This window comes from Chiloscyllium plagiosum, unplaced genomic scaffold (genome assembly GCF_037043375.1).
Source record: "Chiloscyllium plagiosum isolate Xiang-an unplaced genomic scaffold, Cpla_swu_hap1 HiC_scaffold_3, whole genome shotgun sequence".
NCBI classification, from domain to species: domain Eukaryota; kingdom Metazoa; phylum Chordata; class Chondrichthyes; order Orectolobiformes; family Hemiscylliidae; genus Chiloscyllium; species Chiloscyllium plagiosum.
The window spans coordinates 37503537-37647715 of NW_028270141.1; the positions used below are offsets into that span (position 1 = coordinate 37503537).

The 144179-nt window shown below is 43.3% G+C and overlaps 1 protein-coding gene across 3 annotated transcripts; it reads right to left on the minus strand.

Annotated features, from left to right (window-relative positions):
• Window positions 1-6477: 6477 nt before the first annotated feature.
• hmgcll1 (3-hydroxymethyl-3-methylglutaryl-CoA lyase like 1) lies at window positions 6478-110211 on the minus strand. 3 transcript variants are annotated; one of them, XM_043679339.2, is made up of 9 exons: window positions 109949-110211; window positions 106334-106411; window positions 104611-104718; window positions 85790-85885; window positions 79283-79431; window positions 65250-65313; window positions 60216-60404; window positions 15960-16085; window positions 6478-11383 (listed from the first exon to the last, which is right to left on the minus strand). In XM_043679339.2, the coding sequence occupies exons 1-9, from the start codon at window positions 110132-110134 to the stop codon at window positions 11282-11284; spliced, it is 1098 nt and encodes a 365-aa protein (XP_043535274.1). In that variant the 5' UTR covers window positions 110135-110211; the 3' UTR covers window positions 6478-11281. The 3 variants fall into 3 exon arrangements, with proteins under 3 accessions (XP_043535274.1, XP_087834587.1, XP_043535266.1); XM_087978461.1 differs by lacking the exons at window positions 6478-11383; window positions 15960-16085 and adding an exon at window positions 35092-35430 and having other exon boundaries at window positions 85838-85885; XM_043679331.2 differs by lacking the exons at window positions 6478-11383; window positions 15960-16085 and adding an exon at window positions 35092-35430.
• Window positions 110212-144179: the final 33968 nt, after the last annotated feature.

The following is a 144179-nucleotide window of genomic DNA, read 5'->3' on the forward strand; positions in this document are numbered from 1 at the left end:
TAAAAATATCTATAAAAAAAAGTGTTCCGAGATTTTGCGTGAACAACAGTGGATGAATGATATATTTCCAAGTTAGGATGGTGAGTAGCTTGGAGGGGGGAACTTGCAGGTGGTAGTGTTTCTGTGTATTTTCTGCCCTTCTCCTTCTGAGTGGTAGAGGGGTTAGAAGGTGCTGTCAAAGTGGATATGCTGCACTATCTCTTGTAGGTGGTAGATACTGCTGCTGCTGTACATCATTACAGGAGGGAATGCAAGTTAAGGTAGTAAATGGGATGCCTATCAAGTAGGCTTCATTGCCTTGGAATGTGTTAAGTTTCTTGATGTTGTTGGAGCTGCACTCACCCAGGCAAGTGGGGAGTATTGCATCCTGACACTCTTGATTTGTGCTTTGTGGGCAGCCTTTGAGGGAGACAGACAAGATGGGTTACCTGCCCCAAAATGTACAATATCTGTCTTGCTTTTGTAGCCACAGCACATATACAGCTGGTCTTGTTAAGATTCTGGTTGAAGGAAAACCCCGTATGTCGATGATGGAGTGATTCACTGATGGTAATTCCATTGAATAACAAGGTGAAATGGGCAGATTCTTTCTTTTTGAGGATGTTCACCATCTGATCATTGCATGGTGTAAATATGTACCACTTCTGATTTTTTGTTCCTCAGTTAAGGACTCCCCCTACACTGTTGCTGAGAGGTTGCTCAACCATGTGTATTCCATTTCATGTACTTTTGTCCTCAACTTTTCCTTGTTCTTCCAACAGTGTACAGTCTCCCCAGTCCTGACTTATTATTCCTCCAACCTCCATATTCAGTGGATTGTGCTGTTACTTCTATTGTGAGGCCAACTCTAAATATATCCTCACCATTTGACTATTCCAAAGTGACAGCTCCCTCCAAGATACCGAGATTCACACCTGAAATGCACCAATACCCCTCCCCAACTCGCAAATCCTTGCCATCCTCGTATAGAATGTGAAATCCCTGTCCTTTTAACTCCGTTTTTGAAGTTCGCAAACATTCTTCCAGGTGAAACAGCAAATCATTAATACTTCTTTCTATTTAGTAAACTGTATTCACTGCTCACAATACAGTTTCTTTGGAACTGGGGATATCAAACAGAGATTAGTTGATCATTTGTGGAACATCTCTACACAGTGCACACCTGTGACCCTGAGCAACTTGCCATTTTAAGTATCCACCTCGCTCCCTCTCTGATTTTCCTTTCATCAGCCTGTCACAGTGTTGCAACAAAATTCAATACAAGATTAAGGAACAGGAAGAAAGTGAGGACTGCAGATGCTGGAGATCAGAGCTTAAAAATGTGTTGCTGGAAAAGCGCAGCAGGTCAGTTTAGGGCATAAGCCTGAAGAAGGGCTTATGCCCTAAACGTCGATTCTCCTGTTCCTTTGATGCTGCCTGACCTGCTGCGCTTTTCCAGCAACATATTTTTAAGCTCAGGATTAAGGAACAGCACTATACTTTGACATTATAGTCATTGGCACTCAACACTGAGTTCAACAAAACAAGATCAGTGTCTCCGCTCCCACTTCATTTGCTTGCCCATTGCGTGTTGGTCATACTCTCTTAACTTATTTTTTATATGTACAGACAAGAACAATTCTGATAACAGATGCTACCTGGCCTGCTGTGTGTCTCTAGTACTTTCTGTTTCCATTACTGTTGTTTAGAATCCTGCCATTCACACTTCCTCTGGACGTAGCATAGTTTCTTTACTTTCCCCATCACCACTCCCTTTTGCTCTGGCCCCATGAATGCTTCTACCATTTTACATTGCCTCACCAATCCCTTCTTTGGTCTTTTTTTCCACCTTCTCCCATTCAATTACTGTAAACCAAAAGGTTATTAGCTGAAACCTTAGCTCTGTTCCGTTTTCCTTAGATGTTGCCTGACCCTAGATGCTGAGTATTTCCATCACATACTGTTTTCATTTTGGATTTCCAACAGGTGTACTGGCTTAGCCCTGACACAGTGCTACAGACAAGATTTCTGTAGTTTCTCAACTAAGAATTTTTGATGAATGGCTTGATCCATTGGATTGGGTTTTGCCTTCCTGAAAGCCCAGTCCTAATATTTCACTCATAATGAAGAAGGTATTTGGCACGATTGCCATCACTGGTCAGAGAACTGAGTACAGGAGTTGAAACGTCATCTTAAAGCTGGACAAGGCATTGGTGACGTCACATTTGGAGTATTGGGTACAATTCTGGTTGGCCTGCTATAGGAAAGATGTTACTAAACTGGAAACTGTGCTCAAAAGGTTTATAAGCAAGTCATCGAGACTAGAAGGTTTGAGTTATAAGGAGAGGCTGCATAGAAAGGGACATTTTTCCCTGGAGTGTAGGAGGCTGAGGGGTGACCTTACAGAAGTTTATACAGTCATGAGGGGCATAGATAAGATGAATAGCCAAAGACTTTTTTTCCACTAGAGTAGGAGAGACCAAAACTAGAGGGCACATGTTTAAGGTGACAGGGGAAAGATTTAAAAGGGAACTGACAGGCAAATATTTCACATGAAGGGTGGTGAGTGAATGGAATATGCTGCCAGAGGAAGTGGTAGAAGTGAGTACAATCACAATATTCAAAAAGCATTTGGGCAGGTACATGGATAGGAAAGGTTTGAAGGGATATGGGCCAAATGCAGGCAATTGGGATTGGTTCAGCTTAAGAAATCAGTCATCATAGATGATTTGGGATGAAGGGTCTGTCTCCATGCTTTATGATTCTATGACTATTTCAAATTTAGTGAAAAATTTGATTAAACATTAACGTATGTCCAATCTTGCCTATTTATGTCATTGTAAAATTAAAATTAAGGAGACTTAAAAATATTCACATCCAGCATACTGCAATCAAATAATTAATAACACAGTCTTTAGAATAACCAAACATTCAATTTTCAGAATTAAAAAAAAAACTGCAGTTCTGTCTGTCATTAAATGAGGGTAACAAAAGTGATTGCTATGTTCCAATTTTCTCAGTGTATGTGTCAGGTATAGACTCCCATGCACACAGAAGCACATATCAGTAAATGATGGGAGTTTTCCTGATACTTTTTCATCTCTGAATTCTAACCAACGGAAAATAGTAGTTTCCCAGTGAATAATTCCAGTCGGTGAGTGCCAGGAAAGTACGATTTGGAAAATTGGCACTTTTTAGTCAAAGTACCTGTAGAATAATAATAACAATGACAACTGTAAATGTTAACTTTGTGAGTCAAGATGTGTTAATACAAACTGTATAAACCTTTGACTCCAGCACCAGTGTAAACATGGCAGAAGATGAATCATCAGAGCCCTTGCCCAACTAGCATTGAGCAATTGATTTGCCCTTGGAATAAGCACGTTCAAAAAGACCTTTTAATCTGTCTCTGATGCCTACTAACCTGTACTGGTGATATTTCTAGTGCATTTACAATTTATCTTTTCATTCATTATTAATCTTCACCTAATGAGATCTTCACAGCAGATTCTTATCCAACTGTGGATTCTAGCAGAATATCCAATGTCATTTTGGGTCTGTTCCTATCTAATTTGAAGCATAATGTCAGGAGATCTCCTTTTTAAAATTACACAAAGTGGACTGAACTTTCATCACTGAGGCAGGAATGAACTTCGGCACTGTTTTTGTGTCAGGAAAATGTCTCTAGTGGGAAACTGATTGAAGTTAAGATTTTCACAGGTTGCTACTTTCATTGATATGGGTGTGGGTTTCCTCTCCATTTACAGGCAGGAAAGGAGAAAACTCAGATGGGAAGGGGGACAGATTTAAATTTCCCACAGCAACCATCACTGAGGTTGTCCCAAGGGGAGAATCTATTGATTTCGCTGAAGACTTTGTCCTCTTCTTAGCTGCTCCCTCAAGATGAAGGATGTCTGGGAGTGGGCCCATGGGTTCAGGGATGGGTAATAAGTCCAAAGTATGATCTGAGCACTGCAGCACACAGGCCAGGAGGTGCTTGAGGCATTGGGTAGATGAGTTGTTTGGAGGATTGTGCACTCTGGTATCTCAGCTTCACCTCTGCTGGCTCCTGACTGAACTCTCCCAATCTCTTTGCTGCTTTCCCACCTGAACCTTTTCCAATTTGGTCAACACAAGCCAGCATCTCCAATGAGTCTGACCTCTTCAGGGAACATTTTAACATTTTTGCGAAAGCATTTCCACTTCCTCCTGGGAAACTCATGAAGCAGCCAAACCCCAAAATAGAGCAGCTGCTATGGGAGCGAGTCTTCCAAAGCAGCAAAGGGAAGTGAGATGTCACAGGAGATCCAGAGGTCTTGCACCCTAGGGCAGGGCTGTCCCTTGCTTTGCCAATGACAACATGGATCAAACATTACAGAGTGTGTGTATGTGTGTGAGAGAGAGAGAGAGAGAGAAAGAGAGGGAGAGCAGAGAGGCTCTTATCTCAGAGGGAGGCAGGTAGAGGCCACCAGCTGACCTAAAAGAGGTCAGGCTTCAGAATGCAATTCCTATCAGTGTCAAGCGTGAGATGAGAAGCTGGATTCAGTTCTGTAAAAAGTTCAGTCACTACATTCATATTGACAAGGTGAATGTACAGCCTTGACAGGTCTCAGATCTGGTACCCTCCAGCAGACAGATTACCTGAGGAGTCTTAGGACACATACTGCTGCTGAACTTGGCACTTACTCACAATCTACAGAATGGTTCAGAACCACGATGCTGCTGAGGAGCTGACACCGGTCAGGCATGATGGATAGGGACAGATAGCATTAGCCACAGAAGACAATTATGGTTCACTGACCATTATAGAGACATAGAGTCACACAGCACAGAAACAGACCCTTCAATCCAATCAGTCCATGCTGAATATAATCCCAAACTAAACTCGTCCCACTTCCTTCCTCCTGGTCCATATCCTTCTAAACTTGGGCCGAAGGGCCTGTTTCTACACTGTAAGTAATCTAATCTATTCAGCGAGTTAGAACAATATAACCTTATAAAAAGAGGCAGCACAGTGGCACAGTGGTTAGCACTGGTGCCTCACAGCGCCAGAGACCTGGGTTCAATTCCCCCCTTAGGCAACTGTCTGTGTGGAGTTTGCATATTCTCCCTGTGTCTGTGTGGGGGTGCTCCAGTTTCCTCCCATGGTCCAAAAATGTGCAGGTTAGGTGAATTGGCCAAGCTAAATTGTCCAAAGTGTTAGGTGAAGTGGTCAATGGGTGGGTTGCTCTTCAGAGGGTTGGTGTGGACATGTTGGGCCGAAGGGCCTGTTTCTACACTGTAGGTAATCTAATCAAACCTTTCCTATTTATGTACTTATTCAAATGTCTTTTAAGCGTTGTATTTGTGCCCACATCCACCAATTCCTCAGAAAGTTCATTGTGAACCACCCTCTGTGAAAAAAATTTTTTCAGGTTTTTTAAAAAAAATATTCTCACCTTAAAAATATGTCCCCTAGTCTTGAAATCTCCCATGCTTGGGAAAGTATACCTATCATTAACCCTATCTATAGCTCTCATCATTTTATAAACTTCTATGAGGTCACCTCTCAACCTCCTATGCTCCAGTGAAAAAAGTTCCAGCCTTTCTTTATAACTCAAACCTTCCCCACCTGACAACATCCTAGTAAATCTCTTCTGAACCCTCTCCAGCTTAATAATATCCTTCCTATAATTGGGTGACAAGAAATGGACACAGTATTCCAGAACAGGCCTCACCAATGCCCTGTCCAACCTCAACATGACTTCCTAACTCTTATACTCAAAAGACTGAGCAATGAAAGCAAGCACGCTAAATGCCTTTTAAATTACCCTGTCTATATGTGATGCAAACTTTAAAGAATTATATACCTGCACCCTCAGACCCTTTGCTCTCACAGAAGAAGTGGAGTCATAATGTTGAGGGCAAAGCCCAGACAGAAGAAGTGCACCTTTCCTGTGCTGCAGCATTGCAATGGAACAAGATGCAATGGCGATAGCCAGGAAAGAGAATGAGGAGGCAGCTAGGTCTCGAGAATTAGGAGCTCTGGGTGGACCTGCTGATTCCAGAGGGCAAAGGTATCATTAAGGGTGTGCAGTACACCTTACCCCATCTCAGTGTGAACACATCGAATGGTTCGCAATGTCAGTAATGTCTGCAGTTCATTTGACTGCAGGGTATACTCAAACTTTGGAAAACTAGGTTATTTTGAGCTCAGATTACATGTCTACTTTTGGGAGCATCCATTTATTGGGTTACATCATATGTCATTCAATCTAAAAATAATGAATATTGACTTCTTCTGTTCCTGAACCTGTTAACTGTTTTTATAAAATGGGTGCAAGCATATTTCAAAAATGCCTTGAATCAACACTTAGTCCTCCTCCTTTTCACAAATTTCACAATAATTTAAAGTAATACAGAGGTTATTTCCATCAATTTTCAATCACATGAACTATATGATCCAGTGATCAGCATAATGATATTATAAATAATACACAGCTCCCAAAGTAATTGCTGAAATACATTGATGCCTTTATTAGAAAGCATAGATTTGATGCCACTCAACAATAATAGTTTCAAACATTAACTCTTTCAGAGAAGAGCAAATCTTCAAAGTTCCTAGTGAGTTAAAAGCTCAACATTTTATGTATATGTATGCACATTTAAGGTTCTAGCCCACATAGTATTGTTCTTATAGGAAATGTTTCAGTGAACAAAATGAAAATTTAATCAAGTAATGTCATGATGCACGTTCAACTTTAGCAAATGTGTTGGAACATTGCCTGAGAGTATTGGGAATGACAAGAATATGACAGTCAAATAGATGGTGCACATCTCGTGCACTCCCCTCAAGAACAGAAGCTTAGCAAGTTTTCTTTTGCTTCTTTAAAGATGTATCACTTAACAGCACAAGTTGCACTGAAATGAATAATGATATCACTAGCATTAACCATCAGGTCTGACTCAGGGTATCAATGTCACAGTCCAAAGTAAATAATGCATCCCTCACCCTTCACAGTTATCAGAAACTGATTTCATAATTGGGAACCATACTTGTAGTTCCAGTACCAGATGTAGTAGTCGCCAATGGCCTCCTAAGGTCTGAATCCAACACATGTTAGCAGTGTAATAGTCAAGTGTAGGTAAGTGGAGAGCCTGAGGCGCAGAAATGACATGTCTGGTGATGGTCAATTGCAATCATGCTAAGACTTAGGGACAGAGTTGCCATTTGATTCCTGTTGGACAAAACAGCATGGCTGATTAATGGGATCTGAAGATGTTGGCAACTGAGTTTGCAAATGGTATTGGCATTTTTTCAGATTTAATGAATGGTATTAGTCCCTCCCATAGGCACATTATTTTATGGGAGCTGACTCATACCTGTCCTGTGTCTGTTTTATGGCAATATGACACATGAGCTTAACAGTAGAATGGTTTGTGATAGGAACTAGATATACATGCTGTTTTTTGGCACAGTACTTCTTAAAACAGTTTCAGGTAAAGCTTTTGAACATCTGTGAGACTATGCTTGATTGTTAACTTTTTGGCTTTTATTGCAAGAAATCGTACAGAGTAAGAACTAAGATCAATTTTTCACCAGTCAAACAAACCAACTGTCAGTGGGTTGTTTTGCTAAATTAAACAAATCGATTTCTAACTGTCCTCATTGTCATCTTTTTTTAAGCCTGTTGACTTTTACCCTGTATTTATTACACAGCTGTCTCGATTCACAACAGCAGGAAAGGATGCAAAGACTTTCCAATACAATGGCTGTGAGGTATTTAATATTTACCATAACAAGCTAATTGCTTATAACTTGCAGCTTATAAGGAAACATTATCAAAGGCTGCTCTTTAATTACCTTGTAATGTCACAGCATGAGCATTTGTGGGGATTTTTCCAATTTAGCGGAAACACAATGCCAAACTCCATTATTTATCATTTTTCTAAATGACCATGAAAGATGGAATTGGGCATCTCATGGCCATGAAACTGGGTGTTGTGTTGGTAAGACGCCCCCTGTCTGAAAGTCTGGTTTTAGTATACAACCATGGTTATAATTGTTGATTAGCCTGATTTGAGCTTGCCTGAAGATGTTAAACAGGAGAACTGCAAGTTTAATACTCAAATGCTTTTTGGATACTGTTTTTATATAGCAGCATGTGTGGATTCCACTCACCCATTTCCAGGTGTACAGTGCTATAAGATAGTTCAGGGACCAAAGGAGAAGATGTACATTTCTTCGAGGGGATACTGGCAGTTCTGGCAGAGCAGGGATATCCCACATCGCATAAGGTGCAATATTCATGCAGAAATGAAGCAAGCCAATGGCTACTCCATTGCGCGGAGGTTTTTCTGAACACATACTATAAGGGAATCATTTTTCTGGCAATTACAGCATGTGAACTTAGCTGGATTGTTTGGGAGTGAAAGTGACGAGAAAGATGACTGTCCTCTGCAACTAACCTCGGATTCCTCCCAGACACCTCATGATCTATGTTCCTCAACCCTAACCATTTCCAATTAAACCTCTACACCACAGTCACATTTAAATCTTGTGACTTTCTTGTAGAACATGACTAGTCAACCCTCACTCAGGATCCCGATCCTCTAGATACAACTCTGAGGAGGAGTACATTGGCAAATGACGTGACCCAGGAAACACATGAAGTATTATGGTAAAGCAAGTTGGTTTGTTTACACTTTGGGATGCATTGAATCAAGATAGAAGGTGCTGTGAAGTGAAATGTTGTTATTTAAGCTGGTTGGAATCACACAGTACTCACTGAGTACCGACCGATTCATTCAGCTGCTGATTATTTGCAGGTCTATGGGACGGAAAAGTGCACTGATGTATCATCACATTGTAGGATGGTTGATGGAACGAAGATGTATCTCCAAAGAAACATGGGATGGGGGTGGGAGAAACAGAAAAGGTCAAAGGTGAACTGTGTTATACAGAAAAACAGAGTTCAGTGTTGTCTTTGGAGCAGTCACTAAGAGTCCCTCAGAATACATGTGGGCACTGGGCAGATCTATCCCTGAAAATCCTCAAATCACTTGGAAAAATTAATTCCCTATCAGACACAAGTTATGCCCATGGACAGAATGGAAGGAAATGTTGAGGAGTGGGTCCATCAATCACAGGCGATAGGTGGGTGGGTTTAGGGGGCAGGGGGTTGGTTCCATGAATAAAATGGTCAATTACTACAGGCACAGGTTTGAGGCGATTGGTTGAAAGATTAGAGGGGACATGAGGAAAATACATTTCCACCCAGAAGGGGGTCTGGAATTTGCTGTCCATTTTGTGCTTGAGGCAGAAATCCTCAACTCATTTTAAAGAAACCTGGCTCTTCACCTGAGGCACTGCAACCTGCAAGATTACAGGCTGTGGGCTGATTGGTGGGCTTCAATAGGTGCTAGTTCTTTTCCTCATTTTTTTTTTTGGTCAGCACAGACACTATGACTCGAATGGTCTCTTTCTTTACTGTGAGGTTTCTATAGTTCCCTGATTATGATGCGAGTTTGAGATAGATAAAAGCTGAAATTCAAGGTATTAAGGCAATTCAAGGGGTGGCATAGTGGCTCAGTGGTTAGCACTGCTGCCTCACAGCAACAGGGTCCCAGGTTCAATTCCAGCCTCGGGTGACTGTCTGTGTGGAGTTTGCACATTCTCCCCGTGTCTGCATGGGTTTCCTCCGGGTGCTCCGGTTTCCTCCCACAACCCAAAGATGTGCAGATTTGGTGAATTGGCCATGCTAAATTGCCCTGTAGTGTTAGGTGCATTAGTCAGAGGGAAATGGGTAGGTTACTCTTCGGAGAGTTAGTGTGGATTGGTTGGGCTGGAGGGCCTGTTTCCACACTGTAGGGAATCTAATCTAATCTAATGGCCATCGCCACTTGGAATGCCCTGCCTGCAGTCACGTTTTGAAATGCTGAAGGTTCTGTGGCGCCAAGGAGGGGAATGGGTTCTATAGGACCTCAGAGCAACCTGGATACTGTTAAATAACTCTGGAAACCAACAGCTTCAATCTGATGGATGGTCTTTCCTCACTGTTGATCTGCTGTAATGACAAAGCTGACAAATATAGCTTCCCTTTAATAAGTTGCATCAATCACATTGGCAAATGAATGGTAAATTGCAACCTTCCTTTGTGCCACAGAATAAAAAAAAATAGATTGTACACAGTGCTCACCTTCATGGCCACATACAGCACTCTGCACTGGACATCATCTTTGAGCATAGGATAGACTAGAAATCAAGACTAGAAATAAACTCTAGATGCAACTGAAAACTGACTAATCATACAATCTTCCTAATGCTTGACATGTGACCTAGTTAATTCAAGCAAAACAGATTGCATTCCCAAGTTGGTTGCTAATAAAGATGACACTCCTGGCCCAGTCTCTACTCTAGAGGTTCTCCTGCAACTTGCCCCATTGATGTTTGACATGGAATGAAGGATTCTATATTTTTAAACTGTGTTGATAGCCAACTCTTTCAGTAAAGAGGTTTGTTGAAGTTAAGAAACTTCCTGAAACCTAAATAAAATGTGCACAGAGAACAATCTCAGTCAAGGGAATGTTAATACTGAAATCTGCTGTGATGTAGAAAGTTTAGGAAGTTCTGACATGAAAAATGTCAGTAAATATGAGGCACACATTGATGAAGCCCAGTTCTCTGATGCTCTGATTTGATATTATATCTAGTAAATCTTCACACCAGGTGAAACCTTCGTGGTTGATCATGATGCTCCCAGAGTTTAATTTCAAAGCCAATATTTGCTACGTCGCTTCATTCTGTTTCTAATATTGTTTGTATCAAAACCCCTGTGGATCGAGAGGATGACATAGTATCAAAACTAAGGTCAGATCATAAAGATAGTGAGCGGTATCTGTGTGGCTGAATGTTCATCCCCACAGAGATGGTGAGTAAATGGAATGTGACACGTTATTGTTTGTCTTGGTGAAAGAGAAACTATTTAGATGAGGAGTGATTGAGTTGTGGGAGACAGAATTTTCAAACTTTGTTTCTTGTGTTTCAGACTCTGTCATTGTCCCTTGATAAGCTTGACTGGCAGAAGAAAGCTGTATCACAACAGGTAACTGCTTACTGCTGGCATTAAATAGAAGTGGTTCATTCGCTCACGGTTCATCTGACTATGTTCATACAAGTGCAGAGCATGAGATTTCCTACCGTGGCACCTGGCATTATTTCAAGTGCTTCAGTGCAACTTTGAATTTAATAGTCACATTAAATATTATGGCTTAAGTACTTGCAGCAAGGAATGTCTATTGAACTCCATATCACGGATCCATATCATGGCTTGTAACATGCCTGAGCTACTTTTGAGTTGGTCTTCCTGTTCAGTGCGTTACAGATAAAGTGGCCAGCTTCCATTAACTTGCATAAATCTATTCCCTGCAGTCAATAAAGAAAGAAAGTAAATTTAAAGAGTGGCACCACCAGTAAATATTTGCATTAAAGTTTCTCTGAGCAGTATTTACCTGACCAGAGAAACGAAAAAATCAACTTTGAATCTAAACTGTGAAGAAATATTAACAGAAGAAATTTGGAAAATTAAGATTTTGTTCAGCACTTGAAGTACAGATCTGCATTTGTAACCTTGAAATTGAACATTGTCCCAACCTGTTACCTAATTTGAGTGACTGATCAGTGAAACCATCGAAGAAAGGGCATAGAATCACAGAATCATAGAATAGATACTGATCAGAAAACATTTTTTCAGCCCATTATGTCCATACTATTTCTCTGCAAGAACAATTCAGTCAGTCCCACTGCCCATTTTTTAATCATAACCTTGCAATTTGATTTGTTCTTGGGCTAATTTTCCAAGTGCCTTTTGAAAGATAGCATCAAATCTGCCTCCACTCTACCTTCGGGCAGTGTATTCCAAATCCTAATCACTCACTGTGTATAAAGAATTCTTCCTCACTTTACTATCAGATCTTTACCAATCACTTAAAATTGGAATTCCCTGAGTCTGAACCTTTCTGCCAGTGGAAGCATTTTCTCTCTATCCACTCTGTCCAGACCCCATTCTACACTCCCTTGAAACCCAACACTCAAATGATTTTGAACATCTCTATAAATCTCTCAACCTTTTCTGCTCTAAGGAAAACAACCTTTGCTTCACCAGGTATCTACAAGGTATCTACAAATCCAAAGCTGCACATCCTTAGAATCATTTTTGTAAATGTTTCTACACACTCTTTAATATCTTCCTTCCTAAAACACAGTGCCCAGAACGGAACACAACACTCCAGATTTTGAAGGATTGTAATCTGGGAGGAGAATTATGATGTGTGAGAAGGATAGTGATTGACTTTGGAAGGACATATTTTGATAGAATGGACAATGGAAGGAAGAACGAGAAACAACAATATAAAGAGAAAGGGTATGATGTAAATGATAATGAACGAAAAGAGACACCTGGATATATATGTGCTCAAACTGTTGGAGGTGACAAGATGGATTGAGGAAGTGGTTAAAAGGTAACCGGATTCTTGGCTTTATAACCAGAGAGCTGGAGCACAAAAATAAGGGAGTTACAATGAGAATGTTACAAAACTTTGGTTCAGCCTCATTTGGAGCATTGTGTTCAATTCTAGATACAAAACTTCAGGAAGGACGTGAGGGTTTTAGAAAGGGTGAGGAAAAGATTTACTAGAATTGTTCGAGGGTTATCGAACAAACTGGAGAAGCTAGGGAGGATATTTAATAAAGCTGTTCAAAAAGGGCCTAAACATAGCAGATAGAAACTGGATCAAATGGCAGCAGTGCTGAAAACCACAGTATACCAATTTAAGGTAATTGGTCAAACAAAATGGAAAAGTAAAAGGAAGCAGCCTTCTTTTTTACAGTGAATATTGAGGATCTCAAATGCACTTCCTAAGAGTATGCTGAAGGCAGACTCAACCATGGTTTTCATAATAAAATTGGATAATCATCACAGGAAAAATTTCCAGGGCTGCAGGGAAAGGGCGATGGCAGTAGGACTGTGGAGTTATGTTTGCAGCGAACCAGTATGATCAAGAACAAGAGCTTCTTTAAATATATAAAAAGGAGGAGAGAAGCTAAAGTGAACATTGGCCCCTTAGAGAATGGGGCTGGGGAAATAATAATGGGAAACTAGGAAACAACAAACGTGTTGAATAAATATTTTGCATCAGACTTCACAGTTGAAACTTTCCAAAATTTCTATATAATCACGGGTAAAAGGAGGAGAGGAAATAAATACAATAACTTTCACAAGAAAAAAAGTGCTCATGAAACTAACAGGACTAAAGACTGATAAATCCCCTGCATTGGATGGGACATGTCTGAGGATATAAAAAGGAAGGAGCTACAGATGGTAGATGTACTGACTGTAATTTTCCAAGTCTTTAGGTTCTGGAATAGACACAAAAGATTGGAAAACTGTCAACATAACACCTCCATTTAAAAAGGGAAGCAAACAATAAACTAGATCATTATCAGCCAGCTGTTATTCAAAAAATGTGAGAGTCTTTTATGAAAGATGTAATAGCATTTAGAAATACATAATGTGACCAAGCAGTCAATATGGCCTCAGGAAGGGGAAGTCGTGCCTGACAAATTTATTAGAATTCTTTGAGGAGGTAAAAAACAGGGGATGCAATGGATGCAATATATTGAGATTTTCCAGGTACCACATATTAGACTACTTAAAAAGACATTATGATGTTGGAGTTTATTAGCATGATTATAAGATTGACTAACTAACAGAAGACAGAGGGGAGGTAAGATTAACCTTTTTGAGAAGATTTGCAGCACTTCACCAGAGACTTTCACTTAAACCTTCAAGCTCAGTGAGCTAACTTACATACTTATAAGATAAACATTTTCAAAATGGTAACCTATAGCTAGTGGTGTCCTGCAGGGATCAGTGCTGTTGCCACAATTATTTACAATATATATTAATGATGAGAAATGAATGTACTAAAGCCAAGATGGCAAATGACTCAAAAGTAGTTGGTAAGGTAAGTAGTGAAGATGACACAGAGTCTTCAGATAGATATAGACAAATTAAATGCATGGGCAAATCCTTGACAGATGGAATACAATGTGAGAAAATTTGAGGTTATTCACATTGCAGGAAGAATAGAGGAGCTGAATATTATTTGAAAGGAGAAAAGACTGTAGAAAGCTGTAGGACAAAAGGATTTGGAGTATCCAAGTTCACCGGATAATAGGAAAGGCAAGTGGGATGTCAACCTTTACTTCAAAGGGAGTCATGTATAAAAGTGGGGAGGTTTTGATAAAACTATACAAGGCACTAGACAGCCTGCAGCTGTAATACTGTGAACAGTTTTGGGCCCCATATCGAAGGAAAGTTACACTGGCACTGGAGGCTGTCCAGAGAAGCTTTACAAAGCTGATACCAGCATGAGGAAAAGTCTGGTAAGTTGAACCTGTACTCATAGGAATATAGGAGAATGAGAGTGAACCTTAGTGAAACGCACATTTTTAGAAAGAAGTTTAGGACGATGAGAGATTCAAATTGTTTGAATCTTTGTAGCACAGTAACTGCCAAAATGAGCAAAAACAGAAATTGCTGAAGAACTCAGCAGGTCTGGGAGTATTTGTGAAGAGGGAAATAAAAGTAATGTTTAGAAGGTTGACTGGACTCAAAACAGTAACTTTTTTCTTTCCCTCAACATATGCTGCCAGACATGATTGAGTTTCTCCAGCTATTTCTGTTTTTGTTTCAGATCTTTAGCATCTGCAGTTCCTGTTAGTTTAAAAATCTAGGGTAGATGCAGGAAGATTTCCCCATGTGGCAGAGTCTAGGAACAAAGGGAATAATATGAGAATATGTGGTCATAATTTAAGATGAAGATGAGGTAGAATCCATGAATCTGAGGAATATTTGAAATGGAATTTCTCTGCTGGCAATTGGTCTTATAAATGCAGGGGTTGTATAGGTATTGAGTGGTTGAGAAGAGGGAACAATAGTGAAATTTAATTTGTTTTGTACTCGAGAGCCAACCTTATAGAGTGAAAACATAATTTCTGCTTTGTTATATTCCTATTCCATTGTTAATCAATTTTCTGCTTCTGGTGTTACCTGTAAATTACCAATACAGAGATCTGTTACAAGGGTATTTGCATACAGCAAGAAAGAGGCGTGTAGCTATTTCTCAAATAACATGCTACTTTTCTAAAAACCAAGAGGAAATCAGAGGGACTAGTCATTTCATTATTCACCCTGCACTTACTTTTTGAAGCTCTGTGTCAGAAACAGTAAAGTGGAAGACTTATCCCAAATGGTGCAGGTAATCAAAAAAGCCATGCATTTCAATGGAGTTGAACTGGAATCTTCTCTTAGCCTAGTATTCAGCAAAGATGTTTGCTGGAATTGGTTAACATAATATAGTTCAGATGTGTGTTCCATTATTAAAGCCCAGGTGATTTGCCCAAAGGGAGGAAGGTGAAATGGAGAGTTCAGTGTCAGCTGCTGTCATGCACTTCCTTGGAATGGGTTACAAAGCAGCATCTGCAGAGGCCCTGGGAGAAGGTTATCGAACAGAACAATCAAAGGGAGAGGAAGCTACGTTTAAATACTGAACTTTGAAAATGAGCCCAACTTTCAAATGCTCAAGCATTTCAACTAATGCAAGTCTTCTCAGTAAGTCATCAACGTGAGTATTTAAAAAGAGGTATTCGAAGTATGATCTTTGTGCGGTTACACCAGCAACATATACCCGTACAATATATCTTTTAGACCTTCAATATACCTGTACAATATACCTGCCCTTTTGGCAATGAAAAGCCTGTGGAAAATAGATCTCATGAACCCTTGCAGATTTTTCTCACCTCTAAACACAAGCCTTTCAGAATATGAAAAGCAACTTTAGCTCTGTTTAAAATATTTTTTGAAGAACTCCAAGAGCAATTTGTGTAGAATTAGTCATGAATAATGTTACTAAAATAATAATTATCTAAGTCAACTCACCGTCTGAATACCCAAGCCACTCAGCATGTACACAACATCTTCTGTTGAAACATTTCCAGAAGCTCCATTAGCATAAGGGCAACCACCAAGTCCAGCCACAGAGCAATCCACAACATTGATTCCCATCTGTAAGGGAAGATCAGACCTTAATCCACTGCATTATAACTTCCTCAAATTTGTTTTCAGAATGTGGGCATTGCTGGTAAGACCAGTATTTATTGCGTATTGTCAAGAGATTGTTTCCCCAATATCTAGCAGACCATGACCACTCCGATCATCCTGCAGGGACCACTCCCATCATCCCACGGTGTCCACTCCCAACACCTCACAGTGACTCTGTATCTATTACCCTTTCAGAGACTGCATTCCAGATCATAACTCCTTGCTGATTATAAAACGTTCACCTCATCTTCCATCCTGCTCTTTTGTCAATCAGTTTCCTCTGGTTGCTGACTCACCTGCCAGTAAGAACAATTTCTCTCTGTCTACTCTATTCATGCTTATGATCATCTTGAATACCTTGATTAAATCTCCTCTTAACTTTTTTTGATCAATGGGAAAATTCTAGGTTCGTCTTATGCAGTTAAATCATGCAGACAATTGGCAAATTACATAGGCTTCAATAAAATGTGCAACGGATCAAGTTTTTCAAACAATTAATAACGCAGGCACAAATAATGCATAATGCATGAAACTAGATAATGGAATTAATTAAGTCAACAAACTTAATTGTTTTAACCACAGTGAATAACTTATTACTGTATTCTCACCAGCATAACAAAGTAAAACCTGTGATTGAACCAAAACTAGATCTGCTCAACTGACATATAATTCATAAGTTGAAAGAGTGTTGCAGTAACTGAGAAGTGATTCGGTTTTCAATTGGTGTATGTGTGATACTAAGAGGTACAGCAGATGGCAGTGTTAATTAACTGCACGATTCTTGTGAATGTGTTTAGTGTCAGGAATACATGTAGGTAATCCCAAAGCTGAGTTTTTAAAAAAATTGTTTTCATTTAATAATGTTCCTGCCTCAGTCGGATTATAATAAAGGAATTCTATGTAGGACCATGAGAGATTAAAATTGTTTGAATCTTTGTAATATAGTAACTGCCAAAATGATACAGGGACTTGGGCAGCACAGTGGCTTAGCAGTTAGCACTGCTGCCTCAGGCACCAGGGTTCGATTCCAGCCTCAGTGACTGTCTGCATGGAGTTTGTACCTTCTCCCTACATCTGGGTTTCCCCCAGTTTCCTCCCAAAGGTTAGGTGGATTGGCTGTGTAAATTGTGGGGACAGTGAGGTCTGCAGATGCTGGAGATCAGAGTTGAGAGTATGTTGCTGGAAAAGCACAGCAGGTTAGGCAGCATCCGAGGAGCAGGAAAATCGACGTTTCAGGCCGGAGCCCTTCTTCAAGAATGCTTATTCCTGAAGAAGGGCTCTGACCGAAACATCAATTTTTCTGCTCCTTGAATGCTGATTGACTTACTGTGCTTTTCCAGCAACACAGTCTCAACTGTGCTAAATTGTCCATAGTGTGCAGGGTAGGTGGGTTAACCATGATAAATGTGGGGTTACGGGGATAAGCTAGGGGTCTGTGTGGACTGTTCTTCAGAGGGTTGGACTCTGGACTCGATGGGCCAAATGGCCTCTTTCCACACTGCAGGGATTCCATGATGCTGGAACAGAAACTCAGCAGGTCTGACAGCCTCTATGAAGAGAGGCTGCAGATCAGAGTCAAAAGTGTGGCGCTGGAAAAGCACAACAGGTCAGGCAGCATCTGAAGAACAGGAGAGTTGAGGTCTCAAGCATAAGCTCTTCATCAGGAATGTGTCCGGGGAGCAAGAGGGCTGAGAGGTAAATGGGGGTGGGGGAAGGTAGCTAGAAAGGCGATAAGTAAATGAATGTGGGGGGTGATGCTGATAGGTTGGAGTGGAGAGTGGAGCAGATAGGTGGAAGGAAAATGGACAAGTAGGACAGTTCAAGAGGGCAGTGCTGAATTGAAGGGTTGGATCTGGGAAAAGGTGGGGGGACAGGAGATGAGAAAATTGGTGAAATCGGCATTGATTCATTGTAGTTGGAGGGTACCAAGGCGGAAGATGAGGCGTTCTTCCTCCATTCATCAGGTGGCTAGGACTTGACAGTGGAGGAGGCCCAGGACTTGCAAGTCCTTGGCGGAGTGGGAGGGGGAGTTGAAGTGGTCGGCCACAAGATGGTGGGGTTGTTTAGTGCGTACGCCCCAGAGATGTTCTCTGACATGTGATGCTTGAAACGTTGACTCTCCTGCTCCTCGGGATGTTGCTTAACCTGCTGTGCTTTTTCTAGCGCCACACTTTTGACTCTATGATGAGAAAACGAAGACAATGTTTGATCCCTCATCAGAACTAGGAGAAGCTCGGAAAAGGCAATATATACTGAAGGCCGGGGATTGAGGAATGAGAAGAAAGAGGGAAAAGGAGCCCAGTGGGAGAGAAAGATAGGTGGGAAAAAAAGGAATGGGAAGTGGTATGTCAGGGAAGGAGAAAGGCTGATAATAGGAACTGTAAGTGGGTGGAAACAATGGGTTGATCTGATTCCTTTGGGAGGTACTGATTGTGGGAAGATTTATAAAGCAGGCTTGCCCTTTCATTATCACTTTGATTTTAAAATGGCAAGCAGGCAGCCAGAATTAGGTAGTTAGTCAAAGCCCTGCACATGGGGCAGTGTATTTTACTGTGAATTAAGCCTGATACTGGAAGCAGGATGTCACACAGTCAATCTTAAAGGTTGGGACTTAACATCCCACCATCCGCCACAATAATTTGGATGAATCGATAAGTAAATCAAGCTTACAAACAACAGTAATTAAGGGAATATTATAGAGATGGAAGAAGGAAATGATAAGGAAAAAATATTTGAAAAATATTTTCTATAAGTTGAGAGACGTACAAAAAGTGACCAAAAAGATCAGTGCAATTTGATAGCAGGTCATCGGCCTGAAACACTAACTTTGTTTTTCATCCAATGAATACCGCCAAAGCTAATGGGTATTTACAGCACTTCCTGTTTACTTTTCAGATTTCTAACATCCGCTACATGTTGCTTTTGTTTTAGATTAAAGAAATGTTGGCATTTATCTCAAGGGCTCAGAAATTAAATGAAGGAAGCTTTACTTCAGTTGTAGAGGGTCTTGGTTAAGTTCCCACTGGAGTACTGTGTATAATTCTAGTGTTCAATATGTATTTTAAAATTCATCAACAGAGTAGATACAGAGGAATATTTACAAAACATTAAAAAAATTCTCTCACCTACCCAAATTCTAAATATCTTGGATCAGATGTAAGCTGACTAAATGTTGAAACATTTAGATCCATTCTTAGCTTGCAATATAGTGTTAACAGTTTTTTTTTTAAATGCCAGAAGATAGTGTTATGGACCTTATTATCCAGGAACTTGCACTTGTACAATACCTTCCCCAGCCACCAAATTTCTTAAAGTACTTTACAGTCAATGAAATATTTTTGAAATGTTGTCATCTTAGTAAAACAGGAAATGCAGGAGCTGCCCTGTGCACTGTTTCAATGAAATGAGCAGGGGTTGAATGGTTCCCTTCTTATTCGCATAATTCTCAAATAAAAATACCCTATAATTTTAAGCAATCATATTAAATTTCACCTTTTACTTTTTTGCTCCCGTGACAATCTCAGCTGATTAAGCTCTCCACACAACAGAAGTCTCTCATCGCTGTTATCATTCCAGGAAACCTCTTCTGCATGCTCTCTAAAGCCTTGAGATTATTCCTAAAGCGCAGTGACCATGTTGGGTCATATGGTAGCTCAGTGGTCAGCACTGCTACCTCACAGCTTCAGGGACCTGGGTTTGATTTCACTCTTGGGTGACTGTCTGAGTGGGTTTACCCCAGGTGCTCTGGTTTCCTCCCACAGTCCAAAGATGTGCAGGTTAAATGGATGGGCCATGCTAAATTTTCCATAGTGTGTAGGCTAAGTGGATTAGCCATGGGAAATGCACGATTATAGAGTAAGAGATGGGTCTGGCTGAGCTGTTTTTCGGAGAGTCAGTGCAAACTCAATGAACCGAATGGCCTACTTCCACACTGTAGGGATTCAACATTGAACACAAGACTCTAGCTAAGATCCAACCCAGTGATTTCTGAAAGATTATCATAACCTCCTTGCTTTTACTGTCATATATATTTACAGAGTTAAGGATCCTACTTGTTTTATCAACTTGCTCTGCCACCTACAATGTTTTGTATATGTTTATTGGCATGTCTCACTGTTCATGCACTCCCTTTAAAACTGTACCAACTTAAATCTTCTCTCCTCATTTTCCTTCCAACAGGAATCATTCCACACTCTGCTTATTGACTTTCATTTTCAATGTGCTTGCCCTTTTCACAGTCTGTCTATTTCCTCCTAAAGTCTGCTGTTATCCTTCGAACCTTCGTGTCATGTGCAAGTTTTTTTTAAGTTGAGTTTGCTCTATTCCCATTTGCAGATTTTAACATGAATCAATCCGTGCGGTGCTCCTAATAATCCCTGGGGGACACTATTGTTTACTTCAGTCCTGTCTGGAAACAGCAGTTCATCATTACCTTCTGCTTTCTGCCCCTTAATCAATCTCATAACCATGCAACCACTGCTCCATTAATTCCATGGTCTTTAATTTTGCTAACTAGTTACATCATCAATGCTTTTTCAAAGTTCACCAACACATCAAATGCATTACCCTCATCAACCCTCCCCATTACTACAGTAAAAAATTCAAATTAAGTTTGTCAAACATGATTTGACTTTAAAAAATCCACACAGGCTTGTTTTCATTCACATACATTTTTCTGAACAATTTTGTCCTGATTTACATTCTCAACAAGTTTCTCAACAATTGACATTAGGCTGCATCTTCTTTTTTTCGAACTTAGAAAGAAACATTTGTAATCCTCCACTTCTCTGGCAAGATTGATATAGCCAAGTAGGATTGAAAGATCATAGTCATATTTTTTCAATAAAAATATATTTTAAAAAAAAGATCATAGCCAAAGCCTCCTATGTTGCCCCTTTGCTTCCATTAAGCAACCTTTATTGCATCCTACTTAGGCTGGGTGTTTCTGCTGCTTTGAGTGTTGCTAACTACATCAGTAACTCGACTGTCTCCATTTTATTCTAATTCTTTTACCTGCTCTTCCACATCTTTGGTGTAGACAGATACAAAGTATTGATTTAAGACCTCCTGCCATGTTCCCTACCTCCACAAGAAGATATATTTTTCAATCCTGTTTATCCCTCCCTTGAGTATCGCTTATTTACAAAGCACTTCTGTCTTGGTTCGATAATGTATTATCAATCTGACTTCTACCATCTTTTTCTGTTTCATTTTAATTGCATTCATTTGGCAAGCTCCAGTGTTGAATGCCTTTCCTTTGTCATTTGTATGATTACATTTAATCTGTACCGATTTCTTCTTTGAAGGCTTCCCATTGTTTATTTGTATTCTTTAATTGATAATCATTGTCTCACTCCCACCTTCAACATTCTGCTTTTAAAATCATCAAAGCTCACCTTTCTGCAGGAGAGTATCTTCATATTTGATTGTTCCTTGCCCTTATCTGTAATTAAACCTAAATATATGATAATAATTGTTTCTTAAAAGCTTTCCTACGGACCATTGCTCGACTATGTCCCCCCAGTACTGTTGCTGGGTTACAATCCTGAAGTTCCCTCTTGAACAGAACTGTGGGGGTAATTTTTACCACATGGACTGCTGTGGTTCAAGAAGGCAGCTCAGCACTACCTCTTCAGGGGCAATTAGGGCAATAAGGCCAGCAACGTTTACATCCCATGAAGTAGTCATAAAAGAGCTTTGCTGACTGGAATAGAAACATGCCTAACCACAGGTTTGCCCTGTACACACTTCAGGAATATCAGCCACTTCTCATGCTGTATTTCCTCTCTGTTTATACTAAGATAATTGCAGTCTCCATTATTGTTATTCTGTTATTTTTATATCTTTTGAATTTTGCTTGCAGATTTGCTGCTTCCCATAATTTGGTGCTTTTGTATTGTCCTGCTCCTCTTCTGATTCTTAACATTAACCAAATAGGGTCTGATTGGAACCGTCAAGCATATCATCCCTTCATATAACAGGGCCGGATCAGTACCTTGATCAATATTACTAAAGATACCCTTTCATTCCTTCTTCCTGAGGAATAACATGAATAGCCAAGTATTTTGAAATGGCACTCCTGTCTTCATGTGAGCCAGATCTACATTATTACTAATTTACTATATAATCTTGAGTGGCAACTTGTGTGTGCAGCTCACCAATCTTCCTGTGACATTCCAGGCATTTACATACACAGACTCCAAATCCCCTCAGGGTGTGATGGTGGAAGCCTGACAGAAATAAACAAAGGATGGAATCCTGCTGGCCCCTGAATGATGTGAGTCACAATGAAAGAGTTGGGAAAGTTGGGAAGGTGGCCAGTGTGGAACTCTGTAATGTCGAGAACAAATAGTCGCATTTTCCAACCAAGTGTTCAATAACAAGATGAGATTTTTACCAGTCAGCAGCAAGAGACCTATTAGCACATGCTAACATCTCATTAGATGCCAACCTTGCCTCAGTGATATGCAGTTTCCCATTCCCACATCCACTGGTTAGAAACGAGATGGCAACGATTCCCAACACGGAAATCAGAGCAGTAACCTGGTGACTCAGTTCTCCTCTTACTCCTTGTGGAAAGCAGGCACCAACATACTCTCTAGGCAGTGATGGTGTGTCCCATCCATCCACAGATCTTGGTATCTGACAGCCTCAACTTATCATATGGCACATCTACTTAGAGTTCATAGACAAGGACAGGCATCCATTGCATGGATTGGACCAGGGCACAGTAAGTCAAGGGCAGCTTCCGATTTCAGTCTGGGGCCTTAGACACAGCCAGTTGGCAGTTGGGGTCAGTCAGGGTCAGAGGTGCATATCTCTACAGATTGAGGGGTGGGTACTGGTCAGACCTAGTGTCAGTCCGTTAAAAGCCAAGGGTAGGATATCAGGGTGCACTGCTACGGGTATGAAGCTGGGGAAGTCAGTTGTGATTAGAGGCAGCATGCTGGGATGCAGAAGGGATAATAATTGTGAAGGGAGGTAACTCATAAATAAGAACAGAGGAGAGGCAGCATTTAATGGAAAGGGGTAATGCAGGAGAGGGAGCGGGTCATTAAGAACAATGCCCTTGCTTTTTGGGGCAGACTTGTGGGCTAGTATCAAGATTAGAGTGGTGCTGGAAATCCACAGCAGGTCAGGCAGCATCCAAGGAGCAGGAAAATCGATGTTTCGGGCAAGAGCCCTTCATCGGGATTTCCTGATGAAGGGCTACTGCCCTAAACGTCGATTTTTCTGCTCCTCGGATGCTGCCTGACTTGCTGTGCATTTCCAGCACCACTCTAATCTTGACTTTAATCTCCAGCATGTGCAGTCCTCACTTTCGCCTTGTGGACTACTATATCAGGCATATTGCCTCACCATGCCTGGGCTGAAGACATAAAGTGGGGACTTGAAGATTTAGATCAGTTGGGTGTGGTCTTGGAGAAGTTCAAAGCCAATGGGATTGATGGGGAGGGTTCCCAAAAAGGAAGTGTTTACATTTGGGGTTTCTCCAAGGATAAGAGGCTGTGTCTGAGGCTCACTATGGAGGGAGCAATGACTGTTTCATTCTATCATGCTGTAAGTAACAAGTGCACAACAGGCCTGAAAATGACTGTGATGACATCCAGAGTGGGCAGACAAAGCATTTTATCCTGTGAGGGAGGTGGTTTCTATGGTGAAAGATGTGAGGGCCTTCAAATTGTAATAGCAATACAGAGGCACTCATAAAGCACAGGTAAAATCTATATGCTTTCTGAAACGTGGACTTTGACCTACAGTGCGGACTACAAATTCTGTCCCCAGGCACTGCGGAACACATCAGGTAACCTCAGGACTCAATCCCAGTTAATGGCTGGGATGCACGAGCAATGTATTATGGTCTGGGAAAGCTCATCCTAAGTATCAAAGTAGCAATCATCTTTCAAGTTTCCAAAGCCTGCACCTGGTGCAGCAGTTGCTCACTTTACACCTCATCAAGTCACCCTTTATTTACACATGGACAGTCCTTGACACAAATCCATCTCTCTTAGAGCCTGCTCTCAGAGTGAACAGGATGCCTGACTCTTGTTCGCATCTGTCAGCCAGGGCTCCCTGACTGAACCAGGTTATCAAGCCCAATCGGGGAACTCATATTCTTTGAGCTCCACTTGGCTGACCTTGTTACAATCACCTAAAAAATTGAAAAGCGCTAAGGACAACTAACCTCTGTACTTTCATTCTTGTAGTTAGAGCCAGACAGATATTCACGCACAACTGATTTTGAAAAGTGAATGTATATGGAGAAATGTAAGAACATACTTACAATGAAGTGCCACCCATGACATCTATGTACCCTCATAAGGTCTTCCTTCTCCGTTTCCTCCCACTACATCTCGGTTACGTCCTGGGTCTGCAGCATGGTTGGAGGGAGCTTGCCCTACAATAGAGCCCATTAGCCTCAGAGTTTGGCTTGGGACAACTCAGGCTCATTCCTGTCTAGAGGATGCAGACATGCTGAGTGCATCCAAACAGTGGTAGATGCACTCTCCATGGTCTGAACTCCGACAGGGCTGAGGGGGGCAGTACTGAGAGGTAGTGGGAGTTTAGATGTAAGGAAGTGAGTGAGAGATGGTATTGCAGACAGTAATGTAAGTGGCAGAGCTTGAGCCTTGATGAGAGGTGGGTGCAGTAGCAGAGTTAGAATGAGGGTGAAGTACCAGAGAGAAAATAGTGTCAGAGAGAAAATGGTGGCACATTGTTAGACCAGTGCCCACAGCCTGGTGGATCTTTGGATCCTGGATCCTGGTGGTGACCTCAGACCAAGCAGGCAGGGTCTGGTCATGTGGCCTTCTCTGCCAGATCTGTGGGAAGAGGGCAACCCTCCTTTGCACTACCCTATCCACCAGGACCTCCAGGTTCCTGCCTGCAAAGCAGGACACCAGTTTACTTTTATCTGCCATGTCTGGGACAAATTAATTGAACAATACAGGGCAACTCCACACTGCACAGTACACTATAGAATAAAAAGTGCCAGTGCTAAGGATCCAGTAGGTTGCTCTGCCCATACAAATGGGAGGATATGACAGGCAGAGTACCACAGGGCAGGGTGGAGAGCTAATGAGGCTATTTGAGGCAGCAGTGTGGCTCAATAGTTAGTAATACTGCTTCACAGCACTGGGGACCTAGGTTCGATTCAAACCTTGGGGGACTGTCATCAGTGAATTTGCACTTTCTTCCTGTGTCTGTGTGGGTTTCCTCCTGGTACTCTAGTTTCCTCCCACAGTCTAAAGATGTGCAGATTAGGTGGATCAGTCTGGCTAAATTGCCCATAGTGTCCCTGGAGACTAGGTGGAATAGCCATGGAAATGCAGGGCTACAGGGACAGGGTGGGATTCTGGGTTTGGGTGGGATGCTCTTTGGAGGGTCGGTGCAGACTCGATAGTATGAATGGCCTCTTTCAGCACTGTAAGGATTCTATGATTTTCTGACAATAGCATAAGAAAGCCAGGCAGTCTTCACTGAGAGAAACTCTCAATTAAATCTAGCAAAAATTTTCAGTCAGGTTCAGCCCCTTTTCCCTGATCTGTTGTTGACAATTCGGCAGTGATAGCCTGTCTAACACAGACCTATGCATGTGATTACCTGTGTTGTACCCTGCTAAACTTTGCTCACTCTGTACCATAACTTCAACCTGAGAAAAGCAATCCTCCCGGCTTTGTGGCATTCCAGAGCTGAGTCTGAAATGCAAAATTCATGATACTTTCTACTCGCGGGTAAGTGTTTTGGGAAAGCTCATTTTCATTATCATTAGATCCTGATGCTCAGCATTAGGAGTGCACTTGTCAACTAAAACGAGCTTCTCACCACAATATTTTATTTCTCAATAGCATACTTCAGAAGTGACTGTCAGCGGATTGCAGATGCCAGTGGATATTTTCCAGGCTGTTGCCTTGATTTTTCTATATCATAGTAATTAGATATCCAAAGCTGTGGTAGCCTTTGCACACCAGAATGAGTTAAGCACACAGTCATTGAGATATAGAGATGTACAGCATGGAAACAGGCCCTTTGGTCCAACTTATCCATGCTGATCATTTAGACTAAATTCATCTATTCCCATTTGCCAGCAGTTGGCCCATATCCCTCTAAACCCTTCCTATTCATATACCCATTCGGATACCTTTTAAATGTTTGTAATTGTAACAGCTTCCACCAGCTCATTCCATACACGCACCACCCTCTGCTTGAAAAAGTTGCCCTTATGTTCCTTTTAAATATTTCCCTTCCATATTGAGATTTCAATATATTTTTGAGGTAAACACTGCATTTTCTTGATCTGAATTACAGAAATATACCTAAAACAATAATTCTATAAAACTATAAACCTAAGACCAAATAAATATTTTGTCTAACACTTATGAAATAATTAAAATGTCGATATTGGCAAAGGAGATCTAGGTAAGCAAAGAAAAGATCATTATCAGGCACCCCCATTCTGAACATAATTACAGTGAAACCTCGATTAACCGAACACCTATTATCCAAATTTAGGGTTATCCGAACAAGATCGCAAGGTCCCGATGCTTGGTTAAACTATTATCCGGCTTTTGATTATCTGAACAAAATACTCCCCGCCCGTGTCATTTGGATAATTGAGGTTCTTCTGTAGTTGGATCTTTGTCTTTGACAATTGGCCAGCCTACAATCCAATTCCCAGATTTCGCTGCTACGTATCTCAACATGATCCTTAGACCATGTACATCAGCAAAAGAGAGAACACTCAAAGCTTCCTCTCACTTGTCAAATGCATTGACAAGATTTAATATTGCAGAGGATGAGCTAACATTTCTTTTATAAACACATTTGTGAACACATCCCAATACGGGACCATTCCTCACTGTCCAAAGCAATACTCCTTCATGCTTCAGAATAACTCTCTGATGTACCAATGCCATTTACAGACAGTACACTGTGAGAACTTGTGAGCACAGAGATCATGAGTTGCAGACTATTAACATATATTGGAAAAGAAAACTCACAACTTATGACTTGCTGTTCTCTGTGGGTGCTCCTCCAACTATAAAATAAAATTACTTTTCACGTGATGCCCATTTTAGATTAACATACACTTTATTTTCTGCTATTCCATATTCCATCATAAATAAATTGATCTTTAACATAAATATAAAAGTACGCTGCTGAATATGTGTTGCTGGAAAAGCGCAGGAGGTCAGGCAGCATCCAAGGAGCAGGAGAATCGACGTTTCGGGCATGAGCCCTTCTTCAGGAAAGGAGCACCCACGGGGAGAATGTGCAAACTCCACACAGTCAGTCGCCTGAGTCGGGAATTGAACCCAGGTCTCTGGCACTGTCAGGCAGCAGTGCTAACGACTGTGCCACCATGCCACCCACTCTGCCCTGGCATCTTAACATTTGGGGGAGACGTCAGCGGCTTGGTCAATGAAGTGCCAGGTCCTGTCTGTCTCTTACCAGGGAGAATAATAATTAGGACCTGGGAACCACCCAGTGGATTGCTGGAGTGGAGGGCAGGGAGCTCTCCAGCACACAAGAGAGCATCCCACCCCCAGGAGCAGTAGCTGCCAGATGCCTATGGAGTCATTGGAGGCTGTGACTCCTCCTTCCTTCCCTCCACTTTGATTGCCCATGGTCTGCCTACCTTGCCCCACCATGGTACATCAATAAATTTATTGTGCATTGATGCTCCCTCTCTGTCTTCCAACAGCATTGGCATGGCCACTCCCATCAGAACATATTAGTGGCTGCCACTAGTGAATTGGTCTCCAGGTGTAGGGCTTCCTGTTGCCTAGTGTGTGGCCCTATTTTCAGTCTTGGCAGCACGACAACTGGCCTGTTCAGAGAATTCCAGCCCTTGCTCCAGAAAAGGGTAGCAAGGTAAATGTGCTCATGTTCTGCTGAATTTACAAGGGTTTCTTGAGAATACATCCAGCAGCACCTCCCTGCCAACTCTATGGAGTCTCACACTGACAGAATTAACACCACTCTGACAAATGTTTCTATATGCATTGGCATGCATGTATGTTCAATGCATTTGAACACTCTGTGCAAATAATGCATTGCACAGAGTGCCTGCAGGGCTGTATGTTCACAGAGCTAGATAAGGTGGTGCTGAGTTCAAAAGGAATGTCCATATTCTTTTATATTCTTCACTCTAATGAATTACATTTATCTAATAGCTGTTTACAACCCTAAGACTGTTGATTAATTCTGGAGGCAACTTTGAGGGTTCTGAATTTATCATCTACATAGGGAGTTGGAATGCAATCAGGATAATTGAAGATTTCCCCAAGCACTTAATTTTCATTAATTAACTCTTGATCACTCATCCACTTACACCACTGTAGTATAACAGTCTAAATATTAGATTAATTTCATAAGGTGTTTTGTTTCCAGAATTTCAAAATATCTTCTTCTAATGAAGAGTTGCAGATAAAACTCAACAAGTCTGGCAGTATCTGTGGAGAGAAAGCAGAGTTGACGTTTCAAGTCCAGTGACCCTTCTCCAGGGCAGATTCAATGTCGCCAATATAAAGGGGAGGCAATCAGAATAGCGAAGGCGTGGAATATTTTTGATGGATAGAGAAACAGCATACAGAGCCATAAATGATGTACAAATTGTTTACCAAGATGACAATGTGCATCCTTTCTTGTGACGATGTTGCTCCTTTAACAATATTATTCTGTCCTTGTTTTTTTATTATGAGGGTTCGTAAAGGCAGATGCTACGATATGTCTGGAAATATCTACTTGAAAACGTTTCAAGTCTTTCTTTTAAAACACTTGTTGCATAAAAGGGGATTGGCCAATTCTTCCAGTTTAGGGTTTGGTTTGGTTTTAGCAAGCACTCTGTTTGAAGCTGTTGGTCAAGTTTTAGCTGGGGAGAACGGTCTCGGATTCAACAGAGGTTTTCTGGCTGACTCTCTCTCTCTCTCTGCAATCTCTCTCCTGTAAAAGCCAGTGTTTGATTTTACCTTTTTAGCCAAGGGGGTGTTCATGAGGATGTTGCAAGTATTTAGAACAGCATCATTAAGTTACGGTAGAGGTGACTGGGTTTTCAGATGTTTGACGTTATTCTAAATTCATTTCTCTTTTGTTTGTGTTTCATTCAGTAGTCTGTAAATAAATTCTGTTTTGTTTGAAACTGAGTGATTGGGCCAGCTGCATTCTCCCCGTGTCTGAGTGGTTGGGATCTCTGCAAAATGACAGGGAAATAAGCTCATCCACTCCATCTGCTCTTCTTCCTTTTCTGTTTTTATTTTTCTCATTAATATCTTCCTTTATTTTACAGAAAAGGAAGAAAAGCAGATGGAGTGGATGAGCTTATTTCCCTGTCATTTTGCAGAGATCCCAACCACCACAGGCACACACTGGGTTCACTTACCGCTACCAATGCTGTCAACCGCGATCGAGCTCTTCAAGAGCTCAGATAAAAAAGAAAATAGAATGAGAAAAGAGAGAAAAGAAGAAAAGAAAAGTGGACGGAGTGAACGAACCCCAGGCTCAGAAGTCCTACTCCACCGCCATCTTACTAAAAGTCTGCTACACCCGTATGGTTATATTGACCGAACCTTATATACAGCACAGTAAATGTCTAGCAAAAATGTATTTACATTGTAATCATTATCCAGCACTTTTCAGGCTTTCTCTATTATGCATAATTTGACATTCTGGTGTGAAATTATCAGATGCATCACATCTTTGAGTCCCGCTTAGGTTCTCGAATGGTCATTGTGTGCAGCACGTCATCAGAGTGGTTGCTGTGAATGTTGACTGACACATTGTTGGATGCTGTTTCTCTATTCCATGATCTGTTCTCTCAGAGCAGCTTTGTAATTGGTTGGGAATTGATTTGTCTCTGTTGACGTGTAAAAAGTTTTTTTTCAGGTTTCTTTCTACTCACTTACCTTCTGGAGTGAGGCAGCAGTGGCAGCACTCTCAGGCTCACTGAATGTGGTGGTCACCTAGATGCTCAGTGACAGGCAGCGGCTGGGGGCCTGACCCAGGACTCTCAGTGAGTTCCAATGCCTAGCGTGCAGACCAAAGTCGAAGTCCAGGCCCGGCGTGGATGACAGCTGGATCGGGGCTTTGAAGGTCCTCAGACCAAGATGGTGATAGAGGTTCCCCAACATCTGCAGTGATGACGAAAGCAAGGGAGGTTGAGCCAGTGTTGGGAAAGCGTGCCTAAATAGAGGAGATGGAGCCAATGCAGGAGATGTGCTCCCAGCTCTGTCAAACACTTAAAACAGACTGCAATGGTTGAACTTTTAGCTTTATTTCTTTATTTTTTGACTTAATACTAAGAGTGACTGCAATGTTTAATTTTAACTTTATTTCTTCCATTTTATGCTGTATTAAGACTGTTACGTGAACGTTTAACTTTTAACATTGTTCCTTATTTCTTTCTACCTTGTTCTTAAGTTTCTGCACCTAGGTCCTTGTGCTAAAGACAGCGCAGCTTGTGGTGAAATTGGAAACTTTTCACTGCACTTCTATTTTTGTGTCTAGATTAGAGTGGTGCCGGAAAAGCACAGCAGGACTGGCAGCATCCGAGGAGCATCAAAATCGACGTTTTGAGCAAAGGCCCCTAATCTTGACTCTAACCTCCAGCATCTGCAGTACCCACTTTTGCCTCCTATATTTTTGTACTTGAGTATATGTGACAATAAAATCTAAACCTAAATGTAAGGCAATATTGATGGAGCCTTCCTTGTAGCTAGTGCGAGCTTAAAATTGGACAACCCTGTTTCAAAGTATTTGCCCTGGAAAGCAAACTTGTACTGAGCCTGTCAGACTATAAAGTGACTTGCTAATCACATTCAGGAAAAAGATCACTTTGAAGAGAAATCTTGGGTCTCAGTATCTGCCTTTTCATGAACGATTGTTATTGAAAGTGAAGCCCAGCTAGCAAGCTGAGACTGTTTTCTTAAAATTTGTGTATTCTCACATAGCCAGATTGAAAAGAAGGTCTTGTTGAAACAGATATTTTGGTATTCAGTGAAGTTGTCTAGCCATTCTCAGTGAACTTTCAGTCTTTGAATCCTCTGATAATTAATCCATCTCCAGGAGGATGACCTACTTCATAAAGCAACCCGCCAATTAGATATCAATTGCTCTGTGCCATGCCAAGTTTGGCCACTGTCCTTGAAAAGATACGTCTCTGGCAGAGTCAAACCTAAAGAGAAGGACAGTTCAGATATTGATGTAGGATCTTTAAGTTCCACTGAACATTGCACTAGAAACAAAACTAATGTTTGTACACTCCAGATCACAACAGAAGGATATCACTGACCTATGAGCTCCATCTTAAGACATAGAGTCACGCAGCACAGGTGGACCCTTTGGTTCAACCATACATGTCAAATACAATCCCAAACTCTATTATTCCCACCTGCCAGCTCCTGGCCCATATCCCTCCAAACCTTTCTTATTCATGTACTTATTCAAGTATCTTTTAAACATTTTAATTGTACCCACATCCACCACTCCCTCAGGAAGCTCATTCCACATGTGAACCACCCTCTGTGTAAAGGATTTGTCCCTCATCTTTTTTAAAGCTCTTTCCTCTCACCTTAAAAATGTGTCCCCTAGTTTTGAAATTCCCACCCTCGGGAAAAAACACCTATCTATACCTCCCATGATTTTATAAACTTCCATAAGGTCACCTCTCAACCTCCTCTGCTCCAGTGAAAAAGTTCCAGCCTATCCAGCCTTTCTTTATAATTCAAACCTTCCATATTCGGCAACATCCTGGCAAATCTCTTCTGAACCCTCTCCAGCTTGATAATATCCTTCCTATAACTGGGTGACCAGAACTGGACACAGTATTCCAGAAGTGGCCTCACCAATGTCCTGCACAACCTCAACATGACTTCCCAACTCTTATACTCAAAGGACTGAGCAATGAAGGTAAGCGTGCCAAATGGAACATGCCATCAGGTTCTGCAGCCGATCCACAGAAAGAGTCAGAGATGAAATGTTCAACTTCCCTGTAACTTAAAAGGTCCCTGGCAGGACATGGTGAGCAGTGCTGCAAACTGGGAAGGTTCCTTCTGCCAAATGTCAGCTATCATCAGCCTCGATAGATGCAATATCTGATTGTCTAAAATGTCCAACCAACTCCTTCTTGGGTGCTACACTCGATGCTGAAAATTTGGCTCTTCATTGCCTTCCAGCCTTGCTCCTGAGGCTGTACACCAGTTCCTGAGGATATTGGTCCTCACAGTTGGTCATTACAGTCTTTGAGTACCCCAATGCTCATGTCCAGCTGTCTCCCTGCTTGTGGTCTGCTGCACTCACAATGTTCATTGAACCCTTTTCCCATAGCTTTGCTTTCCCTGCATCTCCCTCCACTGAGAAAGCATGCACAGACCACATGCTGTGTGAGCTTGATGCCATCTGTGTGCCAATTGGCAAGTGCCCCTCAACCGTTCGGCCTTTAATCAGAATCGAACAACTGTGGGTGGTGTTTCCACCTCTTTAACCCTGGCCAGTTTCCGATCTCTTTTGTAACAGGTGGATTCCCGCAAAAAGGTGAATCTGAATTGGGCCAGATTCTTCCACACCCATTCTCCATCTCAGCAGGATTGCTGACCGTAGGCATGGCATCAACAAACCTGCACACCAGGGGTTGGTATGTATTACAATTCCATCCCGCATCAGGGAAAACACCTTCCATTTATCAAAAGCCAAGAGCTATTTTCAAAAATAATGTACCAGTCATTTGGCAAAGGGCCAAGAGCTGGGAAGTGAGGCAAAATAGTACCTGGGACACCCTGTCATCTTGTCAGTGGCAGGACAGTCGACATCTTCCAGAAGCACACGTGAAACCCATACCCTTTCTCTGATGGGGTACTGTGCCAGGGGTGCCTTGATGTCACCTCAGATGACTCTCCAGTAAAACCTGGCAGTCCCCCAGCAGGCTGTGCGATATTGAAGAGGATGCTCCATCCTTTTAATGTACTGCCTGGCCATTGATGGAACACCCCAGCCACAATTCTGCTCCACAGTGACCATGTCACCTGTGCTCCATGATCCCTCCCCACTCACCCACCATCTTTCTGGGCTCAGTGTTAGCCTGTGCCATCTACCCTTTTTCAAGTGCATTTTTGCCATGGATGTCTCAGCAATGGACAGCGACAGTGATGGTGCAGCTACTGAACTGTTGACTCTGTGATTGGGATCACAGCAGTTAGCAGCATTTAATTAACATGCCACCACAGGGCACTTGCTTGCCTAGGTCCCACCAGTGGCTGGTGTGGTTGTCACCCACTGCAGGAGGACTTTTCTTTATTCATTTGTGAATCTAGGTGTTGCTGGTTAGGCTTGTATCCATTGCTTAGAGAACAATTAAGAGTCAACCACATTGCTAAGAGTCTGAGTCACATGTAGGTCAGACCAGCATATTTCTCACACAAAAGGGCATTTGTGGACCAGATAAATTTTTAATGACAGTCAGCAGTGGTTACATGGTCAGCATTTCTTCCAAATTTTTAAAGTTCATCCACCTGCCATGGTGGATTTGAACCAATGTACAGAGAATATTAGTCTTGGAGTACCAGCCCCGTGACATTACCATTACATCACCATTTCCCCTTGTCTTTACCCACATGACAATGTTTGGATAGGTAACATGTTTTGCATGTTATCTAAAAAGATCAGTGTAAACTATTAAAGCTGCCCAGACTTATACTGCAAGTAATTTAATACATTTAAAACTTTATTACAAGACTTTGACCTATTCATTACTGCGTATCCAAGGCAAAATAACACATGGTCCACATCAAGTATCAAACTAACAGCTCCACAACTTCAATCTATTTACTTGAAGGATCTTTTCTTAAGATGCATGTGCTCGTAATTAAAATGGAAGTTATTCAAATAAAGGCAATAAAGGGGAAAACTTACATAAGAATGAAAGTGGTGGTTATATTTGAAAACTCAAAGTTCTGCTTTTTAAAAAATGTATTCAGTTGTGGGATGTGGGTGTCACTGGCTGGCCAGCATTTATTGCCCATCCCTTGTTGCCCTTGAGAAGGTGGTGATGAACTGCCGTCTTGAACTGCTGCAATCCACCTGCGATGGGTTGATCCACAATGCCATGAGGGAGGAAATTCCAGGATTTTGCCCCAGCGATAGTGAAGGAATGGTGATATATTTCCAAGTCAGGATGGCGACTGGCTTGAAGCTAGTTGTGTTCCCATATATATGCTGCCCTTGTCCTTCAAGGTAGAAGTGGTCGTGCTTTTGGAAGGTGCTGTCTGAGGAATCTTTGGTGAATATCTGCAGTGCATCTTGTAGATAGTACACAGCTGCTGCTACTGAGCATCGGTGGTGGAGGGAATGGATGCCTGGGGATGTGGTACCGATCAACTGGACTGCTTTGACCTATATAGAGTCATAGAGATGTACAGCATGGAAACAGACCCTTCAGTCCAACCCATCCATGCCGACCAGATATCTCAATCCAATCTAGTCCCACCTGACAGCACCAGGTGCATATCCCTCCAAACCCTTCCTATTCATATACCCATCCAAATGCCTCTTAAATGTTGCAATTGTACAAGCCTCCACCACTTCCACTGGCAGCTTATTCCCTACCCATACCACCCTCTGTGTGTGTCAAACTTATTGAGTGTTGTTGGGATTGTATTCATTCAAGCAAGTGGGAAGTATTCCATCACACTCTGGACTTGTGCCTTGTGCATGTTGGGCAAGCTTTGGGGAGTCAGGAGGTGAGTTAGTCACTGCAGTATTCCTAGCCTCTGACCTGCTCTTATAGACACTGTGTTACGTAGTGAGTCCAGATGAGTTTCTGGTCAATTATAACCCCTGTTGATAGCGGTTGATAAGCTTTGATGAAATTATTCTTTATTACTTTTAATACCCACGAATAAATTTACCAATGGTCTTCACATATATTTGCTCTGGCTTTTCTTTCAGATACTTTATATAACAAACATGGCAAAATTTATTTTCGGAAACACTTCTGGTGAAATCTATTCTCTTGTGTTTTTTTTTGCAGAGTGATTAAAATAAATCAAGGCTCTTTTCTCATAATCTTTATATTGTCTTTGTAATATCACACTGATATATGTTCATATGTGGCAGATGTTATTTGAAAAGACCATTCATCAACTTTATTTTGCTCTTCAGCCCCACTTTCTGACTTCTTGGCCACCAAATGAAGAAGGATAAAGACAGATTGGAGGACTATGTTGTGGCTAATAAACCCAGACAGTTGGCTGCAGATTGAGTCATCAGATCCAACCACCTGGCTCTCTTCCATGGTTAGAACCATGCCAGTAAGTCCCTGTAGAGGAAGGGAAGTACCATAGAGACTAAAGACTATCATCAACCCCAAAAATGACATTTGATTTAATTTTGTAAATTCCCTAACATTTCTGTATTTGTCAAAGTGTTATTTGAAAGACTCTCCACTAGTAAAATAGCTAAGTTGTACATCACAATAACAAATCAAAAACTGCAGATGCTGGAGATCTGAAACAAGCAGAAACAGAAATTGCTGGAGAAACTCAGCAGGTCTGGCAGCATCTGTGGAGAAAGAAACAGAGTTAATATAACGAGTCACACCGCTCTTCTTCAGAATGAAAGAAGGGTCACTGGGCTTGAAACATTTGCTCTGTTTTCTCTCCACAAATGCTGCCAGATCAGCTGAGTTTCTCCAGCAATTTCTGTTTTTAATTTGTGCATCAGTCCTTTACTGAATAAATCAACAGCATAAGGCAGATGTTCAGTTTGTTTCCATTTTCTGACAAGGAAGACAGTTCAGAACAAAATTCTTTATTGGATTTTATTAAAGTTACACTAACTATCCAATTACAAATGAGTTATTAATATTTCCATGATGATCCTCATTTTCATTAACTAAGCTCTAACTAAAAGGATTTGTTGAGAGTACAATTGTTATTAAAAACACAATTTTCCCTTCAAAGCAGCATGTTGAATTCGACAGAACAATTAACTGTAAACTGTAAAAACATAATAGTCAGGCTCGTATGTCTTTTTCTACACTGACAAAATGCAAATAATTAATTTTATGCCATTCTCAGTGGATTATTTACAATAAGATATAAGACTTCCTATCTTTCATGGTAAACATTATTAACCCAAATGGAACAGTTTTCCCCAAGAATCCTCAAAGATTAAACAATCTACACATCAGTATGTTTACCATATGTCCATTTTATTACCATGGGACTGTTAGAGATGTTTTCCAAGTTCTTTATACTGAGCCAGATGTCACAAATCCCAGAGTGAAGTAGAATTAACGTGGTAACCTTCACATGACCTCAACCCTGCGTTTGTTTTATCAATGATCAGTGTTAAATTATATAGGGCAGTTCTTGCTGAATATTCTCATTCTAAGGGCCACTTTGCCAGCAAGTACCAAAACTGCTGACTCTGTTGAATGGTGGAACTACAGCGGTACCTCATGTGATTGCTCATGCTCTGGATTTTTAATTGCTGTTTGCATTGGCAAAGAACATGCACCAGGTCTGGCTTGTGCTCTATCCTTCCAGTTCTTTGCTTTCACTAGCGTCAGCATAGGATATTGTACTCGGCACAAGTTGTGTTGTGTAAACATAAACCGGTAATTTATCCTGTCACTCTACAAAAGTTCAAGCTCTAATTGCATGAGGTTGGAAAACTCAGATGGACTGTTCTCTGAAATAATTTCAACTGTTACACTCTACAATTACTTACTTTTCTGTGAAATTCCAACATAAAATGAATGAACAGCCGCAGAAATTCTGGTTAGTTTAAAAAAATAAAAATATCTACATAAAACATTGATATAACGAGCAACTATATTGATGTACCTGGCTGCAAGTGATTTTCTGACCATCTGAAATCACTACACATACCACAGAACGATGGCAATCTCTAATATTCATTCATCCTTATCTCAACCTGCAGGCTCTGCATTGGCTTTAAAGCTTTTATATGATATTTTCCATTCTGGATTGCAATGATTATACTTTGTAGTTAATGATGAACAGTTGTAATACTGTTTTAACTCCCTGAATGTGGGTGGCACAGCTGAATGTCCGGACTGTTCCATATATACATAAATAGCACCCCATGCAGAGAAAATAATCTTTGCAAGGCGATCACTGGTTGTATATATAATATTACATGCCTCTTTAATTACATGCTCCCCACAAGTACAGTAGTCACAGATCTACCTTCCGTTTACTGATAGTCTCAAGACTCCTCATTGCAAACTTGTGGGACACTGTAAAATGATGCTTGCTTTCAGGGTTGAAACCTGAGATGCCACCTCGACTTCAATTGAAATAATGAAGAAGATGCCAAGCAAGAAATTCTTAATGACAGAGAGTGATTTGGTGAAATGTAACTTTTTGTTCCATTCTATTCCAATCCAACAAAGGGCACTCCTGTATTCTTCAGAAGAAATGGTTTTGTCGACTTCTTCTCCTGTCCGGCTGTTGTTGGTATATTGCTGGGTTGGTATTCTGTGGCAACAGATTCCATACTGAACCAGCTAGTCTTCATCCTGCGCACTACAATGCTCTTGGCCCATAACAGGTCAATAGAAATGGTGAAATCCAATCCGAAACTGCAGCCTATGTTCTGGCGTGCTATTTAAATCTGGCAAGTTTGAAGAGTGAGTAACTCTCTCTGGAGGCATGGCTCAGCAATTCTAACTCATTTCAATGAACTTCAGTCCACTCAGTTACGATTCCAAAAGGGACTGCGAGGGAAAACACTGGCAGATGGATTCGGCTAGTCAGGGATTCTAAAGTCCAGGAGCACAGTCTCATGATGCAGGGCCAATTATTTCAGACTGAGAGGAGGAAAAATTATTTCAGTCAAAGGGTGGCGAATCTTTGGAATTCTCCACCTCAAATGCTTCATCATTGGAAACATTCCAGGTCAGAACAGACGGATATCTGTTCTACTCCTGTTCCCATTTGCTTTACTCTTGTGTTCAGTACTTGGGAGTCATTTGACAGGAATGCTTGCAGCCTGGGTCTCCCAGTGCTTTGGGAACACAGCAGGTAAGAGGGAGGGCAGAGAGGGAACTGCTCTCTCCAACAGGTTAAGTGGTTTTGCAACACTACCTTTGGCCAATAGGGAGCCACAGTGCTCCTCCCACATCTTCTTCTTTGCCTCCCAGTCACTCCTCAGCTTCTTTAGCAAAGCGTTTACTGTATCGCCAACTAAGACCTCTCTGACTAGGAGCCTCCCCACACAACCACAATCCCACCGCCAAAACTCCACGTTGCACGGCCCTGATTCTCTCTGACTGCTCAAGTACACCCATCCAGCAGGAGCTGACCAGCCGACCAGCCACTAAGTAGGAAAGACAGCAATAAAATTCCAGTGACGTCCTGGCAGGCTCTGAAACTGCAGGCATGGGCCCTTGTTCCTTCTTACCTACCTCCCTGTGTCAACAGCCATTCTGTCATAATATACCTTCACCATAAATCCATCCTCCCCTCTAGTCTACACTCTAAACATACTTGCAGTAGTGGTGTCTGGACATTAATCAATATTGGAAGCTCCAGCCGACGTACCTCTTGTTAGCATCCGAGTTGATTGCAGTACAAGTTAGTATTCAACTGGCAGCTCCCTCGTTTATATATTTCATTGAAACAACAAGGGAGATACATTTACAATTATGACTAAAGTACATTCTACTCCAATCACAGACAACAGCAAACTATTTTAATGAAGTGAAAAAGGCAGAAAAAGAAACATGACTCTGATTTTTGAATGCAGTAATTATATTTCTCACTGTTTTTGTCTTCTAAAAAAACATGTTCTCAACCTTTGATAAATGGCGTCTGTGAACACATCGCAAAAGAAATGACATTTGAGGTCAACATTTCCTATAATTTCTGTGCAGCACATGCTATAGCTTTTCAAAAAAGTCAATTAAATGTAGGCACAATACTATTGGTTTAAAAAAATCCCAGCATATTTCTTCAGGTTAGATATATGTGACTGGCAGGAACTATGGGAATACATATTGGCAGGTCACTATCCTACTGATACATGATACATATTTTTTGGAGCATTTACATCCCAAGTGAGTGGTCAATGAAAAGTAAAGCAATACCACCCAAGTCATTTTCTTGTATGTAACTGCAATGGTCACCAACCAGAAACTAAGTTTACCAAAAAGGTTGCTCAGATCTCCTGGCCTGGCATGGCGGCCTTTCAGCCTGACGTGACGGTGTCTTGACAGCCCGGTGTGGCAGTCTCTTGGCCTAGTGTGGCAGTCTCTTGGCCTGGTTTGGAAACCTCTTGGCCCAGCGTAGCAGTCTCTGGTCCAGTGTGGTGGTTTTTCAGCCTGGTGTGGCAGTCTCACGGCAGCCCAGTGTGGCAGTCTCACAGCAGTCCATAGCAGGCTTTCAGCCTGGCATGGCAGTGTGTCTTGGTGGCCCAGCGTGGTAGTCTCTCAGCAGCCCATTATGGCAGTCCCTCGGCGGCCCAGCTTGGCAGTCTCTCAGAGGCCTGTGGCAGTCATTTGGCCGGCATGGCCTCAGCATGAGCTTCCAGCCTCAAGGTGATTCCAGAGTGGTTCCTAGCCTCAAAGTGAGGCCCGGCATGGTCTGGAGTCAAGGACTGGACTGGAGGCTAGGTGCCATTGTGGACTGGATTGGAAGGGCTGTTGTCCTGAACTTCTTTATTTCTGTGTCTTCAAATTTATTCCCATAATCTGTAATGTTGGATTACTTATTAATTTTCTCATTTTTTTTCCCTAAGAACTTGTATTGAAGAAACTGTATCTAGGTATATTGTACCTAAAGTGGTACTGTAAGTGGCGACTTATAAACTTCTCACATACTCATTTCAGTACATGTGACAATAAAGCTAATTCAATACGTTTGATTTCAGATTTCAGGGAACATGTAAGGGTGCAGCTAGCAATGTTTTCTGGCCTCATGTTTGGCCATTATCACTGTTCTTTGGCTCTGGAAGTTTGCACTATGGAGATGGCAGCATTTCAAAGGGGATAATCTAGCTCAGCACTCTACCCAGAAGCACATTGAGGTCATCAGAGATCAAGGTAATGATGTCCAAAAGAGTCTGTAGCTGATTAATGTTGAGACAAGAATGGGTTGAAAATAAGCTTGTGATTCTCAAATACAGACCTTCATCTGTACTTCACTGTGTGACAAAACCAGATCATTGGTTCAGGTATCTGAAAAAGCTTAGCTACAAATTAGTTTTCCAAAATTGTCTAAGTACACAGTATTAAGGTATGCCACATTCCTCAGGCAGTTTTTATCCCAACATACAATTAAATATGGAAACTAATTGCAGCTTTTCTCAGTACTACTGCTGCTCAGCTTTGAAAAGCCTCTAATTGAAAACCCAGCTGCTGTTTTGATTTTGGATCATATGCATTAAGAGACATACTGATTTGAGAGGCAAACAGAAAAACTACACAGCCGTCTTTATACTATACTATTGAGTGATGCAGAGACGTAAGGACCAAATGTTTGAATAAGGGCCAAATTAGAAAGTGGTTATTTTGCAAAACTTTCCATTCAGTGTATGTCATACTAAAATTCAGGCTTTCCTAAATACCATAATTTAAATGTTCAAATGAGTTCTCATTTAAATAGAATCACTCATCTTTCATCTCAATTCACAATAGCACTTAAAGATCCTATTCCTTCTCACTTTGAAGGTGAGATAGCTGAATTAATTTCTATTTGTATTGCTGTAGGCTATCCTTATGCTGAAAACTGTTATCTAAACATATGTTTCAATAGAAAAGTACCAAATATTGAGCAAATAACTATGACCAATGTTGACATAATCAGACAACCAATGGAATTTAATTCAGCTATCTTGTCTAAGACCTCCCAATCTACAGATTTACATTTGGAACCTCATCCTGTAATCTAATACTTTATTACTCATTCATACGACGTGGGTGTCAATGGCAAGGCATTTGTTGTGGGCCTCTGTTTGCTTTTGAACCAAGTGCTTTGCTCGGCCATTTGAGAGGGTAGTTAGCAAGCAACTACTTTACTGTGGATCTGGTGTCACTTATAGCCCAGGCTAGATAATGACAGCAGATTTCCTTCCTAAAGAATGGAATTCCTAAAAAGCATTTGTGAACCAGATGGATTGCATGAAAATTAATGGTAGTTCCACGATTCAGAACTTTCAATTCTAGATTTTATTAATTGAATTTATCATGGTAAGATTTGAATATTTGCTTGCACAGGTATAGCCTAAGCTATGGAATTACCATTTCAGTGATAAACTCACTACATCTCCATCTCCCCTCAGTATTCTTAACTTCACTTAACAGCCACAGTCAAACCTCTTTTCTCCTGGGTTATTGTTCTTTATGGGAATGTACTTCATTGCAAATTATGAATTATTTAAATGTCTATCACTGCTTATGCTTTTTGCATATTGTTTCCCAATCTCCATTAGTCAACCTGCACCCCAACTAATGTAGTTTGTTTTGTTTAGTTTAAAAGGGCCCAGTTTCTGACTTAAATAAATCACATTCAATTTCAATGTAAAATGTTATTAAATTATGATCAATTTTTTTTGAGGCTCAACTTTTTTTCTCAACATTATTTAGCCCTTTCTGACAATAGATCCCAAATAGCATTTTCCATGGTTGGTTCTTTGACATAAAGAGTCTACAAAGACTTAAGAATATACATACACATCTTTATATACATGATGAACATAATGTGTGAAAATGTGAAGTTGTCCAATTTAGCAAGAATAATAACAAACCAATATATTGCTTGAATGGAGAAAGATTACACACTCACATTTGTGCATTTTCCTCCTGCATCAGATAAGTGGATACGTTTGCCACAGCAATAATGTTCAACATGTCTACTTGGGTAAGTGGAGCTGCTATTAAATCGTGACACAGCGTTGGAGGTATTCAATGACAAGGGCCATGTAAAGTTGCTGGTACTTGGGTGTGCTATTTACCTCAGCATTTGTCTTCAAAACTCAGAGAATCTCTTATACACATCATAGCTTGTGTGGGAGTGGAAAGAGTATGAGGATATATCCAGGAAACTACTTGTCTGTCATGTCTGTTGATACACTTTAGTTGTAGGTGTCTTTCAGAACCCATAGAGGGCATGCTCACACTATGCACAATGATCTGCAGGTCAGCGTTCGGGAAGCAGCCTTTCCAGTTTGCCTTGCTCACTTCATCAGTCCAGGAATTCACTCTGCGGCACAGTTGAATTGACACATTTGTGCCTAACTGCATAGTTACAGGTGAAGTTGCGACACTTCGGACTGAATATTGATGACCTCTGCCATTGCGCCATACAATAACTGATCCTACTTTGACAGAAGCCACTATCACTTCACTTCAGCTGAAAAAAATCAACTCCTAACTAATAATTAGTGATATTTTATGTATTGATATATACAAACTTCAAACACCAAAGGTATTTTTAGTAAACTTCTCTCTTTTTATTTTCATGCAGCAGCAGACCTCTCATAGCAATTAAAGAAACGCACTGTCTTGCAACAGATCTTTAATTTTTTTTGTAACATTATACTAAATTATGTATAGTGTAATGATTAGAAAAGGCTTGTAATAAGATACAGGTCTAATCAAAAGGATGCTCTTAGATGTTCTAGTTTCCATAAGTTTGAAATAATCTCAAATACTGGGGTTTTAAGTGTATTTCTTACTGCAGTTTGTGTGGCAGGTGGACGAGACTCAATACATTGTTATTCAGTGCATGATTACAGTGCAGCAGTACAATGTAGCACCCCAGATGTATATCCACCTATTTTTTTCAAGTAATACATCAAAATAACATTGTTCTTTCTACTAAAAAAGGGCTCTTTATTAATATCTGTTCTATTCCAATCATTTGCTAAATTAGAGAAGATTAACAATCAATTTTTATAAATGAACTGAACACCTTTTTCATTGTTCTGTGTTTTATAGTTTGTTTTCTTAACATGTCATTCATAGTATCACTTAGATGGTAAATGTTGCACCTCCAACTTGTTGATTTGGCGTGGGAGAGCTGACGCTCTCCAGGCTAAATTTCCCATAGTGTCCAGGGATGTGCAGGCTAGCTGGATTAGCCACAGGAAATGCAGGGTTACAGGGATAGGGTGGGATGCTGTTTGGTGGGTCAGTGTGGACTTGATGGACTGAATGGCCTTCTTCCACATTGTAGGAATTTGATTGGCTTCAGTGACATACAAAATACAGTTATCATCTTTCCTTTAGTTTGACCCTCTGGTTTGGGCAGTTCCTTAGTATTGAATCTCAGTTCCCTCATATGTTGCAAATTACCTTACCTTTTTCACCCAATTACTTTTAAATTTTCAGCAAAAATCTTGCAGTAGAGCCTGAGAGGGATGATTTTATTCTGTGCTCCAGATTTAGGGTTGTGGACTTACTTCTAACTTCTTCCTGATTTAAAGGGTTGTGTAAATTTCTCTTCTCTGTCGGAAACACAAATTTCATACAGTTGTGCAATTCTGGATTATTGTCTAGATTAGAGTGGTGCTGGAAAAGCACAGCAGTTCAGGCAGCATCCGAGGAGCAGCAAAATTGATGTTTCGGGCAAAAGCCCTTCATGAGGAATACAGGCAGAGAGCCTGAAGGGTGGAGAGAGTATTCCTCATGAAGGGCTTTTGCCCGAAACGTCGATTTTACTGCTCCTCGGATGCTGCCTGAACTGCTGTGCTTTTCCAGCACCACTCTAATCTAGACTCTGGTTTCCAGCATCAGCAGTCATTGTTTTTTACCTAGTTGATTTTAATCCTACTGCGAATTCTCTTGCAAGGATGCCTGCCTTGAAGAAGTTTTCCTCCTCTCTCTACAAGAATCTCAGGGAGTCCCTCTCCCACTGCAACTCCAGGTCATTTCCTCTGCCCTGAAGCTCTTCAACCATGTCCTGAAACAAACTCGCTACTACAGCCACATTTGCTTTCTCAGTGCCTTCAGGCTCTCTGCCTGTATTCCTGATGAAGGGCTTTTGCCTGAAACATCGATTTTCCTACTCCTCGGATGCTGCCTGAACTGCTGTGCTTTTCCAGTACCACTCTAATCTAGACTCTGGTTTCCAGCATCTGCAGTCCTTGTTTTTACCCAATTCTGGATTATTCTCAAACTCACCATCAACTTCCAGGATGTGGATAATTTGGTTCAACTGACTTCACAATCAGTTGCATCATTTCAGAGAACTTCTCTAGGACACCTGCACTGGCCAACCCCAGTGCATTGTGGCTGAACACTTTAACTCTCCCTCCCACTTCGCCAAGGACATGCAGATCCTGGGTCTCCTCTATCACCCAACCCTAACCACCCGATGCCTAAAGGAAGAACACCTCATCTTCCACCTTGGGATCCCCCAACCACATGGGATAAATGTGGATTTCACCAGTTTCCTCATTTCCCCTCTCCCCAACTTATCCCAGTCCCATACTTCTAACTCAGCACCACCCTCTTGACCGTTTCTACCTGTCCAATTTCCTTCCCAACTAACCACTCCACCCTCCTCTCCAACCTATCACCTTCACTTGCACCTTCATCTATCTAGCACATTCGCAGCTAGCATTCCCCCAGCCCCAACCCCCTCCCATTTATTGCTCAGCACCACTGCTCCACAAGCCTCATTCCTGATGAAGGGCTTATGCTCAAAATGTTGACTCTCCTGCTCTTTTTGTGCTTTTCCAGCATCAGACTCTTCGATTATCATTTTCCTTTGCTTTGCACAGCATTAGCGCAGTGTTTGGGCTCTTCACACCTCTCCAGCTTGATCCACATCCACTGTCAGTGAACTCACATGACTGCCCACAGTTCTTGCCCAACTTGTAAAGAGCATTCTTTTTGCTGCATTGATCATAATGCTTTTCTTTTGACTGACCGAAAGGTTAGCTATCCGGGTACCTTGACTACGCATTCTCCATGTGCTCTGGCAGTGCCTACAGTCTGAATGAGTAGCCTACTGCCATCCGTGTCCTTCGATTTATGTTTCTAGCTGTGTTTTTCAATCTCCTCATGAAATGGTCAACAGGTTCATCCAATTCCTGCCTCAGGCATTAAATTCATGTCAGTCAAATTAACCATTTGTCTTTGGCTGGAGATGTGTGTTGAATTCTTCAACCATTCTGCCTTGTGTTCTTGCTTCTATCTTGACTCAGCTCCCAGCTATTAAACAAATTCAACTCTTCTCTCCTGCCTACGAAAGGAAATAGCTGACCGTTGCCTTTTTTAAAATTCATTTACGGGATATGGGTGTCGCTGGCTGGGCTAGTATTTATTGCCCATCCCTAAATGCCCAGAGGCCAGCTAAGAGTCTGTGAGGAGTAGCATGTAGGCCAGGCCAGGTAAGGATGGCAGTTTCCTTTCCTAAGGTTGAGGAGTGAACCAGATGGGTTTTTACAACAATTGACAATGGATTCAGGAGTCACCATTAGACTTTTATTTCCAGACATTTTGTTTGCATATTGAATACAAATTCCATCATCCTGCCATGGTGGGGTTCAAACCTGGGTCCCCAAAACATTACCTGGGTCTCTGGCTTAACAGTCCAGTAATTATACCACCAAGTCATCACCTCTCCTATCTAGACAGCTCTGGTTTTCACTTTTGTTCAAACTTCTAAACTACCTTTCCAACTTCATCAGCCTCCCTTCATGAATTGTTGCCATACATTCACTGCTGTGGTGGTTTACACATGATTCATTCAATCTCTCTCTCACTGGCATTATTTTGGCGTATTTTTTCAAGCTAATACAGCATTTAATTCGTTTGTAACCTTTAAGCTATCCCAGCGAGTTTTGAGAAGATTTGTTCACTGAGCTGGAAGGTTCATTTCCAGACATTTCGTCACCCTACTAGGCAACATCTTCAGTGGGCCTCAGGTTGATAATTCCTGCTTTCTATTTATAAGTTTGGGTTTCTTTGGGTTGGTGATGTCATTTCCTGTGATTATGTCATTTCCTGTGGTGAAATCACTTCCGGTTCCTTTTCTCAGAGGATGGTTGATGGGGTCTAACTCGATGTGTTTGTTGATAGAGTTCTGATTCGAATGCCATGCTTCTAGGAATTCTCGTGCTTGTCTTTGTTTGGCTTGTCCTAGGGCACGCTATCCCTTTAAGCTATCCCACCACTATTGGTGAAAATAAACATGGAGACGGCAGAAAAGCTTGCCAAAATCTACAGACATTTTGTAGATACAGGAGAAGTGACAGAGGAGCAGAGAGTGACAAATGTGACATCCTTGTTCAAGAAAATGGGCAAGGAACATTCATCGTAATTATAGACCAGTCAGTTTAACATCGGTGTTGGATAAGGTTTTAGAAACAATAATTGTTCAGAAAAAAATCATCAACAAGCTATCAGAAAAGTTTAAGTTAATTTAATAGAGGCAGCACAAATTTATAGAAGCCAGATTAAACAGTATGACTAAAGTTTTGATGATGATTGATGAGGGGAATGCATATTGTTTATGCACAGAAAAGGCTGGTTCATTAATTCAAGGCTCCTAGAATAGGAGGATCAAGGTTGGCTTAATACCAAGCAAGGTGAGATAACTGTGTTATTTGGTTGTCATACTTTAGGGTAATAGACAATGATGTTCCTCAAATATCAATACTAGGACCACTGATTATATTGACATATATAAATGACTTGGATATTGTAAAACAAGAGTAATAGTTTAAAATTTGTCAATGAGGAGGAAACTTGGAGATGTGGCAAACAGTGAGATTGCTAATTAACTGCAACAGGACCCAGATTGATAGAATGGGCAGATAAGTATCAGATGGAATTTGATACATAGAAATCTAAGGCGACGAATCTTAGCAAAAGGGATAAAGGGAGGCAGTATAGATTTAATTGCTCCAATGGGTGTGCAGGGGCAGAAGGGCCTGAAGATTCATCTTTGATCTTTGAAGGTAGTTGGACTATTGAGAACAGTGACCTCAAAGCATGACATCTTACAGTTGAAAAGTAGAAATATTAAGGCTAAAGCAGGGAAGTATTGCTGAATATTTATAAAATTCTAGCTGATCACCAAACTTTGAGAAGGTGCAGAGGAGATCTATCAGAATATGGAATTTCAGCCACAAAGTCAGCTTGAAAATGCTTGGGTTGTCTTCCCTTGTTGAAGGTTGAGGATTGATTTAATAGAGAGTTAGTATGGACACTACTGGCTGAATGGCCTCCTGCTCTATGGGTCTAACATTCCATGGGTGCCACGGCCTGATAGGAGGGCGATGTGCGAGTTCTGATCCCGCAATTGACGGCTGTGGGCCCAGCTCTGCCTTCTCCCAACCGAACTGGCCACCTCCAGGCTCACAGACCACTCATGGATGTACAGGCTGGATGTCCAGGTTTCTGGCCTGAGCAAAAAGCCCAAAGCTGCAGAGCCTCAGAGGCTCAACTGGGGGAGAGGTGCAGCTGAGTCAGACTAAAAAGGAGCCCTCAGAGATGTGCATTTTTAATTCAGAGATAATGAGACCCCTCCATGGCCCCTCTAGGGATATGGGTCAGCCTTCTCAACCCACAGGCTCCTCTGCGACCTGACCTGGGCTGGCACAGGGAGGCCGTCTCCAAGGCTAGAGAGCTGTCTGCTAGTGCCGGACTCTTCCTGGGCCTCAGGAAATCGACCCTAAACTAATCATTGATTATTTAAACTGGCTGCCATTTAGAGGAGAATGCTCCACATTCCAGTGCTGTCACTGGGAAAGTGAGGAATGGAAAGGAGAGGTGGGGGGAATGAAAGGGATAAGCACCTTGTCATGATGAGCCAGAAAGAGTGAAGGAAAAGTTCTGAGCTGATGTCAGTTATGGTGGCGATAGAGGCTTTAGAATTTAGATTTAGTGTATCTGGTTTAACAAATAGGAAAATACTCCTGATTACATCTTGCCTCTATTAGTTGAGGCATTGAATATAAGAGCAAGGTGGTTACGATGGAACTGTATATAACATTAATTAGTCCACAATGAAAAGTACTGTTCTGGTTACCGCACTTAGGAAGTGACTGCATTGGAGAGGGTGCAGAAGGGATTCATCAGGATATTGCCTGGCCTGGACTGATCCAGATATGAAGAGAGACAAGACAGACTGGGATTTATTTTCCTTAAAGCAGAGAAGGCTAAGGGGTTATCAGAATGATGTGTACAAAGTTGTGTGGGTCATAGACAGGGCTGACTGGAAGAAATATATGACCTTAATGGTGGGGTCAGTAACCAAGGGTCATAGGTTCAAGGTGAGGAGCAGGAGATTTAAAGGGGTTTTCAGGGGCAAGAAAAATTACTCAGAGTCATGGCTTTCTGGAACTCTCTGAGTAAAAGGGTGGTCGGTGTGGGAATCATAGAGTTATAGAGATGTACAGCACAGAAACAGACTCTACCATCCAACTCATCCATGCCAACCAGATATCCTAACTTAATCTAGTCCCATTTGCCAGCACTTGGCCCATATTCCTCTAAATTCTTCTTTTTCATATACCCATCTGGATGCCTTTTAAATGCTGTAATTGTACCAGCCTCTACCACTTCCTCTGGCAGCTTATTACATACATGCACCACCCTCTCAAGGTCCCTTTTAAACCTTTTCCCTCTCAACTTAAAGCTCTGCCCATTAGTTTTGAACTCCCACATCCCGGGGAAAAGACCTTGTCTATTTACCCTAATAATCCATTCATGATTTTACAAACCTCTATAAGGTCACCCCTCAGCCTCCAACAATCCGGAAAAAACAGCCCCAGTCTATTCAGCCTTTCCCTATAGCTCAAACCCTCCAACCCTGGCAACATCCTTGTAAATCTTTTCTGAACCCTTTCAAGTTTCACAACATCTTTCCGATAGGAAGGAGACCAGAATTGCATGCAATATTCCAACAGTGACCTAACCAATGTCCTGTACAGCCGCAACATGACCTCCCAACTCCTAATCTCAATGCTCTGACCAATAAAGGAAAGCATGCCAAATGCCTTCTTCACTATCCTATCTACCTGTGACTCCACTTTCAAGGAACTATGAATCTGCACTCCAAGGTCTTTTTGTTCAACAACACTCCCCAGGACTTGACCATTAAGTGTATAAGTCCTGCTAAGATTTGTTTTTCCAAAATGTAGCACCTCAGATTTATCTAAATTAAACTCCATCTGCCACTTCTCAGCCCATTGGCCCATCTGATCAAGATCCTGGTGTACTCTGAGGTAACCTTCTTCACTGTCCACTACATCTCCAATTTTGGTGTCATCTGAAAACTTACTAACTATACCTCCTATGTTAACATTCAAATCATTTATATAGATGACGAAAAGTAAGGATCCAGCACCGATCCTTGTGGCACTCCACTGGTCACAGGCCTCTCGTCTGAAAGGCAACCCTCCACCAGCCCCCTCTGTCTTCTACTTTTGAGCCAGTTCTGTATCCAAAATACATTTCTCCCTGTATTCTATGAGATCTAACCTTGCTAACTGGTCTCCCATGAGGAACCTTGTCGAACACCTTACTGAAGTCCATATAGATCACGTCCACCATTCTGCCCTCATCAATCCTCTTTGTTACTTCTTCAAAAAACTCAATCAAGTTTGTGAGACATGTTTTCCCATGCACAAAGCCATGCTGACTATTTCTAAAGTCTTCAAGACATTTCAAAACTATTTAGATGAACACCTTGAAATGCCATAGCATGAAAGGTTATGGATCAAGTGCTGGAAAGTAGGATTAATATAGATAGCAGCTAGATGATCAGTGCAAACGTGACAGACCAAAGGACCCTTTTCTGTGCTGCAAAAATGTCTCTGATGTTATGACTGTACATCAGTGCATATCCTTTAGTGTTATCTTGTTCCTTTTAATAATAGGTTTTGAGCGTCTTGTTGGACAAAGAATGCTGATAATTGCAAACACAACGTATTTATGAAATCAACAATAGTGACAATGCCAGTGATTGTGGCAAACAGAATTATTCAATAATCTTTGTTTTCACCTGGTTATTGCTGTAGAATATCTGTGTCATCCCATTGCCAGTGGAACAGAACTCTCTCTGCCAGGGCAATAAATGATATCGATTACTGAAAAGCTTTTGTGCAATGTCCAGTTTTGCATAACACTAATTCCCCCTTGGGGGTGGGCTGCCTAGGATCTGGGAAGATGGAGACTGTTACATCATCACATCTATTAATACTGTACACAGTGAACCTTTCACATTCCCTCTTTGGGAATCTCTCTCGAATCCTGTGTCATTTATACCAGCGCACCATAAAAACGTATAATCCGCCTGGAGCTTTGGGCTGCTATTCACTCCAACCAAAAGCTTTCAGTGCTCAGTTCTCTTTCTCCTATTCTATTATTATGTGTTTCAGTTGTAAAGGCATAATGAAAGGATCCTTTTCTGACAGCCTGGCACAGGCTCATCATATAGTTCAACAGCTCACAGAGAGATAAAACAGAAGCCCTTAAGGGTCTATTTTACTCTGAACAGGAATGCAATGTGAATGACATTGAGCTGTCATGCTCACAGACACTGAATAGGTGAACCTTTGTCCAAATCTTTCACATCAACAGAATCTCCTGAAAAACATTGTTTTACTCTCAGGGTAGAAAAGTTGTGAACGACACACAAAGCTTCACAAATAAAATGGCAATTTAAGCCACAAGTTCGTTTCAAGGTCTATTCTTTTAAAAAGGCAATTTTTCCTACTTCTGACTACAGACTTTCAAATACCTATTTATGAGAGTTTATTTTTAAAATGGAACAAAACAGGTGTTGTCCAAAAATAATAATCTTTTTCCCAATTTGCAACTAATAATGTTCCAATGAAAAAAAATTAACTTTACATATCAGAGACTAAGAAGTTTATTTTACCAAGTAACACCTTTCTGAAGTTGCACCAATTGAATTAATTTAAAATTTCACATTTTTCCTGGAATCAAGAATAATAGTGACTTTGAGGTTATAGAATTATCACAAAAGCCCACCCAGTTCAGTAATGCTCTTGAGGGAAGGAAATCTGCTATCCTTACTCAGTCTGGTCAGCATGTGACTCTACACCCACAGCAATGTGGTTGATTCTTAACCACCTTTTGAAATGGATGAGCCAGCCACAGTTGCATCAGAACTGTACATAAACATGAGAATCAAGCCAAACAGACCACCCAGGATCTACCCAATCACCAGACAGTGGCACACCCAGCCCTGTGAACTCAGCAAAATCCTCCTTACTGACATCTGGGGACTGCTATCAAGTTTCAGAGAGAGAGATCTCAAAATCTAGAATCGTATTATCCCTACATTGCAGAAAGAGGCCATGCAGCCAATCGCGTTCACACTGACCTTGTGAAGACAATCTCATCCAGACCCAGTCCCCTGATCTTATCCTTGTAACCCCACATTTACCATGGCTAACCCACCTAATCTGCATGTCCCTGGACTCTTGGTCCAGGACTACGTGTTGAGGGACGCGCTGAAGCTTGGGGCAGTTGCTGCCAAGGCGCGGTGGGGAAAGACCACTGTGTAAAGTCTGCCTGCCTAATGAAGAACAGGGGGCTCACGCAGTCATTTGGGCTCTGCTGACGCCTCAGCTAATTATATGGGCGTATGATCAAAAAATGTACAGACCTGTATAAAAATGATAAGTTTTGATCTCTGTATGTACATGTTTACATATGTATAGCATGACCAACTGTACAGACCATCAAATTATTTTATGAATAAATATATTTTTGAAATAAACAAAAGTTCTGAGGTGTGCCGGACTCTCAGCCGCACCGCACGCTGCCATCGAAGTGGCTGTGGGGGGGACGAGACTGTCACACACCTCCTTCTGGAATGTGCCTATGCAGAGGAAGTCTGGAGAGGAATGCAGTGGTGTTTGTCGAGGTTCGTCCCTCGACATCAACTGTGCCTGGATGATCAACAACTCGGTGAAGGACGCTCTCTGGGCGGTTTGAAACCTGTTGATCTTCCAGCTGAAGGAGTTGACCCTGACTGAGTGTTGCGGACTGGCACATTCCAAGGTCCAGGACTACGTGTTGATGGACGTGCTGAAGCTTGGGGCAGCTGCCGCCAAGGCGCGGTGGGGAAAGACCACTGTGTAACGTCTGTCTGCCTAAGAAGAACAGGGGGCCCATGCAGTCATTTGGGCTCCGCTGATGCCTCAGCTAAATATATGGATAGATGATTGATAAAACGTACAGATCTGTATATACAAATGATAAATTCTGATCTCTGTGTGCAAATGTTTACGTATGTATGGCATGACAAACTGTACAGACCATCAAGTTATTTTATGAATAAAGTATTATTTTGAAATAAAAAAAAAAGTCCCTGGACTCTACAGGACAATGGCTAACCCATCTAGCCTACACATCCCTGGACACTATGGGCAATTCAGCACGACCAATTCACCTAACCTGTACATCTGTCAACTGTGGGAGAAAACTAAAGCATCCAGAGGAAACCCAGGCAGACACAAGAAGAATGTTAAACTCTTCACAGATAGTCAGCTGAGGCTAAAATTGAACTCTTGTCCCTAGCACTGTGAGGCAGCAGTGTTAACCACTGTGCCACCATTCCACCTTAGTCAAATGACAGTGACGTAAGTCAGACTCATGCCTTCCAAACTTACAACTCATGTCGCTGACTTTATTGCCATCTCCATTCCCAGATATGTTTTGCCCTGCTAATAGAGGTGGCGGTACAGTGATATACTGTAACAAGAGAGTAGTCCTGAGCACTGACCCTGGAGCCGATGGAAGATTTATACTTTACTGCTCCAGTACAGTTACAAGATTGATGTCTACTGGACAAAGTTGAAAATGGACAGGATGTGGAGGTGCCAGTGTTGGATTGAGGTGAACAAAGTCAGAAGTCACACATCACCACGTTATAGTCCAACAGGTCTATTTTAAATCACAAGTTTTCGCAATATTAGGTAAAGTGGAGGGAAGTGCACAGCTACAGAATTTGTAGGCAGAGAGATCACTGTAAGGTAATTCTGGATAATCAAAACTGTCAAAAACTGCCAAAAGATAGTACAAATGGTGTGAGTGGAGTGTTGGCAGTCTGAATAACTGGATCATCAAAAGTGTCAAACACTGTGAGTAAAGTGTCAACAGCTGAATAGTAAGTGAAAGGATGACCTATGATCTGATTAATTAAGGCAGAGATAATTACAAAACATCAAAAATAAGATAGTGCTAGAGACAAACCAAATAGCTGGAACAACATGACAGTTATAAGAGTCAACAGGATTTACACATATTTAGAAAGGCAAGGACTGATTAGGGATAGTCAACATGGCTTTGTGCGTGGGAAATTATGTCTCACAAACTTGAATGAGTTTTTGAAGAAGTAACAAAGAGGATTGATGAGGGCAGATCAGTGGACGTGTTTTTTATATGGACTTCAGTAAGGCGTTTGACAAGGTTCCCCATGGGAGATTGGTTAGCAAGGTTAGATCGCATGGAATACAAGAAGAAATAGCCATTTGGATACAGAACTGGCTCAAAGGTAGAAGACAGAGGGTGATGGTGGAGGGTTGTTTTTCAGACTGGAGGCCCTTGACCAGTGGAGTGCCACAAGGATCAGTGCTGGGTCCACTGCATTTTGTCATTTATATAAATTATTTGGATATGAACATAGGAGATATAGTTAGTAAGTTTGCAGACAACACCAAAATTGGAGGTGTAGTGAACAGGGAAGAAGGTTACCTCAGCTTACAACGGGATCTTGATTAAATGGGCCAATGGGTTAAGGAGTGGCATATGGAGTTTAATTTAGATACATGTGTGGTGTTGTATTTTGGGAAAGCATATCTTAGCAGGACTTATATACTTAATATTAAGGTCCTATGGATTATTGCTGAACAAAGAGACCTTGGAGTGCAGGTTCATAGCTCCTTGAAAGTAGAGTCACAGGTAAATAGGATAGTGAAGATGCCATTTGATATGCTTTCCTTTCTTGGTCAGAGTACTGAGTATAGGCATTGGGAGGTCATGTTACGATTGTATAGGACATTGGTTAGGCCACTTTTGGAATATTGTGTGCAATTCTATTCTTCCTCCTATCGGAACAATGTTGTGAAACTTGAAAGGGTTCAGAAAAGATTTCCAAGGCTGTTGCCAGGGTTGGAAGGTTGAGCCAAAGGGAGAGGTTGAATAGGTTGGGGCTGTTTTCCCTGAAGTGTTGGAGGCTGGGGATGATGACCTTATAGAAGTTTATAAATTCATAAGTGGCATGGATAGGATAAATAGACAAGGCCTTTTCCCTGGGGTGGGGGAGTCCAGAACAAGGGGGGCATTGGTTTCGGGTGAGAGGGGAAAGATATTAAAGAGACCTAGGGGGCAAGCTTTTCACACAGAGGGTATTGCATGTATGGATTGAGCTACCAGAGGAAGTGGTGGAGGCTGGTACAATTGTAACATTTAAAAGGCATCTGGATGGGTATATGAATATGAAGGGTTTGAGGGATGTGGACCGTGCTGGCAAGTGTGACTAGATTAGGTTGGGATATCTGGTTGGCACGGACAAGTTGGACGGAAGGGTCTGTTTCCATGCTGTACATCTCTATGACTCTATGTGACAGGGATCTAACTAAAGTAACAAGTAACTGCACAAACTAATAAAGATACAGAGATCACAACAAGTTATCAAAGTAATGGTGCCCAACCTGAAGGGTAAGGAAGATTTTACAAACACAGAACAGTATAGTGGGGTTACATGCAGCATGACATGAACTCAAGTTGTTTGAGGCCATCTTCATGGGTACGGAACTTGGCTATCAGTTTCTGCTCAGCGATTTTGCATTGGTGTGTATCTCGAGGATGCTCAAAAATGGACAAAGTAGGTCCTGTCCACAAAAGACAGAAGAAATCCCATGAGGTTCCAATAATGAGAAAGGTGACAGAGGGTCTTGTAAACAGTGCCTTCAAGCAACATTTATTCACTTGCTAAGTTTGGGTTCTGTTAGAATTACCCAACGCTAGATCTCACAACAATTTTGGCACAGAAAGGACAAAACAGGAGAAACGATGCAAGTGCTACTGCCCTTGTCAACAAGGCAGCATTTGACAGAATTGGTACCAAGTAATTCTAGTAGATTGAAATCAGGGGTAAACAGTAGGATCACTGCACTGGCTGCAGCCATGCCTAGCACAAAGGAAGACTGTTAGATGGTCATGTTTGATGGAAGCTAGTCATCTCAATCCCAGGATACCACTGACCAAAATGAAGCCTGCTCTGCCCATGTGTCTGAGGCCCAACCACCTTCAGCTAATTTAGCAATGACCTTCCCAACAACATATAGTCAGAAGTAGGGATGTTCATCGATGGTATTTCAATTCTTAGTGTCTCCAATAATGAAGCCACCATTGACTATGTACAAGCAAGGCCTGGATAAAATTATCACTTGGACAGATACGCATCACAAATGCATCTTGTCATTTAAGTGCCAGGTATTGAATATCTCCATTTGACATTAATAAATTACTATTGCCAATCCTCTTCTTTCCACACTCTGGAGATCACCATTGACCAGAAACCTAATTTTAACTACATTAATACTGTGGCTGCAATAGCAGGATAGAGGTTAGATATCTTGTAGTGAGTAATTTACCTGACTCCTTGTCTGCCATCTAGACACAAGTCAGGACTGAGATGGAACACTCCCTGTGTGCCTGGATAAGTGCAGTTCCAACATTCAAGAAACTCAAGATTGCCTAGGACAAAGAGCTACTTAATTGTGACTCCCTTACCATCTTAAACATTCACTCCTTCCATCACCAGTACACATTGGCAGTCATGTGTAACATCTACAATTCACAATGCAGCAATTTCCCGAGCATCTTTTAACAGCATCTTCCAAATCTGACATCTCAACCATATGGAAGGATAAGAGTTGCAGTTACTTGGAAATATCACCACATGCAAGTTGTCCTCCAAACCACAGACCATTCTGACATTAAAATGTGTGGTAATTCTTCATCATAGTTGCATCAAACCCCCTCCCGAACAGCAGTGTGGGTGCGCTCAAACTACATGGAGTGCACTGGAGGATGAAAGCAGCTCACCACTACTTCCACAAGAACAATGAGATCAAGAAAGTAAGTGCTGACCCAGCCAGATACAGACATAAACCATGAATGAATTCTTAAAAAAATCAAGAAACCTTTTGCTATTTTAACACAAAAGCCTCTCAACAGTACATTTTTGTCCATTCATGCAAATGTTACTGCAAACAGCACCAATGCTGCACTGAGCAAACAGATCTGTGTTTTTTTAAAGATAGCACGCTTCCCTGCCCTTCTTGCTATTACATGATACAGTCGAATGACTGCTGAAAGCCCTGCTCTTACTGAATCTTAGTCATCGAGTCATAGAGACATACAGCGCAGTAACATACCCTTCCATCTAACTCATCCATGCTGACCACTTATCCTACCTAATCTAGTCCCATTGTCCAGCATTTGGCCCAGATGCCTCTAAAACCTTCCTATTCATACACCCCTTCCAGATGCCTTTTACATGTTGTAATTGTACCAGCCTCCACCACTTCCTCCAGCAGTTCATTCCATACATGCATGACCCTCTGTGTGAAAAGGTTGCCCCTCAGGTCCCTTTTAAAACTTTCCCCTCTCATCTTAAATCGATGCCATTTAGTTCTGGACACCCCCACTCTGGGAAAGGACCTTGTCTATTTACCCTATCCAAGCCCCTCATGCTGTCATAAACCTCTATAAGGTCACTCCTCAGCCTCTGATGCTCCAGAGAAAATACTAATCAACATGCTTGGAAATATTTTCAGAACCCTTTCAAGTTTCACAACATCTTTTTGATAGGAGGAAGAATAGAATTGCACACAATATTCTAAAAGTGCCTAACCAATGTCCTATACAACTGCAACATGACCTCCCAACTCCTGTACACAATGCTCTGACCAATAAAGGAAAGCATACCAAACACCTTCTTCACTATCCTATCTACCTGTAACATCACTTTCAAGGATCTATGAACCTGCACTCCAAGGTCTCTTTATTCAGCAACACTCCCCAGGGCCCTAACTATTAAGTATATTACTCCTGCCCTGGTTTGCCTTTCCAAAATGCAGCATGTCACATTTATCTAAATTAAACTCCGTCTGCAACTCCTTGGCTCATTGATCCTTATGATCAAGATCCTGTTGTGCTCTGATACATCTAATAGCTACATTATTCTACACTCAATAATTCTGCATGCACATGGGAAATCCATCATTGAAACAACTGTACTGCACTTTTTGTCTTAACACCAATCATTTTATTTATTGTGTCTCAATGTGTCCAAACATTGATTAGGTACACAGTTAACTTGGAATTGTTATCAGCTGCATGTAGACCTGGAATCCAAATATTTGTTTGACAGGTGGTGAACTATTGGCCCACCATGGAATTTTACACAGTGGTAATTTAAGGAATGAATAAACAATCAGTGGCATTGAATTGTTATGAAATATGTAATATTCTAATGGCTTGATACCTGTACTAGTACATCTCCTGCGGTTTGGCTTGTGGTGAGTCAGAGAACATACTCACTCCTAACAATAGGAATATTTATGCTTCCAGAATTACTTCTCGAGGCTCAGTGACAGTAAAATGCAACCACACATGTCACCTGGTTTTAAGCAAGATTTCAAAATTACCAATAAAATAAACAAGAAGAGCACTGCCCAGACTGTAAATGCTCAATATTTTATCCAAACATAGGTATTGAACTTCTTGCTGATATATTTCCCATTGTCCTAGCATGTCCTAGCATGTCGAGTGTATTTTCAGATTTTGCGACTAAGGGGAGTTGAGAACCTAATGGTACCATTGTTTGACTATTAATCCAGAAAATCAAGTAATGTTCTGGGGTCCTCGTTCAAATCTCATCATGGCAGACGGTGGAATTTTGAATCAATAAAAATCTGGAATAACGAGTCTAATGATACTCATTGCCAATTGTTAGGAAAACCCATCTGGTTTAGTAATGCGCTTTAGGAAACATAGCTTCTTATGTGTGGCTCCAGACCCACTGCAAAGTGATCAACTCTTCTGGGCAGTTAGGAATGGACAATAAATTCTGGCCTAGCCAACATCACCCACTTCCTGTGAATGAATAACAGCAAGATTATCTATTAGAGTAATTTCTCAATGTACTGTTGGCTTTGACAACAGAAATTGAATGCATCATTCAAGTCTGTGTTAGTCAGCCAGGCAGGAGGCCTGTGTCAACCTTCTGTGCCACCCTGCACTTGTACCATCTCGAATGTCCATGTGGCGTGAATATCAGAATTGGTGCTTTCTGAGTCAAGTACAGGCTCATTCAGTTCCTCTTTCACCACTGGCTGAGGGGCATTGTCATTTTCAGCAGCTGAAATATAAGAAACAAACCAGAGTCAGCCTCTGGATTGAATGGAAGAAGAGAGTGAAGGGGGTATTGAAAGGACCTACGGCTTTTTGTTCAGACTGTAAGACATGAGGAAGAAATCAGAAATGAGAAAGAGGATTGTGTATAAAGAAACCCTGCGTGATGTTTCCTTCAGTATCAGCTGTGACCACAACTTCCAATCTGGCCCTCACCATGATGGTCAGGGTGCTCTCTTCAAGAGGAACAGGCTGTCCAGACAAACTGTTCCTCTACTGTGACAGCCTGTCGTATAATGTCATTTGGCCCTTCAAGCCTGTTCCGCCATTCAATACGAGCATGACTGATCATCCACTGAGTTTTGTGAGGTGCTTGAAGAATATATATGGTGGATTAGCTGCCATTGCATCTATGTGAGATGTGAGTTGCGAGTTAAGTGCCTGAGCATGAGAAGTTGATTAAGTGAAATCTATTGCAGTAATTGCAGGCCAGTGCAGGTTAGTGAGGAAGGAGAGTGCTGTCGTATGAAGTGAGATTGTGAGTGGTGCCAATGTGAACAGAAAGTATGACCTACACCTCCACATCTCCGGCTTGATCACGAAGTATTTTCTAGCATTGCAGCTATGGTTCCAGGGCTATTGTCCTGGAATGAACACCCTCAGACATCTCCTTTCACCTCCTTCTGAAGAGTTGCCGGGGTGGGTATCTTTCTTCCTGGAGTAAATAAAAGGCTCGGTTCTTCTTCATTTCCCATGCTGAGGCCTCCACAGCAACACTGGCAAATTCTGGCTCAAACTCAACCTCAGCCATTTTTCCCGTAACAGTTTATAAGCTGTTGGCTGCCATCAAGTACCATCGTGGATACTACTGACACTCCTGACATGTAGGCAGCTAATGAATAGTACTACCTGCATAAACTAACTATTTGATCAGAAGGAAACTTTGGATATTTTATGCTGCCTGCAATGGTGCGATCTGATGTGGCGCAATCCAAATGTGACTGCAATCAGATTTCGGAGCCGATGAATCATATTCCACTTGTTCAAGTTGCTGGGAGGGCTACTGGTACTTTCAGAAATGAATTTCAAAACCATGACAGCTCATAAGCGAATGTTGAGCAGAGTGCATAGCAAGATCCCATTCTAAACAATATAAAAGGGCACAAGGTGCCAATGCAATGCATATAACAGAACTGGCCTCTCCAGGGAATGTGGCACATCACCTTAGATAGAGTTTGAAAGGAGACCAGAGGTACATGAACAGTATAATCAACCTGGTGAAAGATATATGCCTATTTTGCCATCCTCCCACGGGACAAAAGCTCAACACAATTGCTGGATTAAATTAAAGGCCAATTAGCTATAGAAGCCTCCATGAAGTACAGTAACATTGAAATATACCTCCTTAAAAACAAGCATTCAGGAGACATAAAAATAGAACCACTGATGAGTGAAAGAATACAAGATAATGACAGGATACAATAGCATTGTAAAATCTCTGAAGTGTTTTAAAAATTATTTAAATATACACATCACATAATTTAAACTATATTTACTTCACACTCTGATGAGAACAATTTATCATAAAGGAGTGTGAGCATCAACAGCAGTGACTACTCAATTTGTTTCTCCTCACACACTAGCAGTTCCTGACATGATTGCAATCCTTGCTTTAATCCTTATGGCTGTCTGAGTAAGTTCCAAAATAAAACTGGGTTTACCTGTAATGCTACAAAGACATTAGCCACAGCTTGGCCATATGTGTCATGGCAATGAATGGCAAGGGCACTTTTAGGGATTTCTTTCATCACTGCTTCCAGCATTTTCTTCACATTTCCCGGAGTTCCGACACCAGTTGTGTCACCCAGTGATATCTCATAGCAGCCCAGACTGTACATTCTTTTAGCCACCTAGGGGGGAAATAAAACTGCAATTAATATACTTCTCAGCTCAACGCATTGAAAAGAAATTTCTGAGTTCAAGGAAATTGTTCGTAATCCCACTCTGTTTTAAAAAAGGAAAAACCTAAAAAAAAATGACAGCTTAATAAATAATTGAAATTTCCTTGAAAAGTGTGTTGATAGATTTCTTTTCCCACACAATCTAGCTTGGTAACAAATATTCAGGACATGTTGAGAAAATGGGGATCACTCACAACTGAAGAGACATATGAATTAAATTACTATTTATTTCTTGAGACAAGGTTCCACAGTTGCAAATATTGATAAGACACATATATGCATTTCGATCTATAACTTCTCCAAAATGGAAAGGAGGGTCTTTCAGAATATAGAGGAGATGTAAGAGGGTGTCACTGGGTTCAAACATGGGAACACAGTCCCTTCACTATATTCATTAGTTGGAAATCTGCTGATGGCATGATAACAAATTACAAAAGTGGAAAACAAGATTGCGTGTGTATAGCAATATCACAACTTCCATAGTCACAAGGCAACAAAGCACTTTTGAAGTGCTCACTGGTGAACTACGGGGATGCACCACAAGGTTTCACATTCAGCAAGTGAGATTATCCATTTTCAGTAATGTAGGCTGTAGGATAAATACTGTCTCTGAGACCTTGAGAATTCTCCTGTACTTTCTGCACTTTGACGTGAGGTTTCCCATTGGTTTCCAAGTCACAACTAAACACTGATATGGAAATGTGGTACTGTCTAACATTCTTCACACATTGTCTGAGACGACAGATAGCATCTCAGTTTAAGGTTACCAATAACAGGCAAACCTTCAAGAGGCTTGAGTGCTATCACTCAAGCGAGATTCAAAGAGACTCGTGATTGAAAATACAATTAAACATTACCAGTGGGTCCACTCTAAATCCATTTGAATGGATTTCACCAACACTACAAAGCAATACAAAGCACAAAACATACTGACTAGCTCGGTAATAGTAGTAAAATCCAACAAGAAACAAAGGTGGAAATGTTGGATCTTCCCATGAGAAAGCACTGATGGGGAGCTGCTTTCTGCTACTGAATGTAGGCTCAAATGTGGCATCACTGGAATCGAATCTTTGTTCCACAATCTGCCTGCTCAGCCTATTTCTTGTACTCAGTCCCAGCGACCACACTGATGATCTACCTAAAATGGCACCTATTAGGGCTAATACTGTAAATGTATGATGCAGATGACCCTTTGATCTGTAAAAGTGCCCACTGTGTGAAAAAATGTAGGTGCTACACAATGCGATATTTACAGTTTAAAGTGTCAACTTCACAACCGACTTCTCCCAGCATGGACCAACACTTGTAAGACCCAAAGTCAAGAAACTTTAGGCCTCATTTTTTATCAATTTAGGTTAATGGATGGAAAATCAAACTCATCCCAGCACCAGGGCCAACAATGAGTGCCATGAATAGCTGAATATGTCATGTGATCTGAAAATGATGGTGGGCACTTATGGAAAACAAGAACTGTACTGACTGAACAGGAGAAATAACTGATTGAGGTTATACTGAATGACTATATTTCTCTATTCTCTGTAGACATTCTCCAGGTGCTATATTGTGTCCTCAAGCTAATAATGGTACGGAAGATGTATCCAATTTACAAATGTCCTCCCCCAAATGAGTGCACTGAGTTTTAAAAGCTGCTGCTGGATTATATCTCAAGTATAGATGAGCTACCACACAGAGGGTCAGAGTCCTTGGATGAAGGTGTCTGCTGCATGTTCAAATAGCAATAAGAAAATAATCAGAGATAAATACTCAGAATGGCTCTATTGTTGTTCTCTTTACTATCATCAGAAAGGGGGTGGCATTGCAGTTGGCATAACTGTCATGCTGAATGAGTAGAATATGTATAAAAACACAAGGTTTGAGACAAAAACAGACACTCCTGAGAAACTCAACAGCTCAATGGCATCTGTGAGGAGAAAAACAGAGTTAATGTTTTGAGTCCAGTGACTGTTCATCAGAACCAAAGACAGGGGGGAATGGCTGATGCTGATGCTGGGAGACAGGGTTTTGGAGTGGATGGAAAATAATGAGTTGAATTGATGGTAACAATGCCCTTAGTGACAGAGAAGAGAAAGAAGAGATGAACAAAGGGAACACTGATAATAAGCAGGAGGGAGGTAAATGCTAAATGGGCACAATGGGAATTGTGATTTTTGAAAATGGGTTGGATATGTTTGGGGAAGAACAGTGTTTGAGGGTGTGGGGTAGGTAACAAATATGAGGGAAGCTGTTCATGCTATGAAACTGTTAAACTCAACATTGAGTCCTGAGGGATGTCATTTACTTAGGTGGAAGACAGAGTATTGCTTCTGCTGAGCTTTAATGGAGCACTGCGGCTGGTCTGAGACAGAGATAGTGACCAGTGGTGTGTTAAAATAACAGGGTAACTGGAAGCTCGAGCTCAGGTTTATGCCAGGTAAGTAGGGTGCTAAATGAGGAGAGAATAGGGCCCCAGGTCCCAATTAAAAATGATGCAGTGTTTAGGGTGTGCTGGGGTAGGTGGGATCGATTCTGGCAACGAAATGGGGCCAGGGTTTCAGGTTGAATCTGGCAGAGCACGGGTCTAACTGAGGGTCCCATGGGAGGTGGGAAACATACTGGGTCACAGTAAAAGGTCTGGGAGAGTTGTGTGAAGTAAATTTGGGATCAGTTTTATTGTTACTCAGGAGTTTGATTACCTATGTAATAGTCTATCTTTAAGCAAGTAACTATTCCAGTTAACTTCAGTGGAACCATCCAAAGTTTCTGATTTTCATGAAGACTTTGTCAAGTTCTAGGTATTGAGGAATTGCCCAGTGGGGAAACTCAATTTCCCAAGCAATTCCTTTGGCGTGTGCTACAATGGGGATTCTGCAGGGTCCCAGACACAACTCCCACCTACACTGGAGGAACAACAGCTTGGCCAGTGAAAGTCCTGAAATAGTGTTACACCCAAAACATTTACTTCTCCACCTCCTGATGCTGCCTGCCTTGCTGTATTCTTCCAACCTCCTGCTTGTCTACCTTGAATTCCAGCATCTGCAGTTTTTTTGTCTATAACCATGAAAAATCCAGGCCATTGCTGCTCCCACTACAAATGCCAGCTCGATTTCTGTTATTAATTTTGTTTCCACAATGGTGAGCCAACACCAAGACTAGGACAGTGTAGGTACAACACACTTACATTCTTGGGTAGTGTTCCTGTGTTATTTATAAAATGTGTCTTAATTTACGTCAATAGTACTTTGTCAAATTAGCAGTTATCAGCAGTACATCTGTTTTGCATTCATGGTGTATCTGTGTAATAGTTAAAACATAGGTTGGTAAAAATATGTTGCCTCATGACACTGTTAAACATACATTTTCCATCCTGGTTACTTTGTTACACTTTTGTGAGGTGAATTCAATTTAGAGAACATAATTAGTCACTTTAAATTACAAATCATTAAATTTGGGAGACTTATTTTCCATAACAAGGAGCAAGGAGCCAGCGGTTCTGGACAGTACAAGTAAGTTGTCACAGTTTGCAAATGGATTCCCATCAACGATGAAGTTGAGGTTCTGGTAGTGAGGTAAGGGATTGTGGGATAAGTATCAAAAAGTGTGGTGCTGGCAAAGCAAAGCTGGTCAGGCAGCATCCGAGGAGCAGAAGAATTGATATTCGAGCATAAGCTCTTCATCAGGAATGTGGGTAAGTAACTATCCCTCACAGAATGATTGGATACTGGGAAATTGAGGCAGGATTTAAAAGAGGGATCAGGATTGAGAGACAGAAGGAGCAAGGGCTTCAGACATAGATTAGGAGAGTAGTGATTGGGGGCTGGGCCTCAGACATGGATTGAATGGGGCTGGAAATGAAGGCTGGGCCTCAGACATGGAGTGAGTGGGTTTGGAGTGAAGGCTGGGCCACAGACATGGAGTGAGTGAATCAAGGAATGGAGGCTGGGCCTCAGATATGGATTGAAGGAGTCTGAAGATGGAGGCTGGGACTCAGAATTGCAAACAGGAGTTGGAGTCAGAATGTGGGAAAAGGATTGTACATCATGTGGCTTCGGTGTTGGGTCTGGTCAAAACATGGTGGTGATAATAAATAACATCTTTTCACTTAGGCATTCCAGGGACAGGCTGATGTGGAGCAAACCAAAATTGGAATAAGGAGTCATAGTAGACATTAGCCACCTTCGTGCTTTGGCAATGGCGTACTGCTTATTTCAAGTAGAGGTGAAGGCTGGATCTTTTTTGTCGTGACCAATGTGGTAGATGACATGCACTTCCCATGTGTGCATGCTTGCTGCCAGTCATGTACAAGTTTTAGAAGGTCTTGGAAAATGAGTGCCATGTGGTCTGATATAATGCTGTTAGTCTCTACTGATGTGGAAATAGCTCATATCCCAGGTACAAGACCCTTGTATGGTTACTAAAATTCATGGGGGTTGAGCTGAGTGAGTACATATAAACTTCAAAAGGGACCACCAAAGGAAGAACGAAGTCTCTGGTGCTGGAAAACTTGTTGGATAAACAAAATAGCAGTAAATTACTGTACATATTGAGCTGTTGTATTTGGACAATTTCATTGGCATATTTCTAAAGATGATCCTTACTGTAGTTATCATGAGTAAATTAAATTTCTCTTGCATTCTTAAATTGGGTATTTCTAAATCTGATGGAATAGCTATGAGAAACCTTACAACAATGAGATACATTCTGACAAGCTTCTTTCCAAATCATTTATCTTTCAAATGTAACTGTTTGAGGCAGTTCCCCCACCATATTTAATACAACCCTGACTGTATAGCTTACCTCTACAACCTTAGCTGGTGCAATGCTTCCTTCATAAGGACATCCTATTGCGCAGGAAACATACCTGTTTTTTGGACAGTAAAAATAAAATGATGCTTTGTTTCCTTTACAGTTGCAATCTTAAGAGCATAAATAATTACTGAACAAATGTCGGTTCATTGTTTTAAAAAAAACCTGCAGAAATTTATAAAGTCCAGAGATGAGAAATTTAATAATTATTTCAGATACTTCATAAACAGGGAAGATATTTTTAGTCAGGATTTATGACTTCTGATTAAAATGCATTATATCATTTCAGGGTGTAGGAAACAGGAACATATATTTGTTCTGTGGTAGATTATTCAAAAGGAAGTGTGTCATATTCATGTTGCAATTTAAAGCTGCACAATCACTTTACTAATCACATCAAAAGCAAATTTTAACCAACAAAAAAGCCTGAATGATCTTTCATGGTTTTTCCAAATGTTTACAGAAATACTATGTTACTAATCTTATGCACGATTGTGAATGGATCTTAAATTAGATTGTGAAATGTAATGGAGCCTCCTGTCAGTCATTGCTCCACAATCCAAGTTTATACTTCTGACTTTTAATCATAATTTTTTCCTTATCAACAAGACTCCTCATATATACTGATGTTATTGACCATAAGCATAACTTATCTGATTTTGGTTGAGCCAGGATACAATAGTCTGTTTTGGAATTGACCATCTATAAGACCAATTCCTTGGGGGAGCTTCACACTTGGGCTGATAATTGGCAAGTATCTTCAAACAATTACAATAACAGAATTGCTATGGTGCAAAAGGAGACCATGTGGCCCATTGTGTCTGCACCAGCTCTCCAAATGAGCATCGTGACTTAGTGTCATCCTCCTCCTTTTTCCCCATAACCTTGTATATTATTTGCTTAAATAATCATCCAATATCTTCTTGAATGCCTCAACCCTATTTTCAGATGATGTGCTCTAAACATAAACCACTGACTGTGTGCAAAAACCTTTTCTCACCTCCCATTTGCTTCTTTTGGAAATCATTTTAAACCTGTGCCCTCTCGCTATGATCATTTTACAAGAAGGAACATTTTCTACCTATTCAGCTCCCTCATGGTTTTGAAAACTCTACTGGATCTCCTCTTAGCCTTCTCTGCTCCTCATAAGTGAAAATATTCTTGTAAATCTATTCTGCACTATCTCCAATATGGTACCCAGAACTTACACAGTTCTCCAGCTGAGGACCAGCGTCTTTTACAACTTCAGTTTCATCTCCTTGCATTTATTCTATATGCCCCTCTTAATTAAGTCTAGGATACTGAACATTTTATTAACTATCTTTCCTCTGGTCCTGCCATCTTTAATGATTTGCGCAGATATACATCCAGATCCCTCTGCTTGTGCACACCCTTTAGAATGAAACCCTTTATGTTTTGTTTTCTATATTCTTCCTACCAAAATGCATCCCGTCACATTCCTCTGCATTGATTTTCATCTGCCACCTATCAGCCCACTTCACCAACTTGCCTATGTCCTTCTGGAATTCTGTACTGTCCAACTCAGCTCACAAGGTTTCCAAGTTGTATATCATTCACAAACTTTGAAATTATCCCCTACAAACTAAGATCCTCATTAACTTGTATCAAGATTCACAAAAGTTCCAATTCTGACTCTTGGAGAACTCCACTACAAACCTTTGTCCAGCCAAAATAAATCCATTGATTATTATTCACTGTCTTTTTTATCTCTCAACCAATTTTCTATTCTATTGTAAGTGTCCTTTTTATTCCATATAACTTTTCTCACAAGTTTGTTGTGTCGCACTGTATCAAACGCCTTATGGATATCCATACATATTACGTCAACAGCATTAACCGTTTCTGTTAACTGTTCAAAAAATGTTACTTAAATATTGTTTCCCCTTTAGAAACCCATCCTGGCTCTTTCCATCCAACCCACCTCATTTCCATATGCCTTATTCTATCCAAAATACTTGTTTCCAGAAGCTACCAAATTAACAAAGTTAAACTGACTGGTCTGCAATTGCTGGGCTTATCCTTACTAACGTTTTTGAACAAGATATACTGTTTGCAATTTTCCAGTAATCTGGCACCTCCCCAAATTCTTGGCAATGACAATTGCCAATGAGGGAATCTAGCTATCTCAACTAGGTATTCAATGTAATTCCTCACGAACAACATCCTGTGGGTTACCATAATGCAGAAATTAAGCTGGACCAGTACCTAAATACTAGGGATAAAAGTGCAGGTCAGAATCTGGGCTTTCCATGCTGAATCACTCACCTCCTGACCCAAAGCCTGTCCACAAGGTACAAGTCAGGAATTTGATGGAATACAGGGGTCCATATTTATGAACGTAGAACTTACGAGCACTCACATTTATGAACACGTAATTTTAAAGAGCCGACATATGAACATTTCCTGTGGTAGCGAACAGCTCCCCATTGTCCAAACTGCCTTTTGAATGGACTCCAGAATGGAACCTATTCCTTGCCTGTAGTCCACAGTTGCATGGTCAGTGCAGTTTCAACCACTCTCAAAATTCATTTCATCTACCACATATGCACCACAACTGCTGAGCATACCACCAACAAGATATACATGAATGCTCTTGGCAAGGTTGATTTAATAGTAATCCCAAAGGAACTTCTACCACTGATGAAGTCAGAGGCAGCAGGCCTACTGAAACCTCATCTTCACCACAGTTCCCCTCTAAGACACGCACCATCTTGACTTGGAATTATGTCGCCATTTCTTCAATGCTGCTGATTCAAGATCCTGGAATTCCCTTCCTAACAATGTATCAGCATTAGTTACAGCAGTTCAAGATTGAAACACATCTTCTCAAGGGCAATTAGGGATTGGCAATGTATGCCGACCTTACTCATGATGCTCACATCCCAGGCATCAATTACATACTTATCTCATAATGATATCATCAAATTCTTCCTGCTCTTCTGATGACCATTACAAAATAATTACAAGCAGCTAAAGCAGCAAATTGGTGCACTTGCAAAGAAGCGAAAGTGAGGACTGCAGATGCTGGAAATCAGAGTTTAGATTAGAGTGGTGCTGGAGAAGCACAGCAGGTCAGGCAGCATCCGAGGAGCAGGAAAATTCCTGATAAAGGGCTTTTGTCTGAAATGTCGATTTCCCTGCACTTGCAAAGAGCACAAGCTGCCAGGTCAGCAATGCTTTCAGAAACAGGTCCTATGACCCAGTTTGTCAGTATAATATATTGGTTGTGAAACAGACAAGTCAGAGAGAACTTGCCATGGGGGTAAACAGCCTTTTCTCTCTTTCTCTGAAGCCACTCACATTAATATTTGAGACAAAAACCCTCAATATTCGAAGTGGAGATTTCTTAAAGGATAAGTCTGAATCGACCCCACTGTCTCCAGAAAAAGAGAATTCCATTAGCCCTAAAGGACCCAGGGAGAAGCCACAACATCAACAGTTTGCATGGCAAGTGATTCGAGCTGCATTCCAGCATTTGCAACAATTTGTGAATAATGTGTTTTCTCAAAATGTAACTGTTATTTGGCCAAAATACTTTTTTAAGACAATGCTGTGCAGATAATAAACTAGTTCTTATTTGGTGGCTTAAAAACTTGTCTGACTTGTTTTTGATATTGAGCTGTACACAGTCTGATGTTTGGCAAATATTTTAAATTTAAATTCAGAATCTGTCGTGGCCAGTGGGAATGTGTGACAAGGAAAGACTGCATTGCTAATAAGTGGCCTTTACATTGTAAAACACTAATTAGACTGTGTACAGAGCAGAAAGTGAGGTCTGCAGATGCTGGAGATCAGAGCTGAAAATGTGTTGCTGGAAAAGCGCAGCAGGTCAGGCAGCATCCAGGGAACAGGAGAATCGACGTTTCGGGCATAAACCTGAAGAAGGGCTTATGTCCGAAACTTCGATTCTCCTGTTCCCTGGATGCTGCCTGACCTGCTGCGCTTTTCCAGCAACACATTTTCAGCTGTGTACAGAGCATTCCATATAGTTCTGGCATCCACTTTCCAAGAAATGTAACAGCAGTAGAGGGAATGCATTATATTATTAAGACTGGAATCTTATGGAAGTGAAGGAAGATTGGATAGGCTGGGACTGTTGTCTTTGGAACAGGAGAAGCAGATTGAGTTGATGTGTATAAAATTAGTTCGAGACAGGGGATCTAGATGGAGTGGATAGGAAGGACTTATTCTCCAAGAGCAGGTAAGAAGCTCGAAATACTGTGATGAGTACGGAATTCTGGATACCCCAAAGCCTGTCCACCATCTACAAGGCACAAGTCAGGAGTGTGATGGAATACTCTCCACTTGCCTGAATGGGTGCAACTTGAATAATGCTCAAGAAATTTGACACCATCCAGGATAAAGTAGCAAGCTTGGTTGGCATTGCATCCACAAACATCCACTTGCTCCACAACTGATGCATTGCAGAAGTTCACCAAAGATCCTCAGGCAACACCTTCCAAACCCACAACCACTTCCATCTAGAAGGACAAGGGCAATAGATACATGGGAACACCACCACCTTCAAGTTCCCCTCCAAGCCACTCACCATCCTGACTTGGAAATATATCGCCGTTCTTTCACTATCGCTGGCCAGAATCCTGGAATTCCGTCCCCAACGGCATTGTGGGTCAACCCACAGCAGGTAGACTGTAGCAGTTCATGAAGGCAGCTCACCACCACCTTCTCAATGGCAAGAAGGGACGGGCAATAAATGCTGGCCAACCAGTGACACCCACATCCCACAAATGAACAAACAACAATCCCTTAGATCAATAACTGGAAACATAGAATTAAAATAGTTTGTAGATGGATTAGAGAGGAGCTGAAGATAAATATTTTCACCCAGAAGCCAGTAAGGTTCCAGAATTCACTGCCTGAACTGGAGTTACAAATACTTCAGTCCTTGCCTCAAACTGCTCCCTCACCCCTGACTCCATGACTTTACCTGGCAAATTTGAGCTGACTATTCACAACCTCAGTGTTATTCCGGATCGCAAGATGGCCTTTCAACCACTTTGACCACGATAATTTCATCATATCTTGATCACGCCTCAGCTCCTCTGCTGCTGAAACCCTTGTTACCGTCAGATCTGACCATATGAAGACACTCCCGGTCAGTCCCCAACAATCTGTGCTCCCAAATTTGGGGTCATTCAAATTTAGCTGTCAGCACCCCAACAAAATCTTATTCACTAACCAGCTTTTGCTTGCTGGCCTCAATTTTGAAATTCTCACATTTGTTTTCAAATCCTTTTACGGTCTCAACCCTATCGAAGTCTATAATCTCGCCCAGTCCTACGACCATGTTCATCCAATTCTGGCCTCTTGGATCATCCCCAATTTTAATCGCTTCAGCACAGGTGCCAAAACTCAACTTCAAAAGCCCCAAATCGAGAAATTTCCTCCTTGTATTTCCCCATATGATTTTCTTCAATTAAGAGGCTCATTAAAACAGACCTATTTGTGGCAATCATTTGGTCACCTCCCTAATTTCTTGTTTTGTGTCTCATTTGTTTTTATTGTATCTGGGAAGCACTTGGGTAGACATTTTGTAAGTTTAAAGGTGTTATATAAACAGATGTTGTTGTTGTGATAATAGAAGCGGAAACAATGATCTCCTTCGAAGTGTACACGGATGTGTACTTGAAGACCTATGACCTACCAGGCTAGGGGGGCTGGACAGTGAAAATTAAATAGATAGCTCTAACTTAGCCAGTATAGACCAACTGGGCCAAATGGCTTCTTCTAAATTTCTATGATGCTGCGCAATAAGTCACAGTTGTGTAAACACCATCTTTTCAGTTAGCAGGATAAATCATAATATACAGCTCAAATATTGATATTTTATAGGCATATCTACAGATGTTAAAGTTCACAATATCTTTAATCATGTCCAAAAGCCCATCGATAACAACAATATTTCAGCAATGTGTGTGTTGAAGATGTCACAGTAACCATTGAGGGCCATTTTGAAAGATAACTACATATAAAGTATTTCAAAAAGTTTCTTGCAATTACAGTTTATATAATTCAGATTATTTCAAAACTACAAGCAAATTGGCCCATTCATTTTAAAATGACAAATGTAATTATTAAACATGCTGTGCAGTTTTGAAAAGTCACCCCCACCAGAATTGTTTACCGAATGTGTTCTGGTGTTCCGCTCTATTGTTTATTTAAGATGCTTGATTAACGCAAGACTTTGTTTAAATACCGTTCTTCAGATTACAAATTATCTCAAGAAGGACTGATAACGTCTCTGCAGACAGATGAAACGTATATAAACATTCATTATATATTCACAAACTGCAGATTTTAACAATTGTCTATCCGTAGATAAAACTCCGCCAGATGTGGCAAAGCTGGATAACTGAGAATGCAGTTTATGACTGGGAAAACTCAACAGTTACTTGCCTTCGTATTTAAGACAAACAGGCACAAATGTTATCCGTCTTCATTTCGCTCTGTCATAACTTTTAGTCAGGATCATTGGGGTTCAGCAATTGTACAATCTTCAAATATCCTTTGGTCATTTTCATAGCTGGGATTTCAAATTTCTTTACTTCTCTTGTTCCAATGGTCTCGACTCTTGGTGGGTTTTGGAATCCGCGGATGGAACCACTCCTAACCTGTTCATCCATAGTTATGGCCAAATGCAAAGCTGGATGGTTTTGGAGTATTCAAGACAAATGGCTCAACACCAGGTTATAGTCCAACAGGTTTAATTGGAAGCATTACGTCTCGGAGTGCTATAAACCTGTTGGACTATAACCTGATGTTGTGCGATTTTTAACTTTGTACACCCCAGTCCAACACCGGTATCTCCAAATCGTGACAAATCAGTTGGTCAAAACTCATGAAAACATCAGTGAGTCAGCAGATGAATTAAAGCATCTCAGGTTACCAGTGTCTTTTTTTTAAGTGCTCAGTTAAGGGCAATAGTGTTCCACACACTTCTTATTTTAAAGTCGATCTCACGGGTTTTGCATGTTTCCGAGAAAAGTGGTGTTGGTAGAGAGGGTTGCAGAAGTGAGGGAGGCAGAGTCAGGGACGTGGAATGGGATAGCAAAGAGCTGAGCAGCAGCAAAGAGACAGGACCAGTGAGGAAGGGACCAGCAGAGATATGGGTGGGGCTACCAGCAGCAATGATCGGGCACCAGCAGAGACATGGAATGTCAATGAAAGGAGTCGAACATCAAGCAGGGGGCAGCAGAGAGCTGCAAGTCCAGAAGGGACGTCACTCAGAAAAAAACAGGGTGTACAGCCAATTGCCATGTGCTTGATACACAGCAGCATAAAGGCAGACCTAGATTACTACATGAGGCAGTGGCAGCAGATACCTGCAGCCTGCTGAGAGCTGATCAGCTCTTTGTTGGACCTGGTGACCAGGTATCACCAGTTAATGAAAAAGCCATCACCATCTTCAAGTCATATCCACTGAATGGACCTCAACCTCTGCAGATCCAGGATTTCCCACAGAGAATAAGGGCAATTGGCTTCCCACAAGGGCAAAACATCATTGACCACATTCATACAACAATTTGGATACCCCAGATCAGCGAGGAATATTCATCCACAAAGACATCCACTCCATCAATGTACGTCTTACGAATAAGCATAATATTATTCCAGAGATATGTGTTCCAGCTTCCTGGAGAGCAGCCTTGGCAGTGCCCTGTTCACTTCCCTTTGAAACATAGTCATTGGAGCCCAACAGCATGGCACTGAATGTCAAAATAGCATCAATATCTTCCCGGGCACAACCAAATTGCGCCCCATGAATGCACAGAGTAACAGCCTTCAGGTCCACCATAATGAGCATTGTACTCTGCACAATACTGCATCAGACAGCAAGACATTGGCAGTGGAGAAACAGAGAAGGAGCGGATAGATTGCTGGTTAGTGAGAGTGTGAGAGATAATAATGAGTTAGCGAGGGATCAGGAATGGGGGGGTCAGTGAGGGTTCAAGAATAGGGTGGGGTCAGTAAGGGGTCAGAAATGGAGGGGTCAGTGAGGGATCAGGAATAGGGGTGGTCAGTGAGGGATCAGGAATGGGGAAGGCAGTGAGGGTTCAGGAATGGGGGGGATCAGTGAGGGTTCAGAAATTGAGGGGAGTCAGTGAGGGTTCAGGAAAGGGGAAGGCAGTGAGGGATCAGGCATGGGGAAGACAGTGAGGGTTCAGGAATGGGGAAGGCAGTGACGGTTCAGGAATGGTGGTGGTCAGTGAGGGATCAGGAATGGGGGTGGTCAGTGAGGGATCAGGAATGGGGAAGGCAGTGAGGGATCAGGAATAGGCAGGAGTCAGTAAAGGTTCAGGAATGGGGGTACGGTCAGTGAGGGATCAGGAATAGGCAGGAGTCAGTAAAGGTTCAGGAATGGGGGTATGGTCAGTGAGGGATCAGGAATAGGGGGAATCAGTGAGGGTTCAGGAATGAGGGGGTTAGTGAAGGTTCAGAAATGGGGGGGATCAGTGATGGTTCAGGAATGGGGGAGAGTCAATGAGGGATCAGGAATGGGGGTAGGGTCAGTGAGGGATCAATAATGGGGGGGTCAGTGAGGGGTCAGGAATGGGGGTAGGGTCAGTGAGGTATCTGGAATGGGGGAGAGTCAGTGAGGGATCAGGAATAGGGGTAATCAGTGAGGGTTCAGGAAGGAGAGAGTTTGCAAAGGTTCAGAAATGGGGGTATCGGTGACGGATCAGAAATGAGGGAGAGTCAGTGAGGGATCAGGAATGGGGGTGGTCAGTGAGGGATCAGGAATGGGTGTGGGGTAAGTGAGGGATCAGGAATGGGGTAGGGTCAGTGAGGGATCAGGAATAGGGGATCCGGGATGGATCAGGAATAGGGGTGAGGTCAGTGAGGGATCAGAAATGGGGGTTTCAGTGAGGGATCAGGAATGGGGGTGGGGTCAGTGAGGGATCAGGAATGGGTGTGGGGTAAGTGAGGGATCAGGAATGGGGGTAGGGTCAGTGAGGAGTCAGGAATGGGGATCAGGGATGGTTCAGGAATAGGGGTGAGGTCAGTGAGGGATCAGGAATGGGGGTAGGGTCAGTGAGGGATCAGGCATGGGAGTAGAATCAGTGAGGGATCAGGAATGGAGGGGGTCAGCGATGGATCAGGGAAGGGGGGAGAGGCGGTGAGGGATCAGGAATGGGGGTACGGTCAGTGAGGGATCAGAAATGGTGGGGATCAGTGAGGTTTCACGAATGGGGCGGGGTCAGTGAGACAGGGAGGGATTGTAAATTGAGAGTTCAGTGAGATGGCTTACAATATCTCCATAAACATAGAAACTGCTGTAACAATTGTCAGAAAAGAACTTTCCATTCCATTTTCTAAAATTAGGGCAGCCTTCTATTGAAAATACAAAGAGGCTTTTGAATTGATTTGCCTGCTGTCTAGTGAAATATCTAATGTGCATTCACTTTATTAAAATCCCTTTATTCGGAAACTATAAGAGTGCATACATGAGCCAGGTTATTATAAACCAAGCACTTTGCAGTGGCTGGATTTGGCAAGATGGCATGCTTTGGCAGCACACGGAAATAAGAATTAATTTTTGTATCACATACCAATTATCAATCACTTCAAATGACTTTGTGTCTGTCTCTCAGCAAGAATAGGCTGCCATCTTTTCTGCGTCTCTGGAATGCTCTCGTAAATTCTGAAGAACATCTGGAAGCATTTTGTTCATTATAAAATGTCACTGCGGTTATTAACATTTTTGCAGCTTATTTAAAAAGCTGTTCTTTAAAATTTTGTTTTGCTGTGAAAAGTTCTCTTATCACCACTGGCAAATGCCAATAAAGTTATTCATTATAATTAGCATTCAGTTTTTGTTTTCTACATGGAGCTCTAAAAAACATTGTGGAGAGTGTACCACAAAATAATTAGGAACATGTTATTTGTTGCAAGCTACCAGACCTCACCCTTATATTTACTGAACTCGAACCATTGATTTCCAAGTGCACTTTAAATTGCTGGGGTTCTTTCTACATTCAGTGCGACTCTTTATGGCTGCAATGTGTGCGATTTGAAATGAGAATTCATTCCTTGCATCCATTGTAATATTAGGACAAAATGCTATGCATCTGAAAATATATTTAACATATCCAAGAAGAGTCAAGGATAGGAAATTGTAAATAGAGTCCTAGCGGCATAGAGATGTACAGCATGGAAACAGACCCTTTGGTCCAACCCATCCATGCTGATCAGATATCCCAACCCAATCTAGTCCCATCTGCCAGCACCCGGCCAATATCCCTCCAAACCCTTCCTATTCATATACCCATCCAAATGCCTCTTAAATGTTGCAATTGTACCAGCCTCCACCACTTTCTCTGGCAGCTCATTCCATACCCGTACCACCCTCTGCGTGAAAATGTTGCCCCTTTCATGTCTTTTATATCTTTCCCCTCTCACCCTAAACTTATGCCCTCTAGTTCTGGACTCCCCAACCCCAGGAAAAAGACTTTGTCTATTTTCCCTATCCACGCCCCGCATGATTTTGTAAACCTCTATAAGGTCACCCCTCAGCCTCCGATGCTCCAGGGAAAACAGCCCCAGCCTGTTCAGCCTCTCCCTATAGCTCAAATCCTCCAACCCTGGCAACATCCTTGTGAATCCTTTCTGAACCCTTTCAAGTTTCACAACATCTTTCCGATAGGAAGGAGACCAGAATTGCACGCAATATTCCAACAGTGGCCTAACCAATGTCCCGTACAGCTGCAACATGACCTCCCAACTCCTGTACTCAATACTGGCATCGTTAATCTTCTCATTTCTATTAAGTAACAGCTTTTGGAATTTCACTGTACCTCCAATACACCATCTGATGTATATTTCTGAAAATTCAGGAAATAAATTAACTTTGTACTCTTTATTAATTCAGCAGAGGCTGAGGGGAGACTTGATAGAAGTCTATAAATTATGAGATGCCTAGATAGGATTGACCATCAGAATCATTTACCAGACTTGAAATATCTAATAGTAGGGGGCACGCATTTAAGGTGAGGGGGAAAGTTCAAAGGAGATGTGAGGGGCATGTTTTATACATAGAAAGTGGTAGGAGTCTAAACACACTACCAGAGGTGATGGTGGAGGTAGACACAATAGGGGTGTTTCGGCAACTTTTAAATAAGGACATAAATATACAATGAATACAGGAATATTGACCAAGGGCAAGCAGAACAGATTAGTTTAATTTGTTGTCCAGTTCGACACAACATGGTGGACCGAAGGGTCCGTTCCTGCGCTGTTCTGTTCTTTGTTCTATGGTCTACATTCTAATTCCAGTAGCTATTTCAAATTAGTAAAGTATAATTTTTTCACTGGTATAATTTAGAAGCGATTTCTGGATTAGAATAACAGGATCAGGCCATTTGGCCCATCAGGTTTCAACCAATGTTGTTCTTCACATGAATCCTCTGATCTAATCCCATTTCCTATAATGATAATTTGCAAGATTGCTGTCAGAGTCCCCTCTTTTTCTTTGCTTTCTTCTTTCTGAAGTGTAAACTGACAGGGTCAACTGACAATTTGATCTTAACTTTGAATAACTTCTTTAAAATCATGTCACATTTGAATGTTAACCTTCACTAGTTGTTTTAATTCTTCTCTGGGGATCCCAAAATCTTGAAGTCAGCCTTCTCTGATATTTGAGGGAAGATGACTTAGTCAAGAGTTCTTTGTCATTTTTTCACTCTCCATTGTCTTCCCTTGTGTGTGTTTAGAATGTGAAAAATCATGCTGGGATTGACTGATTGACCAATTGATTACCCTTCCTTTTGTGGCTCTGAGATGGTGGTAGTAGATCTTCAGGTATTCCATGCTTTTGACATCAGCCATCCCTAATGTACCTACAGAAAATCACTCCAGTGCTCTTTGCACTAAGTTTGTCTCGCACACAGTGTGCTGAGTTAAGTAGAGACCACTAGAGAATGGTGGAGCAGAACGGGTAGGGGCCAGAGGAATCAGAAAGGAGTATCCACAACTGACTCCTGGCACCAGGGAAACTATTGCCAATCAAACTGGAGCCCAACATAGGGAATCCTCCCTGACAGCAGGAGAATGCCAATTAGGCTCATAAATGAAACATTTTAAGGCATCTAACCCAAAACCTAACAGAATTTAGTGGTGGCTCAGGGATTTAACAAGCTCCCAGAGGCTGCCTATTAAACCCTGTGGAGGCCCATGCTGGGCCAGTAAAGTGCCCAACTGGATTTAAATTGGATCAGACATTCCGCACAGAAACAATGCAGGGCTCCCATAATTTCCCACCTGTTTGGTTGCAGGGAGGGGTGGAGTTCTGTAGTATTGGAGCAAAATGTTGGACTGTCCTTTTCTACATTTGTTACTCATTACAACTTTCATTTTCAAATGAATCAATTTCGCAATTTCAAATTTGATGTAATCCATTAACCCAAGGAATCACTGCCTTTGTTATACACCAGTTTATTTTTCCTGCTGTATATTTGATTTGTTGTTTTACCATCTGTCATCTAACTATTTCCCACTACTGTTCTGTGCACCATTTTCCTCAATAATTAATCTGGGCCACAATCTTTTTGACTTTATTATTCTGTCTATTCCAGTGAAGTGTTTTTCTTATCATTGTGTCCACAGTTGCTACTATGTTCTCTGATGCTTAGATTTCCCAGTTGCTCTATTTCATTATCTATGAACCATATTAGAATGGTGTATCATTCTTTGTTACAGCAACAGAAAATTGCATTCAAAATGGTTCTGAATGCATTTCAAATAAATATCATCCTTGCCAACACACACTTTGCACCATCCCATCCTTCTGCAATCCAAAATATTTCTGGAAATTTTTTTAAAAATCTTTGATAATTTATCCACAAGATAAATCCTCAATTTCCTTTTGACAAATTATACCATACTGCAGACTCTTGTATACAGTAGCAGTGTCCCTGCCCGTAGGCCAGAAAATCTGGGTTCAAGTCCCACCTGCTCCAAAGTCATGTCCAAAAAAGTTAATTCAAGATACTTCATAATGTGCTAACTTTTACACTTTGTAAGCTATATCCAAGGACCTTTGATTTGGATGAAAATTTGCTCTTTAGATCCTAATGGATTTATGTTATGATGTTGCATCTCATTAATATTGCCATCCCCTGGTCCCTCAAGCAAACCTTTCTCAAAGTCTTACCCTGACTCCTTTTCCATTACTTGACTCCATCTTCTGCTAACACCACCAGCCCCCACTCCCACCTCCACCAATGATTCCTGGATGTGGATTTTAACCATTCCTCCCAAACAAGAAGCCATTTTGTTGTGTCAAATCATATTGTAACAACTGAAGGTGAAAGTGCATCAGCATCTTCTTAACGACCAATAAAAGGCCTTCCCACTTCCATTTAATTTTGAAAAATTAAGAGAATTAAATCCCTTTAGTTTACAAAATGGGATAGGTTCACAAGTTGAGATTCTGTATTTCAGTCAGATGAGTACAATATATTGTCCAAAGCAGCATTGCATTCCAATGAGAAAGTTCAAAAGAAATGGTTTCTCAAATGTTTAATGAGCATGTATATTCCTCATATTCCTTATTCGGGAATGGGCAGTAATTTATCTTGTCAGATTTCCTTGCAGCGTCTTGGAATGATCTAGTGAGCACAAAATTAATCATTGTTCTGGCCGAATCGACAATCTTTAAATTAATTCTCAGGGTTTAAAAATGACATAAAATACTGCAGACCAGAATAAAAATGACCACCTGAGCAACACTGAATTTGGATGAAATCGAGGATGTGATTGCATTGCAATTCCTTGGTTTCTCAATTTTCAGTTCTATTGATTTCAATAAAACTTATGAATAATGAAAAGATAGAAATAACTTCAATGAAAAGATGTTACTGTCTCTGTAGATTACGGATTAGAAAATTCTTTACCTGAAAAAACATATATTTGGGATCCTTTCTATTCACTTTAATTGTTACATAGATAGATAAGTTAAGATAAAGGAGTTTATCCACACATACCCTCGAACTGGAATGTTGCCATCTTTCGCTGAACTGATAACTTCCTCAAACCGTTGCATACTTTCCTCAATGGAACAATTTGTGTTCACCTGACTGAACGTTTCAGAGGCTGCTCCAAAAATGGCCACTTCTTTTGCTCCTGCTGCAATCTGAAAGAAAATAATGACCATATGGCATGTAATAAATGGAATACAAAAAAAAACATAAGAAACTGGGATAGGTTATATGATCCATAAGACCTGCAACACTAATCAGTAAGATGTACACCAGCTCTACCCTGCCAAACTCTTCCCACTTCCTTACTGCCCAATAATCTATTGATTTCAATTTTGAATTTGCCCATCAGTGGAACCCCTGGAGTAGGAAAATCACAGACTCTCAGTCTTCTGAAGCAAAGCAGAATAAATCTGCACAAAATATTCAGGTATGAACTCATGAAAGCTCTGCACACCTTCAACAACACATCCTTCCTCTTACACTGCACTTACCTTGCAATAAAGGCAGATGCACCATTTTGCTTCCTAATTTATTGCTACACGTGCATTTTAACTTCCAATGATTCACGTGCAAGGATACCCAATTTCACCTGAAGGCCAGCATTTAGTAATACCTTAAAAATTCTGCTTTTCTACAACACAATGTATTTTTATAGAGCATCTTTAATGTGGTGATACATTGCAAGACCCTTCACAGACACATTCAAAAACAAAGAATGATAACAAGCCTCACAAGGAGATATTGGGGGTCAGATGAAGACAATTTTGGTCAATGAGGTAGGTTTGAGGATGTGTCTTAAAGGAAAAAAGTGAAGTAGGGAGGTATAGGTTAGGGATTTCCAGAGCTTGGAGTCCATGCAACCAAGGCATGGCCACCAATGGTAGGATTGGAAAAGCACAAGAGGCCAGAATTAAAGGAACTCAGATATTTCAACAGCTAGGAGCAAACTACTGCAGATGCTGGAATCTTTACTGAAAACAAAAAAATGCTGGTGATCACAGCAGCATCCATGGAGAGAAACTAAGCAAACGTTTCATGTGGAGACTCAAAATGTTAGCTTGCTTTCTCTCCATGGATACTAATTCATCCACTGTGATCTCCAGCATTTTGTTTTGTTTTTAATATCTCAGAGGCTTGTGGATTTTGGAGCAAATTACAGATTTAAGGAGGGGTGAGGCCATGGAGGGATTTAAAAGAAGGATGGTCATTTTAAAATCATGGTGTTTCCTAACCAGGAGGCAAAATAGGTCAGTGGGCACAGGGATGATGGTAAAATGGGACTTGCTGAGAATTGAGACATGGACAGAAGAAACTTAAATGACCGCATGTTTACAAAAATTTGAGGGTGACTAGCTAAGTGTATGTTTGATCAGTCAAGTCTAAAGGCAATGATAGGGGCATTGGTTCAGAGGCATGGATGTTGGATAGCTCTATCAATAAATTTATAACATAATTAAGTTGCCATCTTCAACATTACATTCTTCAGTGATTGCGAATGCACTTTTCTGTTGACCAAAGCACTTTGATTTTGGAAAAACATTTCACTCATTCCCAATGACAAAGCTGTCTATAAAGTACATTGTCCTGTCAATAATCATCATTAAAATGAAGCATATTCCTCTCCTCAGAGCAACAAGCTCTTGATTACTTGCCCAATTCTTAATCAGCTTTATTTTATCGCTATGGGCAGAACAATTCTATGGATCACCATTTTACATGTTTTTCAGGCATGAAAAAGTAAATTGCTCAAAGTATTTCTTCCCAATTAAAATTAGTCCCATTCTTTACAGTAAATTAGCTGTAGGAACTGTTACAACATAGGGTAAACACTCCTGCTTAATTTACAGCAGCAACACAGAAAAGATTTATCCCGTGCCATAATCTGTGAAAATTCGAGAGGCCAAGAACTACTTAAAATAAAAATTAACAACTTTATTTCTTAAAGTATAACAGAGAATAATTAACTAACAATGATTTACAACTCCTTCCTCTAATCTATCTTTTACCTTCACTTTTATAATACTGGTCGGCTAAAACTCCCGATTAAGATTTACAAGACAAAACCAGGCAGCCTTTGGTTCTTCTCTGGGTTCTTGTCTTCTTTTCTTCTTCTTGGGGATCCTGCTGCACAGGTTACTAATTGATAAAGGTACCTTTGAGAGAGCTATTTTTCAGGCAGCTTCTACATGCTGGCTTGGCAATTCTCTTCCCAATTATTCAATTTTCCCAGTCTTATACCCCCAAAGCATCGGATTGTCTCATTGGCTTTTAAGATAGTCAATCTACTAAATTCAAACCTGATTGGAAATTGGTCTTTATTATTTGGGTATAATTTAAACTGATTGGCCTAATTCAAATCTGTTTTTGTCTCCAGGCAACCAGCTACACTAACTGCTGGACCAAAAGGTTACATTATATATTTTTTTCAGAACACTTGGTGCTGTCAGGTAGTTCTGTTGCTTTTAGCTCTCTTAAAGGTACAATACGCACACAACTTCATTACAGAGCATATGAAGAGGTTAGATAATGGAATGGAATAAATGACATAGAGGAGAGTGCATACCAATCTAACAATACATTCGAAGTTGTGAGTCTCTGTGGAAATGTCCAAAATATAGCACATAGAATGGACAATGAAAATTCTAATTGAGCAATATTTTATTTTGTTCAATTTAGTGTCATTTTAAAATGAATTTAACTTGATTTTTTTTCAATGCCAGAAAGAAAATAATTTGTAAAAAGGTCCTCAAATATGCATACTTGAACTACAGGAGAGTGTTCACTCTGAGCAGACAGAGCGTATCCTAGAGAACCTTTCTGTTAAATGGAAAATATAAAACATTTGAGCAACCATGACAAATAAGTTGTCCTAATAAGTCATTTTTACTGATATGATTTTCCTGTCTCAAATCTTCACAATTTCAAAACCATCAACTCACAGTCGAAACTAATTCAAGAATTCTTCCCTCAACTTTACTGAACTTTTCCACATGATGTAGTGCACTCTCTAGTTCATAGCTTAATGTCCAATTTTACCTTTAATCATAATGCCTGGGAGAAATGGGACTGTGGGTTTTGTGTCTTCTGGAAGCTTAGAACAAGCATAATCAGCATTACTACTGGCAGAATCTGAGTTGGAATCCATTTGCATCAGGGGTGTATCTTTTAACATCAATGCAGAACATTTTCAGTGGAGCAACCAACAATGCACATCGACCAATCCTTAACACTCAAATCATAATTTTCTAATCTTTAACACAAAATGAGGGCAGATATTGTGATTTTTCAATCGTCACTCCAGGGAGAAGAACCCAATATTGGCAGTAAATTGTTGCAAAATTAATTCCTTTGTCTGGATCTTCAAAGAGCTTAAAATAACATGTAAGCCAGGTTCTTTCTACCTGAAGTTTCTATCTTTGCATGGTAGATTTTGTTAAATCTATTGAGGTCTTCCTTAAGTTTGCCTGTTCAAATGGTTTCATTTTATCACTAACATTGATGTTAAACTAATAGGCCAGTTGTTATCTGCTACTGTTTTCTGAGCCTTTTAAAACAGTATTATTAGATTTGGATGTTACTAATCCCATTGAACTGCATGCACTTAACAATAATCATGCAATGAGAACCAGTGCCTCACAAAAATTCTCCTTGTTATAAAAGATAGAAAGATCCCAAACTCAGTCTTGCCAGGTATAGAAACAGGTGATCCCATCTTGCATTCCAATGGCTGTGGTAAATTAACTCTCAACAACATGAGGTTCAGGAAGAAAAGAAATATTCAACCAAAGCTCCAAGTTTCCTCTATTTTGTTCTTAGTAAACTGGAGGCCATCTAAAACTCTGCTGCCCAATGTCTTAACTCACAGCAAGTCACTGTGCTCTCTGATTCACACTGGTGCCTGATCAAGAAATAGCTTGAATTTAAAATTCCTGTTGTTTAGAAATCCTACCAAACCCATACCCTTCCCTATCTCTATCTCTGTTAACCGTTTTAACTCCACAAGGCTCCAGGATACCTGAACTCCTCTAATTCTGGCATCTTATCTGTCCTCAATTGTAATTGCTGCACCATTAGTTACCGGGCCTTCAGTTGCCTCAGTTTCCAGGTCTTAAGCACTGGAAGTCCCTCCAAAAACTGCTCTGCTTTGCTTTTCTCTTTAATGCACTTCTTAAAACCCAACCCTTTGGCCAAAAATTTGGCCATCTGACTTAATATCTCACTCTGTGGCCTAGTGACATAATATCATGTGCAGTGCCATAGGACAATTAATTATGTTAAAAGGTGCTACATAAATACAAGCTGTTGTTGCTACCTTTATTTGTCCTACCTTTAGCTGTCAGTAAATTCAGAATTATGGTTCCTATGTACGAACACAAATCCTCTTCTTGCTAGCTTTCTCTATAAAATATACAGATGTGTGACACTTATTCTAACTCTCTTTCAATCCAAACAATTTACACAGCATAATGATTTCATGGAAATAATCTTCTGTTTCTTTCTCTTATTTATCTTTCCTTCATGTCTACCTGCTTTCTTTCAACTCTTTTTTTTCTGTCTATTCACTTTGATTTACCTCATGACCTTACTGCTTTGCTTAGCTCCATTGGCCAGATGGCTAGGTTGCAATGCAAAGTAACATCACCTGCATGACTTCAACTCCTGCACCAGCTGAGATTACCCTCAGGGAAAGTCCTTCTCAACCTGTTCCCTCGCTTAAGGTATGGTGACCACAACCTTATCCCTGTATTTCCCATAACTATTCCATCTAGCCTACACATCCCTGCACACTACGGGCAATTTAGCATGGCCAATCCATCTAAACTGCACATCTTTAGACCATGGGAGGAAACGGAAGCACCAGGAGGAAACCCATGCAGATATGAGAAGAATGTGCAGGAACAGAGTATAAGTTTGACATTCCAACAATATCCCTCCACCGAACCTAAACTCTGTTACAAGTAGCCTATGTGCATCTTTGGGCTTTGGAAATGCAAAAAGAATATTCGATTTTTACACTTTGAAACATTTTTGAAAATGCTGCAAGTAGCAGGAATAGACAGGCAGGAGGTTGGATGAACACAGCAAACCAGGCAGCATCAGGAGGAACAGAAGTCAACATTTCAGGTGTAACCCTTCTTCAGGACTAGGGCTGGTTGTAGGGGGAGTTGCACGTAAAGGGCGGGGTGTGGGGGAAGGGTGATGAAGTGAGGATAGGTGAAGACAGGTAGAGGGTCAGTGGGAGGAATGAATCCGATTGATGGCAGGGAGGAGTGGAAGGGAGGAGGAGGGGCTGGGAAGAAGGTCGGGGGTTGGGGAGGGAGGTTATTTGAAATTGGAGAACTCAATGCTCAGTCCTCCAGGCTGTAGGGTGCTTAAATGTTGTTCCTCCAATAGGGACTGTGGTTTGTTTTGGCAATGGAAGAGACCAAGGATGGTCATGTTGGAAAGGAAGTGGGGAGGGGAATTAAAATGGGCAGTGACTGAGAGGTCCAGTCAGCCCCTGCGGGCCCGGCTGAGCTGCTCGGTGAACCGTTCCCTAAGTTTACGTTCGGTCTCCCCGATGTAGAGAAGACCACATTAAGAGCACCTGATGCAGTAAACTAGGTTAGAAGAGAGGCAGGTGAATCTCTGTCTCACCTGGAAGGACTGTTTGGGGCCCTGGATGGAGGTGACGGCGGTGGTGAACTAGCAGATTTGCATCTTTTCTAGTTGCAAGGGAAGATACATGGGGGTTCAGTGGTGGGGGTGGCGTGAACCAAGGACTGTTGGAGGGAACGGTCCTTGTGGAAGGCAGAGAGGGATGGAGAGGGAATGATGTTTTTGGTGGTGGGGTCTAGCTGGAGTTGGTGGAAGTGTTTGAGGATGATGCATTGGCTGCAGAGACTGGTGGGGTGGTAGATGAGGACAAGGAGGACTCTGTCTTTATTGCATTGGGGGGATTTAGAGCAGTGGAACAGGGAATGGAGGTGGTGCAGCGGAGGCTCTGTCTGGATGACAGGGGAAGGAAAAGCACATTGTTCAAAATAGGTGGACATCTGGGATGCTCGCAAGTGGAATGTCTGCTTATCCAAGCAGATGCAGCAGAGGCGGAGGAATTGGGAGAATGGGACGGAGTTCTTGCAAAATACTGGGTGGGAGGAGGTGTAGTCCAGGCAGTTATGGGAGTCTGTGGGTTTGTAGTGAACATTCATCTGGAGACTGTCGCTGGAGATGGAAAGGATGAAGTCAAGAAAGGGAAGGGAGGTGTCCTAGATGGACCAAATCAATTTGAGGGCGGGATGGAAGTTGTTGGAGAAGTCAATGAACTGCTCCAGTTCAGCCTGGGTGCAGGACGCTGCACTAATGCAGTCATTGATGTAACGGTGGAAGAGTTGGGACACAGTGTCTGGGTAGGTACTGAAGAGGGAAGAGCAGTATTAGAAAATTATAACCAGAATAATGGTATAAGATATACTTTTACCACAATTTCAAAGTACTTATAACATCAGTAACATTCAGAAATACACTCACAGCGTCATGAAAGCCGTGGAGATTTGGTGTTAATACAGGATAACGTACTTGTGGGAATTTCTTTATTCCTTGCATGACTTCTGTGTGATCTGCCAACTGACAAAAGTAAGTGCACAAAATGCACAATGTTATTAATTTGTTCTTCTCAAATACTCAGTGATATGAATAGATACAAAAAGACAGTTGATAAGATTTCACGAGGATAACTGTTAGCAAACATGTAAAACTCTTGAGGTAGATAAGGAGTTGGTGAGGAGCTAGAAAATAGACATAATGGATGTTACTTCATTTGACAGGAGATGACAAATGATATCTCCCAGAAATTGTAGCTTTTCACTACAACTGACTTCGATGATGGCACAACCACCATGGTAAATTACAGAACAGATTTAGTAACTCATCTGATGCTTGTAAGGCCTGTGAGTCATCAACAGCAGCAGAATTGTATTCAACCACAATCTGTGAATTCATGGCCAGGCATCTACACCCTCTCCACCATTACCAACAAGCTGGGAAATCAATCAGGTTCAATTGATGGTGCAGGTGGGCATGCTACACGCAGCATCAGGAATAACCAGAAGTGAGGTGTCAGCCTGGTAAAGATACAATGCAGAATTACTTGCACATCAAGTAACTTAAATAGTATACAATAGATAGAGCTAAGTGATAACACAATCAATGCATCAGATTTAAGCTCTGCAGTCTTATCCAACTACAAATGTTGGTGGACAATTAATCAACTTACTGGAGGAGGAGGGCCTACAAATATTGCCATCCTCAACGTTTAATGGAGTGGGAGGAAGTGGGTGGGTTGCAGCCTATATATCAAGGCAAGGCTGAACTTTTTGCAACAATCTTCTGCCAGATATACCAACTGAATGATCTAGCTTGGCCACCTCCCAGTTCCCTAAGGTCACCAATATCAGTGTTCAGCTAATTTTGTTTACACCACATGTTATGGAATGTTAAGGGGTGATAGTTGGAATTTCCTTCATTGGAAATGGTCATTGCCTGATGCTTAAATTATGCAAATGTTAGTTGCCACCCATCAGCCCAAGCCTGAATGTTTTCCAGGTCTTTCTGCATTTGGACACTGTGTCTTCACTATCTGGGGAGTTGGAAACGATGCTGAACATCATGCAATCATAATTTAATATCCCACTCTGACCTTATAATGGAGTGGGGTACATTCAAAAAGCAACTGAAAATATTTGGGTATAGGATACTATAGTAATGATTTCATTTAATTCATTCATAGGATTTGGGTGCCATTGGCTAGGCCTGCATTTATTGCTCATCAATTATTGATCAGAGGGCCATTAAGAGTCAAACACCTTGCTATGGGTCTGGTGTCAGATGTAGGCCAGACCAGGTAAGGATGACAGATTTCCTTTCCTAAGGCATATTAGTGAAGCAGATGGCCTCTTTTCTTCTAAATGGTTATTTGGTTATTATTAGACTCTTCATTATAGATTTGTTTTAATTCAAATTCCACAATCTGCCAAGACAGGATTCAAACCCCAATCCCCAGGACATTACTCGAGTTTCTGGATTAATATTCTGGTGATAACAAGAGCAGGCCACTGTCTGCTAGCATGCAGTGATGTCCTATGGCTGGGATGATTAATCTGACAACCACAACTATTGTTCTCCGTGCTTGGTACAACTTCAACCAATGAAGAGCTTTTCCTTGATTGTCTTTCTCCCTCAAATTGGCTTAAGACTCGACTTGTGAGACTGAGGACCTCAGGAGGATGCTGAGATAGATTGTCCACTCAGTATCGCCGGCTGAAGGTGGATGCAAATACTTCAGCCTCCTCTTCTGCACTAATATACAGGGCTTTCTAACATGAAAGCTGACGGTCTTTGTAAAACTTACCACCTCCAATGAGTTGCTTAATTCTCAACCACTATTCATGATTGGATGTGACAGGACAACAGAATTTTGATATGATGCACTGGTTGTAGAATCTCTTAGCACTGTCTACAGCATGCTGGTTGTGTTATTTGCTTTGCAAGTGGTCCCGTCACCAAGTTGAGAACTCATTTGTAGATGTGCCTGTTGCTGTTCTTGGAATCCCTGCCCAAAGTCTTCACTGAACCAGAGTTCATTCCCTGGCTCAATGGTAATGGTAGAGTGAGGGATATACCAAGGGAAGAGGTTACAGATTGTGTTTGAATGCAATACTGTTGCTGCTGATGGCCTACAACACCTCATGAATACCTTAGTTTTGATGATCTGTTCAAAATCCATCCCACCTAGCAGTGCCACACAACATAATGGAGGGGATACTCATATGAAGGTGGGATTTTGTCTCCACAAGGATTATGAAATGATCACTCTTACTGTCATGGACAGATGCATCTGGAGCAAGCAGGCTGGTAAGGATGAGGCCAAGTATGTTATAGAGTCGTAGAGTCATAGAGATGAACAGCACGGAAACAGACCCTTCGGTCCAACTCATCCATGTCGACCAAATATCCCAACCCAATCTAATCCCACCTGCCAGCACCTGGCTCATATCCCTCCAAATCCTTCCTATTCATATACCCATCCAGATGCCTTTTAAATGTTGCAATTGTACCAGCTTCCACCATTTCCTCTGGCAGCTCATTCCATACACATATCACCCTCTGCATGAAAGAATTGCCCCTTAGAAGTCTTTCCCCTCTCCCCCTAAACCTATACCCTCTAGTTCTGGAGTCTGCCACCCCAGGGAAAAGACTTTGTCTATTTATCCTATCCATGCCCCTCATGATTTTATAAACCTCTATAAGGTCACTCCTCAGCCTCCAATGCTCCAGGGAAAACATCCCTAGCCTATACAATCTCTCTCTATGGCTCAAATCCTCCAACCCTGGCAACATCCTTGTAAATCTTTTATGAACCCTTTCAAGTTTTACAACATCTTTCCGATAGGAAGGAGACCAGAATTGCACGCAATATTCCAATAGTGGCCTAACCGATGTCTTATACAGCAACAACATGACCTCCCAACTCCTGTCCTCAATACTCTGACCAATAAAGGAAAGCATACCAAACATCTTCTTCACTATCCTATCTACCTGCGACTCCACTTTCAAGGAGCTATGAACCTACACTGCAAGGTCTCTTTGTTCAGCAACACTCTCAAGGACCTTACCATTAAGTGTATAATTCCTGCTAAGATTTGCTTTCCCAAAATGCAGCACCTCACATTTATCTAAATTAAACTCCATCTGCCACTTCGCAGCCTATTGGCCTACCTGATCAAGATCCTGCTGTACTCTGAGGTAATCTTCTTCACTGTCCACTACACCTCCAATTTTGGTGTCATCAGCAAACTTACTAACTATACCTCTTCTTCCCTCGTGTTGGTTTCCTCAGCATATACTGCAGACCCAGTCTAACAGCTATGTCCCATAGAGGTTGGCTAGCTCCATCAGTATTGGCACTGCCATGCCACTCTTGGTGGTGATCATTGAAATTCCCATCCAGAGTACATCATGTGCCCTTGTCACCCTTAGTGTTCAACATGGAAGTGATTCATCAGCCAAAAAGGAGCAGTCAGTAGTTATGAGCAGTATGTTTGATCTGATGCATGAGATTTCATGTGGTCCAGAGTCAATGTTGAGGACTTTTAGGGCAACTTCTTCCTGACTGCATATCACTGTGCTGCCACCTCTGCTGGGCCTGTCCTGTTGCTGGGATTGTAAACAGGGATGGTCTGCTTCATTGCAAGATATTGATTCTATGTCTATGACTTTGTCAGGCTGTTGCATGCTTAGTCTCTAGAACAGCTCTCCAAATTTTGACACAAGCCTCCAAGTGATAAGAAGGAAATCTTTACAGGATTAACTGGGTGTTACCTCCCATGAGTTAGGAGTCTTCTTTCACATACACATACTTCATCCACATTCTTCCTTTCCTGACCTGAATTTTCCTCCATCAACTTGCACACATTTCTGGTAATTGTCCTGACATAGCTTTTTTTTTAAGCACAGCAAGTCCTTTAATCTCAGAGGTCCTGATCCTCCATCAAAAGAATTTTCTAATTATTCTTTCCTGTGCCAGTGGTCAGAAATGTAATCCTTCACTTTCTGTTTTCATGGACCATTCCAGCTGTTCCCTCCCCTTAAAAAAACTTTCACCTCAGAGCTCAATCTTTGTTGTAAGTAAAGTTGTCAATGATTCTAATGATCATAGTCCCCTCAGATAAGTAAATACATAGCTGAACAAAGAACACTACAGCACAGGAACAGGCCCTTTGGCCCTCTGAACATGCATTGACACATTTTGCCCATCCATACTAAAACTGTCTTTACTTACAGGATCCTATTCCCTTCCCATTCATGTATTTGTCCAGGTTGATCCAATCAGTGATGCCCACATAGCTTCTTGAATGCTACTATTTTGGTGGCTTCCACCACCTCCTCTGGCAGCACATTCCAGGCACTCACCACACTTTATGTGAAAAACGTTCCTCACACATCTCTTTCAAACATGCCCCCTCACACCTTGAACTTGTGTCCCCCAGTAATTGACCCCTCCACCCTGGGAAAAAGCCTCACAACTTTCCACTTTAACCATGCCATTCACAATCTTAGAAGCTTCTATCAGATCGCCCCCTCAACCTCCTGCGTTCCAGGGAAACCAAGCCCAGTCTATCCAAATGTTCTTCATAGCTAAAATCCCCCAAAGCAGGCAACATCCTGGTGAACCTTTTTTGTACCCTTTCCAAAGTATCCACATCCTTCAGGTAGGGTGGTGACCAGAGCTGCTAGATAAACAGCTAGATAAAATTGGAAATGTTAGCATTGGACTGCGGAACGTGGGGATTTGCTCTCATTGAGACTGTCCCAGATGATCCAAATCAATGTCAAGTAACTGGAGAAGGTGGGACTCATCTCATTTGAGCAGAAGTGGACATGTTGGAAGATTGAATAGAGGTGTCCAAGATTAGGAGAGGGTGTTGATCAAGCACATAGCGGGGAGTGCTCCTGTTCAGTAATGACAGCAGACCGATTTCAGTTTACTAAAAAACGTCCAAAGAGAAGGTAAGCAGGATTTTATCTTTGCTCAGTGAGTTGTGATCTAGAATAAAATGCCTGAGAGGGATCTGTCTAAAAGGAATGGGATACATACATGAAAAGGAGAAATTTGCAAGGTTGCAGGGAAATGGCGGTGGGGGATTGGCCTAAACAGACATCTGACAGAGATTGAGCACAAAAACAATAGGTCAAATCATTTCCGTCTGTTCTGTATTATTCCATTCACTGACTCTAGCTGTAACATTTTTAATCTGCCAGAGGGAAAAATCAGTAATACTGGGATTGAAGTACACAAGACAAGCCAGGGCAGTGCGTACAATTTGCCAATTTTACTGGATTTCCTTTGAGGTCAGAATTTCAATCCAGTTACCATCCCTTATATTACCAAAGGTAAAAAGGTTCATGTGGCTGATGGGACTGGACCTTTATCCTTTAACCTTTCTTTCCTTGACTCTGCAAGGTTCTTTCTAACCCCATGCTACACAGTCCTCTTCCTGCACCTGTCTCTTTCTAGTTGCTGTGCCTATGTTGTGGCCTAGCAGTATGGCCACTGGCTAATAATCTAGAGGTCCTGGCTAATGAGCTGGGGACCTGCATTCAAATCCAATAAAAATATGGAATTAAAAAGTGACCACTGTCAACTGTAAAATCCCGTCTGGTTCACCAGTGTCCTTCAGGGAAGGAAATCTGCCATCTGTCTCGTCCATGTGAAATTCTAGATCCACAGCAGCGTGATTAATTCTTAACTGTATTCTAGATAATTAGGAGGAGAAAGTGAGGTCTGCAGATGCTGGAGATCAGAGATGGAAATGTGTTGCTGGAAAAGCGCAGCAGGTCAGGCAGCATCTAGGGAACAGGAGAATCGACGTTTCGGGCATTAGCCCGAAGAAGGGCTAATGCCCGAAACGTCGATTCTCCTGTTCCCTAGATGCTGCCTGACCTGCTGCGCTTTTCCAGCAACACATTTCCATCTCATTCTAGATAATTAGGGACAGGCAATAAATGTTGACCCAGTCAGTGATGCCCATATCACATGAGAGAATAAAAGAAAATTAATCACCCCCAACTTATCACACACTCACACTCCACATCACTGAATCTGAAACAGATTTAGAAAGAGAGAATTCTACAAGTGCAGTCATCCTGCACAGTTTCACTTTTCACAGATTCCTACATTTTCAGATTCTTTTCCTGTGCTGACGTTTCCAATTCTTAATTCAACTACATATGTCCAGTGCCAACCAAATTGTCCTTAATACTCCATACTACTTGATTAGTATGCTTGGCCTGAGCAGTCAACCGACTTATTGAATGCTATTCTGGCTGAATTCCCTCTAGTTTGTTTTGAATTCCTTTCTGAAGTTTGGTGGCAACAGAAGCAGAAGAAATCCTTGTATATTTGTTCAAATTTCAGTCCCATTGCTTTGGCTGGACAGCATCTGGATTTTAATTTGGGCTTGAGTAGGGAAGTTTGTTGTGAATTTCTCACTAAGTGACGGAGGTCATATGCAGTCATACGAACAATGCTTCTCGGGTCATACCTCACCTACCTCAGACTCCTCTGCCTGTTCATTCCAGAGACACACTCAAAACTCCCTTGCTGTGGTTTACCTGTTTGCCAGTCTTCCCTTCCTTGGCTCTTCAATCCTATCTCGTGTTCTACTCCTGTAACCTTGCAAGTTAATTTTCTCCAAGTGCCCAATCAAGTTCCTTTTGAAATCATTCAATATCTCTACTTCTACCCCCTCGACACAGCAAGTTCAAGGCTGTTACCACTTACTACATTAAAACAAGTTATTCCTCATATCACCCACATCTTTTGTCCAAATCTATGTCATCCTGTCCTTGTACTATCAGCTTTAAGGCAGCTTTTTGTTATCCATCTTACCTAATCTTGTGCACATCCAAAAATTCACACTACTATTTCTAGTTAGTATGAATTACTAGAGACTTGACATTAATATGGTGTGCAGATGAGGAGTTATTTTCAACTTCAGTAGCTGTGTAACAATGTATGGGTGCAGAAAAACCTCTGGTCCCTTATTCCCTCTCGTCATTATGTTCGTCTGATTTTAACCTGAACTTGAAACCTGGCTTGCTGTAAAGTCTTTGAAGCTGCTTGATGGGCTTGCTTTCTTGTTGGCTGCTCTTGCAAACTTTGAAAAATGTTTCAATGACTTCATTGATTCACTTGGTGATGTTTCAGGCTGCAGCTGGGTAACTTTTCCTGTGGGATCCTTTAGTCAATACATTTTTACTACTGATTGATATATTACCTGACCAGTGGTTCAATAGCCAGTCAACAGTTTGTCAGTTTGAAGTTACTTGCTAGGAGATATGAAAATATACTGTACATACTGTAAATGCAATATGTAGGTTGACTTTTGAAGCCTCAAACAATCCTTTCAAAGAAAAGGGGGCTGTGTTATTAGCTAAATAGACAGTGTGAATTACTTACTTTGAAATGATACATAACAAAGAATATAACAATGATAGTTTATATTAAATTAATCTAGCATGGCTTTTGAATAAAATTATTCTACAAAGATACATTTAACGCCATTCAAAATATTTTAAAACCCTCCAAATTCATCATTTCGGGCATACCATCTAGAGCTTGCTACATTCACTCTGACTTTGGCTGTGATGTCATCATAAGGATCCCAGTCCAAATCAAATGTGGTGCTTTTGGTTTCACAATTATCCTTCGCAACAAATCAACTTCCTTTCCAGCCATTCAATTCCATATGCTACATTATTTGAAAAATCATGTGAAGGTTTGTGCACCAATAGCATTGCAAGATTTGATGATCAAACCACACAAAAGACTTAGTGAGCCAGCATGCTTGCTTGCTCATGAAGGTCCTATCCTCTGTCAATCATCCAACTATTCCATTCAGCATAGACGTCAGCCTTGAATGGCTAATCAAGGCACACATCCAAATGTTGAACTTTACACATTAGACCTGCAGATATAACAGCAATGTGAGTGTTATGTCTTCACAGGCACCTCTTAATCCCATTGATGTTATGGGATTGGAACATATTCCACATGACTGAGCTGCATTCTTTTCCATGTACCAGCACCATGCCTATTCCACACATTATTGATTCATAATGCTATCCTCATTGGTAGAAATGAACAAATGCATTTTCAATGTGGCTTGATATTTGAAACGTAACACAGATTGTTCCATCACCCATGCAGGCCTGTACCACCATGAATTTTGATTTCTCATATCCAATGTTTTTCACAGGAACATTTGTGAACCTTCCCACTCCATTGCTTGGCTGCAGGGCATATCAAAATTAGGGCCCTTTCATCCATGTGACCATTGTGAATAATACTGTCTGAAGATGAGCTGCTGGAAAGTGGTTACTTGGCATCTAGATATTTAAGTGGTTTCTTTTCATTCAATAAGGAAGCTACACCAACTAGCTGTTTCTCTGGCTGCCTGACCTACTGTGCTTTTCAGTGCCACACTCTGGCTCAGGGTTTGATTTGGCCCACTTCACTGCACAGGTATTTCTATTGATGAAATTATGTCTCTGACAATGTCCAAGAGTCCATTCCAGATCAGGCCAGTGGCTGTTTCTCATGGTGCATTTGATGTTGAGGTTCTGCTTCAGGGCAAGTTCCTTCTTCCAAAAGTCAGATCGAGTTTAGATTGACAACAGCATCAAGGGTTATTGGGGGCATACAAGAATGTGGAATTCAGGACACAGACAGCTTATGATCTTATTGAATAGCAGAGCTTGAGGAACGGGATGGGCTACTCCTGCTTCTCATTCTTGTGCTTTTGTATTTTCATACTGGTTCTTCACTGACAGCAAATTCCCTTGCTACAGCACTATCATTTGGTGAATTAGTACATGTTGTGACTTTAGCTTTAAACCAGCTTCATATTTCATGTGTATTGTTGGAAGACCCACCTCTCTCAGTCATTCACCACATGCTCTGTGTGGGCTTGTCTTAAACTGCCCTGTTACAATCTCAGTCGAGACTTATTAAAAAAAAGCAATAAATCCCAGTTACTTACTGAAACAATGAAGCCACAAGACTCAATGATTTAAAACAAGGACTTTTCAGGAAACAGGTGTCAAATAAAGCGCATCTTGAATACTATCCAAGGTAACAACTCATTCTTAACATAGAAGCGACATATATTATAATGTGGAGGTGCTGGTTTTGGACTGGGGTGAACAAAGTCAGAGGTCACATGGCACCAGGTGACTTGATGAATGAACAGCACTCCGAAAGCTTGTGATTTCAAAGAAGCCTGTTGGACTATAACCTGGTGTTGTGTGACTTCCAACATATATTAAACATGAATTACCAGGAAAACTTCAGTTGATTATAAACTACAAATTACAAATGAAATAGAAGATACAACTAAGACAACTCCTATGAACTGGTTCAGTCATCCACCCAGGCGAAAGTGAGGACTGCAGATGCTGGAGAAAAGGGTGGCGCTGGAGAAGCACAGCAGGTCAGGCAGCATCCGAGGAGCAGGAGAGTTGATGTTTCAGGCATAAGCGCTTCATCAGGAATGTTGATGAAGAACTTATGCCTGAAATATCAACTCTCCTGCTCCTCAGATGCTGTCTGACCTGCTGTGTTTTATCAGCGCCACACTTTTCAAGTCAGTCATCCACTCAGCTTACATGCAACACAAAGACCTTTAAAACTCTGTCTTCCTTCCAAAATATTTGAGAATTTAGCCTAAACCCTGGCTGTCAACAGCTCACAACAACCTATTCCTTATGGGCTGGTCTATACCAAAAATAATCTCAACTGCAGATCCTGCACAACTCTGCGAACGTTGACCTGAATTGTGTAGATCCATCAATGATACCTTCAAGCAACAGTAACAACTGCAGTAACTATATATTTGCTTACTCCCATCATTTGGATCTATCATCCATCAGCTTCAGCCTACCTGTACTGCAGCACTGGGAGCATCACCTGAGTTCTGATGGTTATGTGTCCTTGCATTGTATATACCAACTTTTGAAACCTTAAAAAGTCCTTCCAGAAAAGAAAAGGGAACATGTGATATACATTGAGTATACAATGTGAAGTATTTATTTTGAAATGGTTACCACCTACATAAGAAAGAAAATAACATTGATACTCTATACTAAATCAATCCAGCACGGTTTGCTGAAGGAATTTATTCTACAAAGATAGCTTTAAACCCACATTTTAAAAGCCACTCTCAATTTCAGTCTTAGATTCCTTAGAAACCTGGAAGGATCATTTTCCTTTCTCAGTTTCCTTTCTGAGTTTCCATTTTCAATTAGAATTGGTCTTATAGAATACAAGCTTTGAAATCCTGGCTTCTATCACACTGCATATCCCACAATGCAGCTGTGTCACCTGCTTGACCCCTTGCTCATAGCTATGTCAAGTCAAACAGGCACTTGTGAAATATTGAGCCCAATAACTAACGTCAGTAAAGCATATTGTAGACAAAAAGCATGAGTCAACCTATATGCTCACTAAATACAAATCATAATTTTAGAGACTGAATAAACAGGGTCATCACATATGCTGGGTTGATCCAATCCATGGTAAGACTGTGATATTTCTATTAAGAGGTCATTGTATTTGAATCTAACAGATAGGATTTGGTCAACAAGTTATCCAAATACTCTGAGTATTGTTATTCTATATATAACATAATTTATTTAAAGCCATGTTATCCGAAGTGAAAAAGTAGATTAAAGTTATTTATCATTCAATATAGTGTATAGTTGCAATACTTGCTCCTATATTGTATGTAAGAAAGTAAACAAACTTACAAGGATTGTAGGCATGGCCCCTTTCATTTTGAAAAATCAAATAGCTAGGAGTTTTGCCCTATAACTTGCATGAACCTGGACATCTCCAAACTATTAAAAGTCACATTTTTTTAAAGTATTAATGAAGAAAACTGGAATGGTGTTGAAATCTAATATATGTGATGTGAACTAAAACAGATGATTCCCAATCCTTTCAGAATGTGTGAAGTGTTTTTGTAAGCAGGAATATGGTTCTCGTTAAGCCAAAGACTAAAATAAATCCCAGATCAGTTCACAAGCAATTTCCTATTAAATGTGCAATTTATAAATACGGCAAAAAGTAAACATTGTGTAAAGAGAGGGAAGTCTGGTATACCTGAGCTAAGATGAGTAAATGGCTAAAGATGATGGATGTCTAAAATAATTATCATTAAATATGTGTATGGTTTATATACTTACACAACAAAATATTACTGGGAAACCTATATATTATGGAGTTTACAGAAAGACGAAGGAGAAGATTACTACAATTTTAGAGATGTCAACTTTTTTTAATTGCAAAAAATATACTTTATTCATAAAAAATCTCTTTGTATATATACATTGTCAGAAAAGCATTTTGGTTCTGAACAGTTGCTTATCAAGTAAATAAACAAAACAAGGAACTTTGACTTTGTCCACAAAACCAAAGACCTCTCTTCTACATGCTGTCCTAATATTTAGACATTTCAGGCTGGGAGAGTCCGATAACTGATTAGACTCCCATTTGCCTTCAGCAGGAAGACCTCAGATAGTGGCCTTTCCTAACAGCATCTTGGCGACAGCTTCCCCAGGCTTTAAGTGCATCGTTTAGCACGTAGTCCTGGACCGTGACATGTACAAGTCTGCAACACTCAATTGAAGTCAACTCCTTGCTCTGGAAGACCAACACGTTTCAGGCAGACCAAACAGTGTCATAGAATATAGAACATAGAAAAGTACAGCACAGAACAGGCCATTTGGCCCATGGTGTTGTGCTAAGGGTTAATCCTAATGTAAAATAAAATAACTTAACCTACATACCCCTCAACTCACAGCTATCCATGTGCATGTCCAGCAGTCGCTTAAATGTCCCTAATGACTCTGCCTCCACCATCACCGCTGGCAACGCATTCCATGCATTCACAACTCTCTGTGTAAAGCACCTTCCTCTGACATCTCCTCTATATCTTTCTCTTAATATCTTAAAACTATGACCCCTTGTACCAGTCAATCCTGCCCTGGGGAAAAGTCTCTAGCTATTGAATCTATCCATTCCTCTCATTATCTTGCATACCTCGATCAGTCACCCCTCTTCCTCCTTCTCTCCAGAGAGAAAAGTCCAAGCTTATTCAAGCTCTCTTCGTAAGGCAAGCCCTCCAGTCCAGGCAGCCTCCTGGTAAACCTTCTTTGTACCCTCTCCAAAGCCTCTGTATCTTTCCTATAGTAGCGTGACCAGAACTGGACATAACATTCCAAGTGTGGTCTCACCAGGGACTAGTAGAGCTGTAGCAAAACCTCACGGCTCTTAAACTCGATCCCCCTGTTAATAAAAGCCAAAACACCATATGCTTTCTTAACAACCCTATCCACTTGGGTGGCAACTTTCAGGGATCTATGTACTTGCATACCCAGATCCCTCTGTTCCTCCACACTGCCACGAATCCTGTCTTTAATCCTATATTCAGCATTCGAGTTCGACCTTCCAAAATGCATCACTTCACATTTATCCAGGTTGAATTCCATCTGCCATTTCTCAGCCCAGCTCTGCATCCTGTCTATGTCACACTGCAGCCTACAATAGCCCTCAATACTATCGATGGCACCTCCAACCTTTGTGTCATCTGCAAATTTACCAACCCTTCCCTCAACCTCCTCATCCATGTCATTTATAAAAACTACAAAGAGCAGAGGCCCAAGAGCGGAGCCCTGTGGGACCTCACTCAACACTGACCTCCAGGCACAATACTTTCCATCTACAACCACTCTCTGCCTTCTGTCAGCCAACCAAATTCTGAATCCAGATAGCTAAATATCCCTGTATCCCATACTTCCTGATTTTATGAATGAGCCTACCATGGGGAACCTTATCAAATGCCTTGCTGAAGTCCGTATACACCACATCCACTGCTCGACCTATCTTGTCATCTCCTCAAAAAACTCAATAAGATTTGTGAGGCGTGACCTGCCCCTCACAAAGCCATGCTGACTGCCTCTAATCACGCTATGCTTTGCCAAATAATCATAAATCCTATACCTTAGAATTCTTTCCAAAACTTTTAATTATTAAATGGTCCTCCAGGCACAGTTGATGTTTGTCTCGGTGTGTGTGTGTCCCGGGGAACGCAGTTCCTGTGTCATGGAACTGCTCACAGCAAACCTCAGTATAAACCACTGCAGTTTCCTCCAGACTTCCTTTGCAAAGACACATTCCAAAAGGAGGTGTGTGACAGTCTCAACACCCTTCCCCCCACCCCACAGCCACTTCAAGGCCAACCTGCGGATTTCAGAGATGTCAACATCATTCTACTATTGACAAGCATTTAGCTCTAACACAGGATTTACAATTGAGTCCATTATGTTTGCTTTTGGGCACCACACTTTAGAAAGGATGTCAAACCTTAAGAGATGATTGAAGAATGATTCCTGAGAATGGCTGCAGTGACAAGAGACTTCAGTTATGCAGACAGATGGTGGCACAGTGGCACCGCGGTTAGCACTGCAACCTCACAGCACCAGGGTCCCAGGTTCAATTTCAGCCTCGGGTGACTGTCTGTGTGGAGTTTCCACATTCTCCCTGTGTCTGCGGGAGTTTCCTCTGGGTGCTCCGGTTTCCTCCCACAGTGCAAAGATGTGCAGGTCAGGTGAATTGGCCATGCTAAATTGCCCATAGTGTTAGGTGCATTATCCAGAGGGAAATGGGTCTGGGTGGGTTACTCTTTGGAGGGTTGGTGTGGACTTGTTGGACTGAAGGGCCTGTGGGAATCTAATCTAAGACTGGGGAGGTTGGATTGGTCGACATCACAGAAGTGATTTATAGAAGTTTTCGTCATCAAGAGGATATGGGGAGAAATTGTTCTCATTGGTGGAAAGGTCAAGAATCAGAAAAGGACAATTTAGTGATTGGCAAAAAAAAACAAAACATGAGGGAATTCGGGAAAATGCTGCTTGTAAACATGTGTTTTCAGACTGGAAAGTAGTACCCGACAGTCTGGTGATGGCAGGTCCAATTGTGGTTTATAAAAGGGAATTGGTTAATACCTTTTGGAATAAAGCTGTAGGGAAATGAGGAAATGAGAAGGAAGGGAGATTAGATAAATTGCTTTTGAGAGAATGGGCAGTGACTCAATGGGCCAAATGGTCACCTTCAGTCGGCAACCATTACTATGATTTCATAAACAAAAACAGAAATTGCAGGAAAAGTGGAGCAAGTCTGGCAGCATTTGTGGAGAGAAATCAAAGATAACATTTTGGATCGAGTTACCCTTTGTCAGAACGTTAGCTCTGATTTCTCCCCATAGATGCTGCCAGACCTGCTGAACTTTTCCTGCAATTTCTGTTTTTGTTTCTGATTTACAGCATCTGCAGTACTTTTGGTTTTTGTTTATGATTTCATGGTGATTGGCCCAGAGTATAAAGTACAGGGGGGTTTCCGGAACCTTTATAAATTGCTGCTTAGGCATCAACTAGAGAAAATGTAGAACACGGAATATGGGGAGTGGGAAATAAAGTGGATTTCAAGCCCAGTGTCAGCTTTGATGGTTATTTGATCTACTCCTACTCTTATTTCATGTGTTAAATATTCTAGCAAGATCAAAAGAATGCTGTCAAATTACCCCCCTTGGCATTCATCATCCTCACACATCATATCAACTGAGAGTTGTTGAGATGTATTCTCCTGCACAGTCTTGGCTGGAACAATAGAATAGTGGCAGGGAAGATGAAGATAGAGAGCAATAAGAAATGCCACTACCTCCTTGTCCCAATAAGGGCAGAAACAAATCAGGTTCTGAATGACATGGGCTCTGGTGAGAGGAGCGGTGACATTGTCATCTCAACATCAAGTTCACCTTGCCACAACTTCCCTACTTTGCTCAAGCAGTGAAGTGAGACTCTCACCAGAGAGCAGCGAGTTCCCAATGCTTATTATCGCTTGTTAATTATGAATTGTCAACTCACCACAGTTGTGATTTTACCATACAAACTAGCCTTTGGGAAAACTCAACATGGAAACCAGAACATGTTCAATTCATTATTTGAGCCAAAATAAGCTCCATATTGGACACCAGGCACTAAGTTCTCAGGCATGGACACTGGCCACGCATACCCCACGTCCACATACATTGGCATCTAAAATGTACCAGCCTGTATAAACCGCATGGCACGTCTCTAATCCACTTGCATGATGCTCCGCCACTTCAATGCCACACTACAACTGTCATTGTAATGCTGCAGCAAGGATGCTGTGCACTCAGCACTCACCCAGTTCAAGGACTGGCTCAGACTTCATCTCTGGGTTCTTCACTCACTGTCACAGCATTCACTCACTCCGTCTACCTGGATATACACAGCATCCCTGCCTTACCTTTTCCCGCCTCAATCAGAGACACTAGTCTCACTTTATTACTGTTGGGCTATGCCATTTAGCACAGACATAAAGCCAGGAGGCTTATCACAATTATCAGCCATTCTCAATCCAGCCAAGGGGAATATCATGTGCTCAGGCAATCCTGGTACAGTAAGTCAAATGCAGGCTCTAATACCAGTCCAGTCCCTGCTCAGAGGCAGCCAAAGTCAGCATCATCTGCACATAAGGGGCGAAGAGTAGACTGATAAGAAGCCCAGTACCTGTAGGGACTCTTTCCCCTTTATTGTGGGCTGTTTTGTTTCTGAAATGTGAGACAGGTAGGTATTATGGAAGATGGAAGTGGTAACAGAGCTATTATTGTTGGTGCAGAGTCATAGACCAAGCAAGTTGGCAGTACAGAAGGTGTGTTAATGTTGCACTTTGGAATGGATGAGGGTAAATGTAGGATGATGTTGCATGCAATACTGAGAGTGGTAGAGCATTAGCATTGGTGGGAGGTGGGTGCAGTGTCAGAAATAGAGTGAATAAGAGATATCCAAGAGATGAATGTGACATTTGCCTTACAAAGCTGGGCATTCCTCGAGATGGCTGAAATTGCTTCAGAGCTGGCAACCTCGGGCCAGGCTGGCATGGCCTGGTATCGTGGTTTCCAGTACTGATTCTGGGAAAGGGGAAGTTCCACCCGTACATCAATCCAGTCAGCAGGAGCACCAGGACTATGGCAGCAAACCAGACCATGGATTTCTGCCAGTCTGCCATGTCCCAGACGAAGGTCAGGAATGGTGTAGGGAAGCTCTGGACTGAACACGTTTGTCATGGTGCCTCACGTGAAGGTGGTACCGGTGCCAGGGATGACCATGACTTTGTAAGATTGGGTGGAAATGTAGTGTGATTCTCACCATCAGGGTAAATGTGCTGAGTTTGGAAAATTAAGTGAGAAAACTCGCTTGGCCTCACAAAGGGAACCACACCAGCAAACCCTGCGTGATTCGCACTTAGCCAAAACATAAACACAAGGATTCCACCCTGATTTTCCTCTCGTGTCCTTTCTTAGACCATCACATCTCCATGCCAAAGTGCAAATGTCAACCTGTTGAAATTTTGGGAGGGTTCAGTGCTGGTGGAGGAAGTTACTAGACCCCAGTTACCACACCTTCATTGGCAGAATTCAATCTTCTCTAGAAAGGGTAATGCCCAGAGCTCAGAGTCAGCAGAGACGCTCTCCATTGAGGTTTCAATAACTTCCCTACATGTGTCTCCGAACCTCTAACCGAGCTTCAGGATAGCTTCCATTTTCTCACATGCCCACCCATCTCATTGGAAATGCCATGGAGGGGTGGGGTTGTCACCTGTGCACAGTCTGTGATTTGGCTTTGGGAAACAACTTAGTTCAGTTTCAGGGTCCAGAGGGAAGAGTAAGCAGGATCCACTCTCATGACTGCTTTCCACTAAAGAGGAGAGTCCAGCCCATGTCTTTACAGTGAAAATGTGAGATTTCTAGAAAGTGCAACGTCGTTCCAGATTTAACACTTGGCATCAGTTAGAAAAGCTTGAGGAAACAGTATTAAGGATTCCCAGCAGATTCTTAAAGATGTACATATTAAAACTAAAAAGAAATGGATCAGCGAAACATGTTACATAGTGAGATGCTACGCATTTTGGAACAACCCCCACATGTAATGTTTACGTTTTCACATGAAAATATTTCCATTTTGTGCCGGATGATGATGCTGTTTTTATTTTAAACAGTCAATATAGATTGGTTTACACATTGTTTTTGAGAATGTACTAAACAAGAAATGTGAGGAGTGATGAGAAGCGTTCAGTAAATGCTGTTTGCAGGGTCCAGGCTGCTGCTCTCGATTTCCCATGCCATATATTTAATCAGGTTAAAAATCACACAACATCAAGTTATAGTCCAGCAGGTTTATTTGGAAGCACCAGCTTTCAGAGCGCTGCTCCTTCATCAGGTGGTTGTGGAGCAACTTTGCAGCCACCTGATGAAGGAGCGTCGCTCCGAATGCTAGTACTTCCAAATAAACCTGTTGGACTATAACCTGGTGTTGTGTGATTTTTAATTTTGTCTCCCCCAGTCCAACACTGGCACTTCCACATTATTACATACATTTGATAGATAGAAAATCAACATCCTCATACACGAATCACAAAAAAGTTTAATTTGCACATTCAACAAGTGATTAGGATGGTAAATGGAATGTTGTTTATCACAAGGGGAGTGGAATATAAAGATAGGGATGTTTTCCTTCAGCTGTACAGGTTTGTGGTGAGATGGCATCTGAAGGAGTGTGTATGGTTTTGATCTCCTTCTTTGAACAAAGACATAATTGCTTTAGAAACAGTTCATGAAGGTTCATCTGCTTCATTCCTGGGCTGATGAACCTTTCTTATGAAAAAAACACTGAACAGTTTGTGTTTTTATCCATCAGAGTTTATAAGAATGAGAGATAAGCTTGTTGAAACATGTAAGATCCTGATGGATTTTGATGAGGTAGATACCAGGAGGATATTTCATCTTGTGGAAGTAACCGGAACAAGGGGATGTAGTTTAAGATTATGATGTCTTCCTTTTAACATGGAAGTGAATTTTGTTCTTCTCAGAGGGCATGAATATGTGGAATTCTTTTCCCACAGAAACAGTGAAGACTGAATAATGAATTTGTTCAAGGCTGTGTTAAAAAGAATTTTAGTGGACAAGGAAATCAAAGTTTAAGAGGGAGCACATGGGATAGTGGAACAGTCTCAGAAGACTGAATGGTGTACTCCTACTTCTGAACGCAATGCTCCCAAGTTAATTTACTGTCTTAGTAATTATTCATCAATCTCCTGCAGTGTCACATACTAAGAGGGTGATGTTGACTTTATAATGCAAAAAATGTACTGACAAGTAAACAGGCCCATTGACAATTCTCATGATTAATATTCCCAAAGAGCTACAATCTGTTATTCCCTACTTGTACAAAGTCAAAAGTATGTCCTGACAGTCAAACAAAGTGTAATCTCCGACTGAGTCCCTGCGCAAAGCTTGGGGATTAAGTGGACTATTGCTTACTGACAAATCAATCAGCATGTTAAACGTGGTGGAAGTAGATTTATCCTTGGTTCAGTGTGCCTGAGGCCAGACTATTTAGAGACCAGAGCCTTGTCAGTGCTTAGTTGGCAGACGTACAGGCACTGAATTTTCATATATTCACACATTTCAACCTTTTCTTATGTGTGTTGTATTTCTTTTGAAACAGGCTACATTTGGAGACTGTTAATCTCAGTTCAGTGTGACTATGTCATCGATCAATCTTGATTCTTCTTCCAACATAATAAATCCAACCACTTTTGTAAAGAACTTAGCAATTATTACACATACAAATTAAATGTTTTGACATACCTGGGGCATCCATTTTGGAGGGACAAAACTGGTGGCTTCAATGACAGATAATCCTGTTTCTGATAGAAGGTTGATCAACTTGATTTTTACTTCTGTTGGTACAATCACCTAAAAATAATCCATTCAAATAATAACATCTCTGAACAGGTTGATTAGAACAATAGTTTAAATGAAAAGGCCATTCTGGAAATGTTCATTACTGATTATCCAACAAATGGAGGCTCCTGACAATGCAATAGAAGAAACAGCAAAAAGAGACTAAGTGCTTTGCTAATGGAAACATTGTTAAAGAGGATGCAAAGTTTAACACTTAGTCAAGAAAACACATCAATGTGTCTACTTCCACAGGAGGCTAAGAAAATTTGGTGTGTCCCTAAAGACTCTTAACAATTTTTAAAGATGTACCAATAGCGAACATTCTATCCAGATGCATCACAGGAACTGTTCTGCCCAGGACCATAAGCAACTACAGAGAGTGGTGAGCACAGCCCAGTCCATCACACAAGCCAAACATCCATCCATTGACGCCATCTATACTTGGCCATGGAAAGGCAGCCAACAATATCAAAGACCTGTCCCACCATGGTTACAATCTCTTCCAACCTCTTCCATTGGGTAGAAGATACAAAAGCTTAAACACATGTACCAACAGATTCAAGAACAGCTTCTCCCCACTGTTATTAGGCTTTCTAATGGACCTCTCAAATTTCAAATTTAATGTTAACCTCATTCCATGTGCACCTTCGCTGCAGCCATAACATTGTTTTCCTCATTCTAATACCCTTATGCACTTTGTATGGTATGATCTGCACACAAAACAAAACTTTCCACTGTACCTAGGTACATGTGACAATATAAATCAAATGAACACTCGGGAGCTTGCACATGGTGCTCTGATGTATTGGAAAAATATACCTGAATTCTTTATGGTTTCCAATAAAACATTGCTTTGCTTTACAAGCTGCTTTACTAGGAGCTGAATCTCAATGTTTTCACACCTACTTAATCATGTGCCCCTAAACATTGTGGTATCTGAGTTCATCCTCAGTCACACAAACCAGGGATCGACATTGATTGGCATGGTATATTGTCACATGATGAAATGCACTTGCCTATTTCGGCATCAGAATGCGGCATGAAAACAGTTTGATGCCAGGTAGTGTGGACATTGCACACTGTTAACAAACAGGATGTAGAGTGTTATCAAATTTCCATCATGCATTCTGTCCAACCAACTGACTACCTAATGCTCAACTGCCCAAGAGAAAATTTGCTGTGAAGTTATTATTTACCCATTCCACAAACATTTTGGATGTTTACATCCAGCAGAGAGTCAGTCAACTCACCTCAGTTCGAGGTCTCTCTGTCACCTTCTAAATAAAAGTTGAAAGGTTAGTTGGAACGGGAATAAGTCAATCAGTCCCACAAGCCAGTCAATTTATTCAGCTAGTCAACTAAATCATGGTTGATTTGTAACTCCATCTCACTGTGTTACTTCCATAATTCTTAATGCTCTTGCAAAATAAAAATCCAACAATCCTAGTTTTGAAATTGTTTCACCAGAATAATAAAAGCAAAGGTATGTTTAAGATAAATTAAAGAAGGATTTATGACACAGTTGCTTTCTTTGGTTATAGGTTCATTAAATAAGTCTATTACACTCAAACTATAACATACTCCAAATTACGGTATTCAATATTCTGTTATGATACAGTAACCATACCTTCTCATTCTGGAGGCCATCCCTAGGTCCAACCTCAACGATCTTTACAAATTCAGGAAGGGCTGGTGTTGTATTGTTCTAGGGGTTAAAAGAAGTTTCAGATTGAAGCAAAAGCCAAAGTTCTATTCAGCAAAACTTCACCTGTTTCTGAAATTCCGTGCAGTCATGAAACTTCAAAGCCAATATTCCTCTAAAGTGTCAAACATGGCTCAATTACTAGTAATCTTGCTTCAGTTCACAAGGTTGTAGGTTCAAGTGCCAAGTTAAAATGTGCACACAACAATCAAAGCTGCAGTGCAGTACTGAGGGACTGATACACTGTCAGGGATGCCTTTATTCAGATTAAATGCGACACTGATCTCTCAGATAGATGTAAAAGATCCCACATTATTTAGTTCTCAGGCAACATCTAAAAAAAAACAGATTATTTGATCTTTATCACATTTGTGTGAGTTTACATGAATAAATTGGTTGCTGTGTTCCTTATATTGCATTAGTGACTACAAAAAGATTTACTACAATGTCATCTAACCTAGAAGGTTTGAGTTATAAGGAGAGGCTGGATAGGCTGGGACTTTTTCTCTGGAGTGTAGGAAACTGAGGGGGTGACGTTATAGAGGTCTACAAAACCATGAGAGGCATAGATAAGGTAAATAGCCAACAGTTTTTCCCCATGGGAGAGGAGTCTAAAACTAGAGGGCATGGTTTTAAGGTGAGATGGTAGCGATACTAAACAGTTCAGAGGGAAGCGTTTTTTTCCACACAGAAGGTGGTCAGAGTCCGGAAAGGTAGTGGTGGAGGCAAGTATTATGATGTCATTTAAGAAACATTTGTACAGGTACATGGATGGGATACGTATGGAGAGATATGGACCAAATGCAGGCAAATGGGACTAAATTAACTGAAAAACAGGGCAGCATGGAGAACGTAGGCCAAAGGGCCTTTTTCCATGCTGTAAACTTCCTTTGACTCTCTGACATCAAGAGCATGTCACTGGCTGCAAAGCACTTTGACATATCCAAAGATTGTGAACGACACCATCTAATTACCCTTTTGTCCTTAATGTATTTGTAAAAACCCTCTGGATTCTCCTTAACTCTATTTGCCAAAGCTATCTCATGTCCCCTTTTTGCCCTCCTGATTTCTCTCTTAAGTACACTCCTACTGCCTTTATACTCTTGTAAGGATTCACTCGACCTATCCTGTCTATACTTGACATATGCTTCCTTCTTTTTTTTAAACAGTCCCATGGGAGACTGGTGAGCAATGTTAAATCTCATGGAATACAGGGAGAACTCACCATTTGGATACAGAGCTGGCTCAAAGGTAGAAGACAGAGGGTGGGGGTGGAGGGTTGTTTTTCAGACAAGAGGCCTGTGTCCAGCACAATGCCATAAGGAATGGTGCTGGGTCCTCTATTTTTCATCATTTATATAAATGATTTGGATGTGAGCGTAAGAGGAATGGTTCGTAAGTTTGCTGATAACACCAAAATTGAAAGTGGATATCGAAAAGCCTTACCTCAGATTACAACGGGAGCTTGATAAGATGGGCCAATGGGCTGAGAAGTGGCAGATGGAGTTTAATTCAGATAAATGCGAGGTGCTGCATTTTGGGAAAGCAAATCTTAGCAGGACTTATAGACTTAATGGTAAGGTCCTAGGGAGTGTTGCTGAACAAAGAGACCTTGGAGTGCAGGTTCATAGCTACTTGAAAGTGGAGTCACAGGTAGATAGGATAGTGAAGAAGGCATTTGGTATGCTTTCTTTTATTGGTCAGAGTATTGAGTACAGGAGTCATGTTGCGGCTGTACAGGACATTGGTTGGAATATTGCATGCAATTCTGGTCTCCTTCCTATCGGAAATATGTTGTGAAACTTGAAAGGGTTCAGAAAAGATTTACAAAGATGTTGCCAGGGTTGGAGGATTTGAGTTATAGGGAGAGACTGAACAGGCTGGGGCTGTTATCCCTGGAGCGTCGGAGGCTGAGGGGTGAAGTTTACAAAATCATGAGGGTCATAGATGGGATAAATAGACAAAGTTTTTTTTCCCCTGGGTTGGGGAAGTCCAGAACAAGAGGGCATAGGTTTAGGGCGAGAAGTGAAAAATATAAAAGAAACCTAAGGGGCAACTTTTTCCACACAGAGGGCGGTATGTGTATGGAATGAGCTGCCAGAGGAAGTGGTGGAGGCTAGTACAATTGCAACATTTAAAAGGCATCTGGATGAGTGTATGAATAGAAAGGGTTTGGAGGGATGTGGGGCGGGTGCTAACAGGTGGGACTAGATTGGGTTGGGATATCTGGTCGGCATGGACGAGTTCAACTGAAGGGTCTGTTTCTGTGCTGTAGATCTCTATGACTCTATAAATATTAAGCTTTACTGAATCTATTCTGCACTATATGATATGGAATTTTAACAAAAGAGTAATACCTTATTTATAGTTTTCAGACATGTAACAATATTTCATGTAAATACTACAAATCTTGTAAATTATGTAGTAGATGGACATGCTTGCTTTCACTTCACGAAGAAACCACACAGATTGATTGGACTGTAAGTCATGTTATATTTTTGCTTCAAATGATGTACACCATTTTACATGAAGATTTTCATAGCAAAGCATCCAGCTTTAAGTCAAAGCTGCAGTTTTCAAGCTTAGCTACCTCCAGGGGGGTCAGATAAAGCTTGCAATAGTAGCTTGTGCTCATGACTTCCACTGAATCCTTTCCATCTGTACAGAAATCAAATGTGACATCCAAGTATTTTCTGTTCTAAACCAGTTTGCAATTCTGATTAAAGATATTCAGTCTAAAATTGGGAAGGCAGCAGAAGGATCAATATTAACATGCATTACTGTGAACACATGAAAACAAACGACAACAAAATATTAATGCAAATTTGTTTTTGTTTTAGCTGGTTTTATTTTGATGAGCTCATACGAATAGAAGAGTTTTACCACACAAAACACATCAGTCATTCAACAGTGATTTCAAAAGTACCTTCAAATTGTGTTTCAAAGCAAAATGTTTGCTGGACTATTAAATCCCTTCAGTTCCTGCTGTTTCTGAGAAATAGCACTGATATTTCAAGTAGTTTCTTACAATTATCGTTTCCCAACCTTAGAACAATGGCTATCACTATCAAGCTAATTTCATTACATTGTAGTTTATCAGTTTGTTAACCATTCTGGCATTACTGTAGGCTAAGTGAGCAGTTAAACCAGAGAAAAATGATTGCCTCCTGACCATACCCATTATTTCTTGCACACCAGGATCCCCTCTTGCAATTCATAACAGCAACTGAAATGATTTACTTAGCTCAATAAAACTGATTGACCCAACTCATTCACACAAAAGGTATAATAATTAAGCAATTATGGCATAAATTATCGACACACCAGCATATCTTCCATCCTCCCCCACCCCCTCTTAACACATCCCTCGCAAGATGAAAGGTGTATATGTGGCTCAGTGAACGAGGTTGGCTTTTTTAGTTGTCAGTTTTGCATTAATCTTTGATATGCAATTATTCTGATTACATTAAGTGTTGACATCAGGGCGCACAGAGTTAACGGAAGCTGGAGATTAGCTAATGGTGACTTGGTGCATCTTACCTGTAGCCCTAATGGGACGGAGGTGTCTCCAATGGAGAACCAGTCCATCTTCGCCCCGGTACTCAGACATTCTTTGATGGTCGAAGGTACGTTCCCCATGGACTTGCCTCCCAGCCACACACACGTACAGACAGCAGCCGAGTCACTCAACCCGACTCTTTCAATACGATGGTCAATAAAAGGCATTTATGGAAAAAAAATGAAGTTGTGTACATTTTTTAAAAAGAGAAAAGCCCCGGTAATGACTGAAGGAGCGATGTGATGCTGATGAACTGATGCTGGAGCAGCATCCATATACCGCTGGGAATGCCCTGCTCCCTGCAACACAAACACTGCATCAGAACACGCCCAGTCTGTACGGCTGCAGTCATCAGCTGGAAAATTCAGCTGGACGTGGACCCCAGCACATATACTTGAAGAGTGGAAAATGCCCACCAGCTTCCACACATATTTTCCAGAGCAGTGGATTATAACAAAACAAAATGAACTTTTCTTTATACTTTAAGTATGTTTTATGTGTTAAAGTATGTTTTATGTGTTGGCTGTTGCCTCTGAGTCATGAAGATCTGAGTTCAAGTCCCACTCCACACAATAATTATAGCTGACCCTGGACTGAAATACTGAGGGAATGGTGCACTGTCATACGCGCTGCCATTTCATTGAGTGAGATATCAGAAGAGATTCCCTTTGTTCCTAAAATACTCAGTGACATTCTTTTCCAGACAGGAGCAGGGGAATTATCCTGCAATGCCATAGAGCATAGAGTTGTACAGCACAGCAACAGACTCTTCGCTCCAACTCATCCATGCTGACCAGATATCTTAAATTGGCCCATATCCTCCAAGCGACTTCCCTCCCCATTCATGTACGCATCCAGATGCCTCTTAAATGTTGTAATTATGCCAGCCTTCACCACTTCTTTTTTAGATCAGATAACCTACAGTGTGGAAACAGGCCCTTCGGCCCAACAAGTCCACACCAACCCTCCGAAGAGCAAGCCATTCCCCTACATTTACCCCCTCACCTAACACTACAGGCAATTTAGCATGGCCAATTCACCTGACCTGCACATTTTTGGACTGAGAGGAAACCGGAGCACCTGGAGGAAACCCACGCAGACATGGGGAGAATGTGCAAACTCCATACAGACAGTCGCCTGAGGCAAGAATTGAACTCAGGTCTCTGGCGCTGGCAGTTGATTCCATACACACACTACCCTCTGTGTGAAAACGTTGCCCCTTAATTTTTCCCCTCTCGACCTAAACCTATGCCCTCTAGATTCCCACCCTGGGGAAAAGACCTTGACTGTTCACCCTACCTATGATTTTATAAACTTCTCTAAGGTCACCCGACATCTTTCGATGCTCCAAGGAAAATAGCCCCAGTCTTTCCAGCCTCTCCCGACAGCTCAAAGCCTCCAACTCTAGCAACATCCTTGTAAATCTTTTCTGAACCCATTCTAGTTTCATTATATCTTATCTTCACTGGGAACGGTGCCCCATCATAAAGTCACTGTTTATTGCACGTGGAGAGTTCTTGACATTGACCCCGCTCCTGAAGAGCCAGCTCTCAGAGTAGAGATTATGTCTGACACTCCTGTTTCCCCCCCCCCCCCCCCACCTACCTCTTAACTGTGGAAGTGCTTATATTTTTCCCCAGCACCCATGTTGTGTGTGTGTAGGTGTGAGACACAGAGAGAGACACAAGGTGTACAAATCTTTATTCAAATTTCCACGACCAGGAAGAAAAGAAACACCAGTGACAAGCAGTGCCCTTCATGTCAAACGGCAATGCTGTGGGACCAAACAGTGAAAGCGAAGGCAGGGATTAAATCAAAATAGAGTTGGAGGAGGAAATAATGCACTCCACTCCCTACAGTGCCCACCTCTCCCTGAACGGCTCAAGGGTGTTGGTGGCTACCACGTGCTCCTTCGCCAGAGACACCCAGGCTCTAACATAACCGCGGAAGAGGGGCAGGCAGTCGGCCCTAACGACCCCCTCCACGGCCCGCTGTCTGGACCTGTCAATGTCCAGTTTGGCCAGGCCCAGGAGCAGACCCACGAGGAGGGTCTTCAGACCTGCGGTCCCTCCTCCGTACCGGATGCCCGAAGATCAGGAGCGTGGGACTGAAGTGAAGTGAAAAGCAGAGGAGGAGGTTTTTGAGAAAATCAAAAAGGGAGTGCAAACGCCCACACCCAATATACACATGATCCACGGACTACGAAGCGCCACAGAACAAACAGTTGGGCTGGGGGTCCGTGAACCACCACAATCTGCAGTTGCAGGGGACTGCTGCGTGGAGCACCCTCCACTCCAGATCCCCGAGAGAAAGGGGAGGAATCCCAGTGGAGGGCTCTCTACGCAGGAGCTCCACTGCCCGGTGGCAAATGGGCACGCCAAGGAGGGTCCGGGTAGTGGAGGAGGGAGAACAGGTGGACAGTGTGCAGTAGTCGATACAGGGCCTGCCTTTTTACGTCCTTAAAAAGGACAAAATTAAAATTCCGGTGGTGGCTTAGGTTGTGGGGCACAGGCTCCCGCGGGAAGTACAGGACCTTGGGGCCAATTTGAAATTCTGTCCGGGCTGGGGTGAGCGCAGACGGGATCCCACCGCACACCTGAGCGTCCTCCAACTGGTGCACTACATCGGGTCAGAGCACCGCCTTAAAGGGGTCGGATGGCAGTGGCCACATACCGGAGGTCTACGGCTGCCCTGCTCGCTATGTCCGGCGGCAGCGCCCAGCCCAGGCCCCCGGCACATCCCTGACCCTGGTCACCCTTGCTGCCACGGCCCTCCCCTCCGACAGCCACTCGAACCCGCGAGTACGGAGGTGCGGATTCCTGAGCAACGGCTCCCTAACGACAGCCGCTACTCCAGCCGGAGGGCGGGCGTGACGCGGTTCGACCAGGTTCCAGACAGTGATCAGGTTCTGATAAAGACAGGCAGCGTCTTGAGGGCGACCTCCAAACCGTCACGGTCGATGAACAGGAGTTGCGTGCCGTAGTTGAGGTTATGCAGCTGGCGGAAAAAATACGTCACCAGGGCGCACCACCTAGGAGGAGGCTCGATGTAAAGGTATCGCCGCAAGGTCTGAAGGTGGAACGTCGTGACCTGGGTGTGGATGCACACCAGCGACTGACCGCCCTCCTCAATAGGGAGACTCAGAACTTGCAAAGCGACCCAGTGCATCTTTTTGTCCCAGAAGAAGAAGTCGACCAACGTTCTCAGGATGGCAGTGACAAAACCAGAAGAAGGGACCAAAGTGACCAGCCGGTACCACAGCATGGCAGCCACCAGCTGGTTTATGACCAGCACTCGACTCCTGTAAGATAGCACTCGGAGCAGTCCTGTCCAGCAGCCTAGGCGAGCCAAGACTTTGGCCTCCAGCTCCTGCCAGTTCACCGGCCAGGATTCCTCAGCCGGGCTGAGGTAGACCCCCAGGTAGAAGAGATGGGTGGTACACCAGCTAAACCCCTATAATTCCTCCGGCAGAGAGTCCACCCGCCACGGACCGACTAGTAGGCCGGAACATTTGGCCCAGTTGATCCTGGCTGCAGAGTACACGGTCTGGCACTCGCGCATCCTCCCCAGGTCAGCGAAAGTGCGGAGCACATTGTCGGCGTAGGCCGAGAGGACCACCCCTCGTGCCCACGCCGCGGAGAACCAGCCCCGACAACCTCCTCTGCAAGAGACGCAGGAAAGGCTCCACGCACAGGGAATACAGCTGGCCGGACAGGGGGCAGCCTTGACGTACTCCTCTCCTGAAGCGAAGGGGTGCCGTCAGGGACCCGTTAACTTTAACCAGACACTCTGCGGCGGCATACAAAAGTCTGATCCGGGCGACGAACTGCATCCCGAACCCGAATGCCCACAGAGTCCCGAGCAGGTACTCGTGATCGTCCCTGTCGAACGCTTCCTCGGCAGACCAGCCCATTGACAGAAATGGATTAGGTCCCGGACCAGGTGGACGTTATCATGTATCCTCCGGCCTGGGACCGTGTAGGACTGGTCCGGGTGAATCATGTGGGCCAGCACGGAGGCCAGGCAAGAAGACAACACCCTGGCGAAGATATTGTAGTCCGTGCTGAGGAGGGAGACCGGACGCCAGTTCTTCAAAGAACGAAGGTCCCCCTTCTTTGGCAGCAGGACAATAACTGCCCTGCACCAAGAAAGGGGCAGCTCTCTGGCATTTAGAACTCCTCCAGGACCTGTGCGTGGTCGCTCCCCAGGATGTCCCAGAATGCCCTGAAGAACTCCACAGTCAGCCCGTCCAGCCCCGGGGACTTGCCCCTCAAGAGCCGGTCGAGGGCGCCGGTCAGCTCCTCTAAGGTGACGGGAGCGTCGAGCCTTCTGGTGTCCTCCGAGCCGAGCTGCGGCAGGTCCTCCCACAGAACTCTGCAAGCATCCTCACTGGACGGATCCAGAGAGAACAGAGCTGTGTAATAGTTTCGGACATGGGCCTTGATACCCTAGGGATCCAAGACGAGGGATCTATCATCGGCCAGCAGCACAAGGAGCTGCTGACGGGTGCCATGCCTTTTTTCCAGCGAGTAGAAGTGGGAGCCGCGGTCCAGGTCCTGGAGGAGCTGGATCCGAGACCTCACGTACGCGCCCCGAGCCCCGACGAGCTGCAGGTCCCGGAGCGCGGCCTTCTTCTCTTCGTAAACCCCGCGCAGGGCCGGGTCCGCGTCGGGCTGACCGAGGCGTGACTCCAGGTCGAGTATCTCCCTCTCCAACTCCCCGATCCTGGATTTCCGCCTCTTTGTTGACCCCTCGCGTACTCCTGACAGAAAATGCGGACGTGAGCCTTGCTCACGTCCCACCATAGCCTCAGGGAGGGGAAGCTTCCCTTCTTCCTTCTCCAGCCGGTCTAGAAACAATTAAACAAGCCCCGGAACCGCTCATCCTCCAGCAGCAGGTTGTTAAAGTGCCAGTACGCGTAGCCGAGCCTGGCGCCGAATGGAAGGAGTTCCGCCCACACCAGGGGATGGTCCATGCACGACACCTGCCACGTGGAGGCAGTCAGAAAACAGGAGGCATACGCCCGCGAAACGTACAGGCGGTCGATTCTGGACGATCCGACCCCAGGCCTCACGAAGGTGAAGGTGATGGAGTCAGGATTGAGATTCTGCTAGACGTCCGCCAGGTCGAAGGACTTGACCCAGTCCCCCAACCTCCTCCCCGATGCCCAACCAGTGCGGGCACCGCCGTGATCCCTGTCCTCGAGGACACAGTTAAAATCTCCCCCGAGGACGACACACTGGCTCTCGATGGAGGCGAGATGAGCGGACACTTCTCCGAAGAAGCTCGCTTGCCTCGGCCCGGCCGGGGGAGCATTGACGTTCACCAAATGAAGCACCGCGCCCCCCCCAGCTGAACCGTCAGGTGAAGCAAACGGCCTGGCACAGGCTCCATGACCCCCAAGATCTCCGGCTGAAAATGCGGGTCCAACAAGATAGCCACCCCACCAGATCTGCGGGTGAGGGGACTCATGTAGCCCCCTCCCCCCAGCCTCACCACTCCAGGAGCCAGGTGGCTTCGTCTCCTGGGGTAGTGTAGGTTTCTTGCAGGAAGCACACCTGCATACCTCCCATCCTGAAGGGCCGAGAAGGTCTGGAATCTACGCTGTGACTCTCTGCTGCCGTTGATGTTGAGGCTGGCTATAGTTGCCTTGATGTTGGAAGCATTGTGCAACCACCACCAGAACAGTCAAAAACCATATACATTTACTGGGAGGACGAGGGAGGGGCACAGAAGTCCCTCACCCTCACCTGAAGTGTCCCCAGGAAGTTCCCAACTCGCTTTCGCTCGTTCACGTCGAACCCAGGCGCCTGGCCCGCAGCGTGGGCCGACCAGTAAACGCTCTCAAAGGAGCTTCAGCGGTCGAGCACCTATTGGGCTCTATCCCGGCGACTCAGCTTCCTTGACAAACTCCGGGAGTTCCTTGAGGGGAATGAGGGGGAGATCGGTAGGGGGCACCTGGGACTCACAAATGTCACTTGAAACAGACTCCACGTCATCCCCAGTGTCCACCACCGATTCCAAACCCTCGTCTGGGAGGTTGCCCTCGGTCACCAACCCCTCCTTCGACCCCTCCCCCACCGAGAGAATGGGGGCTAGTCCAGCACCGTCAACTGGCCTCAAACCCCCGGCGACCCCACACCAGGGTCACTAGCAGTACCTTCCTCAGTGCACCCTTTCCCAGAACGCCCCGAGTTCGGGTCGCCGGGCGGCAGAGGCTCGGGGCCCCGCTCCTCTCCCGACACCGGGACGCCCAACTCCTCGGGGAAAAGGTCCTCCCCCAGGGCCAAGGCACCTGGAAAAACAGTCTGGAGGGAGGAGCGATGATAACACCTTCCTCCCCTCCACCAGTCAATGAGCCAGCAGAGAGTTCATCATGGTCACCCGCACCACAGCCCATGCAGCCTTTAAAGTCCTCCCCAGGGGCCGGTGGAGTTATAGCAGCAGAAGGTCCTGCCGTAGCCCCTGGGGGTTTGGGCAGGTCAGGCCGCAGTGCGGGACAGGCAAGAAACACCACAGGCTCTTCCCGTGGAGAGGAGCAGTGGTACTGGGATATCTCTCTCTCCTCCAAGGACCAGCACCTCTTCCCCAGCGAGCAGGGGAGAATTTGTGGGCCTTCTCCCTCCCCGCCCACCTTGGTGGTCACGGGACCCGAGGTCACCCCCCCCCGCCGCCTTTCCCAGAATACTATTGGCTGGGGGAAGGTGGGGCAGGGCCAGCATGGGGAGGGCCAGGTGTGTCACTTCCTGCCCCACCCCTGGTTTATCAAGTATAGGTGGGCGGGACAGGGTCCCAGTTCCCTCTCTGAGGCCCAGAGACACTGTTGCTGCAGGAGGTGAGGCAGTGATGGTTCCCCCCAGGTTAGTACCAGGGTGTGGCGGGGCTTGGGCTCAGAGGCCCCTGGGTCAGGTGTTGTAGTACTAGGAGCAGGTGTTGAAGCCCCAGGGGTTTCTGTAACGGGGCAGGGGTTGGTTGAGGGGTCAATGGGTGCAGTAAGAGTGGGATCAGGTACGGATTTGGGGGTCAGGGTTCTCGTGCTGGGGTGATGCTGGCATGGCCGTGGGGGCATTGTTGTGCTGGGGTGGGGCAGGTCTTGGGCTAGTTGTAGGGGAAGGTGACAGGGTGGTCTTCCCTGTGGGCGGGCCTGGCACATTGGGTCGTCTTGAGTGCCTTCCAGCCGGCCGGATGCTCACCCCCTCCCTGCCAGAGGCTGAGGCATTGGAAGCCTCTGGCTTAGCCCCCGCTGCCGGGGCTTGTGGTGTTGACTTTGGGGGAGGGGGAGTGGGTGCAGCGATGCCACCCTCAGCTGTTAATGTGGGCAGGGCAGCCTTCTGGGTGGGGCAGTTTTTTCTTATGTGTCCCACCTCGCAGCACAGGTGGCACTGCACGCCGTCCGTCATCCAAAAGACACGTTAGGCCGCGCCCACGTGGAGGAGGGTAAGCGAGCCCTCGGTGACCTCCTCCTGGGCCAGGCAAATGAACACCTGGTGTCGGAAGGAGTATATGTGCCAGAGGGCAGGATCCTTGAGACCAAGCAGGAGTGGTTGGAACCTGACCAGATCTCCCCCAAGGTGTTGAGGTGGGCAAGAAGGAGCTCACTGGTAATGAAGGGCAGGACATTGGAGATCACGACCATCTGGGCCGTAACCTCCAAAGGGTCGACGGGCAGATGTGTCCCGCCCACAGTGAGCCCCCTCTCCACGGCCAGGTGGACCGCCTGCTTGGTCTTTAGGAAAAAGACGGCCTTCCCATACATCCTGGCCGCAGCGACGATGGCCAGTGGGCTGACCACACTAGCCACAGCCTTGCTGCAGGCCTCGATGGTCATGTTGGGGTGGAAAGGTCTTTATCCCCAGGCGTTTAGTCATGTGCCTGAAGGAGGTCTGGGTTGCAGCTGGGGTTGGAGCAGCCGCCTCTAAGGCAGCGGCTACCCCGGCGTAGGTGCGGCTGGGTCCTGCAATTTTGGGACTTGCCATACTGTGCTGCTGAATGTTAGTAGGCCCCAGGAACCAGCTGTGTTGTTAAGTCCAGGTGAGGCCTCAGGCAGTGGCAGCAGCAGGTGGAGGCAGGCCTCAGGTCGCAGCAGTGGAGGTATTGGGAGGGTCGCAGCAGTGGTGGAGGTTGTGGGGAGGGGCCCAAGGCGAGTCCCAGGCAGCAGCAATAGAGGTGGGCTTCTGGCAGCAGCAGTGGTGGAGGTTGTGGGGAGGGGTCCAAGGCGAATCCCAGGCAGCAATGGTGGAGGCAGGCCTCAGGCAACAGCGGTGCTGGAGGCAGGCCTCGGGCAAGTCACAGGCAGGCCCTTGGTTGCAGCGGTGGGGGCAGACCTGTTGGGGAGGGTCCCCAAAGCAAGTCCCTGGCAACCCCAAAATTTAGTCCCGGGTAGCAGCGGTGGAGGTGGGCTTCTAACAGCAGCAGCGGTGGGGGTCCTGGGAGAGGCCCAAGGCGAGTCCCAGGCAGTAGCAGCTGAGGCAGGTTCGGGTGGGGTCCCAGAGACCAGCAGTGGGAGTGCCCCATGTCAGCAACAACACTCCCTTGACCTGGGTGAGGGCCAGGCTGTAGCTCCAAAAGCTGTAGCTCTCACCTCCTTCTGCCTCCTTCTTCCTCTTCTCCCTCCTCTTCTTCTTCTTCCTTCTTCTTTCTTCCTCTTTCTTCCGTCCTTCTCAGAACTCTCTGAATATGGAGAAGCTGGTCCAGGGACAGTCCCCTTCCTGAGACACCTTCAAGGAGGAGAGCCCTTGATCCAGCTCCCTCAGAGCCAGTTCTCAGAATGACAGGATGTCTGACCCTCTGGTTTTTTTGAGACTCCTGTTTATTTTTTTCCCCCCAACACCCATGTTGTGTGTGTGTGCAGGTGTGAGACACAGTGAAAGACACAAGGTTCACAAATCTTTATTCAAATTTCCACCACGAGGAAGAAATGACACTCCTATTCTTTTGTTTCTCTGTCACTGGCTGTGGGCCAGCTCGTACCAGAATCAGGTCCCCCTTCTGAAACATTCAAGAGGAGAGTCCTTCCCACACTGGTCCAGCTCCCTCAGAGTGAACAGAAGCCCTGATGCCCCTGTTTATTTTTTTTACTTTTTTTGCCTCAGAACCCACTGACACTCCTGTTTATTTCTTTTTTACCCCCACACTACAGCCTAAATGCGGTAGTGTTTATATTTTTCCCCAGCACCCATGTTGTGTGTGCGCAGGTGTGAGACACAGTGGTGCACAAGTCTTTATTCAAATTTCCACCACCATGAAGAAACGACGCTCCTATTATTTTTCTCTTTATTCTTTTTTCTTTATTCAAATTCCCACTCCTGTTTATTTATTTTTTTTATTTTTTCTCTTTTTTTTCTCTTTTTTTTTATTTTAACCCCCACACTACCACCTAAGTGCGGTAGTGCTTATTTTATCCCCAGCACCCATGGTGTGTGTGTGCAGGTGTGAGACACAGTGAAAGACACAAAGTGCACCAATCTTTATTCAATTTCCACCACCAGGAAGATAGGAAAACACCCGGGTGGCCAGTGACAAACACTGCCCTTCACATCAAAGGGCAGTGCTGTGTGATCAAAACAGTGAAGGGGAGGGTAGGGACTAAATCAAAATAGAATTGGAGGGAGAAATGATGCACTCCACTCCCTGCGGCGCCCACCTCTCCCTGAACAACTCCAGGGTGTTGGTCGACACCGCGTGCTCCTTCTCCAAGGACACCCGGGCCCTAACGTAACCGCGGAAGAGGGGCAGGCAGTCGGCCTTAACGACCCCCTCCACGGCCCGCTGCCTGGACCTGTTGATGGCCACTTTGGCCAGGCCCAGGAGCAGACCCACGAGGAGGTCTTCAGACCTGCCCTCCTTCCTCCGTACCGGGTGCCCAAAGATCAGGAGCGTGGGACTGAAGTGCAGCCAAAAACAGAGGAGAAGGTTTTTAAGGAAATCAAAAAGGGAGTGCAAACGCCCATACCCAATATAGACGTGGTCCACGGACTCCACAGAACAAGCAGTTGGGCTGGGAGTCCGTGAACCACCGCAATCTGCGGTTGCAGGGGACTGCTGCGTGCAGCACCCTCCACCCCAGATCCCCGAGAGAAAGGGGGAGGACTCCCGCGTAGAGAGCCCTCCACTGGGGATCCCCACCGCCCGGTGGCAAATGGGCACGCCAAGGTGTGTCCGGACGGTGAATGAGGGAGAAGAGGTGGATGGTGTGCAGCAGCAGTCTGTACAGGGCTCTTCTTTTTATATCCCTAAACAAAACAAAATTAAAATTTCGGAGGCAGCTCAGGTTGTGGGGCACAGGCTCCCGCGGGAAGTACGGGACCTTGGGGCCAATGTGAAATTCCGTCCAGGCTGGGGTGAGCGCGGACGGGATCCCACCGCACACCTGAGCGTCCTCCAACTGGTGCACTACGTCGGGTCCGAGCACCGCCGTTTTAAGGCGTCGGATGGCGGTGGCCACGTACTGGACGTCTACCGCTGCCCTGCCTGCTATGTCCTGCGGCAGCGTCCAGCCCAGGCCCCCGGCACCCAGCACGTCCCCGACCCTGGTCACCCTCGCCGCCGCGGCCCTCCCCTCCGACAGCCACTCGAACCCGCGAGTACGGAGGTGCGGATTCCTGAGCAACGGCTCCCTGACAACAGCCGCTACTCCAGCCGGAGGGTAGGCGCGACGCGATTCGACCATGTTCCAGACAGTGATCAGGTCCTGGTAAAAGACAGGCAGCGTCTTGAGGGCGACCTCCAAACCGTCACGGTCGACGAACAGGAGCTGCGTGTCGTAGTTGAGGTTACGCACCTGGCGGAAAAAATACGTCGCCAGGGCGCACCACCTAGGAGGAGGCTCGACGTAAAGGTATCGCCGCAAGGTCTGAAGGCGGAAGGTCGCGACCTGGGTGCGGACGCACACCAGCGACTGACCGCCCTCCTCAATAGGGAGACTCAGAACCTGCGCGGCGACCCAGTGCATCTTTTTGTCCCAGAAGAAATCGACCAACGTTCTCTGGATGTCAGCGACAAAGCCAGGAGGAGGGACCAAAGTGACCAGCCGGTACCACAGCATGGCGGCCACCAGCTGGTTTATGACCAGCACTCGACTCCTGTAAGATAGCACTCGGAGCAGTCCTGTCCAGCGGCCTAGGCGAGCCGAGACTTTGGCCTCCAGCTCCTGCCAGTTGGCCGGCCAGGATTCCTCAGCCGGGCCGAGGTAGACCCCCAGGTAGAGGAGATGGGTGGTACTCCAGCTGAACCCCCGTAACTCCTCCGGCAGAGAGTCCACCCGCCACGGGCCGACCAGTAGTCCGGAACATTTGGCCCAGTTGATCCTGGCGGAAGATGCCGCCGAGTACACGGCCTGGCACTCGCGCATCCTCCCCAGGTCAGCCGGGTCGGTGAAAGTGAGGAGCACGTCGTCGGCGTAGGCCGAGAGGACCACCCCCGTGCCCGCGCCGCGCAGAACCAACCCCGACAACCTCCTCCGCAAGAGGCGCAGGAAAGGCTCCACGCACAGGGAATACAGCTGGCCGGACAGGGGGCAGCCTTGACGCACTCCTCTCCCAAAGCGAAGGGGTGCCGTCAGGGACCCGTTAACTTTAACCAGACACTCTGCGGCGGCGTACAAAAGTCGTATCCGGGCGACGAACTGCGTCCCGAACCCGAATGCCCGCAGAGTCCCGAGCAGGTACTAGTGATCGACCCTGTCGAACGCCTTCTCCTGGTCGAGAGACAGGAAGGCGCTCGGCAGACCAGCCCGTCGACAGAAATGGATCAGGTCCCGGACCTGGTGGACGTTATCGTGTATCCTCCGGCCCGGGACCGTGTAGGACTGGTCCGGGTGAATCATGTGGGCCAGCACGGAGGCCAGGCGAGAAGACAACACCCTGGCAAAGACTTTGTAATCCGTGCTGAGGAGGGAGACCGGACGCCAGTTCTTCAAAGAACGAAGGTCCCCCTTCTTTGGCAGCAGGACGATGTCTGCCCTGCGCCAAGAAAGGGGCAGCAGTCCGGCATTTAGACACTCCCCCAGGACCTGTGCGTAGTCGCTCCCCAGGACGTCCCAGAACGCCCTGAAGAACTCCACAGTCAGCCCGTCCAGCCCCGGGGTTTTGCCCCTCGAGAGCCGGTCGAGGGCGCCGGTCAGCTCCTCTAAGGTGACGGGAGCGTCGAGCCTTCCGGCGTCCTCCGGGCTGAGCTGCGGCAGGTCCTCCCACAGAACTCTGCGAGCATCCTCGCTGGACGGATCTGGAGAGAACAGGGCCGTGTAATAGTTCCGGACGTGGGCCCTGACGCCCTCCGGATCCGAGACGAGGGACCCGTCGTCGGCCAGCAGCACAAGGAGCTGCTGACGGGTGCCACGCCTTTTTTCCAGCGAGTAGAAGAAGGGGGAGCCGCGGTCCAGGTCCTGGAGGAGCTGGATCCGCGACCTCACGTACGCGCCCCGAGCCCCGACGAGCTGCAGGTCCCGGAGCGCGGCCTTCTTCTCTTCGTACGCCCCGCGCAGGGCCGGGTCCGCGTCGGGCTGACCGAGGCGTGACTCCAGGTCGAGCAACTCCCTCTCCAACTCCCCGATCCTGGATTTCCGCCTCTTCGTCGACCCCCTCGCGTACTCTTGACAGAAGACGCGGACGTGAGCCTTGCCTACGTCCCACCATAGCCTCAGGGAGGGGAAGCTTCCCCGCTTCATTCTCCAGCCGGCCCAGAAACGACGAAACGAGTCCCGGAACCGCTCGTCCTCCAGCAGCAGGTTGTTAAAGTGCCAGTTCGCGGAGCCGAGCCTGGCACCGAACGGAAGGAGTTCCGCCCACACCAGGTGGTGGTCCGTGCACGACACCTGCCGCGTGGAGGCCTTCGGAAAACAGGAGGTGTACGCCCGCGAAACGTACAGGCGGTCGATTCTGGACGCTCCGACCCCAGGCCTCACGAAGGTGAAGGCGATGGAGTCGGGATGGAGATTCCGCCAGACGACCACCAGGTCGAAGGACTTGACCAAGTCCCCCAACCTCTTCCCCGATGCGCAGCCAGTGCAGGCACCGCCGTGGTCCCTGCCCTCGAGGACGCAGTTAAAATCTCCCCCGAGGACGACGCACTGGTTCTCGTCGATGGAAGCGAGATGAGCGGACACTTCTCCGAAGAAGCTCGCTTGCTTCAGCCCGGCCAGGGGAGCGTAGACGTTCACCAAGTGAAGCACCGCGCCCCCCAGCCGAACCGTCAGGTGAAGCAAACGGCCTGGCACTGGCTCCCTGACCCCAAGATCTCCGGCTGAAAATGCGGGGCCAACAGGATAGCCACCCCGCCAGATCTGCGGGTGAGGTGACTCATGTAGACCCCCCTCGCCACTCCAGGAGCCAGGTGGCTTCGTCTCCTGGGGTAGTGTGGGTTTCTTGCAGGAAGCACACCGCATACCTCCCGTCCCGAAGGACCGAGAGGGTCTGGAATCTGCGCTGCGACTCCCTGCTGCCGTTAATGTTGAGGCTGGCTATAGTCGTCTCCATGTCGGAAGCTTTGTGTAACCACCACCAGTACAATTAACAAGCCCGTGTATATATTTACAGGGAGGACGAGGGAGGGGCACTGAAGTCCCTCGCCCTCACCAGGAGTGCCCCCAGGAAGTTCCTGACTCGCTTTCGCTCATTGACGTCGAGCCCAGGCGCCTGGCGGGCAGCGTGGGCCGACCAGTAAACTTTCTCAAAAGAGCTCCAGCGGTCGAGCGCCAGTTGGGCTCTATCCCGGCGACTCCGAGTTTCCTCGACAAATTCCCGGAGTTCCTCGAGGGGGATGAGGGGGAGATCGGTGGGGGGCACCTGGGACTCAAAAAAGTCACTGCAGACGGAGTCCGCGTCGTCCCCGGTGTCTGCCACCGATCCCGAACCCTCCTCCGGGTGGTCGCCCTCGGTCACCGACCCCTCCGCCACCGAGAGAATGGGGGCTGGTCTGGCGCCGCCAACCGGCCTCAAACCCCCGGCGACCCCACCCCCAGGGTCACCGGCGGTACCTTTCTCGGCGCACCCCTTCCCGGAACGCCCCGAGTTCGGGTCATCGGGCGGCAGAGGCTCGGGGCCCCGCTCCTCTCCCGACACCGGGACGCCTGGCTCCTCGGGGAAAAGATCATCCCCCAGGAAAAGGTCATCCCCCAGGGCCAAGGCCCCCGGAAAAACAGTCTGGGAGGGAGGAGCGAGGATAACACCCTCCTCCCCTCCACTGCTCGACGACCCAGCAGAGGGTCCTCCGTCGTCGCCCGCACCACGGCCCTCGTGGTTATTGAGGTCCTCCCCAGGGGCCGGAGGAGTCGAGGCAGCAGGTGGCCCTGCTGTAGCCCCTGGGGGTTTGGGCGAGTCGGGCCGCGGTGCAGGACAGGCAAGAAACACCACAGGCTCTTCCCGTGGAGAGGAGCAGTGGTACTGGGATATCTCTCTCCTCCAAGGGCCAGCGCCTCTTCCCCAGCGAGCAGGGGAGAATTTGTGGGCCTTCTCCCTCCCCGCCCACCTTGGTGGTCATGGGACCCGAGGTCATCCCCACCGCCCCCCCCCGCCTTTCCCCGAATACTATTGGCTGGGGGAAGGTGGGGCAGGGCCAGCATGGGGAGGGCCAGGTGTGTCACATCCTGCCCCACCCCTGGTTTATCAAGTATACGTGGGCGGGACAGGGTCCCAGTTCCCTCTCTGAGGCCCAGAGACACTGTTGCTGCAGGAGGTGAGGCAGTGATGGTTCCCCATAGGTTAGTACCAGGGTGTGACGGGGCTTGGGCTCGGGCTCAGGGGCCCCTGGGTCAGGTGTTGTAGTACTAGGAGCCGGTGTTGAAGCCCCAGGGGTTTCTGTAACGGGGCAGGGGTTGGTTGAGGGGTCAATGGGTACAGTAAGAGTGGGATCAGGTATGGATTTGGGGGTCAGGGTTCTCGTGCTGGGGTGATGCTGGCATGGCCGTGGGGGCATTGTTGTGCTGGGGTGGGGCAGGTCTTGGGCTAGTTGTAGGGGAAGGTGACAGGGTGGTCTTCCCTGTGGGCGGGCCTGGCACATTGGGTCGTCTTGAGTGCCTTCCAGCCGGCCGGATGCTCACCCCCTCCCTGCCAGAGGCTGAGGCATTGGAAGCCTCTGGCTTAGCCCCCGCTGCCGGGGCTTGTGATGTTGACTTTGGGGGAGGGGGAGTGGGGGTGGCGAAGCCACCCTCAGCTGTTAATGTGGGCTGGGCAGCCTTCTGGGTGGGGCAGTTTTTTCTTATGTGTCCCACCTCGCAGCACAGATGGCACTGCACCCCGTCCGTCATCCAAAAGACACGTTAGGCTGCGCCCTTGTGGAGGAGGGTAAGCGAGCCCTCGGTGACCTCCTCCTGGGCCAGGCAAATGAACACCTGGTGTCGGAAGGAGTATATGTGCCAGAGGGCAGGATCCTTGAGACCAAGCAGGAGTGGTTGGAACCCGACCAGATCTCCCCCAAGGTGTTGAGGTGGGCAAGAAGGAGCTCACTGGCAATGAAGGGCAGGACATTGGAGATCACGACCATCTGGGCCGTAACCTACAAAGGGTCGACGGGCAGATGTGTCCCGCCCACAGTGAGCCCACTCTCCACGGCCAGGTGGACTGCCTGCTTGGTCTTTAGGAAAAAGACGGCCTTCCCGTACATCCTGGCCGCAGCGACGATGGCCAGTGGGCCGACCACACTAGCCACAGCCTTGCTGCAGGCCTCGATGGTCATGTTGGGGTGGATAGGCCTTTATCCCCAGGCGTTTAGTCATGTGCCTGAAGGAGGTCTGGGTTGCAGCTGGGGTTGGAGCAGCCGCCTCTAAGGCAGCGGCTACCCCGGCGTAGGTGCGGCTGGGTCCTGCAATTTTGGGACTTGCCATACTGTGCTGCTGAATGTTAGTAGGCCCCAGGAACCAGCTGTGTTGTTAAGTCCAGGTGAGGCCTCAGGCAGTGGCAGCAGCAGGTGGAGGCAGGCCTCAGGTCGCAGCAGTGGAGGAGATCCTGGGGAGGGGCCCAAGGCGAGTCCCAGGCAGCAGCGATAGAGGTGGGCTTCTGGCAGCAGCAGTGGTGGAGGTTGTGGGGAGGGGTCCAAGGCGAATCCCAGGCAGCAATGGTGGAGGCAGGCCTCAGGCAACAGCGGTGGTGGAGGCAGGCCTCGGGCAAGTCACAGGCAGGCCCTTGGTTGCAGCGGTGGGGCAGACCTGTTGGGGAGGGTCCCCAAGGCAAGTCCCCGGCAACCCCAAAATTTAGTCCCGGGTAGCAGCGGTGGAGGTGGGCTTCTAACAGCAGCAGCGGTGGGGGTCCTGGGAGAGGCCCAAGGCGAGTCCCAGGCAGTAGCAGCTGAGGCAGGTTCGGGTGGGGTCCCAGAGACCAGCAGTGGGAGTGGGCCCCATGTCAGCAACAACACTCCCTTGACCTGGGTGAGGGCCAGGCTGTAGCTCCAAAAGCTGTAGCTCTCACCACCTTCTGCCTCCTTCTTCCTCTTCTCCCTCCTCTTCTTCTTATTCCTTCTTCTTTCTTCCTCTTTCTTCCGTCCTTCTCAGAACTCTCTGAATATGGAGAAGCTGGTCCAGGGACAGTCCCCTTCCTGAGACACCTTCAAGGAGGAGAGCCCTTGATCCAGCTCCCTCAGAGTCAGTTCTCAGAATGACAGGATGTCTGACCCTCTGGTTTTTTTGAGACTCCTGTTTATTTTTTTCCCCCCAACACCCATGTTGTGTGTGTGTGCAGGTGTGAGACACAGTGAAAGACACAAGGTTCACAAATCTTTAATAAAATTTCCACCACGAGGAAGAAATGACACTCCTATTCTTTTGTTTCTCTGTCACTGGCTGTGGGCCAGCTCGTACCAGAATCAGTTCCCCCTTCTTCTGAAACAATCGAGGAGAGTCCTTCCCACACTGGTCCAGCTCCCTCAGAGTGAACAGAAGCCCTGATGCCCCTGTTTATTTTTTTTACTTTTTTTGTCTCAGAACCCACTGACACTCCTGTTTATTTCTTTTTTACCCCCACACTACAGCCTAAATGCGGTAGTGCTTATATTTTCCCCAGCACCCATGTTGTGTGTGCGCAGGTGTGAGACGCAGTGGTGCACAAGTCTTTATTCAAATTTCCACCACCATGAAGAAACGACGCTCCTATTATTTTTCTCTTTAGACCATAATCTCCCCTATGGAGGGGCATCATTAACAGAACATTCTTGAGGAACCAGAGAGAGCTCTACAGCCAATTGTTTTTATTATTATTACAAATTCATGGGATCATTGGCTAGGCCAGCATTTATTGCTCAGAGGATAGTTAAGGGTCAACCACCTTGCTGTGGGTCTATGTAGGCCAGACTGGGTAAAGATGGCAGATTTCCCTTCCCGAAAGGGAGTGAGTGAACCAGGTGGGCTTTTATGATTTTATGGTCACTATTATTGAGAATAACTGAAATAACTCTATGAAGGCTGGTATCCCATCAGCAAGTCACCTTTTACTTAGCCATGCACAGCACATAACACTGATCCAGCTGCCACAGAACCAGCTCTGAGTGAACAGAATCTCTGATTCTCCTGTGTTTTTTCTATACTGCTTATTCTTTCCCCAACACCCATGTTGTGTGCGCGCAGGTGAGAGACACAAGGTGCACAAATCTTTATTCACTTTCCATCACCAGGAACAAAGGACGCTCCTATTCTTTTTTCTTTTTGTTTCCCAAGTCATCCTTTATTTACACATGGAGAGTCCTTGACACTGATCCAATCCCTCAGAGGCAGTTCTCAGAGTGAACAGGATGTTTGACGCTCCTTTTTTTTTACTACTGTTAATTTGTTGTTTTTTTTTTAAACCCCCGCACTGCCGCCTAACTGTGGTAGTGCTTGTTCTTTCCCCAGCACCCATGTTGTGTGTGTGCAGGTGTGAGAAGCAGTGAGACACAAGGTGCACAAATCTTTATTCACTTTTCACCACCAGGAAGAAAGGATGCTCCTATTTTTTTCATTTTATTAAGGGAAGAGTAGTCAGAGAGCAGATTAGATTAGATTAGATTACTTAGTGTGGAAACAGGCCCTTCGGCCCAACAAGTCCACACCGACCTACCGAAGCGCAACCCAGCCAGACCCATTCCCCTACAGTTACCCCTTCACCTAACACTACGGGCAATTTAGCATGGCCAATTCACCTCACCTGCACATCTTTGGACTGTGGGAGGAAACCGGAGCACCCGGAGGAAACCCACGCAGACACAGGGAGAATGTGCAAACTCCATACAGTCAGTCGTCTGAGGCGGGAATTGAACCCAGGTCTCTGGCGCTGTGAGGCAGCAGTGCTAACCACTGTGCCACCGTGCTGCCCAGACACACCTATTCTTATCTGACAGGTAGGACCCCTGATTGGACTAGATTAACAGCCCCAATCAGGGAACTCGTATTCTGAGGTTCAACTGTCTGACCTCATTACACTCACTACAGCCCTGGTTAATATTTGTTCCGACATCCACATAACCACAGCAGATTAGCTGACTCTTCTCACATTGCTGTATTTGGGAGTTTAGAACGAGCAAATTTGTTGCTGTGTTTCCTTTATTGCAAAATCCACCACACTTTAAAGAAGTGCTTCATTGATTATGAAGTGTCAGGTGGCCATGCAAAGCACTGTATCTAAATGCAAGTCCTTCCTTTTGTTTTGGATAAGTGGCAGATTGTCTGACATTTGCCCCTCACATCCCACTTTGGCCAGCTGACATTTCCAGCCAGAAGTGTTGATATTTGGTGGTGAGATCACTCACAGGACAAGAGGCGAAATATTTTATGTAAGTCAATCTTGCGCACGTTTCCAACAATCCTCTTTAGATTTTACTATGTGCCAGTGCCTGTCAAGCCAGGCAATAACCACACAATGCTAACCACTGGGAGCACCCATCGCCCATTCTGTTTAAAGGGATCAAGATATAAACTTCATGCCATGGAATCTCCTTCCTCTCCACATAGGACTGGCTTCTTTCATGAAGGTGGGTCTTGCAGGTGAGAGTAAATCTTCTCCTGGGTGTCCTTGGGTGCTACATGGTATTCTGCCATGAATCTCACTGCAAGTTTTCACTGGGGTGCTGGCTTCCAGGTGCATTTGTTTTCATCCCCACCTCACCCGAGACCTTCCACAATATTCTATGGTTTTTGGCCAATGGGGTCATCCAATTGGGTCACGGCAACACCTTTTACTGTTGCTATGCCAGCACCTCCATGAAGCCTCAGTGAAGATTTGCAGAATTAGGAAGGATGTCAGTATAGTAAATAAGGAGAAACTTTTTTACTGGTAGAAACATTGGTAATCAGAGGCTGTCTCCCTGGCCTCAAGGTTGCAACGTCCTGTTCCTCCTTGCTCCAATGATCATCAGGGCCATAATGATCTTTAGAAACTGAAGCTCCGTTTGGAATATTACCATAAAATGGCATGTGCCCCATGCCTTTCTCAAGTCTGTTTTTTTTTCAACCGCAGCAAGCCAATTATTATTTGCAAATTCTCTTCAAAGTTCTCCAGGTGTCACTCAGGTTGCAAGAAATTCAGGTTTTTCAGACTATCATTTTGTACAAGTTGTTATTTTCCTTTTATTCACTTGAACAAAAGTTAACTTTAATTCAGGCAAGTTGAAATCTTAACTGCTTTAGAAGCATAACAATAATTTAAAATGGTTGTTCTGGTCTTCTGCCAGTTATTCCAGATAATCTGAATCAGCAAACAGCTCTTATTATAGGACAGAAGAAAATAACTATTGTAACCAGTCAGGTGAAATAATTTCCTCCTACATTAGAAGTATAAACTTTGAAAAGAATAAATACAAAGTAAAACATTGTTAATTATTTCTGAATATGTTGGTTTCATATAATGTGATACAATAATGTGTTAAAGATATAAAGATTAAAATGTTTTGTTTTCATGTATAAAACCTGACATATTTACAACACAGTGAAAGTTAAAATATAGATTTTATTTTAAAGATCTGATTAAACATGTGATTAATGGTAAACATTATTTTTGCTCTCAATCTGGTGCAAATACTTTTTAGTTGTGTATTCTTATGGACTCTCGCATATTCCATTGACAAATGTTTAATATTCCAAATGCAAGATTGCTAACAGAACATGATGATATTAACAAAATTGTTAATATCACATTATATCATGAACTGTTTTAAATATATTTTAAATCTCCCGATTAGTTTTGTATGCATACCTCGTTTGACCCTGTACCTTGTACACTTTTAGTTCTTAATAGCCGCATTGTAGCACAAGGTACTATTTTTATAAATGGTAACAGCATTTATAAAAACAGTCACTAACCTGCACTCAGTTCTTTCAAAGCAAACATTGTTCATCCAACTTTCCAGTTTCCATTCCTCTTGAGGGGCTCCATATGCAATAAAGATTAATTCTTGCTCCATTTGTCCTCTGTCCAGCTCCTGCAATTTTGTTGCTAACTTCAGACACTTTTTTTTTTAAACCAAGTCATTGGAAGTTATTGGGTTTGCAACATCTTAAAATGTACTTAGGTGTACTAATTTAGTCACTTAGTTTAACTGCCTACAACAAAGCAAGATCAATGAAAATTTTTTGTGGTGACAATTCTGAAAAGCCATTTGAAAATATCATTCATTCACCCTCCCTTAACATGACAAGATATTGCTTAATTAGACTAAAACCGATCCACTTGATTGAACACCTTGTCAAAAACAAAAGGAAAAGTCCACAAGATGTGGCAACTTATGAGCTGCAGAAGCTGGGCAAGTTTCTTATTGTGGATCACTTAAAGTATGTTGAGCTAATAGGTCAGCATGTATATTTGCATATGTCCATAATGTCTGGGCAGTTAAGATGAGCATGGCACAATAATGTAGAACTCCAGTATGGAGGAGAGGATCCTGAACATCAATGACCATAGAGCATAGACAACAGTATCCAAAAAGGAAAGTGAGCCAGTTACAAACTCATAGCATCATATAGAATTGGAAGAGATCATTCTGCCCATCAAACCTATAATGGGTCTTTAGAAGAGCTTCCCAACGCATCTCACTGCCCTGCTCTTTTCCAATATGCTGACAAATTTCTCCTGTTTAAACGTTTACCCAATTCCTCTTGAAAAGGTTACTACTGAATCTGTCTGCTGTTGTTGAAAGGAAACTTTAGATCTTGAACAATTGATTCAAGATTTTTATATATGTAATCCTTAATAGAAGGCTGGAAAATTCCAAAGGTGATAAACAGCACATCATCATAATTAACATGAGGCATGTTTGAAAACGACTATGTTTGTTGATGTTAGGACATCCCAGCACGGGCTCCCGGCCTCGATGGAGCCCAGCGCGGGCCCCCGGCCTCGAAGTGCAGTCCAGTGCTGGCTCCCTGCTTTAGAAAGATTGTAATGCTGAACATTTACCTTTATTTATTCATTTTCTAATTTATATCTGAGGTTTTGTACCTCAGTATCTTTGCACCTAAGATGGCATTGGAAATGGCAAATTTGTTCACTTTTCACTGTACTCATATATCCTTGTACTTCAATATATGTGGCGATAAACCTAGTTCTAATTCTAACTACAACTTGCATTTTTATTTTAACATAACATATCCCAATATATGCCAAACCACTTCACAATAACAAAACCAATATCTGGAATTCAAGGACACGTGGACAGCCAGAGTCGAGAGAGTAGAGTTTGAGGAGCATTCAGAAGGCAGAGCGAAAAGCAGAAGAATAGAATGATTGACAGAGAGAAGGTGTCAAGGGTTTGAAGCCAAAGGAGTTAAGTGAAACAGAGGAAGGGAAGAATGAAAAGGAAATTGAAATCATAAGAAATGTTATATGCTGGCATGTAGAGCTGGAAGCAGTCATCAAAGTAAAACCTGAGAGAATTTATTGACTCAGACTGGAGTTTTGAATTTACAATGACAATGGACAGAGAACAATGGAGATTTAAGAGGACATTAGCAATAGGGAACTAGGATTTAGTATAAGACAGGATAAGTTCAGCAGAGTTTTAAAAGAGCTGTTGGAATGTCAAGAGATTGGTAGTAGAATATTAGAGCTTTCAAGCTGGGGAGTAATGAAAGCAGGGATGATGGTTTCCGTAAGAGTGGGACTGAACAACAGATTTGATGGCATTGGTAATGGATAGAGAATAATGGCCAATGGAACATGGCAGTTATGATGTTAAATGCAGCCCCAATGTTCAGACTTACTCAGGAAAGGAAATTGAATCGATTGCAAAGTCATACAAGTTTTGGCTACCACCAAATTAAATACTTCCCATCTTAAATACTGCATAGATGTTATGTTGGGAAACTTGTTGACCAAAAATATATTAGTGATAGATTAGAGCAGTAATAGTCAAGATGTTAAAGACTGTGGCTAAAATGTATGAGTGAAACTCATCAGCTGATCCCATGTCAATGGATAACATCACTAATAGCAGGTAGATAAAGATTAGTAAGGGGCTAAGGATGGAAGCTTGGGAAGCACTCAAGATCACAGTATGGGGTAGCAAAGACCATGAGACAGCAGTTTTCTTTAACAGAAAGAAGCAAAGCTAAGCAACAACAATTCAATGGAGAGGTTGAGGGGTGGAGAAATGGTGGAAGAAATAGTTTGGGGAAACACAATTGGCCAAGCCTCTACTTGGTGACTTTAGTTACAATGTACTTTGAGAGTTATGGAGGTGGGTACACATTGAGTTACAGTCAATTTCTGACGCAACAAATATCACACCTTGCATTTGTTTTTTATGCTATTTTCCAATTTAGTCTGATGATTTGTAATGTTGGACTTTTTTTCTTTTTTTGGTTGACTAAGAACTTGTACTGAAGAATTTCAACCTGGGTACCTAGTACCTCAAATAAAACCATAAGTGGTGATTTGTAGACAATTCACTGTATTCATTTGAGTACATGTGACAATAAAGCTCATTCAATTAATGTTTATTTAAAAGAACTGAAGCCACCAAACTGTTTAAACACATTTTTATAATTAATTTCATCAAAGCAGATCAGCCATAAATTTCATGAAATTGAGTAAGCCTCTGCTCCCAGCACACACCTTGTTTACATCACTTGGACATACTAAGCAAAAGTGAGGACTGCAGATGCTGGTAATCAGATTTTAGGTCAGAGTGGTGCTGGAAATGCACAGCAGGTCAGGCAGCATCCGAGGAGCAGGAAAATCAACATTTCAGGCAGGAACCCTTAATCAGGAATGATGAAGGGCTTTTGCCCGAAACGCCGATTTTCCTGATCTTCGGATGCTGCCTGACCTGCTGTGCTTTTCCAGCACCACACTGATCTAAACTCACTTGGACATACGACAGGAGTTAAAATAAGAAAATTCATGAAAACAGACCTAGGATTGCAGTCCACAATTAATCTATACCCAATCATCATGCTACTTACTGATTTCCATGATTTTGGCTTGCAGCCAGCAGTATCTACTGTTTATTTGTGCTTGCCATAAGCAGAGGGTGTGATTTTGAGTGATTTGTAGCTGCTGGAAGTGATGTCAAAAAGCAAATCAGATTTGTGGGGAGTTTATAAGGAAGACCAGAAATTAGAGAAATGGATAGTGGGCGGAATGTTCAAAAACTTTGGCTCAAGTGATAGTTCGATAGTACTGTAGACCTCAGCTAAAACATTCACTCCATTGATCTACAGACCCAGCATCATTGCACCCCTGACAGCTTAAAGTCAGATTTATTTCAAAGATTGTGTCATTAGAGAATTTGCAAAATATGCAATGAGAATAGCCTGAACTGTATGGATTTTATTCATTTGTAATCCCGACACCACACCCAAAGTTTTTGTTTAATTAGCAGTTTAATCTGTGTCATAGAGTTTCAGCTATACATAAATTGCTTGCATGTTTTTCTGTCCTGACTTACAATCTTATATGAGGCAATTGATATCATGGATTTTGCCAGAGATATCAAACTGAAAGGATCGCATTAGATTGGAAACAGTGCAGGAAAATTTACAAACCCAAGTCTTTCATAAACTATCTCCAATCCAGTAAAAGCTAACAGTAAATGAAAGATCATGTCAGGTCTGCAAGAACACTCATCTCCTGCTTTTCCCTTTCAGTCAGTCTTGATGATTCTCTGGGTAGCACTCAGCTTACATGACAAAAAAACCTTAGATTATAAAAGCATTGTATGTGGTAGCAAGCACACTTTGAGTAAAGAACCAGACATTGGATCCAGCTAATTATCCACAATATAAATTTTGGAATTTAAAGTTACTGAATTATAAGCTGACATCACCCTTGAAGGCATTTATACAAGAGTTAAACACATTTAGTGTATATGTAATGTTCCCACTACGTACAACATCTACCACAGATATTCCATATGTTGAGAGCTCCTAGTCACAGCCAAGTTGTCTGTGGAGGTAGCAGTAGGAGGTAAGACACCTTCGAAGGAAAACACAGAGGGGATCAATCTGCATTGCTCATATGCACATATTGGTGGGTCACTGGAGTGTGGCATTGGCAAGAACTGAGGATGGGCCTCCTGCAATCCTCACGCTCAGGAACTGAAATGTTATCCAAGAGAGAGAGAGACTGGAGAGGTCAACTGGAGAATAACTTCCCCAAATATTGAGAGGAGAAATGGAAGAAACATACTCTAAACTATTTTCACAGATGTTGATAAAAACATATGTTCATTTTGAAGACAGTAAAAGAAATTCTTCAAGGTAATTGCTGTGTCATAAAGGACAAAATTAAATTGGATTAATGTTTTCAGACTGGGTTCAGACTTCCTGAAAAGAATACCATTTTACTGGATTCTCTGATGTAACCTGTGAAAGTGAACACAATACGTACAGTAACTTTGGGGTGGGCAGGTCAGCAGCAAGCAAAGAGGTCTCTCTCAGTGGGGGACCCTCTTCCTCTATTCGTGTCTCCTGCACTCAGGCAGAATGCTTTTGAACAAGAGTCTACAGTTTCCGTGCCACCTACACCTCCAATATCTTCCGTCCACCTCTCTACCCCTCCAACACCCCCCACCCCTTCCAATACCCCCTCTAAGCCTCCAGTAGCCACTCCGCCCTCGAGAAGCCTGCGGGCAAGTCTGACAGGATTTGGTTGTTAAGTTCCCAACATGGCATGTGTCCCTGCCACCTTTCGACTGGATTAAATGCCCTGCCAAATCCAGCTGCATGCAAGAGTGTTCATGTTTATTGTAATTTGCTTGGAGCTCAAAACGTCAATTTTGTCTTTCCCTCCACAGATACTGCCGGACCTGTTGAGTTTCTCCAACACTCTGTTTTTGTTCCAAATCTCTTGCATCTGTGGTACTTTGCTTTTATTTAAAAATGTTGATACAGTCTTTTTTTCCAATCCCCAACAGCTTCTTCTCTGTGGAAAATAAACATTTTTGCCTGCACTCAGTTTGATCTTATATCCATGTGTCTTTGCTCACAGTCCCTGGGAACAGTATGAGGTAGGATTTCCATCAAGATGCCCTTGAAAAGCAGCAGAAGTATTGGTTTGGACACTGTCTACAGGCTTTTGATGAATTTCTGCCAAAGTTGTAACAGGACATGGAGAGAATTCATTCAGAAATTGCTGAAAACTGGTTATATTTAGCTAGTCTTTCCTACTCCTTCATCATTTTAATTATCTCCATTAAATAACTTATTCATAAGGTCTGAACAACTAGGAGCAGGAATAGGCAACTTAACCCCTCAAGCCTGCAATCACAGCTGATCTCATCTCAGCCTCAACTGCATGTTCCTACCTACTCTCCATAACCCTTAAACCCATTACTCATTAAAAACGTGTCTGACTCCTCCTTAAATTTACTCAATGTCCCAGCATCCACCACAGTCTGGGGTAGTGAATTCCATAGGTTCATGACTCTTTGAGAACTCCAGGGTGAGAGGGGTCGGCACCTAAGGCAGGAGTCTTTTGCGGATATACCCATTTCAAACAGGTATGCTGTTTTGGAAAATGTAGGAGGTGATGGATTCTCAGGGGAAAGGAGCACGAACAGCCAAGTTTCTGGTATTGAGACTGGCTCTAATGCAATGAGGGGTACGTCGGCTTCAAAGAGATCAATTGTGTTAGGGGATTCTGTAGTCCGAGGTACAGACAGACATTTCTGTGGCCAGCAGAGAAAAAGCAGAATAGTGTATTGTTTCCCTGGTGCTAGGATCAAGGATGTCTTAGAGAGGGTGCAGAATGTTCTCACGGGGGAGAGGGGCCAGCAGGAGGTTATTGTACACGTTGGAACCAACGATATTGGAAGGGAAAAGGTTGAGATTCTGAAGGGAGATTACAGAGAGTTAGGCAGAAATTTAAAAAGGAGGTCCTCAAGGGCAGTAATATCTGGATTACACCCAGTGCTACGAGCTAGTGAGGGCAGGAATAGGAGGATAGAGCAGATGAATGCATGGCTGAGGAGCTGGTCTATGGGAGAAGGATTCACATTTTTGGCTCCTTGGAATCTCTTTTGAGGTAGAAGTAACGTGTACAAGAAGGACGGATTGCACCTAACTTGGAAGGGGACTAATATACTGGCAGGGAGATTTGCTAGAACTGCTTGGGAGGATTGAAATTAGTAACGTGGGGGGGTGGGACCCAGGGAGATAGTGAGGAAAGAGATCAATCTGAGACGGGTACAGCTGAGAACAGAAGTGAGTCAAACAGTCAGGGCAGGCAGGGACAAGGTAGGACTAATAAATTAAACTGCATTTATTTCAATGCAAGGGGCCTAACAGGGAAGGCAGATGAACTCAGGACATGGTTAGGAACATGGGACTAGAATATCATAGCAATTACGGAAACATGGCTCAGGGATGGGCAGGACTGGCAGCTTAATGTTCCAGGATACAAATGCTACAGGAAGGATAGAAAGGGAGGCAAGAGAGGAGGGGGAGTGGCATTTTTGATAAATGATAGCATTACAGCTGTGCTGAGGGAGGATATTCCCGGAAATACATCCAGGGAAGTTATTTGGGTGGAACTGAGAAATAAGAAAGGGATGATCACCTTATTGGGATTGTAATATAGACCCCCAATAGTCAGAGGGAAATCGAGAAACAAACTTGCAAGGAGATCTCAGCTATCTGTAAGAATAATAGGGTAGTTATGGTAGGGAATTTTAACTTTCCAAACATCGACTGGGACTGCCATAAAGTTAAAGGTTTAGATGGAGACAAATTTCTTAAGTATGTACAAGACAATTTTCTGATTCGGGATGTGGATATACTTACTGGAGAATGTGCAAAACTAGACCTACTCTTGGGAAATAAGGCAGGGCAGGTGACTGAGGTGTCAGTGGGGGAGCACTTTGGGGCCAGCGACCATAATTCTATTCATTTTAAAATAGTGATGGAAAAGGATAGACCAGATCTAAAAGTTGAAGTTCTAAATTGGAGAAAGGCCAATTTTGATGGTATTAGGCAAGAACTTTCTAAAGCTGATTGGAGGCAGATGTTCGCAGATAAAGGGACGGCTGGAAAATGGGAAGCCCTCAGAATTGAGATTACAAGAATCCAGAGAAAGTATATTCCTGTTAGGGTGAAATGAAAGGCTGGTAGGTGTAGGGAATGCTGGATGACTAAAGAAGTTGAAGGTTTGGTTAAGAAAAAGAAGGAAGCATATGTCAGGTATAAACAGGATAGATCGAGTGAATCCTTAGAAGAGTATAAAGAAAGTAGAACTATACTTAAGAGGGAAATCAGGAGGGCAAAATGGGGACATGAGATAGCTTTGGCAAATAGAATTAAGGAAAATCCAAAGAGTTTTCACAAATATATTACGGACAAAAGGGTAACTCGGGAGAGAATAGGGCCCCTCAAAGATCAGCAAGGCGGCCTTTGTGTGGAGCCGCAGAAAATGGGGTAGATATTAAATGAGTATTTTGCATCAGTATTTACTGTGGAAAAGGATATGGAAGACATAGACTGTAGGGAAAGAGATGGTGACATCCTGCAAAATGTCCACATTACAGAGGAGGAAGTGCTGGATGTCTTGAAACGGTTAAAGGTGGATAAATCCTCAGGACCTGATCAGGTGTACCTGAGAGCTCTGTTGGAAGCTAGAGAAGTGATTGCTGGGCCTCTTGCTGAGATATTTGTATCATCGATAGTCACAGGTGAGGTGCTGGAAGACTGGAGGTTGGCAAACGTGGTGCCACTGTTTAAGAAGGGTGGCTAAGACAAGCCAGGGAACTATAGACCGGTGAGCCTGACCTCGGTGGTGGGCAAGTTGTTGGAGGGAATCCTGAGGGACAGGGTTTACATGTATTTGGAAAGGCAAGGACTGATTCGGGATAGTCAACATGGCTTTGTGCGTAGGAAATCATGTCTCACAAACTTGATTGAGTTTTTTGAAGAAGTAACAAAGAAGATTGATGAGGCAGAGCAGTAGATGTGATCTATATGGACTTCAGTAAGGCGTTCGACAAGGTTCCCCATTGGAGACTGATTAGCAAGATTAGATCTCATGAATTACAGGGAGAACTAGTCATTTGGATACAGAACTGGCTCAAAGGGAGAAGACAGAGGATGGTGGTGGAGGGTTGTTTTTCAGACTGGAGGCCTGTGACCAGTGGAGTACCACAAGGATCGGTGCTGGGCCCTCTACTTTTTCTCATTTACATAAATGATTTGGATGCGAGCATAAGAGGTACAGTTAGTAAGTTTGCTGATGACACCAAAATTGGAGGTGTAATGGACAGCGAAGAGGGTTACCTCAGATTACAACAGGATCTGGACCAGATGGGCAAATGGGCTGAGAAGTGGTAGATGGAGTTTAATTCAGATAAATGCGAGGTGCTGCATTTTGGGAAAGCAAATCTTAGCAGGACTTATACACTTAATGGTAAGGCCCTAGGGAGTGTTGCTGAACAAAGAGAACTTGGAGTGCAGGTTCATAGCTCCTTGAGAGTGGAGTCGCAGGTAGATAGGATAGTGAAGAAGGTGTTTGGTATGCTTTCCTTTATTGGTCAGAGTATTGAGTACAGGAGTTGGGAGGTCATGTTGCAGCTGTACAGGACATTGGTTAGGCCACTGTTGGAATATTGCGTGCAATTCTGGTCTCCTTCCTATCAGAAAGATGTTGTGATCGGATAAATAGACAAAGTCTATTCCCTGGGGTCAGGGACTCCAGAACTAGAGGACATAGGTTTAGGGTGAGAGCGGAAAGATATAAAGGAGACCTAAGGGGCAACTTTTTCATGCAGAGGGTAGTACGTTTATGGAATGAGCTGCCAGAGGATGTGGTGGAGGCTGGTACAATTGCAACATTTAAGAGGCATTTGGATGTGTATATGAATAGGAAGGGTTTGGAGGGATATTGGCCGGGTGCTGGCAGGTGGGACTAGATTGGGTTGGGATATCTGGTCGGCATGGATGGGTGGACCGAAGGGTCTGTTTCCATGCTGTACATCTCTATGACTCTATGACTCTAAGTAATTTCTCCTCATCTGTTTTAAATTGGCTCCCCCTTATCCTAGGAGAAAGTGAGGACTGCAGATGCTGGAGATCAGAGCTGAAAATGTGTTGCTGGAAAAGCGCGCAGCAAGTCAGGCAGCATCCAAGGAGAAGGAGAATCTTCAGGAGATTCCTGAAGAAGGGCTCATGGCTGAAACGTCGATTCTCCTGCTCCTTGGATGCTGCCTGACCTGCTGCACTTTTCCAGCAACACATTTTCAGCTCCCCCTTATCCTAGAACTATGACCTCTCGTTCTCGAACACCCTAAAAAAGAAACATCCTTTCTGCATTCATTTTGCCAACCCTCTTTATATACATTTGTCTCCTCCTTTATGTACCATCTTATATACCTCAATTATATTTCCTCTCATCTTACTGAACCTCTGAGATGATAGGTCTAAACTGCTCAATCTCTCTTCATAAGACAAACCCTCTTCATAACCCTTTTCTTTGGAATCAATCATATGAACTTCTTCTGAACGAGCTCCTATACAATTATGTTCCTCCTCGAGTAAGGGAACGGAAATTGAATGGAGTACTCCAGGTGCACTCTCATGAATGAATTGTACACTTGCATTAAGCCTTTCTTATTTTCATACTCTACTCCTTCAGCAATAAATACAAAAATTCAATTTGCCTTCCTTCAACCTGCTGTACCTGCATACCAGTTTTCTGAGATTCATACACAAGGACACCTGGATTCCTCTGCATCAAAGCACTCTGAAGTTTCTCTCTGTTTTGATAATAAGTTGCTTTTTTATTTCTCCAGCCAAAATGGACAACCTCTCACTTAACCACGTTAAACTCCACCTGCCAAATTTGGTCCATTCACTTACCTATTTGTAAATTTCTAATTTCTACATTGCAACTCGCTTCCAATCCCCTCAATAGATAATTCAACTGAAAAACACTTTAGAGCATTTTTTCCAGGACTGGTTAAAATTTGTTTTAGATCCTGCAAAGTGACATGAAGCAGTTTTGAATCTAACAATTAGTTTGTTAGAATACAACCCAGTTAGAAATTAGATATCAACTCTGAATAACTAGATGGAGGGTGCTAAAGCCTATTGATCACCCTAGTTGACAGTGTAGATAATCTGACGTGTCCATTCATTAGCTCCAAATTGTTGTCAAAAAGTGTGGTGCTGGGAAGTGGGAGGGAAATGGATCTGGGTGGGTTACTCTTCGGAGGTATGGTGAATGGCCTGTTTCCACACTGTAGGGATTCTAACTTAGTTTCCTGCCTACTATAGTGTCATCTGCAAATTTAGTTTCAGAACATTCTATCCCTCCATCCAAGTCATTCATTAGATTGTTAATAGTTGGGGCCTAAGGACTGAACTCTATGATACCACTAGTTACAACTTGGCAACAAGAAAAAAAGAGCCATTTATCCTGACTCTCTGCATTCTGTGGATTCACCAATCCTGTATCCAAACTAATTAATCATCTCTCACCCCAGGTGATAACTTCAACTATCCTCTCAAAAATATTTTAATGTTTTTCTCTATATTTGTGCCTTCTCATGCCAAGTAGCATGAATATGTTCTATTAATAGCAATACATCATGCAGCTTCAGTTGCCTTAAATTCCTATTATATAGCAGAACACAAAATCCCACAATTTACTGTTTATTTCCCTATGTCAGAGACAATCATAAATATTACTCTTTTTTGGCTATGTTTGCTGCAGCTTTGAAATAGTTTGTGCAACATTATCCAGCATATTTAAGTACTGACTGTCGTACTCAGTTGGTAGGACTCTTGTTCATTATCACAGATGGTGCATTCAAGTCGCACTTGAGAGATCTTATTCCAAACTCTTTGTTGACTCTCCAGGTGCTGAGAAGGTGCTCCATTGTCAGAGAATCTGTCAGAAAACCTGTTAGGTTGATTTGAAAGATCCTATGGCATCATTGTAAAGAAGATCAGAGATGTTCTAGCCAGTACTTATTGCTTAACTGACATCATAAGAGATAACTAGCAATTTTCACATTGCTGCTTGCGGGACCTGTGAAGTATGAGGAGAGACTGAATCAGTTAGGATTATATTTATTGGAATTTAGAAGAATAAGGAGTGGGGAGAGATTTCACCAAAATCTATAAAATCTAACAGGGCGAAATAGGATACATTCAGATAGGATGTTCCAAATGACTAGGGAGTCCAGAACCAGGAGGAACAGGCTAGGTAGTTTATTTACGACTTAAATAAGGAGGAATTTCTTCATCCAGAGAGTGGTGAGCCTTTGGAAAGCAGTTTAGGCCAAAATATTGAATGTTTTGAAGAAGGAAATAGATATATATCATAGGGCTAAATGATCAAAGAGTATGGGACAAAAGCGGGGAACAGGGACTGAGTTGGATCATCTGCCAAGGTCATATTAAATGGAGAAACAGGCTCTAAGGGCTTACTCCATGTTGAAGAAATTCAGCCCAATGAATCAAAGACCACAAACGAGGATCGCAGTGAAATTGACAAGTGGCTTATTCAACAAATCGGTATCGTGGAAGAGAAATCACTCAGGCTAACACAGAACTGATTCACTGCACAGATGGCCAGAATGCTCTTCTCCGAGTGGCAGGTGCTGGTACATGTTATAGGGGTGCAACACAAAGGTGATAATTGTAAAGCAGTTCCAGTATAATGGTGAAAATGGTAAATCGATTAAAACATGAATAAACTGAATGGAAATTAATCAAGCGTCCAGCAGCAGCAATCCATTTGTAATTGACACAGGAGATTCCAGCCATCTCTGAGTAGGGGAGAACATCTTCTAGAGGATTCTTCACTGTATTCCCCGTCCGCGCAAATATGTGCAAATGTCCCTTTTCCTGGCATCCAGGTGTGTCCATTGTGTTCCTCCTGCGAGCGAAATCGGCCGGAGCCTCTCGGTCTGCCTGTTTGTTTATGTGGTATCGGTTTCTAAGGGAAGCGAGCCTGGTGCTAATCGGAGCTGGGAGCTTAACTGTGAGGGTTGTTTAGGAAGTGTATTCTCTGGTCTGGAAGTAGCTTGGCCATGTCTGGTTTCTTTGTTAGCCTGTTTGGCTAAGACTGGGGCATTGTGGGAGTGTTCTGTTGGCAAGCTTGATTTCTCTGTTTCGCAGACTTGCTTCTGTGTTTCTTATGTGGTCACGCTGTGGGTGGGCAGGGTAGTAGATCTTTCTCCCACACTCCCATGCCTATTTTCTACGTTTCTATGCCCTTGCTGTGTGAAAATCGACTGCTGCATTTCCTATGTTGCCATAGTGACCACACTTCAAAAAAGTGAGTGTCCTTGGTTGTAACATAGGTTGGGATGTCCTGTCGCTATGAAAAATGCTGAACAGATGTATGTTTCTTTCAGACAAGCAATGTTGATGTCTTTGTTTAAGGGAACTTATTTGAGGCACTACACAATAACAATTGCCAGAATCATCTGGAGGGAGGGAGTTTGGGGATGGGAAGGACACTCCACTGGATGGGCTGGCTGCTTGCTCAAACTCTGCTGCCAGTCCACCCCAGATTTCTCAATGGGAAGGCCCATGGACAATCTTCAGCAATCCGAATTTAGGAATCAGAGCCTGTGTCCCTTCCCTCCAGTATATCATTGGATATTATCCAACGTACTGAGAAACAAAAACAGAAGTTGCTGGAAAACCTCAGCGGGCCTGGCAGCATCTGTGAAAAGAAATCAAAATTCCTCAGAAGGGTCACCAGAGTCAAAACATTAACTGTGATTTCTCTGCACAGATGCTGCCAGACCTGCTGAGCTTTTCCAGCAACTTCTGTTTTTGTTTCTGATTTATAGCATTCGCAGTTCATTTGGTTTCTGTTCAATACACTGACATTTTGAAGAAACAATCCAAGTAGTCCCAATTCTCTGCAATTTATTCCCTTTGCAAGCTCCCTTCCCTAATTCCCTTTTGAAAGTTATGATTGAATTTATTGCATTCCAGGCCATTATAATACGATACTATGCCAAAAAGTGTTTCATCCACTCTAATTATGTTAAAACTAACTTCTCTATTTTTTTACATCATAATCAGCTTGTGCTGTCATCTTCAAACACTTTTGCTCATGACAGTCCTGTTCCTGCTACTTCATTTCTCCACCCACATCACTATGTTCCCATGAAACAGTACCATTTAAATTATATTAGCTCTCCTCATTTTCCCTTTCACACTTCTCTGCACTGAACTTCATGCCAATGACTGCTTATCCCAATGTCTGCTGCTACTCTCCGTAATATCAACTGCACTAACGACAAATTGCTGTTCAGGCAGAAACTGAATGAGTATACAGGAATTAGTGGACAGAACTAACCTTTGTGACTGAAGGGTAAGATAGGAACATAAGAATCTAACATCATGTCAGTGATTTTCTCTATAAGAACGTGTGAGACAGAGTCATATGGCACAGAAACAGACCCTTCAGTCCAACCAGTCTTAAACATAATCTTAAACTAAACTAGTCCCACCTGCCTGCTCCTGGCCCATATCCTTCCAATTCTTTTCTATTTATGTACTTATCCAAATGTCTCTTAAACGTTGTAAATGTACCTACATCCACCACTTCCTCATGAAGTTCATTCTATACACGAACCACTCTTTGTGTAAAAAATTTGCTCCTCATTTCGTTTTTCAATCTCTCTCCTCTCACCTTAAAAACATGCCCTCTAGTCTCAAATTCTCCCATCCTAGGGAAAAGACAACTACTATTAACTCTCTATACCCCTCATTATATTATAAACTTCTATAAGGTCACCTCTCAACCTCCTACACGCCTGTGAAAAAAAGTCCCAGCCTTTCTTTATAATTCAAACCTTCCATATTTGGCA

Excerpts from the sequence above, each read along its gene's own strand:
- hmgcll1 (XM_043679331.2), bottom strand. The coding sequence starts at position 110,134 with ATGCCTTTTATTGACCATCGTATTGAAAGAGTCGGGTTGAGTGACTCG. Across the intron at positions 106,412-109,948 it reads CCGTCCCATTAGGGCTACAG|AACAATACAACACCAGCCCT; the intron begins GTAAGATGCACC and ends TTTAACCCCTAG. Across the intron at positions 104,719-106,333 it reads ATGGCCTCCAGAATGAGAAG|GTGATTGTACCAACAGAAGT; the intron begins GTATGGTTACTG and ends GATTATTTTTAG.